At 39.2% G+C, this 144,179-nt stretch overlaps 1 pseudogene; it reads right to left on the bottom strand.

Moving 5' to 3' along the window:
* Positions 1-75,344: 75,344 nt before the first annotated feature.
* LOC113247971 (kinesin-like protein KIF2A) lies at positions 75,345-139,739 on the bottom strand (annotated as a pseudogene).
* Between the last annotated feature and the right edge of the window lie 4,440 nt (positions 139,740-144,179).

Raw genomic sequence — 144,179 nt, 5'->3', positions numbered from 1 at the left:
AGCTAAATCGTGGAAGGAGCCGAGATGCCCTTCAACAGATGACTGGATTAAGAACCTGTGGTCCATATATACAATGGAATATTACTCAGCTATCAGAAAGAACGAGTTCTCAACATTTGCTACAACATGGACGGCTCTGGACGAGATAATGCTAAGTGAAACAAGTCAAGCAGAGAAAGACAACTATCATATGATTTCTCTCATCTATGGAACATAAGAACTAGGATGATCAGTAGGGGAAGAAAGGGATAAAGAAAGGGGGGGTAATCAGAAGGGGGAATGAAACATGAGAGACTATGGACTATGAGAAACAAACTGAGGGCCTCAGAGGGGAGGGGGGTCGGGGAATGGGATAGGCTGGTGATGGGTAGTAAGGAGGGCACGTATTGCATGGTGCACTGGGTGTTATACACAACTAATGAATCATCGAGCCTTACATCGGAAACCGGGGATGTACTGTACGGTGACTAACATAATATAATAAAAAATCATAAAAAAAAAGATTTTGGTGGGGGGAGGGTTTGGGGGAAGTAAATGGCTTCACCCTATTCTCTGCTCTGCAGAGGGGTAATACATGCCACCTCTGTTCATGAAGACTTCACATATTTGCAGTCACCCCTCCTGTGTCCCTAGCTTTTGTCAGATCCTTGACTTCTCCTTGTCTGTTTCTGAGTTTTCCACCTACCAGGTGGTAGAGGGCTCTTGTGTTTTATCTCAGGTGTGGTTGTTTTTCAAAACTCCACAGTTCAGAGACCCTGGCAGTGCTGACCCATTCTGGTCCTCTTGGAGGACTGTCTGTGGCTGGTGGCCAGGGCCAGTGTATCCCAGAAGACAGTGGTGTGACAGCATAGTGTTTCAGAGTTTATGTTAAGTCACAACACACAGTTGGTGCTATGGATTTAGCTACCCTCAGATTGGGTCTGTGTTCCTATTCTGGTGAGTGGGACAGCTCAATGGTGCCTGTAGTGCCCTTTGTCAAGGGAAAGGCTGTATCACCTCTACCAAATTCACTCCAAGCAAGGGAACTGCTTCTCGCCACATCAACCAGCGGATCCTCAGCCTGCCTGCTCCTGGGACTCTGTCCTGTTTCCCCACCTGAGCACTGCTCAGCTACCCAGGTACAACCCCGGGAGTGTTGCAGATGTCTGAAACTTCAGACCCTGTTCTCCACTACTTATAAAAAAAAAAAACTGATGATATTGTAACTATCTCCTTTTCCCCATTCAAACTTTTTGGGGAAGAGTTTTCTTGTGCAGTCCCCTGCATGTGTTTTCATTCTTTTCATTTTTTCCCTTGCTTTCTTTCTCTCTCCTCCTCTTTCACTACTCTGTCTGTGATCAGGGCTTCCCACCCTGGGCAATGCCACTAGCTCTCTTCTACCATGAATCAACTCTCCAAAGTTCCTATCTTCTGCGTATCATTTTTCTAGTTCATAGACATGAGCTTTGGTCTCTAAGACTTCCATTCAATTTGTTGGGTGTTCAGAATGATTTGATATTCATCAAGCTACATTTGAGGGAGAAGGCAAGCTTACTCCTCTTCCATCTTACCTCCCAATAACATAAAGAAATGATAAACTGTTTCTTTTACTAAATACTGAAAAATGTTTACATAATAGCCTTTAATATAGCTATGAGAAAAAAAGAAAGGCTATAGCTTCAAGGTAAAATGACTTTGGCATGTTCTAGAGTCGTTAAAAATTAGTCTGCCATGCAAAACTTATGTTAGCACAATATTACATTTTTTAAAAGTCTAGGTTTAATTTCTGGTTTAAATCTATAATTCTTATGTGGTTTTATTAGTTAAATATTAATGTTAAAAGCTAAATGTTAATTGTTATGAGCTGAAAGACTTTTCAGTTCAGTACTTCCATAACTTTTTGTTTATTTATTTTTTATTATGTTATGTTAGTCACCATACAGTATATCCTTAGTTTTTCATGTACTGTTCCATGATTCATTATTTGCATATAACACCAGTGCACCATGCAATATGTGCCCTCCTTAATACCCATCACCGGCCTATCCCAGTCCCAAACCCTCTCCCCTCTGAAGGCCTCAGTTTGTTTCCCAGAGTCCATAGTCTCTCAACGTTCATTCACCCTTCTGTTTACCCCCTTTCATTCTTCCCTTTTTTCTCCTACCATCTTCCTGCTATTTCTTATGTTCCATAAATGAGTGAAAACATATGATAATTGTCTTTCTCTGCTTGACTTATTTCACTTAGCATAATCTCTTCCAGTCCCATCCATGTTGCTGCAAATGTTGGGTAATAGTTCTTTCTGATGGCTGATTAATATTCCATTGTATATATGGACCACATCTTCTTAATCCACTCATCTGTTGAAGGGCATCTCGGCTCCTTCCACGATTTAGCTGTTGTAGACAATGCTGCTATGAACATTGGGGTGCATATGGCCCTTCTCTTCACTACGTCCGTATCTTTGGGGTAAATAACCAGTAGTGCAATTGCTGTATCATATGGTAGGCTATTTTTAACATTTTACGGGACCTCCACATTGTTTTCCGAGGTGGCTATACCAACTTGCATTCCCACCAACAATGTAAGAGGGATCCCCTCGCCCCATATCTTCTCCAACATTTGTTGTTTCTTGCCTTGTACATTTTTGCCATTTTAACTGGCATAAGGTGGTATCTCAGTGTGGTTTTGATTTGAATTTCCCTGATGGCTATTGACATTGAACATTTTTTCATGTGTCTGTTAGCCGTTTGTACGTCTTCATTTCAAAAGTGTCTGTTCATATCTTCTGCTCATTCCTTGATTTGATTATTTGTTTCTAGTATATTGAGTTTGAGAAGTTCTTTGTAGATCTTGGATACCAGTCTTTTATCTGTAGTGTCATTTGCAAATATATCCTCCCATTCTGTGGGCTGCCTCTTAGTTTTTTTGACTGTTTCCTTGGTTGTGCAGAAACTTTTTATCTTGATGAAGTCCCACAAGTTCATTTTCTCTTTTGTTCCTCTTGCCTTTGGAGATATGTCATGAAAAAAGTTGCTGTGGCTGATGTCGTAGAGGTTGCTGCCTATGCTCTCCTCTAGGATTTTGATGGATTCCTGTCTCACATTGAGGTCTTTCATCCATTTGGAGTTTGTCTTTGTGTATGGTGTGAGAGAGTGGTCAAGTTTCATTCTTTTGCATGTAGCTGTCCAATTTTCCTAGCACCATTTATTGAAGAGACTATCTTTTTTGCTCTGGATGTTTTTTCCTGCTTTGTCAAAGATTAGTTGCCCAAAGAGCCGAGGGTCCATTTCTGGGTTCTCTATTCTTTTAGATTGGTCTATGTGTCTGTTTTTGTGCCAGTACCATGCTGTCTTTGTGATCACAGCTTTGTACTATAGATTAAATTTCAGCAACATGATACCACCAGCTTTGTTTCTCCTTTTCAACCATTCCTTGGCGATTTGGGGCCTTTTCTGGTTCCACACAAATTTAAGGGCTGTTTGTTCCAGCTCTTTCAAAAATGTCATTGGTATTTTGATTGGGATGGCATTGAAAGTGTAGATTCCTCTGGGTAGCATAGACATTTTAATTATGTTAATTCTTCCTATCCATGAGCGTGGAATATTTTTCCATCTTTTTGTGTCTTCTTCAGTGTCTTTCATGAGTGACCTAGTTTCTAGAATATAGATCCTTTACCTCTCTGGTTAAATTCATTCCAGGATAACGTATGATTTTTGGTGCTATTGTAAATGGAATGGATCCCTAATCTCTCTTTCTTAAGTCTCATTGTTCATGCATAGAAATGCAACTGATTTCTGAGCATTGATTTTGTAACTTGCCATATTACTGAATTGCTCTATAAGTTCTAGTAATTTTAGGGTGGAGTCTTTTGGGTTTCCCATATAGAGTATCATGTCACTGGCAAAGAGGGACAGTTTGACTTCTTTGCCTATTTGGATACCTTTTATCCCTTTTTGTTGTCTGATTGCTTTTGCAAGGACTTCTAGTACTATGTTGAATAATAATGGCAAGAGTGGGCATCCTTGTCATGCTCCTGATCTTAAGGGAAGGGCTTCGAGCTTTTCCCCATTGAGAATGATATTCGCTGTAGGCTTTTCATAGATGGTTTTTATGAAATTGAGGAATATACCCTCTATCCCTACAATCTGAAGTGTTTTAATCAGGAAAGGATGCTGTATTTTGTCAAATGCTTTTTCTGCATCGTTGAGAGGGTCAGATGGTTCTTGACTCTTTTCTTATTGGTATGGTCTATCACACTGATGGATCTCCAAATGTTGAACCACCCCTGCATCCCAGGGATGCTTCCCACTTGGTCATAATGGATAATCCTTTTAATGTACTGATAGATCATATTAGCTAGGATCTTTCTGAGAATTTTGACATCCATATGCATCAAGGATATCAGTCTGTAATTCTCCTTTTTTGATGGGGTCTTTGCCTGGTTTGGTGATCAAGGTAATATTGGCCTCATAGAATGAGTTTGGTAGTTTTCCTTCTGTTTCTATTATTTGAAACAGTTTCAGGAGAATAGGTATTATTTCGTCTTTGAATGTATGGTAGAATTCCCCAGGGAATCCGTCAGGCCCTGGACTCTGGTTTTTGGGGAGGTGTTTGATCACTGCTTCAATCTCTGCATAATTAATTGGTCTGTTTATAAAATTAATTTCTTCCTGGCTCAGTCTTGGTAGTTTATAGGTTTCGAGGAAGGCATCCAGTTCTTCCAGGTTGTTTAATTTATTGGCATAAAGCTCTTGATAAAACTTTCTAATGATCCTTCCTATTTCATTGGTGTTGGTTGTGATCTCTCCCCTTTCATTCATAATTTTATTAATTTGGGGCCTTTCCCTATTCTTTTGAATAAGTCTGGCCAGTGGCTTATCGATGTTATTTATTCTTTCAAAGAATCAGCTTCTAGTTCTGTTTATCTGCTCTACTGTGCTCCTGGTTTTTAATTCATTGATCTCTGCTCTAATCTTGATCACCTACCTTCTCATGCATGGGTTAGGCCTGTTGTTCTGGTCCAGCTCTGGCTTCATGAGGTGAGAATATAAAAATTGCATTTTAGATTTTTCTATTCTTTTGAGTGAGGCTTGGATGGCTATGTATTTTCCAGTTAGGACTGCCTTTGCAGTGTCCCATAGGTTTTGGACCAATGTGTTTTCATTTTTCTTGGTCTCCAAAAATTGTTGAATCTCCTTCTTAATTCCCTGGTTTACTCAATTATTCTTGATGTGGATGGTTCTTAGTTTCCAAATGTTTGAGTTTCTCCCAAATTTTTCCTTGTGAAAAATTCCAGTTTCAAAGCATTGTAGTCTGACAATATGCAGGGAATAATCTCACTCTTTTGGTATCGGTTGAGACCTGTTTTGTGACCTAGTATATGGTCTATTCTGAAGAAAGTTCCATGTGCATTCAAAAAGAATGAGTATTCTCTTGTTTTGGGGTGTAGAGTTCTGTATATATCTATGAGGTCCATCTGGACGAGTATATCATTCAAAGCTGTTGTTTCATTGTTGATTTTCTGTTTAGGTGATCTGTCTATTGCTGAGAGCGGAGTGTTGAGGTCCCCTACGATTAACGTATTATTATTTGTATGTCTCTTTATAATGGTTAAGAGTTGGCTGGTGTGTATAGCTGCTCCCCTTTTGCAGGCATAGATATTATAATTGTCATATCCACTTGTTGGATATGTTCTTTAAGAATAATATAGTGTCCTTCTGTATCTCTAACTACAGTTTTCAGTTTAAAATCTAATCTGTCTGATATGAGAATTGCTACCCCAGCTTTCTTTTGAGGTCCGTTGGCATGAAAATCGTTGTCCATCACTTCACTTTCAGTCTGGATATATCTTTAGGTTCAGTCTGAATGTACCTTTAGGTGGCGTTTTATGGGAGCATTTAGGCCATTCACACTGAGTGATTATTTAGAGATATGACTTTAATGATGTCATGATGCCTGTGAAGTCTTTGTTTCTATAGATTTTCAATTTCTGTTCTGTATCACTCTTGGGGCTTTATTACTTTTATAGAACCCCCCTTAATATTCCCTGTATGACTGGTTTGGTGGTTAGGAGTTCCTTCAGTTTCTGCTGATCCTGGAAGTTCCTTATGTCTCCATCAATTCTGAATGACAGCCTTGGTGGATAAAGGATCCTTGGCTGCATGTTCTTCTCGGATAGAGCTTTGAAAATACCCTGCCAACCCTTCCTGGCCTGCCAGGTCTGTGTAGACAGGTCTGACATTATTCTGATATTCTTCCCTCTGTATGTAAGGATTTTCTTCCCCCTGGCCACTTTCAAGACTATATCCTTGGATCTAATATTTGTGGATTGCAGTATGATGTGACGTGCTGTAGGTGTGTTCTCATTGATCTTGGGAGGAGTCCTCTCTGCCTCTCAGACATGAATGTTTGCTTCCTTTGCCAGATTAGGAAAGTTGTCAGCTACAATTTGTTCAAATACCTTTTCTAGACCTCTCTCTTTTTTCACCCCCTCAGGGGTGCCAATGATTCTGACATTGGAACGTTTAACTGAGTCAGTAATCTCCCGTAATCTACATTCTTGAGATCAGAATTTTTTGAGCCACGTTTCCGTTTTAACGTTCTCTTCTACCATCCCATCTTCCAATTCATTAATTCGTTCTTCTGCCTCATTTATCCTGGCGGTTAGAGTGTCTATTTTAGACTGCATTTGATTCATAGCATTTTTAATTTCTGCTAGATTCACTCTCATTTCCACCCTTAGAGATTCTATATTCTCTTTAATATTTTCATTAATATTTTTTTCAAGCCTACACATCATCTTGACCATTGTTACTCTGAATTCCATTTCTGACAATTTGGTTATATCCATATCCATCAATTCTGTGGCAGAGGCCACAGACTCTGTATCTTTTCTTTTTTGGGGGAGATTTCTCCTCCTTGTCATTCTGATGAGGAGAGGTTGTGGGGATGCCCAGCGCCCAAATTATTGACCAGGATCCAGGCAGTGTGCACTTGTTTTATAGGGACTTTAGCAATGTGGGCTTCTTGATTTTTCAGCCTGCCTTCTGGGGGAGTGACCTGCCACACTGATACTCAGACAACGCTGTTTGGGTAGAGTCTCCCTGTCCCCTGCGAGGGGAGATGGGGATGGGCACAATGTGAACTGGTATTTCCAGGCTTTTGTTCTCTGGCAGCTTTCCCTGCCTGTTTTCTGTGACTCTTATGAGAGTCAGAGCAGCAGCGGCTGTATCCTAGCCTCTGTGTCAGAACAGAGAGATCACAGTCTACTCTCCACTGAGCTCTTCTGGCCACATTAACTCTGTTTCTATAGGTGCTGCTAAAAACCATGCAGTGTCCCGGGTTGTGCACCCCACAGCCACTCTCCCAGCCCTCGCTTCCAGGGGTGGCACGTGTCTATCCTTTGTGCTTCTAACACTGCCAGCCACCCTGATTCCCATTCACACTCCTGAGCTCCCTGTTTCAATATGGTTCGCCTCACTCCAGAGCTCCGGTTTTCCATCTGGTTGTGCACGTGCTCCCGAGCTTCCGGTTTCAGTCTAGTGCGAGTGTGTGCGGTTTTCAGTCTGGTCACGGGTGCATTCCTGGGCTCATGGTCTCAGTCTACTTTCCCGTGGGTGCTGGTCCGCGAGTACAGAACACTCCCCAGTGTAGGTGGCTACCGCTTCCCGGTGCCCAAGCGCTGCATTCCCTGCCCCTTCCATTTATCTTCCAATATCTGTGCGCGGATTCACAGCTCCCTGCTTCGTACCTCAATACTCAGTGCTGGAGATGCTCATTTGTAGAGATCCAGATGTATCTTCCTGCTTCTCAGCTGATTTCTTGGGTGTTCAGGATTGTCTCATAGATAACCTGCTTGACTCAGGGGACCAGCTGAAAAATGGGCCCCTACTCCTCCGCCATCTTGTACCCCTCTCCATATTCTCAATTCTGACCAAGAAGGTCAGGGAATGTTCCAGATCAAGGGTTGATTATAAAAGGATGTAACTCAGGAACAGCAAGATGGGAGAGTTAGGTAGGGCAAGGTCTGCAGAAAGAGGAAGCAGTTTCCCTGTGTTCTACAGGCTACCACTCTCCCCAAATCTCCCCGTGTTCACTAACTGGAAGCTCCCACTTCATTACTTTTTGATGTAGTGTTCCACGATTTTGTTTGTATGCAACACCCAGTGCTCATTGCAATATGTGCCCTCCTTAATACCCATCACTGGGCTAATCCTTCCCCCCCTCCCCTCTGAAACTCTCAGTCTGTTTTCCAAAGTCCATAGTCTCTCATGGTTTTTCTCCCCCTATGATCTCCCCCTTTCATTTTTCCCTTCCATCTCCTAATGTCCTCCATGCTATTCCTTATGTTTCACATGTAAGTGAAACCATATGATAATTGTCTTTCTCTGCTTGACTTATTTCACTTAGCATAATCTCCTCCAGATCCATCCATGTTGATACAAATGTTGGGTAATCATCCTTTATGATGGCTTAATAAAATTCCATCATATATATGGACCACATCTTCTTTATCCAATAGTCTGTTGAAGGGCTTTTCAGGTCTTTCCCCAGTTTGGATATTGTGGACATTGTTGCTATAAACATCGGGGTGCACATGGCTCTTCTTTTCACCACATCTGTATCTTTGGGGTGAATACCCAGTAGGGTAATTGCTGGGTTCTAGGGTAGCTCTATTTTTAACTTTTTGAGGAACGTCCACACTGTTTTCCAAAGTGGCTGTACTAACTTGCATTCCCACCAACAGTGTGAGAGGGTTCCCCTTTCTCCACATCCTTGCCAACATTTGTTGTTTCCTGCCTTGTTAATTTTTGCCATTCTAACTGGTGTAAGGTGGTATCTCAATGTGGTTTTGATTTGAATTTCCCTGATGGCTAATGATGTTGAACATTTTTCATGTGTATGTTAGCCAGTCATATGTCTTCTTTGGAGAAGTATCTGTTCATGCCGTCTGCCCATTTTTAGACTGGATTATTTGGGTTTTGGGTGTTGAGTTTGAGAAGTTCTTTATAGATCTTGGATACCAACACTTTATCTGTAGTGCCATTTGCAAATATCTTCTCCCATTCTGTGGGTTGCCTCTTTGTTTTGTGGACTGTTTCCTTTGCTGGGTAGAAGCTTTGTATCTTGATGAAGTCCATAACTTATTTAAAATTTAAAAATGCATGTACAAAATTGTATCTGACTAAATAAAATAATCAAGTATAACATTTGAATGTTTTATTTCATAAAATATTAAAAATATCAATCATAATATTTTAATGTGTCTCCTAAATCATAATATTCAAATCTTTAACTAACTTTAATAACCTATGCCTAAGTTAATTAAGGAACAATCCTTGAATGCCTGTTTAATTTCTAAATTTAAAAGACATATTAATCACAGATCTTAAAATGTAATTTTAGTTTACATTTCTTAAAATTACAAAAGATTATTTAAAATGTTTTAAGGTGCTAACATGTATGTCTTTGGTATGTGTATATGTTTATTTTAACTTTATCAAAATTGTTAAAATAATATAAATTAAGTCTGCATGAAGAAAAATAGAACAGCTAAACATTACTTAGTTTTCGATTCTATACTTATTTGTGTGGAAAAGAGTCGTCAATTACTTTGATTAAACATATTAATCAATAGGTTCCAATCCAATATGGCAATGTAAAAAAACTTGAGCTCCTTCCTTCCACGTAGCACACCAAATTACACCTATTTACAGAACAATTCCTATTGAAGAAGGTCTGAGGGTTAACTGAACAGATTCTGCACAATAAAAAGTAGAGAGTATAGGAAGAATACCAAAAGGGTTGGGAACAGGGTAACAAAGGGGACCTCCACTCTTGAGACTGCAAAGTACAGTTTGGAGGGATGGTACTGAGGGACTAGGAAGAGATTTCTCTGTCCCTGGCCACAGGAAATAAACCTAGGATTTAGAAGAGCAACCAACATATAAAAAAGACAACACTAACTCCACCAAATGGCAAAGGAGTTGTGGGATTGCTCTCTGGGTAAGAGGGACTCAATAGCTAAAAGTTTACATGCACCCTCCATCTTAAAAATGGAGAACAGGAGGCTGGAAAGTTGAAATAGGAAGACCATAAGCTTGCTTCATCCCGTGGATTGTAGATAACAAGCACACCAATGTAAATAACCCAGAAAATGACCTGAAGACTAGCAGAACACACTCCACAACTAACGGTAGAGAATAGGCCACATTGAAGAAAGCAGGAAGGGTGAAGTCGTGGTTTGGAGTGAAAGAGATCTTGACCATCTGAGGTGGGGAGGGAGCCAGTGGCGCAGAGAAGGGTGAAAAACATACTATCACACTGGGGAGCCCAAATGGGGAAAATTAATCTCCATTACAACTGTCTTTGAAAGTGAAAGGGGCAGAATCTCATGGGTTATTACAAACAGCTGGACTTAAAGTGTGGATTTTAAAAATCAGCTGGCTCAGCTCTGGGAGAGAGCAGAGGGCATTAGGAAGTGGAGTTGCTACCCTTAAAGAGACAGAAAGACAAGCAGCCTACGGAGATACAGCATGGAGCAACAGTTTGAAAAATGCTAAGGGCAGTTGGGAGGGTGAGTAATTTACACATCTCAGAGCATAACCTGAACACGCAGGTATCATGGCAAGACCCCTTCAAAAACAAAGGAGTTAGCAGGCCCATTTCCCTTTCCCACCCACCAGCATAAACATAAGGCCATCTGTGGGGACCAGCAAGTCACTGACACTAACTTCTTACATCATACTGTACAACCCCATGCTTGAGCATATCTGCCCTTCCCAGTCACACTTGCATCAGTTCCCATACTGTGCACTCTTGTTCCCAGAAGACTGATGCATACCCCACCAATACATTGTCTCTTGACCCATGCACCCTGCAGGATCTCTGGTTCTAGTGGTGGCAATGGTGGCAGGTCTCATCTCACAAGCAGACCAGTGCACACCTTATTAAATTGTGCCCCATCTGGCCAGGGATGAAATACTGTCCAAAATGCTTAAAGAGAGCCTCTGCAGACAACTGGACAGAATGAAAAATAGTCCAGGATTCAACAGCAGAGCATAGACAACACACATGGGAGACACTCTCTGAAGAATCATTTCCTGGGGAACAGGGGACACTGCACTGTAGGATGCTACAGTACCTCTTTTTCTTAAGGCCATTATCTACAAAAGCAAGAGACATAGCTGACTTTGGTAACACACAGAAGGAGAGGCAGAGAGAAAAAAAATGGAAAGAAAGAAATGTGTCTCAAATGAAAAAACAGCACCAAATCACAGTAAGAGGCCTAACCAAAATGGATATAAGTAACATTCCTGATAGAGAATTTAAACTAATGATCATAAAGATACTCACAGGACTTGGAAAAAGAGTGGAGAACATCAGTGAGACCTTTAAGGAAGAGATGAAATAGACCAGTCAGAGAGGAACACAATAAATGAAATTAAAAATAAACTTGATGGAAAAAAATATCAGACTGGAGCAAACAGAGGAACAAATTGATGACCTGGAAAACACAGTAATGGAAAATAATCAACCTGATCAAATGAGAGGAAAATAAATTATGCAAATTGAGACTAGAATTATGGAACTCAGTGACTCTATCAAGGGTAATAATATTCATATTAGGGATCCCAGAAGAGGAAGAGAGAAAATGGGGCAGAAATTTTATTTGAAGAAATAATAGCTGAGAACTTCCCTAATTTGGGGAAGAAAATTCCAGATATCCAGATACAGGAGGCATAGAGATGCCCCAACAAAATCAACCCAAGGTGGTCCACACACTGCACATAGTAATTAAAATGGCAAAAAAGAATTGATAAAGATTAAAGGTAGCAAGAGAAAAGAAGGGAGGTACATACAAGGGAAATCCAATTAGGGTAACATCAGATTTTTCAGCAGAATCTTTGCAGATCCAAAGGGAGCGGCATGATATATTCAAAGTTTCCAGACAAACAAAAACTAAAGGAATTCATGACAACTAAACCAGCCCTCAAAGAAATATTAAGGGGGACTCTGAGAGAAATGAAAGACCTTAAGTGAGAGTATGAAAAGTAAGAAACACAAATGCAATAAAAGTAAGTATTTCTGTAAAAATCAGTAAAAAAATTCATAAAATAAAAAGATGTAAAATATGACACTATATATCTAAAACGTGGGAGGAAGGGGAAGAAGAAATGGGTTCAAACTTTATTGACCATCAACTTAATATAGATTGCTGTGTGCAGAAAATTTCATATACAAACCTCACAGTAATATGTGTGTAAAGAATAAAGAGAAAGAAATTAAAGCATATCACTAAAGAAAGCCAACAAACCACAAAAGAAAGAGAAGAATCAGAGAAAAATTAGAGAAACAACTACAAAACAAGAAAAAAAGTGGCGGTATACATAATTATCAATAATTACTCTGAATGTAAATGGACTAAATGCTCCAATCAAGACACGGGGTGCCAGAACAGATTAAAAAAGAAGACCCATATAAATGCTGCCTACATAACATTCATTTCAGATCTGCAGACACCTGCAGATTGGATGTGAGGTGATGGAGAAACATTTATCATGCAAATGGTTGACAAAAGAAATCCAGGATAGTAATACTTATATCAGACCAAAGAGACTTTAAAACCGAGACAAGAGACAAAGAAGAACAGTATAAAATAATAAAGGACAATTCAACAAGAAGATGTAACAATTGTAAATATTTATGCACCCAACGTGAGAGCACCAAATACACAGAACAGTTAATAACAAACATAAAGGAACTAATCGATAGTGATACAAAAATAGTATGGGATTTTAACACCTCTCGTACATCAATGGACTGATAATCCAAACAGGCAATCAACAAAGAAACAGCGGCTTGAATGACACATGGAACCTGATGGACATAATAAATATATTCAGAACATTTCATCCTAAAACAGAGGAATGCACATTATTTTCAAGTGCACAGGGAACATTCTCCAGAATAGGCCACATATTAGGCAACAAAACAAGTCTCAACAAATTTGAAAAGACTGAAGTCATACCATGCATATTTTCTAATCATGATGCTATGAAACTAGAAATCAAACACACACAAAAAAAATCTGGAAACACCACAAATACATGGAGGTTAAATAACATGTTATTAAACAATGAATGGGTCAATCGAGAAATAAAAGAAGAAATAAAAGTTACATGGAAGCAAATGAAAATGCAACCACAATGGTCCAAAATCTTTATGATACAGTGAAAGTGATTCTAAGAGGGAAGTTTATACCAATACACACCTACCTCAAGAAGCAGGAAATATCTCAAATAAACAACCTAAACTTATACCTGAAGGAGCTAGAAAAAAAAAAGAACAAAACCCAAAACCAACAGAAGGAAAGAAATAATAAAGATTAGGATAGATATAAATGATATAGAAACAGAACAAAACACAATAGATCAATGAAACCAGGACCTGGTTCTATGAAAAGATCAAGAAAATTGATAAACTCTAGCCAGACTCACCAAAAAAGAAAAAAGAGAGATGACTCAAATAAATAAAATCATATATGAAAGAGAAAAAAAAACACCACAGACATGCAAACAATTTTAAGAGAATATTATGAAAAATTATATGTCAACACATTGGACAACTTATAAGAATTGCATAAATTCCTAGAAACATATAACCTACCAAAACTGAAGCATAAATAAATAGGAAATTTGAACAGACTGATTACTAGCAATGAAATTGAATCAGAAATCCAAAAACTCCTAACAAACAGAAGTCCAGGATTAGACAGCTCACAGGTGAATTCCATCAAACATTTAAAGAAGAGTTAATACTTATTATCCTCAAACTATTCCCAAAAAATAGAAGAGGAAGGAAAACTTCCCAATTAGATCTATGAGGCCAGTATCACACTGATATCAAAGCTAGATAAGGCACCACAGAAAATGAGAATTATAGGCCAATATCTCTAATGGACATAGATGAAAAAATCCTGAACAAAATACTAACAGTCCAAATTTTTTAAAAATCCATAAAAAAATCATTCACCATGATCAAGTGAGATTTATTCCTAGGCTGCAACTGTTGTTCAATATTAGCAAATCAATCGATGTGATATATCACATCAATAAAAGAAATGATAAAAGCCATATGATCTGTTCAATAGATGCAGAAAAAGCATTTGATAAAATACAATATCCACTTATGATAAAAAACCCTCAACAAAGTAGGTTTAGTGGGAACATACTTCAACATAATAAATGCCTTATATGAAAAACCTACAGCTAACATAATCATCAGCAGAGAAAATCTGAGAGCTTTCCCACTAAGGTCAGGAACAAGACAAGGATGTTCACTCACACCATTTTTATTCAACAAAGTACTGGAAGTCTGAGCACATAGACAACAACAACAAAATATAAAGTAAGGAAGAAGTAAAATTAGTAAGGAAGAAGTAAAATTTTCACTATTTGCATATGACATGATACCATATATAGAAAATGCTGAAGACTTAACAAAAAAACTACTACAATTATTAAATGAATTCAAAAAAGTTGCAGGATGTAAAATCAGTGTACAGAAATCTGTCACACTTTTCTAATAATGAAGCAGAAAAAGAAATTAAGAAAACAGTTCCATTTACAATTGGACCAAAAATAACAAAATACCTAGAAATAAACCTAACTAAAGAGGTGAAAGACCTGTACTCTGAAAACCGTATGTCATTGATGAAAGAAATTGAAGATGACACAATAAAATGGAAAGGCATTCCTTGCTTACTGGTTGAAAGAACAAGTATTGTTAAAATGCCTATACTACCCAAAGCAATGAACACATTTAATGCAATCTCTATCAAAATACCAACAGCATTTTTCAATGAACTAGAAGAAATAATCCTGAAATTTGTCTGTAACCACAAAGGACCCTGAATAGCGAAAGCAACCTTGAAATAGAAAAGCAAAGCTGAAGGCATCATAATTCTGGACTTCAAGTTAAATTACAAAGCTGTAGTAATCAAAACAGTATGGTACTGGCACAAAAACAGGCACACTGATCAATGGAACAGAATAGAAAACCAGAAATAAACCTACAATCATAACATCAATTAACCTTTGAAAAACGAGGAATGAATATCCAATGGGAAGATGATAGTCTCCTTAAGAAATTATGTTTGGAAAACTGGACAGCTACATGCAAAAGAATAAAACTGACCACTTTCTTACACCATACCCCAAAATAAACTCAAAATGTATTAAAGACCTAAATGTGAGATCTGAAACCATAAAAATTCTAGAAGAGAGCAGAGAGTAATTTCTCTGACATTGGCCCTAGCAACTTCTTTCTAGATATGTTTCCTGAGACAAGGGAAACACAAGGGAAAACAAGAAAATATTGGGACTACATTAAAATTAAAGTTTCTGCATAGGGCAGAAAACAATCAACAAAACTAAAAGGCAGCCATGAAGGGGAGGGAACCCTTTTCACAGAGTGAAATCAGGGATAGAGGGAGACAGCAGAGGAGAGAGCAGCACATAGGGTTCACACAATATACTGCACTGAGGGGATCCCCTAGGTCACAATAGGAGAGTTCCTATTCCTGAAGTACATTTTAAAGAGGGTAGTTTGAACCACAAGAGACTATGGACTCTGGGAAACAAACTGAGGGCTTCAGAGGGGAGGGGGTGGTGGGGGGTGGGAGATTGGGATAGGCTGGTGATGGGTATTAAGGAGGGCAGATATTGCATAGAGCACTGGGTGTTATACACAAATAATGAATCATGGAACACTACATCAAAAACTAAGGATATACTGTATGGTGACTAACATAACATAATAAAAAATTATTATTAAAAATAAATAAATAAAGTGGGTAGTTTGCTTCCCCAAGGACAAAAGGCCTGCCAGGAGCCAATGAGTGGCCTTTCAACAGCAGGGGAGAGAAGCATGCATGCAGAGGGCAGATAACCTGGTTGCAGCTTTCTGCTGTGAATCACAATAGACCCAGATACAGTTTGTGTGCCAAGAGATTGATTTCTGGGACAGAATGGTGCCAGGCATATCAAGAGACTCTGCTTCAGGGGAAGGGGGTGGGGTCTGCACCATGCCAGGCCCTTTATTATTTGGAGTTTTGAATCCCATCCACTAGCCAGAGATAAAATACAGAACAGTGGCACTGGGTCTGCCGATAGCCAGGCACAGACAGGTTAAGGGCAGGGATCTGATGAAAGCCTTGGACATAGGAGAGGAGATTGTTCAGTTTTCTGTGAGGGCCTCTTGAATAGCAACAGGTGAGATTTCCCCTCCCCGGGGAAGAGAGGGTGGGTGATGCTATATTTTACCCCCCAACCACCAGCTGGGTCTGAATTCAGGGAGAAGCACTGTGTCTCGAGTGGAGGCTGGAGTGTCTTACACCAAACCCCATGCCCCTGTGCCCAGCAGTGGCATTTTTATAAGGGTAGGTCTGACTGTGAGCCAGTGCAGCTGGCCTCTTTATCAGAAGACCAACATAACCCCCACATACACAAAGTCTACTGATTCTAGAGGGCTCCAAAGCATTAGCTTCAGTTCTGGTGGAAATAGGACCACAGTTTCCTTTTTATTTTCCTTTCTTTTTAAATAATATTTTTTTAAATTTTTAAATGTTTATTTTTTAATATTTAATATTTTATTTTGTTTTGTGTGAGTCTGCTTTTTTTTCTTATTCTTTGGTATCAGGCTTATAATTTTTTGTTCATTTGTTCATTATTTCCTTGTCTCATTTTTAGATCAGGCTTCTTTTTTTTTTTCCTTCCTTCTTTTCTTTGGAATCAGGCTTATAGCTTTTTGTTTCTCTGTTTGTTTGCTTTTTTATTCATTTTCTTCTTCTATTTTCTTCGATCAGGTCTTTCTTCCCCCCCCCCCCCCAGGATTATCTTAAAAAAAATCAAAGCACATCTAGTTAAAGGTGCAAACACTACCACTATAAGCAAGGAAGAAATCTGTAGAGGACTGGCCTATGGGAAAGAGCAGCCAAATACAACAGTAGAGTGTACACAGCATACATCATAAACACTAGCTGAAGTGCCAAGCCCTGGACACTGTATGACCCCTTCTTAATATAGTATTACTCTCAGGAACAAGAAACATAACAAGCTTTCACAACATGCAAAAAGCAGACACCTAAACATAATGATAAGATGGAGGAATTCTCCCCAAAAGAAAGACTGAGAAGAAATCATAGCCAGGGATTTACTCAAAACAGATATAAGTAATATATCTGAATAAGAATTTAGAATAAAAATCATAAGAAGACCTTGCTGGGCTTGAAAGAAGCATATACGACAGCAGAGAAATGCTGGCTGTAGAGATAAGAGTCCTAAAAGCTAGTCAGGCCAACATAAAAAATGCTATAACTGAGATGCAAAATCGACTGGATGCAATCACAATTAGGGGGAATGAAGCATGAGAGACTATGGACTATGAGAAACAAACTGAGGGCTTCAGAGGGGAGGGGGTGGGGGAATGGGATAGGCTGGTGACGGGTGGTGGGGAGGGCACGTATTGCATGGTGCACTGGGTGTTATATGCAACTAATGAATCATCGAACTTTATATCAAAAACCAGGGATGTACTGTATGGTGACTAACATAATATAATTAAAAAAAAGATGGAAGAATCAGAAGAATGAATAGGTGACATAAAAGATAAACTTATGGAAAATAATGGAGCTGAAAAGAAGTAAGATAGAAAACTATTAGATCATGAATATAGACTTGAGAACTCAGCAATTCCACAAAGCACAATAATATCTCTATCACAGGAGTCCTAGAAGAGGAAGGGCAGAAAAAGGGGACATAAGGTTTATTTAAACAAATTATAGTTTACTACTTCCCTAATCTGGGGAAGGAAGTAGGCATTCAAGTCCAACAGGCACAAAGAACTCCTTTCAAAATCAACAAAAACAGGAAAACATCAAGATATCATACTGAAACTTAGAAAATACAAATATAAAGAGAATTCTGAAAGAAGCTGGGGACAAAAGGTCCTTAATCTACAAGGGTAAACACATAAGGTTAGCAGCAGACCTGTCCACAGAAACTTGACAGGCCAGAAGACAGTGACAAGGCATATTCAATGTCATAAGTGTGAAAAACATGCAGCTATGAAAACTTTATCAAGCAAAGCTGTCATTCAGAACAGAAGAGAGATAAAGAGTTTCCAAGACAAGGAAAAACTAAAAGAGATCATGAACACTAAACCAGCTCTACAAGTAATATTAAAGGGGAAACTTTGAGCAGGAAATACAGACCAAAAGCAACAAAGACTAGAAAGAAACAGAGACAACCTATGGGAATAGTGACATTACAGGTGCTCCCATGGCATTAAATTCATACCTATAAAAATTACTTTGAATATAAAAGGACTAAATGCTTAAATCAAAAGAACTGGGGTATTGAATTGGATAAAAAAAAACAAGACCTATTGATATGCTGTTTACAAGAGAATCATTTTAGACCCCAAAACACCTCCAGATTGAAAGCGAGGAGGTGAAAAACAATTCATCATGCAAATGGACATCAAAAGAAATCTGGCATAGCCATCTGTATACCAGACAAACTAGATTTTAAACCAAAGACTATAATAAGAGATGGAGAAGGGCACTATATCATTGAAAAAGGGGTCTAACCAAAAGAATCTAACAGTTATAAATATTTATGCCCCCAACATGGGAGCACCAAACTATATAAATCAATTAATAAGAAACATAAAGAAACTCATTGGTAATAATACAATAATAGTAGAGGACTTTAACTCCCCACGCACAACAATGGACAGATCATCTAAAAAGAAGATCAACAAGGAAACAGTGGTTTTGAATGTCATGCTGGACCAGAGGGACTTAACAGACATATTCAGAGCATTTCATCCTAAAGAAGCAGAATACACATTCTTCCGAAGTGCACATAAAACATTCTCCAGAATAGATCACATACTGAGTCACTAATCAGGCCTCAACAAGTATAAAAAGATCGAGATCGTGCCATCCATATTTTCAGACCACAATGCTATGAAATACGAAGTCAACCACAAGAATAAATTTGGAAATACCACAAATACATGTAGGTTCAAGAACATCGTACTAAAGAATGAAAGAGTTAACCAAGAAATTAAAGAATAAATAAAAAAAAATACGTAGAAGCAAATGAAAATGAAAACATGATAGTCCAAACCCTCTGAGATACAGCAAAGGTTGTCCTAAGAAGGAAGTATATAGCATTATAGGCCTTCCTTAAGAAGCAAGAAAAATCTCAAAAACACAACTTAACTTTACACCTCACGAGCTTGAAAAAAATCAGCAAATAAAGCCTAAATCGAGATTAGAGCAGAAATAAATGATACAGAAAAGTTTTTAAAAAGTAGAACATATCAATGAGAATATGAGCTGATTCTTTGAAAGAATTAACGAAATTGATAAACCCCTTGGCAGAATTATAAAAAAAATATATCAGAAAGAAAAGAGAAAGGATCCAAACAAAGTCATGAATGAAGCAGGAGAGATCACAACCAACATAAGAGAAATATACACTCAATTTTAAGAGAATATTATGAACAATTTGAAGCCAACAAATTGGGCAATCTAAAAGAAATGGATAAATTCTTAGAAACATATACTAAAACTGAAACAGGAAGAAATAGAAAACTTGAACAGATCCATAACCAGGTAAGAAATTGAATCAGTGATTAAAAATCTCCCAACAAACAAGAGTCCAGGGTTGGATGGCTTCCCAGCTGAATTATATGAAACATTTAAAGAAGAATTAATACCCATTCTTCTGAAACTGTTTCAAAAAATAGAAATTGAAGGAAAACTTCCCAACTCATTCTATGAAGCAGCATTACCTTGATTCCAAGACCACATTCCACTGAAAAGGAGAATTACAGACAAATATTCCTGATGAACGGAAGCAAAAATTCTCAACATGATACTAACTAAATGAATCCAACAGTACATTAAAAGGATTATTCACCATGATCAAGTGGGATTTACAGCTGGTCTGCAGGCATGGTTCAATATTTGCAAATCAATCAATGAGATAAGCTACATTAATTAAAGAAAGGATGAGAAAGACATGATCCTCTCAATAAATGCAGAAAAAAGCATTTGACAAAATACAGCATCCATTCTTGATAAAAACCCTCAATAAAATAAAGATAGGTGAAACATACCTCAATATCATAAAGGCCATATATGAAAGACCCAAAGCTAATATCATCCATAATGGGGAAAACTGAGAGCTTTTCCCCTAAGGTCAGGAACACAACAGGGATGTCCACTCTTCCACTGTTGTTTAACCTAGTACTATTGGAAGTCCTAGCCTTAGCAATGAGACAACAAAAATAAATAAAAAACATCCAAATTGGCAAGGAAGAAGTCAAACTTTCACTCTTTTGCAGATGACATGATACTCTAGGTAGAAAACCCAAAGATTCCACCAAAAAATTGATAGAACTGATAAATAAATTTAGTGAAGTCACAGAATATAAAAACAACTTACAGAAAAGTTTTGCATTTCTGGGGCACCTGGGTGGCTCAGTCGTTAAGCGACTGCCTTCAGCTCAGGGTGTGATCCCAGCGTTCTGGGATTGAGCCCCACATCAGGCTCCTCCCCTGGAAGCCTGCCTCTTCCTCTCCCATTCCCCCTGCTTGTGTTCCCTCTCTCACTGGCTGTCTCTCTGTCTGTCAAATAAATAAATAAAATCTTTTAAAAAGTGTTGCATTTCTATGCACCAGTAATTGAGTAGCAGAAAGAAAAATCAAGGAATTGATCCCATTTACAACTTTACCAAAAATGATAAGATACCTAGGAATAAATCTAACCAAAGATGTAGAAGATCCATATGCTGAAAACTATAGAATACCTATGAAGAAAAAGAAGAAGAGACAAAAATGGAAAAACATTCCATACTCTTCAACTGGAAGAATAACTATTGTTAAAATGTCTTTACTACCCAAAGCAATCTACACATTTAATGCAATCCCTATCAAATTATCTCCAGCATTATTCACAGAGTTAAAACAAACAGTCCTCAAATTTGTATGGAACCATAAAATACCCCCAATAGCCAAAATGATGTAAAAGAATAACAAATTGGGAGGCATCGGGATTCCAGACTTTAACCTGTATTACAAAGCTGTAATCATCAAGACAGTATGGTACGGGCATAAAAACAGACACATAGATCAATGGAACAGAATAGAGAACCCAGAAATGGACTCACAACTGTTTGTCCAACTAATCTTTGTAAAGGCAAGAAAGAATATCCAGTGGAAAAAAGACAGTCTCTTCAAGAAATGGTATTGGAAAAGGTGGACAGCAACATGCAGAAGAATATAACTGGACCACTTTCTTACAGCATACACAAAAACAAATTCAAAATGGATGAAAGACCTAATGTGAGACAGGAAACCACCAAAATCCTAGAAAAAAAGAAGGCAGCAACCTCTCTGACTTTGGCCACAGCAACTTCTTACTAAAAACATCTCTAGAGGCAAGGAAAGCAAAGGAAAAAATGAATTCATAGGACCTCATTAAGATAAAAAGTTTCTGCCCAGTGAAGGAAATAATTAAAAAAAAAAAACTAAAAGGCAAGCAATGGAATGGGAGAAGATATTTGCAAATGTCATATTGGATAAAGGGATAGTATCCAAAATCTATAAAGAACTTATCAAACCCAACACCAAAAAATCAGATAATCCAGTTAAGAAATGGGCAAAAGACATTAATAGACACTTTTCCAAAGATATCCAGATGGCTAACAGACACATGAAAAGATGCTCAACATCACTCACCATCAGGGAAATACAAATCAAAACAACAATGCAATACCACTTCATACCTTCAGAATGGCTAAATTTAACAACTCAGTAAACAACTGATGTTGGCAAGGAAGTGGAGAAAGGGAAACCCTCCTACACCAAGGAAATATGGAGAATTTTAAGAATATATCATGAGCGACAATATGCCAACAAATCTGGAAGAAACAGATGCATTCCCAGAAACATATAAACTACCAAAACTGAAACAGGAAGAAATAGAAAATCTGAAATGACCAATAACCAGTGAGGAATTTGAAGCTGTAATCACCCTCCCACCAAAAGAGTCCAGGGCCATAGGGAGATTTTCCAGAATTTCATATAATTGTGGTCATCCATTATGTAGCTTTCCTCAGGTTAGGTTTTTTCACTTAAGAATATGCATTTAATTATCAGCAATAACCAAACTATGGAAAGAGCCTGAATGTCCATCAACTGATGAATGGATAAAGAAGATATGGTAGATATATACAATGGAATATTACTCAGCCATCAGAAAGAATGGAATCTTACCATTTGTAATGATGTGGATGGAGCTAGAGGGTATTATGCTAAGTGAAATAAGTCAGTCAAAGAAAGACAAATACCATATGATTTCACTCATATGTGGAATTTAAGAAACAAAACAGATGAAAATATGGGGGGGAGTGAGAGGGAAACAAATCATAAGAGACTCTTAATGATAGAGAATAAACTGAGGAGTGATGGAGGGAGGTGGGTGGGGATGGGTTAGATGGGTGATAGGTATTAAGGAGGACACTTATGATGAGCACTGGGTGCTGTATGTGTGTAATGAATCACTGAATTCTCTTGAAACCAATATTGCACTCTCTGTTAACTAGAATTTAAATAAAAATTGAAAAAAGAATATCATTTAATGTTCTTCACTCTCATTTTTGTGGCTTGATACTTCACATCTTTTTATAATGGAATAATATTTCATTGTATGGATATGTCAGAGATTTTTATTCCATTCACTTATTTTTTTTTAAGATTTTATTTATTTATGTGACAGAGAGACAGTCAGCGAGAGAGGGAACAAAGCAGGAGAGTGGGAGAGGAAGAAGCAGGCTCCCAGCAGAGGAACCCGATGTGGGACTCGATCCCAGAAGGAGGATCACGCCCTGAGCCGAAGGCAGACGCTTAATGACTGCGCTACCCAGGCACCCCTATTCCATTCACTTATTGAAGGACATCTTGGTTTCTCCCCAGTTTTGGCATTTATGAATAAAGCTTCTATAATCTATCATATTTAGATTTTTGTGTGGACTTAAGTTTTCAATCCATTAGGGCAAACATCAAGGACGGCAATCACTGAATCAGATAGCAAGAGTAGGTTTAGTATTGTAAGAAACTAACTGTGTTCAAAAGTGGCAGTGCCATTTTGCATTCCCACCAACAATAAATGAGAGATCCCCTGGCTCCAAATTCCTGCCAGCATTGTCAGTGTTTTGGACTTTTGTCATTCTTTTTTTAAAATTATTATTATATTGTGTTAGTCACCGTACAGTACATCCCTGGTTTTTTATGTAAAGTTCCATGATTCATTACTCGCGTATAACACCCAGTGCACCATGCAATACATGCCCTCCTTAACCCATCACCAGCCTATCCCATTCCCCCACCCCCCTCCCCTCTGAAGCCCTAGTTTTGTTTCCCAGAGTCCACAGTCTCTCATGGTTCATTCACCCTTCTGATTACCCCCCCTTTCTTCTTCCCTTTCTTCTCCTACCGAATTTCCTACTCCTTATGTTACATATGAGTGAAACCATATTATAATTGTCCTTTCCTGCTTGACTTATTTCGCTTAGCATTATCTCCTCCAGTCCCATCCATGTTGCAGCAAATGTTGAGAAATCGTTCTTGTAATGACTAATAGTCCATTGTATATATGGACCACATTTTCTTAATCCAGTCATCTGTTGAAGGTCATCTCAGCTCCATCCATGATTTAGCTATTGTGGACAATGCTGCTATGAACCCTGGGGTGCATATGGCCCTTCTCTTCACTACATCTGTATCTTTGGGGTAAATACCCAGTAGTGCAATGGCTGGATCATATGGTAGCTCCATTTTTAACTTTCTAGGGGACCTCCACACTGTTTTCCAGAGTGGTTTTACCAATTTGCATTCCCACCAACAGTGTAGGAGGGAACCCCTTTCTCCACATCCTCTCCAACATTTGTTGTTTCCTGCCTTGTCAATTTTTGCCATTCTAACTGGCGTGAGGTGGTATCTTAGTGTGGTTTTGATTTGAATTTCCTGATGGCTAATGATTTTAAACACTTTTTCATGTGTCTGTTAGCCATTTATATGTCTTCATTAGAAAAGTGTCTGTTCATATCATCTGCCCATTTTATGATTTCTTTATTTGTTTCTTGTGTATTGAGTTTGAGAAGTTCTTTGTAGATCTTGGATACCAGTCTTTTATCTGTAGTGTCATTTGAAAATATATCCCCCCATTCCGTGGGCTGCCTCTTAGTTTTTTTGACCGTTTCCTTGGCTGTGCAGAAGCTTTTATTTTGATGAAGCCCCACAAGTTCATTTTTTCTTTTGTTTCTCTTGCCTTTGGAGATGTGTCATGAAAAAAAGTTGCTGTGGCCGATGTAGAGGTTACTGCCTATGTTCTTCTCTAGGATTTTGATGGATTCCTGTCTCACATTGAGGTCTTTCATCCATTTAAAGTTTATCTTTGTGTATGGTGTGAGAGGCTGGTCAAGTTTCATTCTTTTGCATGTAGTTGTCCAATATTCCCAGCACCATTTATTGAAGAGACTGTCTTTTTTGCACTGGATGTGTTTTCCTGCTTTGTCAAAGATTAGTTGCCCAAAGAGCCGAGGGTCCATTTCTGGGTTCTCTGTTCTATTCCATTGGTCTATGTGTCTGTTTTTGTGCCAGTACCATGCTGTCTTTGTGATCACAGCTTTGTAGTATAGCTTGAAATCTGGCAACGTGATGCCCCCAGCTTTGTTTTTCCTTTTCAACAATTCTGGCCTTTTCTGGTTCCACACAAATTTAAGGGCTGTTTGTTCCAGTTCTTTGAAAAATGTCAATTGTATTTTGACTGGGATGGCTTTGAAAGTGTAGATTGCTCCGGTTAGCATAGACATTTTAACTATGTTAATTTTTCCAATCCATGAGCATGGAATATTTTTCCATCTTTTTGTGTCTTCTTCAATGTCATTCAAGAGTTATTTGTAGCTTCTAGAATATAGATCCTATACGTCTCTGGTTAAATTAATTCCGAGATAACGTATGATTTATGGTGCTATTTTAAATGGAATGGATTCCCTAATTTCTCTTTCTTCAGTCTCATTGTTCGTGTATAGAAATGCAACTTACTTCTGAGCATTGATTCTGTGTCCCGCCACATTACTTAATTGCTCTTTAACTTCTAGTAGTTTGGGGGTGGATTCTTTTGGGTTTTCCATATAGAGTATCATGTCAACTATGAAGAGAGACAGTTTGACTTCTTCTTTTCCGATTTGGATACATTTTATCCCTTTTTGTTGTCTGATTGCTCTTGCAAGGACATCTAGTACTATGTTGAATAATAATGGTGAGAGTAGGCATCCTTGTTGTGTTCCTGATTTTAAGGGAAAGGCTTCCAGCTTTTCCCCATTGAGAATGATATTTGCTGTAGGCTTTTCATAGATGGTTTTTGTGAAATTGAGGAATGTGCCCTTTATCCCTACACTCTGAAGTGTTTTAGTCAGGAAAGGATGCTGTATTTTGTCAGATGCTTTTTCGGCATCAGTTGAGAGGATCATATGGTTCTTGACTCTTTTTTTGCTGATATGATGTATCACACTTATAAATTTGCGATTGTTGAACTGCCCTTGCATCCCAGCGATGTATCCCACTTGGTCATGATGGATAATCCTTTTAATGTACTTTTGGATCCTATTAGCTAGGATCATTTGAGAATTTTGGCATCCATATTCATCAGGAATATTGGTGTGTAATTCTCCTTTTGGATGGGGTCTTTGCCTGGTTTGGGGATCAAGGTAATATTGGCCTCATAGAATGAGTTTGGTAGCTTTCCTTCTGTTTCTATTTTTTGAAATAGCTTCCGGAGAATAGGTATTATTTCTTTTTTGAATGTTTGGTAGAATTCCCCAGGGAATACATCAGGACCTGTATTCTTGTTTTTCAGAAGGTTTTTAATCACTGCTTCAATCTCTTCATAATTAATTGGTCTGTTTAAAAAATCAATTTCTTCCTTTTTCAGTTGGTAGTTCATAGGTTTCCAGGAAGGCATCCATTTCTTCCAGGTTGTTTAATTTATTGGCATAAAGCTGTTGATAAATGTTTCTAATGATTTTCCTATTTTATTGGTGTTGGTTGTGACCTCTCCCTTTTCATTCATAATTTTATTAATTTGGGGCCTTTCTCTATTCTTTTGGATTAGTCTTGCAAATGACTTATCAATTTTATTTATTCTTTGAAAGAACCAGCTTCTAGTTCTGTTGATCTGCTCTACTGTGCTCCTGGTTTCTAATTCATTGATCTCTGCTCTAATCTTGATCAACTGCTCTCTCATGCGTGGATTAGGCTGTTCTTCTGCTCCTGTTCCAGCTTCTTGAGGTGAGAATATAAAAACTGCATTTTAGATTTTCTTATTCTTTTGAGTGAGGCTTGGATGGCTATGTATTTTCACCTTAGAACTGCCTTTGCAGTGTCCCATAGGTTTTGGACCATTGTGTTTTCATTCTCGTTGGTCTCCATAAATTGCTTAAATTGATTTTTGATTTCCTGGTTTATCGAGTCATTCCTGAGCAGGATCGTTCTTAGTTTCCAAGTGTTTGAGTTTCTTCCAAATTTTTCCTTATGATTGATTTCCAGTTTCAAAGCTTTGTGGTCTGAGAATATGCAGGGAATAATTTCAGTCTTTTGGTATCGGTTGAGTCCTGTTTTGTGACCCAGCAGATGGTCTATTCTGGAGAACATTACATGTCTATTCGACATGTTTTCTTTTGTTCTGTGGTGTAGTGTTTTATATATATCTATCAGGTCCATCTGGTCTATTATGGCATTCAAAGCTCTTGTTTCTTTGTTGATTTTCTGCTTAGGTGATCTATCTATTGCTGATAGTGGAGTGTTGAGGTCCCCTACTATTAACGTATTTTTATCTATCTGTCTTTTTATTCTGGTTAAGAGTTGGCTTGTGTATCTTGCTGCTCCCCTGTTGGGGGCATAGATATTTATAATTGTCATATTCACTTGTTGGATAAATCCTTTAGGAAAAACATAGTGTCCTTCTGCATCTCTAACTACAGACTTTAGTTTAAAATCCAATCTGTCTGATATGAGAATAGCTACCCCAGGTTTCTTTTCAGGTCCATTGGCATGAAAAATGGTTTTCCATCCCTTCATTTTCAGTCTGGATGTATCTTTAGGTTCAAAATGAGTCTCTTGTAGACAGCAAATGGATGGGTCATGTCTTTTTATCCAATCTGCAACCCTGGGAGCATTTAAGCCATTCACATTGAGAGTGATTATTGAGAGATATGATTTTAATGTCATATTCCTATAAACTCTTTGTTTCTATAGATTGTAACTTTCTGTTCTGTATCATTCTAGGGACTTTTTACTTTCATTGAACCCTCCTTAATATCTCCTGTAGGGATGGTTTCATGGTTACGAAATTGGCCACTGTCTGGCGATTCTGGAAGGTCCTTATCTCTCCATCAATTCTGAATGACAGCCTTGCTGGATAAAGGATCCTTGGCTGCACACTTTTCTGTGAAAGAGCTTTCAAAATGCCTCCTCAACCCTTTCTCTCATTCTAGGTCTGTGTAGACAGGTCTGACGTAATCCTGATATTTTTTCTTTTGTACGTGAGAAATTTCTTTGCCCTGGCCGCTTTCAATACTGTACGCTTGGATCTAATATTTACGAATTGCACTATGATTTGACATGGTGTAGGTTTGTCGTGGTTGAATTTGGGAGGGGTCCTCTCTGCCTCTTGGACACGAATGCTTGTTTCCTTTGCTAGATTAGGGAAGTTTTCAGTTACAATTTGTTCAAATATATCTTCTAGACCTCTGTCTTTCTCCACCCCTCGGGGATGCCGATGATTCTGACATTGGAACGTTTCATTGAATCAGTAATCTTCTGTAACCTACATTCTTGAGATTGGATTTTTTTGAGCCAAGTTTCTGTTTTAGCTTTCTCTTCTACCATCCCATCCTCCAATTTACTAAATTGTTCTTCTGCCTTATTTACACTGGCCATCAGTGTATCTAGTTTTGACTGCATTTGAATCATAGCATTTTTAATTTCTGCCAGATTCGCTCTCATTTCTGCCCTTAGAGATTCTATATTGTCGTTAATATTTTCGTTAACATTTTTTTCAAGGTCTACACATCATCTTGGCCATTGTCACTCTGAAATCCATTTCTGATAATTTGGTTATATCCATATCCATCAGTTTTTTATTTTAAGATTCTATTTATTTGTTTGACAGAGATAGAGACAGCCAGCAAGAGAGGGAACACAAGCAGGGGGAGTAGGAGAGGAAGAAGCAGGCTCATAGTGTAGGAGCCTGATGTGGGGCTCGATCCCATAATGCCAGGATCACGCCCTGAGCCGAAGGCAGATGCTTAACTGCTGTGCCACCCAGGCGCCCCCATATCCATCAGTTCTGTGGCACAGGCCACAGACTCATTATCTTTTCTTTTCTGGGGGGGATTTCTCCTTCTCGTCATTCTCATGAGGAGAGGTTGCAGTGGCCCAGAGCCCAAATTATTGACCAGGACCCAGGCAGTGTGTTCTTGTTTTATAGGGAACTTAGGGATGTGGGTTTCTTGATTTTTCACCCTGTCTTCTGGGCGAGGGGCCTGCCATGCTGATACTCAGGCAACCCTGTTTGGGTAGAGTTGCACCACCCACTGTGAGGGGGGATGGGGATTGGCACAGTGTGAGCTGGTATTTCCAGGCTTTTGTTTTCTGGTGGCTTTCCCTGGCGGTTTTCTGTGGCTCTTCTAAGAGTCAGAGCGGCAGTGGCTGTATCCTAGCCTCTGTCTCAGAACAGAGAGATCGCATTCTGCTCTCCACTGAGCTCTCCTGGCCTCTTTAACTCTGTTTCGGTTGGTGCTGCCCAAAACCCTGCATCATCCCGGGCTGTGCGCCCCACAGCCGGTGTCCTAGCCCTCACTTCCAGGGCCCGCACGTCTCTGTCCTTTTTGCTTCTAACACCACCAGCTGCCAGCCGCCCCCACACGCGCTCCTGATCTCCCTCTTTCAGTATGGTTCGGGGATGCTCCGGAGTGCCGGTTTTCAGTCTGATTGCATGCGCATTCCTAGGCTCATGATCTTAATCTGCTCTCTCGCCAGTTCCGGTCCACAAGTCCACCCGCTCCCTAGTGCAGATGGCTACTGCTTCCAGGCGCCTGAGCATGGAGGCTCCCTCCCACTTCCGTTTATCTTCCAATATCTGTGTGTGGATTCACGGCTCCCCCTTTGTACCTCAATACTCAGCGCTGGAGATGTTCATTTGTAGAGATCCAGATGTATCTTCCTATGTGTCAGGCTGATTCTGTGGGTTTTCAGGATGGTCTGGTACTTATCCAGCTGTACTCAGGGGACTAGCTGAAAAAGGGGACCCCATTCCTCCACCATCTTAACTCCTCGTCCCTGGGCGCAAGCAGTTCTGTATCTCCCCTAGGATGCTAGACAGCCCTTACCTTCCAGTGCTTTCACAGTGGTCAGGCAAATGGCAGTCTCCTTACTGGCTGAGCTCGCAGTTTATGGTATCCAGAGTTCAAAGTCCCCTCTGGGCTCACTGACCATAACCAGTTTCCCCGTTCCACTGCTTAGGGACTCCATCAGTTCAGGCTTCCCCATTCTTTCTGAATCTCCTGGAATCCTGAGACAACAATGATCCCCCTAGATACTGGCCCTACTTGCCCCCTGTGCCCTTTTCAGGAGGGGGTGCCTCTCACTAGAGTATATTTCCAAGGGTCTCATTTTTTTTTTTTTTGCTTTGGTGTTGTATCACTTTCTGGTGGCTAGCTTATGGAGGTTCCCTCCCTCAGTTTGTCTTTGGATATGTTCCCTGAAGATTCAAGTCCCGCACCTCCTACCTCGAATTAAAAAAAAAAAGTAGTCGTTTTTCTGTTTGTGGAGATCCAGATAAATCTTCTTACATCTCAGGTTGAATTTGTGTGTGCTCAGAATGGTTTGATAGATATCCAGCTAAATTTGAGGGACCAAATGAGACAAGGTTCCCTACTCAGCTGCAATCTTGCCCACCCCCAGCAGTAGGGGACTTGAACATGTCACTTACATCAATGGACAGATCATTCATGCAGAAAATCAATAAGGAAATAGTGTCTTTGATGAGCATATTAGACCAGCTGGACCTAACAGATATATACAGTTTATCTCCTTCCAAAACAACAGAATACACATTTTTTTTCATATGAACATGGAATATCTTACTGAATACATCATGTTTTAGGCCACAAAAAAACCTCAATAAATATAAGAAAGCTGAAATTATACCATGCATCTTTTCTGACAACGCCTAATTTGAAACTAGAAATAAATCACTAGAAGAAACCTAGGAAAACTACAAACTCATGGAGGTTAAACAACATGATATTAAACAACAAATGGATCACTGAAGTTATCAAAGAAGAAATTTTTTAAAAAAACAAGGAAATAAGTGAAAATAAAAATACAACTCTCTAGTCGTTAAGTGTCTGCCCTTGGCCATCGCGTGATCCCAAGGTCCTGGTATCGAGCCCCACATTGGGCCCCCTGCTCTGCTGGGAATCTGCTTCTTCCTCTCCCACTCCCCCTGCTTGTGTTCCCTCTCTTGTTGGCTGTGTCTCTCTCTGTCAAATAAATAAATAAATAAATAAATCTAAAAAAATTACAACAGTCTAAAATATTTGGAACACTAGAACAGTTCTAAGAGGGAAATATATAGCAATACAGGGCTACCTCAAGAAACAAGAAAAATCACAATTAAAGACTCTAACCTTAGATGTATGTGAGAAAATGGTGGAGTAGGGGGATCCTAAGCTCACCTTCTCTCATGGACACACCTCGGTAACATCCACCTCAGTGTATCCAACCTAAAAAATGACCCAAAGTTTCAGAACAGACTTCATATTTAATCATATGGAGGACACATTGAAAAGGTAAGGAGGGACAGAGACCTGGTCTGGAACCAAACTCCCAGTTGGAACAACTACAAATGGGAGGGACAGAACAGGCATGGAGAAGGAAGAGGAATAGACTCACAGCAGGCACCCCAGAAATGGAGGACTTGAACTGGGAAGATGAGTCCCCATGATATTTGGCTTTGAAAGCCAGTGGGTCTTAACTGTGTAAGTTTTTATAACTAGCAAGGATTAATTCCAGGTACTTTAAAAATAAGTAGGTGTGGCTTTAGGAGAACTTGTGGACAACAGGAAAATGAAGCCCTATGTTTAAGAGACAGCATAAAAAGCCAGACTACAAACAGCATAGAAGCAGCATTTCAAAAACGATTTGAGGTATACAGGAAGGAAATTTATTTACTAATTCCAGAACATGTGATGGAAAGGAAGGGATATTTAGAAGACACTTCCAAGAACAAATGAGCTGTTGGGTGCCATTTACCTACCCCTACTCACAGCCTAGATAGCCAGATACCTGCAGAAAAATTGTGAACACTTTCCACCTACCCTGTTAACACTGCTAAATGCTAACCACATTTTCCTACAAATCTACCCCATCTAACTTCCCCTACATGAAAGGAGTCCCTCCAAAGCAGCTCCTGCCAACTCTCATCTTTCATGCAGCCCCTGTGGGGACAGGTACCACTTCAAAGTGTCTCCTGCTCTACAGAGAAGGCAAGATAACCTCATACACCAGTACACATGTAACACATGTAGTCTCCGGAGCCAAAATTTATAACTGGAAGTGCAGACAGAGTGCTTAATGCATCAGTGCCTCTGCAGTCCTGGCAGGCATCTAGTCTGACAACCAACCCTACCCATCAACAAAAACCTCTCAGGAGACAAGAAAGTGAGAGCATCTTGCAGGTCTGTTCTACTACAGCCCCAGCAGATGAACTGGGGGAAGACATCTAGTTTTTATGAAGGAACTGCCCACTAACAACCACCCAGACTCTCAGAGGACAACAAAATGAAAGGGGCCTGCATTTTGATGTGACCATAGTCCAGGCACAGGGCTGAGGGCGGGCACCTTGTCTGACTGCTAACAATATCCACCTACAAGCCCATGATGACTCCAGACTGACCTCTTAACAGCACAAGAACCAAACTTGGCTAACAAAAGTCAAAGAGAACCATTGTAACTAACTGGATTAAAGGCAAACATGGCTCAGCAACAACAGTAGAGTGTGTGCAACTCACAGAGGAGACCTGTGAAGCACCTAGTTTTGGTGAACAGGAAAATTAAACTACATGGTACCACAGGATGTCTTCTTCATAATGACACTATTTTCAAGATAAGTAGACATAACTGACTTCCTGATACATAGAAACAGACACAGAAAATGAGAAAAAAAATGAGGATACAGAGGAATTGTTCCCAAATAAAAGAACATGACAAAAACCACAGCAAAATACCTAAATAAAAGAAGATAAGTAACATGTCAGATAAAAAATTTCAAGACATGGTCATAAACATACTTACTAGACTGGAGAAAAGAGTGGAGGATCTTAGTTGGAACTTCAACAAAAGATAGAAAATATTTAAAAAAAACAAATAATCAGAGATGAACTCAATAACTGAAAATAAAAGTACAGTAGAGGGAATACATAGAATAGGAGAGGCAAAAGAATGGATCAGAGAGCTGGAAGAAAGGGTATAAGAAAGCAAACAAGCTGAACAACAAAAAGAATATATATATATATATATATATATATATATATATATATATATATATGAAGAAATAAGAATAGATTAAAATAACTCAGCAATATCATCAAGTTAAATAGCGTTTACACTACATGGATCCCAGAAGAAGAGAAATAAGAAGAGGGAGAAAATTTATTTGAAGAAATAATAGCTGAAAACTTCCCTAACGTGGAGAAGGAAACATGCATTCAGATACAAGAGACATAAAAAGGCCCCAACAAAATCAACCCAAGGAGTTCCACCCCAAAAACATAATAATTAAAATGGCAAAAAAAGTTGTGATAAAGATAGAATTATAAAAGCAGGAAGAGAAAACAAGAGTTGCATATAAGGAAAGCCACATAAGGCTATCAACTGATTTTTCAACAGAAATTTCAGGGCCACAATGCAGTGATATAATATATTTAAAGTGCTGGGAAAAAAAGCCTGTGAACAAGAATACCTACCCAGCAATGCTATCATTCAGAATACAAGGAGAGATAAAGAGTTTCTCAGACAAACAAAAGTTAAAGGATTTCAACACTGCTAATCTGCCTTATAAAGAAATGTCAAAGGGAATTCTTTGAAGGAAAAAATGGCCCTAAATAGAATTACGGAAATTATGAAAAGGAATTTTGATCACAAGTAAATACAAATATAATACAAGTAGATTAATCATTTATAAAACCAGTACAGGAGTTAAAGCACAAATGCTTTAAATCAATTATATCAATAAAAATCTGTCAAGGGACTCACAAAGTAAAAGGGCGTAAAATATGACAAGATATACATGAATGAGTGCGGAGTGGAGTAAAAATCAAATGCTTCGAAATGGATTAAACTTAAGCTACCATCAACTTAATATAGACTGCTATAAGCAAAAGATATTATATATGAGTGTAACAGTCAACAAAAGTAAAAAACCTGATATGTGAAAAATAAAGACAAATGAATGAAGTATATAACAAAGGAAAACCATCAAATCACAAATGAAGAGAGCAAGAAAACAAAACAAAACAAAAAACAGCTTCCAAGATGGCGGAGGAGCAGGGGACCTACCGTTCCTCTGGTCTCAGGAATTCAGCTAGAGAGCTACCAAAACATTCTGAATAAATATGAATGCAACTGGAGAACGAAGAAAAGAGTAGCAGAAATTCTATGAACAGAAAAGTGACCACTTTCTGCAAGAAGAAAAGATGGCAGAGGAGTAGGGGACTCCTTTTTCAGCTGGACCCCTGAGTCAAGCTGAATATTTACCAGACCATCCTGAAAACCCACGGAATCAGCCTGAGAAGCAGAAAGACACATCTGGATCTCTACAAATGAACATCTCCAGCACTGAATATGGAGGTACGAAGTGGGGAGCCGTGAATCTGTGCACAGATATCCAAAGATAAACAGAAGGGGGAGGGAGCTGACATGATCCTGCACTGGGAAGCAGTAGCCACCTGCACTGGGGAGCGGGCTGGACTCCTGGACCGGCATCCACGAGACAGCAGACTGAGACCGTGAGCCCGGGAACGTGCGCGACCAACTGAAAACCAGAGCTCCTGAGTGCTCACTGGAATTGGACTGATACCAGGAGCTCGGGAGCATGTGCGCGACCAGACTGAAAACCAGAGCTCCGCAGTGCACACAAACCATGCTGAAACAGGGAGATCAGAAGCATGCGCGGGAACTGGTGGTGGCTGGTGGTGTTAGAAGCAAAAAGGACACAGAGGTGCCGGCCCTGAAATTGAGGGCTGGGACACTGGCTATGGGGGGCACATCTGGGACACTGCAGGTTTTTTTGCAGCACCAACAGAAACAGAGTTAAAGTGGCCAAGAGAGCTCAGTGGAGAGCAGACTGCGATCTTTCTGTTCTGAGACAGAGGTTAGGATATGGCCACTGCTGCTCTGACTCTCAGAAGAAGCACAGGAAACCGCCAGGGAAAGCCGCCAGAGAACAGAAGCCCAGGAATACTGGCTCACATTGTGCCAATCCCCACCCCCCTCACAGGGGACAGGGCAACTCTACCCAAACAGGGTTGCCTGAATATCAGCGTGGAGGGCTCCTCCCCCAGAAGGCAGGCTGAAAAATCAAGAAGCCCACATCCCTAAGGTCTCTATAAAACAAGTGCATACTGCCTGGGTCCCGGTCAATAATTTGGATTCTGGGCATCCCCACAACCTCTCCTCATCAGAATGACAAGGAGGAGAAATCCCACCCAGTAAAGAAAAGATAATGAGTCTGTGGCCTCTGCCACAGAACAGATGGATATGGATATAACCAAATTGTCAGAAATGGAGATCAGAGTAACAATGGTCAAGATGATGTGTGGGTTCGAAATAACTATTAACGAAAATATTAATGAGAATATAGAATCTCTAAGGCTGAAAATGAGAGTGAATCTGGCAGAAATTAAAAATGCTATGAATCAAAAGCAGTCTAAACTAGACACTCTGATGGCCAGGGTAACTGAGACAGAAGAATGAATTAGTGAATTGGAGGATGGGATGGTAAAAGAGAATGTTAAAACAGAAACTTGGCTCAAAAAAATCCAATATCAAGAATGTAGACTACGGAAGATTACTGACTCACTGAAACGTTCCAATGTCAGAATCATTGACATCCCCGAGGGAGTGGAGAAAGAAAGAGGTCTAGAAGAGATATTTGAACTAATTACAACTGAAAACTTCCCTAATCTAGCAAAGGAAACAAGCATTCGTGTCCAAGAGGCAGAGAGGACACCTCCCAAAGTCAATGAGAACAGACCTACATCACGTCACATCATAGTGCATTTCGCAAATATTAGATCCAAGGATACAGTCTTGTAAGCGGCCAGGGGAAGAAAATCCTTATGTATAGAGGGAAAAATATCAGAAAAATGTCAGACCTGTCTACACAGACATGGCAGGCTAGGAAGGGTTGGCAGGGTATTTCCAAAGCTCTATCTGAGAAGAACATGCAGCCGAGGATCATTTATCCATCAAGGCCGTCATTCAGAATTGATGGAGACATAAGGAACTTCCAGGATCAACAGAAACTGACAGAATTCGTAACCATGAAACCAGCCCTACAGGGGATACTAAGGGGGATTCTATAAAAGTAAAAAGGCCCCAAGAGTGATACAGAACTGAAATTTACAATCAATAGAAACAAAGACTTCACAGGCAACATGACACCATTAAAATCATATCTCTCAATAATCACTTTCAATGTGAATGGCCTACATGCTCCCATAAAATGCCAAGGGTTGCAGATTGGATAAAAAGACATGACCCATCCATTTGCTGTCTACAAGAGACTCATTTTGAGCCTAAAGATACATCCAGACTGAAAGTGAATGGATGGAAAACCATTTTTCATGCCAATGGACCTCAAAAGAAAGCTGGGGTATCAATTCTTATATTGGACAGATTAGATTTTAAACTAAAGACAGACTTAGAGATACAGAAGGACACTATATTATTCATAAAGGATGTATCCAACAAGTGGATATGACAATTATAAATATCTATGCCCCCAGCAGGGGAGCAGCTAGATAAACAAGGCAACTCTTAACCAGAATAAAGAGACATATAGATAATAATGCGTTAATAGGAGGGGACCTCAACACTCCACTATCAGCAATAGACAGATCACCTAAGCAGAAAATCAACAAAGAAACAAGAGTGTTGAATGACATACTGGACCAGATGAACCTCATAGATATATATAGATCACCACACCCCAGAACAATAGAATACTCATTCTTTTCGAATGCATATGGAACATTCTCCAAAATAGACCATATACTAGATCCAAAAACAGGTCTCAACCGATACCAAAAGACTGAAATTATTCTCTGCATATTCTCAGACCACAAAGCTTTGAAACTGGAACTCAATCAGAAGGAAAAATTTGGCAGAAACTCAAACACTTGGAAACTAAGAACCATCCTGCTCTAGAAAGATTGGGTAAAACAGGAAATTAAAAATCAATTTAAACAATTTATGGAGATGAATGAGAATGAAAGCACATTGGTCCAAAACCTATGGGATACCACAAAGGCGGTCCTAAGGTGAAAATGCATAACCATCCAAGCCTCACTCAAAAGAATAGAAAAATCTAAAATGCAGTTTATATATTCTCACCTCAGTAAGCTGGAGCTGGAAGAGAAGAACAGGCCTAACCCATGCATGAGAAGGCAGTTGATCAAGATTAGAGCAGAGGTCAATGAATTAGAAACCAGGAGCACAGTAGAGCAGATCAACAGAACTAGAAGCTGGTTCTTTCAAGGAATAAATACAATCGAAAACCCACTGGCAAGACTTATCCAAAACAATAGGGAAAGGCCCCAAATTAATAAAATTATGAATGAAAGGGGAGAGATCACAACCAACACCAATGAAATAGGAAGGATCATTAGAAATTTTATCAACAACTTTATGCCAATAAATTAAACAACTTGGAAGAAATGGTTGCCTTCCAGGAAACCTGTAAACTACCAAGACTGAAACAGGAAGAAATTGATTATTTAAACAGACCAATTAATTATGAAGAGATTGCAGCGGTGATCAAAAACTCCCCCAAAACAAGAGCCCAGGGTCTGATGGGTTCCTGGGGAATTCTACCAAACACTCAATGAGGAAATAATACCTATTCTCCTAAAGCTGTCTCAAAAAATAGAAACAGAAGGAAAACTACCAAACTCATTCTATGGGGCAAGTATTACCTTGATCCCCAAACCAGGCAAAGACCACATCCAAAAGGAGAATTACAGACCGATATCCCTGATGAATAAGGATGCCAAAATTCTCAACAGGATCCTAGCTAATAGGATCAAACATTCAGAAATCAATCGGTGTGATAGATCATATGAACAAGAAAAGAGTCAAGAATCATAGGACCCTCTCAATTCATGCAGAAAAAGCATTTGACACAATACAGCAACATTTCCTGATTAAAACCCTTCAGAGTGTACGGATATGGGGTACATTCCTCAATTTCATAAAAACCATCTATGAAAAGCCACAGCAAAAATCATTCACAATGGGGAAAAACGGAAGAATTTCCCTTAATATCTGGAACGCAACAAGGATGCCCACTCTCACCATCATTATTCAACATAGTACTAGAAGTCCTTGCATCAGCAATCAGGCATCAAAAAGGGATAAAGTGTATCCAAATTGGCAAAGAAGAAGTCAAACTGTCTCTCTTCAGAGATGACATGATATGGAAAACCCAAAAGAATCCACCCCCAAACTACTAGAAGTTATAGAGCAATTCAGTAATGTGGCGGGATACAAAATCAATGCTCAGAAATCAGTTGCATTTCTATACATGAAAAATGAGACTGAAGAAAGAGAAATTAGTGAACCCATTCCATTTACAATAGTACTGAAAATCATACGTTATCTTGGAATTAATCAGAGACGTATAGGATCTATATTCTAGAAACTACAAATTACTCTTGAATGACATTGAAGAAGACACAAAAAGATTGAAAAATATTTCATGCTCATGGATAAGAAGTATAAACATAGTTAAAATGTCTACACTCCCCAGAAAAATCTACACTTACAATGCCTTCCCGATGAAAATACCAATGACATTGTTTTTAAGGATTTTATTTATTTATTTGACACAAAGAGAGACAGATAGTGAGAGAGGGAACACAAGCAGGGGGAGTGGGAGAGGAAGAAGCAGGATCCTAGCAGGGAGACTGTTGTGGGGCTCGATACCAGAACGCTGGGATCACCCCCTGAGCCAAAGGGAGACGCTTAACATCTGCACCACCCAGGCGCCCCAACCAATGACATTTTTCCAAGAACTGGAACAAATGGCCCTTGAATTTGTGTGGAACCAGAAAAGGCCCCGAATCACCAAGAATTGTTGAAAAGGAAAAACAAAGCTGCGGGTATCACAATGCCGGACTTCAAGTTGTACTACAAAGCTGTGATCACAAAGACAGCATGGTACTGGCACAAAAACAGACACATAGAGCAGTGGAATGGAATAGAGAACACAGAAATGGACCCTCGGCTCTTTGGGCAACTAATCTTTGACAAAGCAGGAAAAAACATCCAGTGCAAAAAAGACAGTCTGTAAAATAAATGGTGCTGGGAAAATTGGACAGCTACATGCAAAAGAAGGAAACGCGACTACTCTCTCACACCATACACAAAGATAAACTCCAAATGGATGAAAGACCTCGATGTGAGACAGGAATCCATCAAAATCCTAGAAGAGAACATTGGCAGCAACCTCTACGACATCGGCCACAGCAACCTTTTTCATGACACAACTCCAAAGGCAAGAGAAACAAAGGATAATATGAACTTGTGGGACTTCATCAAGATAAAAAGCTTCTGGACAGCAAAGGAAAAAATCAAAAAAACTAAGAGGCAGTCCACGGAATGGGAGAATATATTTGCAAATGATGCTACAGATAACAGACTGGTATCCAAGATCTACAAAGAACTTCTCAAACTCAATACGTGAGAAACAAATAAACAAATCATTAAATGGGCAGAAGATATGAACAGACAGTTTTCCAATGATGACATACAAATGGCTAACAGACACATGAAAAAATGTTCCAAATCATTAGCCATCAGGGAAATTCAAATCAAAACCACACTAAGATACCACCTTACGCCAGTTAGAATGGCAAAAATTGACAAGGCAAGAAACAACAATTTTTGGAGAGGATGTGGAGAAAGGGGATCCCTCCTACATTGTTGGTGGGAATGCAAGTTGGTAAAACCACTCTGCAAAACAGTGTGGAGTTCCCTTAAAATGTTAAATATTGCGCTACCCTATGATTCAGCCATTGCATACTGGGTATTTACCCCAGAGATACAGACGTAGTGAAAAGAAGGGCCATATACACCCCAATGTTCATAGCAGCTTTGTCCACAATAGCTAAATCATGGAAGGAGCCGAGATGCCTTTCAACAGATGACTGGATTAAGAAGTTGTGGTCCATATATACAATGGAATATTACTCAGCTATCAAAAAGAACAATTTCACAACGTTTGCTGCATCATGGACGGCACTGGAGGAGATAATGCTAAGTGAGATAAGTCAAGCAGAGAAAGACAATTATCATATGGTTTCTCTCATCTGTGGAACATAAAAACTAGGAAGATCGGCAGGAGAGGAAAGGGATAAAGAAGGGGGGTAATCAGAAGTGGGAATGAAGCCTGAGAGACTATGGACTCTGAGAAACAAACTGAGGGCTTCAGAGGGGCATGGGTGGGGGAATTGGATAGACTGGTGATGGGTAGTAAGGAGGGCACGTATTGCATGGTGCACTGGGTGTTATACACAGCTTATGAATCTTCAAACTTTACATCAAATACCAGGCAAGTACTGTATGGTGACTAACATAATATAATAAGAAAATATTAGAAAAAAGAAGTTGTGGTTCATATATTCAATGCAATATTACTCGGCTATCAAAAAGAACAATTTCTCAACATTTGCTGCAACATGGACGGCACTGGAGGAGATAATGCTAAGTGAAATAAGTCAAGCACAGAAAGACAATTATCATATGGTTTCTCTCATTTATGGAACATAAGAACTAGGAAGATCAGTAGGAGAAGAAAGGGATAAAGAAAGGGGGTTAATCAGTAGGGGGAATGAAGCATGAGAGACTATGGACTCTGAGAAACAAACTGAGGCCTTCAGAGGGGAGACGGTTGGGGAATGGGATAGGCTGGTGATGCGTGGTGGGGATGGCACGTATTGCATGGTGCACTGGGTGTTATACGCAACTAACGAATCATCGAACTTTACATCATAAACCAGGGATGTACTGTATGGTAACTAACATAATATAATAAAAAAAGCATTTTAAAAAAAGAGGGAAATATATAGAAACACAGGCCTACCTCTGGAAGCAAGAAAAATCTCAAACCCCCCACCAAAAAACAAAACAAAAATAAAAACACAATCTAAACTTATAGCTAAATAAGCTAGAAAAAGAAAAACAAATGAGGACTAAAAAGGTAGCAGAAGGGAAAGAATAAAGGTTAGAGGAGAAATAAGTGACACATAAACCACACCAATAAGAAAAACAGCAGGGGCGACTGGGTGGCTCAGTCATTAAACATTTGCCTTCAGCTCAGGGCGTGATCCCAGCGTTCTGGGATCGAGCCCTGCATCAGGCTCCTCTCCTTGGAACATGCTTCTTCTTCTCCCACTCCCCCTGCTTGTGTTCTCTCTCTCGCTGGCTGTCTCTCTCTGTCAAATAAATAAATAAAATCTTTTTTAAAAAGAAAAACACAGCAGAACAGATCAATTCAAAGAGGAGTTGTTTCTTTGAAGAATTTAATAAAATTGATAAACCCTTAAGCAGAGTTATCAAAAAGAGAAGAGAAAAGACCAAGGGAAATAAAATAACAAATGAGAGAGGAGAAATCAAAACCAACACCACAGAAATACAATTATAGAATATTATGAAAAATTAAATGCCATCTAGCCAACAATCTGAAAGAAATGGATAAATTCCTAGAAATATATAAACTACCAAAACTGAAACTAGAAGAAATAGAAGATTTGAACAAACGGATATCCAGCAAAGAAATTGAATCAGTAATCAAAAATCCCCCAACAAACAAAAGTCCAGGGCCAGATGGCTTCTCAGGGGAATTCTCCCACACATATAAAGAAGAATTAATACCTATTATTCTACTAATATTTGACAAAGCAGGAAAGAATATCCAACAGAAAAAGACAGTCTTTTCAATAAATGGTGCTGGGAAAATTGTACAGCCACAATCAGAAGAATGAAACTGTGGAGAAAGGGGATCCCTCCTACATTGTTGGTGGGAATGCAAGTTGGTACAGCCACTCTGGAAAACAGTGTGGAGGTCCCTTAAAAAGTTAAAAATTGAGCTACCCTATGATCCAGCCATTGCACTACTGGGTATTTACCCCAAAGATACAGACGTAGTGAAGAGAAGGGCCATATGCACCCCAATGTTCATAGCAGCAATGTCCACAATAGCTAAATTGTGGAAGGAGCCGAGATGCCCTTCAACAGATGACTGGATTAAGAAGCTGTGGTCCATATATACAATGGAATATTACTCAGCTATCAGAAAGAACGAATTCTCAACATTTGCTACAACATGGACAGCACTGGAGGAGATAATGCTGAGTGAAATAAGTCAAGCAGAGAAAGACAACTATCATATGATTTCTCTCATCTATGGAACATAAGAACTAGGATGATCGGTAGGGGAAGAAAGGGATAAAGAAAGGGGGGGTAATCAGAAGGGGGAATGAAACATGAGAGACTATGGACTATGAGAAACAAACTGAGGACTTCAGAGGGGAGGTTGGTGGGGGAATGGGATAGACCGGTGATGGGTAGTAAGGAGGGCACGTATTGCATGGTGCACTGGGTGTTATACACAACTAATGAATCATCGAGCCTTACATCGGAAACCGGGGATGTACTGTATGGTGACTAACATAATATAATAAAAAATCATTAAAAAAAAATAATAAAAAAATAAAAAAATAAATAAATAAATAAATAAATAATAAAAAAAAAGAAGAATGAAACTGGACCATTCTCTTTTAGCATGCACAAAGATAAACTCAAAATCGAAGAAAGACCTAAATGTGAGACAGGAATCCATCAAAATCCTAGAGGAGAACACAGGCAGTAATCTCTTGAACCTCGGCTGAAGCAACTTCTTGCAAGAGACGTCCCTAAAGGCAACTAATGAATCGTTGAACATTACATCAAAAACTAATGATTTACTATACGTTGGCTAATTGAACATAATAAAAATTAATTAATTAATTATAAAATTCTGGAGAGCAAAAAAATAAAGGCAAGAGAAACAATAGCAAAAATTAACTACTGGGACTTCATCAAGATAAAAAGCTTCTGCACAGCAAAGGAAACAGTCGACAAAACTAAAAGACAACCTATAGAATGGGAGAAGATACTTGCAGATGACATATTAAATAAAGGACTAGTATCCAAGATCTATAAAGAGCTTATTAATCTCAACACCCAAAAAACAAATAATCCAGTCAAGAAATAGGTAGAAGACATGAACAGACAGTTCTCCAAAGAAGACATACAAATGGCTAACAGACACAGGAAAAAATGTTCAACATCACTAGCCATCAGGGAAATACAAATCAAAACCACAATGAGATACCACCTTACATTAGTTAGAATGGCTAAAGTTAACAAGACAGGAAACAACAAATGTTGGTGAGGAAGTGGAGAAAGGGGAACCCTCTTACACTGTTGGTGGGAATGCAAGCTGGTACAGCCACTTTGGAAAACAGTATGGAGGTTCCTCAAGATGTTTAAAATAGAGCTACCCTACAACCCAGCAATTACAGTATTATGTATTTACCCCAAAGATACAGATGTAGTGAAAAGAAGGGGCATCTGCACCCCAATGTTCATAGCAGCAATGTCCACAATAGCCAAACTGTAGAAGAAGCTGAGATGTCCTTCAACACGTGAATGGATAAAGAAGATGTGGTTCATATAGACAATGGAATATTTCTGAGCCATCAGAAAGGGTGAATACCTATCATTCACATATGTGGATGGAACTGGAGGGTATTATGCTAAGTGAAATAGGTCAATCAGAGAAAGACAGTTATCATATGGCTTCACTCATATGTGGAATATAAGAAATAGCACAGAGAATCATAGGGGAAGGGAGGGAAAACTGAATGGGAAGAATCAGAGTGGGAGACAAACCATGAGAAACTCTTGACTCTGGGAAACAAACTGAGGGTTGTGGAAGGGGAGGTGGGGGGGGGGGATGGGGTAAGTGTTTGATGGGCATTAAAGGAGGGCATGTGATGTGATGAGCACTGGGTGTTACATGAAACTGATGAATCATTGAACACTACATCTGAAACTAATGATGTACTATATGTGGGCTAATTGAATTTAAATAAAAAATAATACTTATTATTCTCATACTATTCAAAAAATGAAAATGGAAAGAAAACTTCCAAATTCATTCTCTGAGGCCAGTATTATCCTGATTCTAAAACTAGAGAAAGACTCCACTAAAATGAAGAACTTCACACCAATACCTCTGAAAATATGGATGTAGAAATTCTCAGCAAAATAGTAGCAAATTAAATCTAACGGTACATTAAAAGAATCATTCGTCACAATCATGTGGAATTTATTCCTGGGGATGTAAGGGTGGTTCAGTATTCACAAATTAATCAACACAATACACCACATTAATAAAAGAAAGGATAAGAACCATTTGATCCTCACCACAGATGCAGAAAAAGCATTTGACAAAGTACAACACCCATTCATGAAAAAAACCTTAACATGTACCTGTTGAGACCTGATTTGTGACTCAGTACGTGGTCAATTCTGAAGAATGTTTCATGTGCACTCGAAAAGAAAGTGTATTCTGCTGCCTTAAGATGAAATGCTCTGAATATATCTGCGAAATTCATCTGGACCAGTGTGTCATTCAAAGCCCTTGTTTCCTTGTTGATCTTCTGTTTATATGATCCATCCATTGCTGTGGGTGGGGTGCTAAAGTCCCCTACTATTATATTATTATTGATGAGTTTCCTTAAGTTTGTTATTTTTGTTAAAGATTTTATTTATTTTATTTGACAGAGATAGAGACAGTCAGCGAGAGAGGGAACACAAGCAGGGGGAGTGGGAGAGGAAGAAGCAGGCTCATAGTAGAAGAGCCCGATGTGGGGCTCGATCCCATAACGCCGGGATCACACCCTGAGCCGAAGGCAGACACTTAACAACTGTGCCACCCAGGCGCCCTTCCTTAAGTTTGTTATTAATTGGCTTATAGAATTGGCTGCTCCCAAGTTAGGGGCATAAATATTTACAATTGGTAGAACTTCTTCTTGGATAGACCCCTTTATTGTGATATAGTGTCCTTCTTCATGTCTTATTACAATCTTTGGTATAAAATTTCATTTGTCTGATTTAAGAATGGCTACTCCAGCTTTCTTTTGATGTCCATTGGCATGATACATGGTTCTCCACCCCCTCACTTTCAATCTTGAGGTGTCTTTGAACCTAAAATGAGTCTCTTGTAAGTGGTATATCAACAGGTCTTGTTTTTTATATGTTCTGACATCCTATGTCTTTTGATTGGAGCATTTAGTCCATTTTTATTCAGAGTAATTATTGAAAGATACGAATTTAGTGCCATTTTATTACCTGTAAGTCACTGTTTCTGTAGAATGTCTCTGTTCTTTTCTGGTCTTCGTTACTTTGGGACTCTCTCTGCTCAAAGATCCCTTTTAATATTTCTTGCAGGGCTGGTTTAGAGTTTAAAAATTCCTTTAGTTTTGTTTGCCCTGGAAACTATTTATCTTTCCTTCTATCTGAATGACAGCCCGGTTGGATGAACTATTCTTGGCTGCATATTTTTCCCCATTTATCATGTTGAAGATATCATGCCAGTCTTTTCTGGCCTGCCAGGTCTCTGTAGACAGGTCTGCTGCCATCCTTACGTCTACCCTTGTAGGTTAAAGCGCTATTGTCCTGAGCTGCTTTCAAGGTTTTTGCTTTATCTTTTAATTTGCAAGCTTCACTATAATATGTTGAGTTGTTGACTTATTTTTATGGGTTTTCAAGGGGGTTCTGTGTGCCTCCTGGACTTGAATGCCTGTTATCTTCCCCAAATTAGGGTATTTCTAAGCTTTGATTTGTTCAAAAAAATTTTCTGCCCCCTTTTCCCGCTCCTCATCTTCTGTGATTCCTATAATGAGGGTATTATTTCACTTTATGGAATCATTGAATTCCCTGAGTGTACCTTCATGATCTAATAGTTTTCTTTCCTTTTCTTTTCAGCTTCCTTATTTTCCATAATTTTATGTTCTATAACATTGATGAATGAAGGTCTGCTTTATCCATCCTTTCGTTATGGCCTCGTCATAGGACTGCTTCTGGGTTTTGGCATTTGTAATTTCAGCCTGACTAGATTTTAGTTCTTTTATCTATACAGTAGGAGATTCTCTGGTGTGTTCTATGCTTTTTTCGTACCCAGCTAGTATCTTTATAATTGTTGTTTTTAATTCTAGTTCAGACACTGTACTTATATCTGTATCAATTATATCCCTGGTGGTGAGTAATACCTCCAGTTCTTTCTTTTAGGTTGAATTTCTCTGTCTCATAATCTTTTTTAAATGTTTTTTTATTATATTATGTTAGTCACCATACAGTACATCCCTGGTTTCCGATGTAAAGCTCAATGCTTCATTAGTTGCATATAACATAATCTTGTCCAGAAAAGAAGAGAAGAAATATGGAAAAAGAAAAAATATAACAAACACAACAAGAACAAAATAAAAAAACAAACACAAAAAAGAAAGAAAGAAAGAAACAAACAAAAAAACCCAGATCATTGATTTGTTTTTGTTGGCTTGTTAAAAGAAACTGATCCCAAAATAAGAGAGAAAGAAAAACATACATCTTCCATATATATATAATACAAGTATATATACATATATAATACAATTATATATATAATACAATTATATATATATAATACAATATATAATATAATCAAAAGAAACAAAAATATATAATATACATAAAATAAAAATTAAAAAATTAATCCATTATATATATAATACAATTAAATGAAACAAAAATAAATATATATAATATACATCAAATAAAAATTAAAACATTAAAAAGAACAGAAAAAAAAGAAAATGAGTGAAAAATGATACTAAAAGACTAAAGAATAAAAATACAAAGAATACAAAATATTGTTTTCCCCAAGAGCTGAAGCTTTGAAGCCCTCTATGATCAGTAAACTTGTTGAGAGTGAGTTGTTTATGCTGGTCTTCTCAGGGAGGAGGTTGTTGCATGGATTCTCAGGTGGACTTGCTCTAGTGGAATTGTGCTTTCAGTGTACAGAGAGGCAGGGCTCAGTGTAAGAGGCTCTAGACTCCGCTAGGTGGCACTGTTTTGCTCCTTGAAGACTTTCCCCCCTTCTGAGCAAGATGAACAAGGCTGAGCCATGCTCTCTAGTCCTGGAGCTGAAAATTTGCACCCCCCCACTTTTCATTGAGCCCTCATAGAAAAGCAATCACTCTTGTCTCCCAGTTTCTGTTAGAACTTTGGGTTCAGATAAAAAAATGGCGGTGGAGTAGGGGACCCCTTTTTCAGCTGGTCCCCTGAGTCGAGCTGGATTTGTACCAGATCATTCTGAAAACCCACGGAATCAGCCTGAGACATAGGAAGATACATCTGGATCTCTACAAACGAACGTCTCCAGTGCTGAGTATTGAGGTATGAAGTGGGAAGCCGTGAATCCACGCACAGATATCAGAAGATAAAGGGAAGGGGGAGGGAGCCGACCTGCTCCAGCACCAGGAAGCAGTAGCCACCTGCACTGGGGAGCAGGCCGGACTCCCGGACCGGTACCCGTGAGAGAGCAGACTGAGACCATGAGCCCGGGAACACGCACAACCAGACTGAAAACTGGAGCTCCAGAGTGCTGACTGGAACCAGAATAAAACCAGGAACTCAGGAGCAGGTGTCCAAACTGAAAACCGGAGCTCCAGAGCGTGCACTCAAACTACACTGAAACCAGGTGCCCAGGAGTGCACGTGACTAGACTGAATCGGTGTTCTGGAGCACTCACTGGAACCGGATTGTTACGGGAGGCTCGGGAGCCCGTGTGCGACCAGACTGAAAACTGGATTCTGGAGCACTCACTAGAACTGGACTAAATCCAGGATTTCAGGAGCGGGTGCGTGTCCAGACTGACAACTGGAGCTCCAGTGCACACAGTCGAACTAGATGTCAAACTAGACTAGAACCGGACTAAATCCAAGAACTCAGGAGCTGGCATGTGACCTGACTGAAAACCAGTGCTCTGGAGCACTCACTGGAACCACACTGAAACAGGGAGCTCGGGAGCGCGCACAGGAACTTGGAGCGGCTAGCGATATTAGAAGCACGAAGGACAGAGACATGCTGGCCCTGGAAGTGAGGGCTGGGAGAGCAGCTGTGGGGTGCAAAACACGAGACACTGCAGGGTTTTTGGCAGCACCGATAGAAACAGAGTTAAAGTGGCCAAGAGAGCTCAGTGGAGAGCAGACTGCGATCTTTCTGTTCTGAGACAGAGGCTAGGATACAGCCACTGCTGCTCTGACTCTCAGAAGAGGCACAAAAAACCACCAGGGAAAGCCGCCAGAGAACAAAAGCCCAGAAATACAAGCTCCCATTGTGCCCATCCTCCTTCCCCCTCACAGGGGACAGGGCAACTCTACCCAAACAGGGTGGCCTGAATATCAGCGTGGCAGGCCTCTCCCCCAGAAGGCAAGCTGAAAAATCAAGAAGCCCACATCCCAAAGGTCCCTATAAAACAAGAGCACACTGCCTGGGTCCTGGTCAATAACTTGGACTCTGGGCAACCCTGCAACCTCTTCTCATCAGAATGACAAGGAGGAGAAATCCCACCGAGTAAAGAAAAGATAATGAGTCTGTGGCCTCTGCCACAGAACTGGTGGATATGGATATAACCAAATTGTCAGAAATGGAGTTCAGAGTAACAATGCTCAAGATGATGTGTAGGCTTGAAAAAAATATTAACGAGGGGCAACTGGGTGGCTCAGTCGTTAAGCGTCTCCCTTCGGCTCAAGGAGTGATCTCCAAGTCCTGGGATCGAGCCCTGCATTGGGCTCTGCTGGGAGCCTGCTTCATCCCCTCCCACTCCCCCTGCTTGTGTTCCCTCTCTCATTGGCTGTCTCTCTCCCTCTGTCAAATAAATAAATAAAATCTTAAAAAAATATTAACGAAAATATTAATGAGAATATAGAATCTCTAGGGGCAGAAATGAGAGAGAATCTGGCAGAAATTAAAAATGCTATGAATCAAATGCAGTCAAACTAGATGCTCTGATGGCCAGGCTAAATGAGGCAGAAGAACGAATTAGTGAATTGGAGGATGGGATGGTAGAAGAGAAAGTTAAAACAGAAACTAGGCTAAAAAAAATCAAACCTCAACAATGTAGATTATGGGAGATTACTGACTCAACGAAACGTTCCAATGTCAGAATCATAGGCATCCCGAAGGGGGTGGAGAAAGACAAAGGTCTGGAAGAGATATTTCAACAAATTGCAGCTGAAAACTTCCCTAATCTGGCAAAGGAAACAAGATTTGTGTCCAAGAAGCAGAGAGGACCCCTCCTAAGGTCAATCATGGCAAACCTACACCATGTCACGTCATAGTGCAATTTGCAAATATTAGATCCAAGGATACAGTTTTGAAGGCAGCCAGGGCGAGGAGATTTCTCATGTACAGAGGCAAAAATAACAGAAAAATGTCAGACCTGCCTACACAGACCTGGAAAGAGAGGAAGAGTTGCCAGGGTATTTTTAAAGCTCTATCCAAGAAGAACATGCAGCCAAGGATCCTTTATCCAGCAAGGCTATCATTCAGAATTGATGGAGACATAAGGAACTTCCAGGATTGGCAGAAACTGACAGAATTCATAACCGTGAAACCAGCCCTACAGGAGATATTAAGGGGGGTTCTATAAAAATAAAAAGGCCCCAGAGTGATACACAACAGAAATTTACAATCTATAGAAACAAAGACTTCACAGGCAACATGACATCATTAAAATCATATCTCTCAATAATCACGTTCAATGTGAATGGCTTAAATGCTCCCATAAAATGCCAAGGGTTGCAGATTGGATAAAAAGACATGACACATCCATTTGCTGTCTACAAGAGACTCATTTTGAACCTAACAATCCATCCAGACTGAAACTGTAGGGATGAAAAACCATTTTTCATGCCAATGGACCTCAAAAGAAAGCTGGGGTAGCAATTCTCATATCAGACAGATTAGATTTTAAACTAAAGACTGTAGTTAGAGATACATAAGGACACTATATTTTTCTTAAAGGATGTACCCAACAAGTGGATATGAAATTATAAATATCTATGCCCCCAACAGGGGAGCAGCTAGATACACAAGCCAACTCTTAACCGGAATAAAGAGACATATAGAGAATAATACACTAAGTAGGAGACCTCAGCACTCCACTATCAGCAATAGACAGATCACCTAAGCAGAAAATAAAAAAGAAACAAGAGCTTTGAATGACATGTTAGACCAGATGGACTTCATAGATATACACAGAAAAACTACACCCCAGAACAACAGAAAACTCATTCTTTTCGAATGCACATGGAACTTTTTCCAGAATAGACCGTATACTGGGTCACAAAACAGGTCTCAAACAATACCTAAAGAATGAGATTATTCCCTGCATATTCTCAGACCACATTGCTTTGAAATTGGAACTCAACCACAAGGAAAAATTTCAATGAAACTCAAACACTTGGAAACTAAGAACCATCCTGCTCAAGCAGGATTGGGTAAACCGGGGAATTAAAAATAAATTTACACAATTTATGGAGACCAACAAGAATGAAAACACAGCAGTTCAAAACCTATGGGACACTGCAAAGCTGGTCCTAAGGTGAAAACACATAGCCACCCAAGCCTCACTCAAAAGAATAGAAAAATCTAAAATGCAGTTTTTATATTCTCACCTCAAGAATCTGGAGCTGGAAGAGCAGAACAGGCCTAACCCACAAACGAGAAAGCAGTTGATCAAGATTAGAGCAGAGATCAATGAATTAGAAACCAGGAGCAAAGTAGAGCAGATCAACAGAACTGGAAGCTGGATCTTTGAAGGAATAAATAAGATTGATAAGCCACTGTTGAGACCTATGCAAAAGAATAGAGAAAAGACCCAAATTAATAAAATTATGAACGAAAGGGGAGAGGTCACAACCAACACCAATGAAATTGGAAGGATTATTAGAAACTTTTATCAACAGCTTTATGCCAATAAATGAAACAACGTGGAAGAAAGGGATGCCTTCCTGGAAACCTATAAACTACCAAGACTGAATGAGGAAGAAATTGATTTTTTAAACAGGCCAATTAATTATGAAGAGATTGAAGCAGTGATCAAAAACCTCCTCAAGAACAAGAGTCCAGGGCCTGACGGATTCCCTGGGTAATTCTACCAAACGTTCAAAGAAGAAATAATACCTATTCTCCTAAAGTTGTTTCAAAAAATAGAGACAGAAGCAAAACTACCAAACTCATTCTATGAGGCCAGTATTACCTTGATCTCCAAACCAGGCAAAGACCCCATCAAAAAGGAGAATTACGGACTGATATCCCTGATGAATATGGATGCCAAAATTCTCAAAAAGATCCTAGGTAATAGGATCCAACAGTACATTAAAAGGATTATCCATCATGATCAAGTGGGATTCATCCCTGAGATGTAAGCATGGTTCAACATTTGCAAATCGAGCAGTGTGATACATCATATCAACAAGAAAAGAGTCAAGAACTATATGATACTCTCAATTAATGCAGAGAAAGCATTTGACAAAATACAGCATCCTTTCCTGAGTAAAACCCTTCAGAGTGTAGGGATAGAGGGTACATTCCTCAATTTCACAAAAACCATCTATGAAAATCTACAGTGAATATCATTCTCATGGGGAAAATCTGAATTTTTTTCCCTTAAGATCAGGAACATGACAAGGATGCCCACTATTGCCATTATTATTCAACATAGTACTCGCAGTCCTTGCAACAGCAATCAGACAACAAAAAGGGATAAAATGTATCCAAATTGGCAAAGAAGAAGTCAAACTGTCTCTCTTCGCAGATGACGTGATACTTTATATGGAAAACCCAAAAGAATCCACCCCCAAACCCCTAGAAGTTATAGAGCACTTCAGTAATGTGGCGGGATACAAAATCAATGCTCAGAAATCAGTTGCATTTCTATACACGAACAATGAGACTGAAGAAAGAGAAATTAGGGAATCCATTTCATTTACAATAGCACCAAAAATTCTACATTATCTTGGAATTAACTGAAGCAGAGATGTAAAGTATCTATATTCTAGAAACTACAAATCACTCTTGAAAGACATTGGAGAAGACACCAAAAAATGGAAAAATATTCCATGCTCATGGATTGGAAGAATAAACATAGGTAAAATGTCCATGCTACCCAGAGCAATCTACACTTTCAATGCCATCCTAATCAAAATACCAATTTTTCAAAGAACTGGAACAAATGGCCCTTAAATTTGTGTGGAACCAGAAAAGGCCCCGAATCGCCAAGGAATTGTTGAAAAGGAGAAACAAAGCTGGGGGCATCATGTTGCCAGATTTCAAGCTATACTACAAAGCTGTGATCACAAAGACAGCATGGTACTGGCACAAAAACAGACACATAGACCAATGGAACAGAATAGAGAACCCAGAAATGGACCCTCGGCTCTTTGGGCAACTAATCTTTGACAAAACAGGAAAAAACATCCAGTGGAAAAAAGACAGTCTCTGCAATGAATGGTGCTGGGAAAATTGGACAGCTATATGCAAAAGAATGAAACTTGACCAGTCTCTCACACCATACACAAAGGTAAACTCCAAATGGATGAAACACCTCAGTGTGTACAGGAATCCATCAAAATCCTAGAGGAGAACATAGGCTGCAACGTCTTTGACACTGGCCACAGAAACATTTTTCATGACACATCTCCAAAAGCAAGAGAAACAAAAGTAAAAATGAACTTGTGGGAATTCACCAAGATCAAAAGCTTCTGCAATCCAAGGAAACAGTCAAAAAACTGAGAGGCTGCCCACAGAATGGGAGATGATATTTGCAAATGACACTACAGTTAAAAGACTGGTATCCAAGATCTACAAAGAACTTCTCAAACTCAATTACACGTGATACAAATAATCAAATCAAAAAATGGGCAGAAGATATGAACAGACACTTTTCCAATGAAGACGTACAAATGTCTAACAGACACATGAAAAAATGTTCAAAATCATTAGCCATCAGGGAAATTCAAATCAAAACCACACTAAGATACCACCTTACGCCAGTTAGAATGGCAAAAATTGGCAAGGCAGGAAACAACAATTGTTGGAGAAGATGTGGAGAAAGGGGATCCCTGTTACACTGTTGGTGGGAATCCAAGTTGGTACAGCCACTTTGGAAAACAGTGTGGTGGTCCCTTAGAAAGTTAAAAATTGAGCTACCCTATGACCCAGCAATTGCACTACTGAGTCTTTACTCCAAAGATACATACATAGTGAAGAGAAGGGCCATATACACCCCAATGTTCATAGCAGCGTTGTCCACAATAGCCAAATTGTGGAAGGAGCCAAGATGTCCTTTAACAGATGACTGGATTAGGAAGATTTGGTCCATATATACAATGGAATATTACTCAGCCTTCAGAAAGAACAATTTCACAACATTTGCAGCAACATGGATGGGACTGGTGTAGATAATACTAAGTGAAATAAGTCAAGCAGAGAAAGATAATTATATGGTTTCACTTATTTATGGAACATAAGAAGTAGGAAGATCAGTAGGTGAAGAAAAGAAAGAAGGAAGAGGGGGTAAACATAAGGGGGAATGAACCATGAGACACTATGGAATCTGGGAAACAAACTGAGGGCTTCCGAGGGGAGGGTGGTGGGGGAATGTGATAGGGTGGTCATGGATATTAAGAAGGGCACATATTGCATGGTGCAGTGGGTGTTATACACAAGTAATGAATCATGGAACTTTACGTCAAAAACTTGGGATGTACTGTATGGTGTCTAACATAACATAATTAAAAATTATTATAAAAAAAGAATTTTTGTTCACCCTTCCTGTGAATGAGAATTTTTATCTCAGGCATGTGACTGAGTTTCAAAACTCCAAATTTTAGAGACTCCCATGGTGGAGATCCATGCTTTTCCTCGGGAAGGAGGTGTCTCAACACACTTCTGCCTTTTGTTGTACCCCTCCAAGGAAAGCAGTTGCTGGACAGTGCAGCAGTTCACAGTGTATGGCAATATAGAGCAGAAAGCCAGCATCTAGACTCAGTGTTCTCTGCTGGCTTCCCTGCTCCTTTTCCCTGGAACTCTGGCACATTCAGGCACCACCCATTCTTGTGACCCTGGGGATCCTAAGGTCACGGTGGGATTCTACCACTTTTCACCACCTGAGCACCTTTAATCCAGGCACGTCCCCCCACTGTAGCAGACTTCTAAAAGTCCCAGTTTTGTATTGTGCTGCTTAAAATATTTTGCAGTAGCCCCCTTAAACAGGCTCCCTCCCCTCAGCTGCATCTGCAGCTATATCACACTGGATTCAAATCTCCACATCTCTGACCTTCCAAATGATGGTCACTTTTCTATGTGTAGACTTGCAATGTTTGTTTTCTCTGATCTCTGATTGATTTCATGGGTGTTCAGATTGATTTGACAAATATCTAGCTGTATTTGTGGGACAAGACAAACGTAAAGACCCCCTACTCCTCTGCCATCTTAACTCCTCCTTCAGGTCAGCCATAAAAAGGAATGAAATATTGACATTTTCAACAACATGGATGGAGTTAGAGAAAATTATAAAATGTGAAATAGTTCAGTCAAACACAAATACCATATGATTTCACTCATAGGTGGAATTTAAGAAACTAAACAGATGAGCATAGTGCAAAAAAGAAATAAAAAGATGTGCAAACCAGAAAACAGACTCTTGAGTATAGAAAAAAAAAACAACTCAGGGTTACTGGAGGGGAAGTGGGTAGAGGGATGGATTAAATGGAAGATGGGTATTAAAGTGGGCACTTGTGACAAGCACTGCATTTTGTATGTAAGTGATGAATCACCAAATTCTACACCTGAAACTAATATTACACTGTATGGTAACTAAGTGGAATTTAAATAAAAAATTTAACAAGGAAACATAAAGAAGTATATGCTAATAAAGTGAACAACTTTGCATCAATGCATAAATTTCCGCAAACATGCAATCTTCTAAAACTGAATCAGGAAGAAATAGAAAATCCAAATGGACCAATTACTAGTAACAGAATTGAATCACTAATCAGAAAACTTCCAAGAACCAAAAGTCCAGGGCTAGAAGGATTCACTGGTGAAATCTACCAAGCATTTAAAGAAGTGTTAATACCTATTCTCTTTATTCCAAGAAAATCAAGAGGAAGGAAGCTTTCAAATACTATGTACAAGGCTAGAATTACCCTGATACCAAAGCCAAACAAGAACACCATGAAAAAGAAAATTACAGGTTAACATTCCTGATAAACATGTGTACAAAAATTCTTGACAATACATTAACAAACTGCATTCAGTAATTGAACATTAAACATTGAAAGGATTATTCACCATGATCAAGTTGGAGGTATTCTGGGATGCAAGGAAGGTTCAACAACCACAAATAAATGAACTTGATACACCACATTAACATGAGAAAAAATAAAAATTATATAATCATCTTAAAATGTGCAGTTAAAGTATTTCACAAAATTCATCAACCATTTATTATAAAAATTCTCTAGGAAACATACCTTTGCATAATGAAGGCCATATATGAAAACCCACAGCTAGCATCATACTCAATGATGAAAAAAAGAGAACATTTCCTCTAAGATCAGAACCAGAATAAAGATGTCCACTCTTTCCACTTTTATTCAACACAGTAATGGAAGACCTAGCCTGTCCAAATTGGCAGGATGTAGAATTGTCACTATTTTCAGATAACATGATAATAAATACAGAAAACCCTAAAGTGTCTGTCAAAACACTACTAGAAATAATAAATGAACCAATAAGTTTGTTGGATACAAAATTAATATACAGATATCTGCTGCATTTCTATACACTAATCACAAATTAATAGAAAAAGAAATTAAGAAAGCAATTCTATTTACAATTGCCCCTAAAAGAATAAAATACCTAAGAATAAGCTTAATTAAGGAAGTGAAAGACCTATACTCTGAAAACTATAAAACATTGGTCAAAAAATTGAAGACAACATAAACAAACACAACCACATTCCAGGTTCATGAATTGGAAAAAAAATTAATGTCAAATGTTCATACTACTCAAAGCAACCTACAGATTCAATGCAATCCCTATCAAAATACAAATAGTATTTATCACAGAACTAGAACAAATACACCTAAAATTTGTATGGAACCATGAAAGATCCTGAATAGCCAATGCAATCTTGAGAAAGAAGAACAATGTTGAAGGTATCACAATTCCAAATATCAAGATATACTATAAAGTTATAATAATTAAAGCTGTATTGTACTGGCATAAAAGTAGACACATAGATCAATGGAACAGAGTACAGAACCCCAAAACAAACCCAATATGGTCAACTCACCTATGACAAAAAGACAGTAATATAAAGGGGAAAAGGGAGTTTCTTCCATAAATGGTGCTGGGGAGACTGGTCACCTACATGCAAAAGAATGAAGCTGGACCACTTTCTTACACAATACACAAAAGTAAACTCAAAATGGATGAAGTCCTAAAGGTGAGGCAGAAAACCATAAAACTCCAAGAAGGAAACAGGCTGTAATCATATTTACATGCCCTTAGCAACATTTTTCTATGTATGTCTCTTCAGGCATCAAAAACAAAAGCAAATATAAACTGTTGGAACTACACCAAAATAAAAATATTTGGCACAGTGAAGGAAACCATCAACAAAACAAAAAGGCAACCTACTTAATGGGAAATGATACTTGCAAACGATATATCTGATAAGGGGTTAATAACCAAAATATATAAAGAACTTATACAACACAACACCAACAAACAAACAAACCACGAAACAAAAAACAAAACCAAATTATCTGATTTAAAAAAAATGGGCAGAGGACCTGAATAGACATTTTCCCAAAGACATACAAATAGCCAACAGATGCACAAAAAGATGTTCAACATCACTAATCATGAGGGAATGTAAATCAAAACCAAAATGAGCTATCACCTTATACCTGTCAGAATAGCTACAATAAAAAAGATTCTAAGAATTAACAAGTGTTGGGGAGGATGTGGGGAAAAAGGAACCCTCCTGCACTATTGGTGGGAATGTAAATTGATGCAGCCACTAGAAAACAGTACGGACATTCCTCAATAAGTTTTAAAAAGGAAAAAAAAAGCAGAAGAAATGATCCAGTAATTTCACTACTGATTATGTACCCAAAGAAAATAAAAACAATAATTTTAAAAATATAAGCACCCCTATGTTATTTGGAGCATTATATGCAGTAGCGAGGATATGGAACAAACCCAAGCACCCATTGATAGATGAGTAGATAGAGAGGTGGTGATACACACACACACACACACACACACACACACACACACAGAGAAGAATAGACGAGATTCTGCCACAAAAAAGATGAGATTCTGCCATCTGTGACATGAGTGGACTTAGAAGATATTATACTAAGTGAGATATGCCACACAAAGCAAGATAAATACCATTTTATTTCACTTATATGTGTACTAAAAAAAAACGGAAAAAATGGACAAGCAAACAAAAAACATTAATAGACCCATAAATACATAGAACAAATTGATGGTTGCCAGAGGAGAGGAGAAGGGGATGGTTAAAATGTTTCAAGGCGATTGTGAAATACAGGCATCCAGTTGTGTAATGAATAAATTATGGGGATGAAACATACAGTGTAGGGTATAGTGTCAATGATACTTTAATGGTGTTGTATAGTAACATATGGTAGCTACACTTGTGTTGAGCATAGCATAACATAAATTTGTCCCATTACTAAATAGTATATCTGAAACTAATGTAACATTGTGTGTCAAACATACTTCAATAAAAAAGGTATTTATCTTTCTCTGACTTATTCTAATTAACATTATATACTCTAGATCCAGTCTTGTTGTTGTAAATGGAAAGAACTGATTCTTTTTTATGGGCTGGGTAATATTAAATTCTATGTATATATACCACATCTCCTTATCCATTCATCTATGGATGGACACGGGTTGCATACATATCCTTGGCTATTGTTTTTTTTTAAATATTTTATTTATTTATTTGACAGAGATAGAGACAGCCAGCGAGAGAGGGAACACAAGCAGGGGGAGTGGGAGAGGAAGAAGCAGGCTCATAGCAGAGGAGCCTGATGTGGGGCTCGATCCCATAACGCCGGGATCACGCCCTGAGCCTAAGGCAGACGCTTAATCGCTGTGCCACCCAGGCGCCCCTATCTTTGGCTATTGTAAATAATGCTGCAATAAACATAGGAGTACATACATCTCTTTGAATTAATGTTTTTGCTTTCCCACCAACAGTGCATGAGGGTTATTTTTCTCATGTCCATGCCAACACTTGTTGTTTCTCATGTTTTTATATTATACATTCTGACAGGTGAGAGGTAATATCTCATTGTGGTTTTGATTTGAAGTTCGCTGATGTTTAGTGATATTGAGCATCTTTCTATATGAAGGGATTACAAGTACACCTACCACCAGAGAAGGCAAGATGGCAGTGGAGTAGGAGGACCCTTGGCTGGCCTTATCCTACAAATACAACAAAGATAACTATAAAATCATCCTAAATACCCCAGAAGTTGATCTGAAGACCGGCAGAACAAACTTCACATCTAAAGGTAGAGAAGAGGCCACATTGAAGAAGACAGGTACTGTGGAGACATGCTTTAGGGGACAAATGGATCCTGGCTGCTGTGGAGTGGAGGGAGCCATGGTCATGGAGAAAGTTGAGAAAGAGAAGTACACAGGGGAATGCACTAGGAGAATGATTCCCATTAGACATTGGCTTGCAAAGTGAGAGGGACTGACTTTCATGAGTTCTTGCAACCAGAGGGGCTTGAAGACTGAAGTTTTAACTTTCAGCAGGCTGGGCTCTGGGAGAGTCCAGAAGCATCGAGGCTACTCTTTGAGAGGAGGCAGGCAAACAACCTGGGGACATGCAGTGTGGAAACAGAAATATGAAGAGCACCTGGGGCACACAGTTGGAAGATTACTTATTCTTCTCAGAGCATGCCCCTGAGAGGCAGTATTCATGGAGAGACCTCTATGGGAACAAAGGAGCTGGGCTGTGCATTTACCTCCACTGCCCCTCAGCATAAACACAGAGCCACCTGAGGAAAGCACCACAACATGGAAACTGGCTGCCTAACTTGATTACATTAAGCCAACCCTGCTGCAAGAAAGTGGAACTGCCCTACTCAGTCACAGTTACCTCAGTTCCAGCACAGTGGGCCCCTCCCCCAGATCAGCATAAACCTCTGCCCACGCTTCTTCCAACCAGAGAGTTTTGCAGAACCTCAGTTCCACTAGAGCAATGGACAGATCATCTAAGCAGAAAATCAATAAGGAAACAATGGCTTTGAATGACACTGGACAAGATAGACTTAACATACATTCAGAACATTTCATCCTAAAGCAGAATACTCATTCTTTTCAAGTGCACATGTGCCATTCTCCAGGATAGATCACATACTATGTCACAAGTCAGGACTCAACAAGTACAAAAAAACAGATCATACATACCATGCATATTTTCTGACCGCGACGCTAAGAAACTAAAAGTCCATCATAAGAAAAAATCTGTAGACCACAAATACATGGAGGATAATTAACATGCTACTAAACATGAATGGGTCAATGAGGGGGAAAAAAGAAATTAAAAAAATACATGGAAACAAATGAAAATCCTATGTGGGGAAAAACTGAGAGCTTTTCCTCTATGGTCAGGAACAAGACAGGGATGTTTACTCTCACCAATTTTATTCAACATTTCATTGAAGGTCTAGCCATAACAATCAGGCAACAAAAAGGAAATAAAGGGCATTCAAATCAGCAAGGAAGAAGCAAAACTTCCACTATTTGCGAAAGACATGATACTTTATAAAGAAAACCTGAAAGACTCCACCAAAACACACACACACACACACACACACACACACACACACACACAAAACCAAAAACCTGGCAGAACTGGTGAACAAATTTAGTAAAGTCAAAGGATACAAAATCAACATACAGAAATCTGTTGCATGACTACACATCAATAACAAAGCAGCAGAAAGAGAAATCAAGGAATTGATCACATTTATAATTTCACCAAAACCATAAGATACCTAGGAGTAAACCTAACCAAAGAGGTGAAAGACATGTACCCTGAAAACAATAAAACCCTGATGAAAGAAATTGAAGATGACACAAAGAAATGGAAAAAAAATATGTGCTCATGAATTGGAAGAACAAATATTGTTAAAATGTCTGTATTACTCAAGGCAATCTACACATTTAAAGCAATCTCTATCAAATAGCCACCAGCATTTTTCACAAAGCTGGAACAAACAATCCTAAAATTTGTATGGAACCATAAAAGATCCTGAATACCAAATCAACTTTGAAAAACAAAAGCAAAGCTGAAGGAATCACAATTCCAGACTTCAAGTTATACTACAAAGCCATAATGATTAAGATAGTATCATACAAAAGATAGACACATAGATCAGTGGAACAGAATGGAGAACACAGAAATGAACCCAAACTACATGGGAAATTAATCTTTGACAAAGAAAGAAAAGAATATCCAATGGGAAAAAGACAGTCTCTTCAACAAATGATTTTGGGTAAACTGAATGGCTACATGCATGAAACTGGACCACTTTCTTACATCATACACAAAAATAAATACAAAATGGTTTAAAGACCTAAATGTGAGACAGTAATCCATCAAAATCCTTGAGGAGAATACTCCTCAAGGCAGTAAATTCTTTGACCTGGGCTATAACATTTTCTTACTTGTTATGTCCTCTGAGGCAAGGGAAACAAAAGCAAAGATAAACTATTGGGATTACATCAAAATAAAAAGCTTCTGCACAGTGAAGGAAACAATCAACAAAACTAAAAACTAAAAGGCAGCCTATGGAATGGGAGAAGATATTTGCAAATGACATATATGATAAAGGGTTAGTATCCAAAATCTATAACAAATTTATCAAATAACACCTAAAAACAAATAATCCAGTTAAAAATGTGTGGAAGACATGAATAGACATTTTTCCAAAGAATATATACAGATGGCCAACAGACACATGAAAAGATTCCCAACATCAGTCATCATCAGGGAAATACAAATCAAAACTACAATGAGATATCACCTCACACCAGTCAGAATGGCTAAAGTTAATAACATAAAAAACAATAGGTGTTGTCAAGGATTGGAGAAAAGGGACCCTCTTGCACTGTTGGTGGGAATGCAAACTGGTGCAGCCAATGTGGAAAAGAGTATGGAAGCTCCTAAAAAGTTAAAAATAGAACTACCCTATGACCCAGCAATTGTAGTATTTGGTATTTATCCAAATGATACAAAATAATAATTTGCACCCCAATGTTTATAACAACATTATCAACAATAGCCAAATTATAGAGAGTGCCCAAATGTCTTTGACTGATGAATGGATAAAGAAGATGTGATATATACATACAATGGAATATTACTGAGCCATAAAAATAATGAAATCTTACCATTTGCAAGGACATGAATGGAGCTAGAGAGTATTATACAGCGCAATATAAGTCATTCAGTGTAAGATAAATACCATCTGCTTTCACATATGTGGAATTAAGAAATACAACAAATGATCATAGAGGAGAAAAGAAGAGAGGAAAACCAAGAAACAGGCCCTTAATTAGAACAAACTGATGGTTACCAGAGGGGAGGTGGGCAGAGGGATGGGTTTGATAGGTGATGGAGATTAAGGAGTGAACTTATGATGAGCACTGGGTGTTGTATGTAATTGTTGAATCACTAAATGGTACACCTGAAACTAACATTACACTGTATGTTTAGTAACTGGAATTTAAATAAAAACTAAAAAAGGGAAAAAAAGAAAAAAAACAGAGAAAACAGTAGAAATATTAAATTCAGAGAATTTTTTTAATAATACAGAAATGTTATATCTTCCCAATTTTGCAAATTGTTTTCTCATTACCAAACAATCTCACCCAAACTAAAATCAAAATACTACATAAAATTTAATGTGCTTAGGATACACCCAACACTGCAATTTATTCTAATGGAATGCTTGTATTTGAATATTTTTTTAATATTTCTAGTTCACAGTCATGTAAGGTAGTCATTAACTTTACAGAGATTTGATAAGTGGAAGGATATATTTCCAGGTTATTTTGTGGTGGCAAGAAAATAAAAGCTGTATTAGCAATTAATGGACTAAAGCAAAATGAACTTTAAGAAAAAAAAAGAAATGAAACAAATGAGCAAAGGGAAAAAAGTGAGAGAAGCAAACTAAGAAATAGACTCTTAACTAAAGAGAACACACTGATGGCTACCAGCTGGGAGGTGGGTTGGGGAATTTGTTAAATAGGTAATGGGGATTAAGGAGTGCACTTGTGATGAGCACTGGGTATCATATGGAAGTACTGAATCATTATGTTGTACACCTGAAACTAATGTTACACTCTATATCACCTAACTGGAATTTAAATAAAAATTATTTAAAAAGTTAAAAATATAAACACCCTATGATCCTGCAATCACACTACCATGTATATACCCAAAGAATACAAAGGGGGGGGGGTAATCAGAAGGGGGAATAAAGCATGAGAGACTATGGACTCTGAGAAACAAACTGAGGGCTTCAGAGGGGAGGGGTGTAGGGTAATGGGATAGACTGGTGATGGGTAGTAAGGAGGGCACGTATTACATGGTGCACTGGGTGTTATAAGCAACTAATGAATCATCGAACTTTACATCAGAAACCAGGGATGTACTGTATGGTGACTAACATAATATAATAAAAAAACATAAAAAATGAATTTAAAGGGATACATGCAATTTGCTGTTTGTAGCACCATTATTTACAATAGCCAATTTAGGGAAACCACCCAAGTACAAGTGTCCATCGATTGGTGAATGGATAAAGAAGATGTAAAATATATATATATATATATATATATATATATATATATATACACACACACACAATAGAATATTACTCAGCCATAAAAAGAATGAAATCTGCCATTTGCAACAACATGGATGGAGTTAGAGAGGATTATGCTAAGCAAAATCAGCCAAAGACAAATACCATATGTTTTCAATCATATGTGGAATTTAAGAAACAAAATGAATGAGCAAAAGGAAAAAAAGAGAGAGAGAGAGTGTGAGGCAAACCAAGAAACAGACTCAACTATAGAGAACAAACTGTTGGTTACCAGAAGGGAGATTAGTGGGGGAATGGGTGAAAAAGGTAACAGGCAGGGGCGTCTGGGTGGCTCAGTCAGTTAAGCGTCTGCCTTCTGCACAGGTCATGATCTCAGGGTCCTGGGATTGTGCCCCGCACTGGGATCCCTGCTCAGCAGGGAGCCTGCTTCTCCCACTCCCTCCACCTGCTGTTCTGCCTTCTCTCTTTCTCTCTCTCTCTCTGTCAAATAAATAAATAAGATCTTTTTAAAAAGGTGGTGGGCATTAAGTAGTGCACTTGTGATGAGTACCAGTATTGTATGGAAGTTTTGAATCACTATGTTGTATGCCTGAAAGTAATATTACACTGTATGTTAACTAACTAGAATACAAATAAAAACTTAAAAAATAAAAAAAATAGATTCAGTATGACACATACAATATGATATCATTTATGGAACTTAAAGTATAATACACATATTTATATTCTATATTGCTTATGAATATGTATGTAAATGTATAAAAATGGACCGGGTAAAGATATACACTAAAGCTGAAGCAGTGATTTCTACTTGGGTAGTGAGATGTCAGGGATAGAGAATGACATAGTGGACAACTAGTTATTTCCTAAATACCTTACACCTTCTCATTTCTTTGTACAAGTTGTTCTTTATTCCTGGAATACTTTCTCTATGAGTCTATTTGTCAAAAGACTATCCAATTGCAGGTCAGAAGGAGTACGATGATATATTTGTAGTAGACAGGGGGAAAAACACACACCCTGCCAACCAAGAATACTATACCTTGCCAAACTGTCTTTTCAAAGATGAAAAGGAAATAAATATTTTCCAGAAATGCTAAAGGGATTTCTTAAAATCCCTGGTAAAGGAAAATATGAAGACAAATACAAAATATTGTAACACTGCATAAGTGGCAAGTAATTCACTTTTAATTTTAGTATAATTTTTAAGATCTTATTTATTTATTTGAGAGAGAGAGAGAGAGCATGAGCAGAGGAGAATGGCAGAGGGAGAGAGAGAAGCAGGCTCCCCACTGAGCAGGGAGACTGACACAGAGCTCAATCCCAGGACCCTGAGATCATGACCTGAGCCAAAGGCAGATGCCTAACCAACTGAGCCATTCAGGCACCCCTAGTATAAAAATTATAGGAAAAAAGTACTAAAAACAACATAATTACAAAATATGTTAATTGATATACAATATAAAAAGATGTAAATTGTAGCATTAGTAAGAATGTGTGGAGTGAGAAGTAAAAGTGTACTTTTTTTAATGTTTTTTTTTATTATGTTAGTCACCATACAGTACATCCCTGGTTTTTTATGTAAAGTTCGATGATTCATTAGTTGCGTATAACACCCAGTGCACCATGCAATACATGCCCTCCTTACTACCCATCACCAGCCTATCCCATCCCCCACCCCCTCCCCTCTGAAGCCCTCAGTTTGTTTCTCAGAGTCCATAGTCTCTGATGCTTCATTCCCCCTCCTGATTACCCCCCTTTCTTTATCCCTTTCTTCCCCTACCGATCTTCCTAGTTCTTATGTTCCATAGATGAGAGAAACCATATGATAATTGTTTTTGTTTTTTTAAAGATTCATTTATTTATTTTGAGAGAGAGAGTGAGCAGGGGGAGGGGTAGAGGGAGAGGGATAGGGAAAATCTCCAGCAGACTCCCTGCTGAGCATGGACCCCCCCCCCACATGGGGGCTCGATCCAATGACCCCAAGATCATGATCTGAGCCAAAATTCAGGGTCTGACTCTCAACCTACTGAGCCATCCAGATGCCCCAAAAGCGTACTGTTTTGTATGGAATTGAAGCTATCATTAGTTTAAAATGGATTTTCATAACTATGACATTTATGTAAACCCCACAGTAACTACAAAGAAAATACCTATAAAAGATACACAAAGAAAGAGTAAGGAACCAAACTATATCAATATACACTGGAAAAAAAATCGATGAAACACAAAGAAAGACAATAGATGAAAAAACTTGGAAAAGAACTATAAAACAGATGAAAATAATTAACAAAATTGTGACAGTAAGTTCTTTCCTATCAATGATTACTTTAAATAAAAGTAAATTCCCCAATCAAAAGACATTGAGTAGCTGAGTGGACTAAAATAATATATCCAACTAGATGCTATCTACAAGAGACTCGCAATAGATTTATGGATACACAAAGGCCAAAATTAAAGAGATAGGAAAAGATACTCCATGCACACATATATAATCCAACAAAATGACAATAAATATACAAAGCAAGGATTCATAGAACTGAAGGGAGAAATACACAACAATACAAAAATGGTATGGGACTTCAATACTACATTTAAAAAAATTAAACAAGCTATTCTATTTTAATATCTTTTTTTACAATATGTCAATATGTTTATATTTTCCAACAGTTATTACTATTGTTTAAAAATATTTTCAGTTGAAACAAAAGCAAGTTATAGAAGAACAAAGGGTATGATCCCATTTATGCAAAGTTAAAATACAGCTACCTATGTTGTTCAGGGATGCTTTCATAGGTAGTAAAACTGTTTTTAAAAAGAGAGAAAGAGAAAAACAAGAAAATTATGCCACAGAAGTCAAGGCAATGTCTACCTTATGGTAGAGGTTAATGGATCTGGATGTGTTATTCGGCATTTGTAATCAGGAGGGGATATATGGGGAAACTTCTAGAGAGGTAGAAATGTTCTATTTCTCAATCTGATGACAGAAATCTTCACTTTATAAGTATTTATTAGATTATTCACTTATGCTTTTGGTACTTTATTCATACATTCTTCCTATTTTAATAAAAGATTAAAAATAAAATTGCCTTAGCAATTAAAATAAATAGGACAAATACTTGTGTTCAACAAAATTAAGAGAATGTCTACAGTAGAAATAGAATACATAGAGGAATTTTGTCTCTAAAATTTAAAATCACAAATGTACTATGTGATAATAGAATTTTAAAGCCATATGTATAGTCATTTAAAACAAGAGCAGTGGGAACAATTTATGGAACAAATATAAATATGCCCATCACAATCTAAAGTTCCAAGGACACTTCATGACTATAGGGAATAAATTAATTTACTAGTCAATAATGTTTTTTGTCCTTTCATTTGTAATAATGTCCAGTAAGGTTTGTAATACTAGTGACATGAATAATAAAATGTAACTCATATAGAGCACCAGAAAGAACTGTGCTATCACTACTCACTCAAACCCTAGATTCCCCATGTACAATTTTTAATTTTTAATATCAGAAATATTTTTTGCATACAGAAAAAACAATTTAAGAAATACAGACTGGTTCTCCCATACTCACTTAGAGTCTTATTATAATAGGAAAAACTTGCATGATTTAAATGTCATGAAATAATGTGAAATATAACTAGGTGAAACAGAGAAATGTAATCATGTTCTAGGATAGAAAGACCAAGTCTACTAAAGATCTAAATCACTTTCCAAATTACACAACACATTTCCATTTATATAACTTATTTTAAAAATTTTTTCAATTCAAATTCAATTTGTATTATTAGTTCCAGGGGTACAGTTTAGTGATTCATCAGTTGCATACAACACCCAGTTATCATTACTTCAGAACTTAGTCAAATGACTCTACATATCATCTTAATGAATAACATGCATTTTTTTTAAAATTGAAAGAAAAATGTAATAAAATTTATCTTATCATCTATTAAATCAAACTAAATATTGCTCTATTCCCCTCAAATTTCAAACTGAATAACTATGTCTCATACCTATTTGCATATCTTAATGTATTAAGAGTATTTTCACAGGAATTGTAACAATCATTCAGGTATGATAATTTTCACCTATGAATGAATCTCTTAATGCCTGAGTGAGTTTACTTGCTCTGAAAGGAGTAAGATGTTTATTTCTACCTAAGGCTTTGATGTACTCCTTGAGTGCTAAAAGGCTAATAATTTCAGCACCTTCGAGCTTGGTTTGCCTGTCTACAGTGGAAGTATCAGCTTCTCATTCATGTTCAGCAAAATCAATGAGAGCAAAATTGCCATGTAATTTTCCTTTCTTTCTATGAATAAGTTGAAACACGGCATGGCTTCAAGATGAATGTGCATTTGCAGATGTTTGACCAGATGTTCTTCAACTCTTGCCTATGGCAATGAGTTTCAGTACATCTTCAACACATTTGACCTCCTGTTCCTGTAATCCCACCACTTGAACCTGCTGTTCAACATCTTCTAGCACTCTTAATTTTGTTTTCCTGTTTAGCAAGTCAAACATGTTTCCACCGTAAATTTCAAAAAAAAAAGTTGCATATGCTCAAAGTTCTAACTTCTTATAGTTTGGCTTCCTTAACATCAAAAAGACACCTTGACATTTTTTCTATCCATTTATCTGTTGATGTATAGCTGGGCTCTTTCTGTATTTTGGCTATTGTGGACATCGCTGCTATAAACATTGCGGTGCTTGTGTCCCTTCAAAACATTCTGTTTGTCTACTTTGGATAAATACATAGTAGTGCACTTGCTGGGTCATAGGGTAGTTGTATTATTAACTTTTTGAGGAATATCAAAAATAATAAAATCTTGCCATTTACAATGATGTGGTTGGAACTAGAGGGTATTATGCTAAGTGAAATAAGTCAGTCAGAGAAAGACAAATACTATACGATTTCACCATTATGTGGAATTGAAGAAACAAAAAAAGATAACATTGGGGAAGAAAAGGAAAAATAAAATAAGATAAAAAGAGAGAGGGGGGCAAACTATAACAGACTCTTAACTGTAGGAAACAATCTGAGGGTTGCTGGAGGACACGTGGGTGGGCGGATGGGGTAATTGGGTGATGGTCATTAAGGAAGGCACTTGATGTAGTGAGCCACTGGGTGTTTTTTTAATTATTATTATGATATGTTAGTCACCATTCAGTACATCATTAGCTTTTGATGTAGTGTTCCATGATTCATTGTTGCGTACAACACATAGAGCTCCATGCAATATGTGCCCTTCTTAATACCCATCACTGGGCTAGCCCATCCCGCCCCACCTTCCCCTTAAAACCCTCAGTTTGTTTCTTGGAGTCCATAATCTCTCATGGTTTGTCTCCTCCTCTGATTTCCGCCCCTTCATTTTCCCCTTCCTTCTCCTAATGATCTCCCTGCTATTCTTTATGTAGCACAAATAAGTGAAACCATATGATAATTGGCTTTCTCTGCTTCACTTAATTCACTTAGCATATTTCCTCCAGTTCCAACCATGTTGATGCAAAAGTTGGGTAATTGTCCTTTCTGATGGTTGAGTAATATTCCAATGTATATATGGACCACATCTTCTGTATCCATTCATCTGTTGAAGGGCATCATGGCTCCTTCCACAATTTAGCTATTGTGCACATTGCTGCTATGAACATTGGGGTGCATATGGCCCTTCACTTCACTACATCTGTATCTTTGGGGTAAATACCCAGTAGTGCAATGGCTGGGTCACAGGATAACCATATTTTTTAAATTATTGAGGAACCTCCATACTGTTTTCCAAAGGGGCTGTACCAACTTGCATTCCCACCAATAGTGCAAGAGGGTTCCCCTTTCTCCACATCTTCTCCAACATTTGTTGTTTCTTGATGTGTCAATTTTTGCCATTCTAACTGGCGTAAGGTGGTATCTCAGTGTGGTTTTGATTTGAACTTCCCTGATGGCTAATGATGTTGAACATTTTTTTTTTCATGTATCTCTTAGCAATTCATATGTCTTCTATGGTGAAGTATCTGTTCATGTCTTCTTTTTTTAAAATTTTTTATTATGTTATGGTAGTCACCATATAGTACATCATTAGTTTTTGATGTAGTGTTGCATTATTCATTGTTTGCGTATAACACCCAGTGCTCCATGCAATACATGTCCTACTTAATACCCATCACCGGCCTAGCCCAATCCCCCAACCCCCTTCCCTTTGAAGCCCTCAGTTTGTTTCCCAGAGTCCATAGTCTCTTGTGGTTCATTCCCCCTTCTCCTCACCCCCCCTTCATTCTTCCCTTCATTTTCCTACAGATCTCCCTGCTATTTCTTATGTTCCATAAATGAGTGAAACCATATGATAATTGTCTTTCTCTGCTTGACTTATTTCACTTAGCATAATATCCTCCAGTCCCATCCATGTTGCTGCAAATGTTGGGTAATTGTTCATTCTAATGGCTGAGTAATATTCCATTGTATGTATGGACCACATCTTCTTTATCCATTGATCTGTTGAAGCGCATCTCAGCTCCTTCCACAATTTAGCTATTGTGGACAATACTGCTATGATCATTGGGGTGCACATGGCCCTTCTCTTCACTACATCTGTATCTTTGGGGTAAATACCCAGTAGTGCAATTGCGGGATCATAGGGTAGCTCTATTTTTAACTTTTTGAGGGACCTCCACACTGTTTTCTGGAGTGGCTGTACCAGCTTGCATTCTCACCAACAGTGTAAGAGGGTTCCCCTTTCTTCACATCCTCTCCAACATTTGTTGTTTTTGCCTTGTCAATTTTTACCACTCTAAGTGGTGTAAGGTGGTATTTAAATGTGGTTTTGATTTGAATTTCCCTAATGGCTAATAATGTTGAACATTTTTCATGTGTATGTTAGCCATTCATATGTCTTCTTTGGAAAAGTATCTGTTCATGTCTTCTGCCCATTTTTTGACTTGATTGTATTTTGGGTGTTGAGTATGAGTTCTTTATAGATCTTGGATACCAGCTCTTCATCCTTAGTGTCATTTGCAAATATCTTCTCCCATTCCGTGGGTTGCCTCTTTGTTTTGTTAAGTGTTTCTTTTGCTGTGCAGAAGCTTTTTATCTTGATGAAGTCCCAAAAGAACATTTTGTTTTTGTTTCCCTTGCCTTTGGAGACGTGTCTTGAAAGAAGTTGCTGTGGCCAAAGTCAAAGAGATTGATGCCTATGTTCTCCTCTAGGATTTTGATGGATTCCTGTCTCACATCGAGATCTTTCATCCATTTAGTTTTTCTTTGTGTATGGTGTGAGAGAATGGTCGAGTTTCATTCTTCTCTATATAGCTGTCCAATTTTCCCATCACCATTTATTGAAGAGAATGCCTTTTTTCATCAGATGTTTTTTCCTACTTTGTCAAAAATTAGTTGACTACAGAGTTGAGGGGCCATGTCTGGAGTTTCTATTCTGTTCTATTGATCCATGTGTCTGTTTTTTTTGTTTGTTTGTTTGTTTTTTGGGTTTTTTTTGCCAGTACCATGCTGTCTTGATTATCACAGCTTGTAGTATAGCTTGATTTCAGGGAATGTGATGCCCCCAGCTTTGTTTTTCTTTTTCAACATTTCCTTGGTGTTGGTCTTTTCTGATTCTGCATGAATTTTAGGATTGTTTGTTCCAGCACATTGAAAAATGGCACTAGTATTTTGATCAAGATGGCATTAAAAGTATAGATTGCTCTATACCATAGACATTTTAACTATGTTTATTCTTCTGATCCATGAGCATGGAATGTTTTTCCATCTTTTTTGTCTTCTTCAATGTCTTTCATCAGTGTTCTGTAGTTTCTAGGGTATAGGTCCTTCACCTCTTTGGTTAGGTTAATTCCTAGATATCTTATGAGTTTTGGTGCTATTGTAAATGTAATTGATTCCTTAATTTCTTTCTTCAGTCTCCTTGTTAGTGTATAGAAGGGCAACTTATTTATGTGCGCTGATTTTGTATCTTGCCACATTACTGAATTGCTGTGTGAGTTCTAGTAATTTGGGGGTGGAGTCTTTTGGATTTCCACATAACATATCATGTCATCTGAGAAGAGAGAGAGTTTCACTTCTTCTTTGCCAATTTGAATGCATTTTATTTTTTATGTTGTCTGATTGCTGAAGCTAGGACTTCTTGTACTATGTTCAACAATTGAGGCAAGAGTAGGCATCCCTGTCATGTCCCTGGCCTTAAAGGAAATCTCTCAATTTTTCCCCATTGAGAATGATACTTGCTGTGGGCTTTTCATAGATGGTTTTTATGAAATTGAGGAATGTACCCTCTGTCCCTACACTCTGAAGGGTTTTAACCAGGAAAGGATGCTGTATTTTGTCAAATGCTTTTTCTACATCAATTGAGAGGACCATAGGATTCTTGTCTCCTCTCTTATTAATGTGTTCTCTCACATTGATTGATTTGCAAATATTGAACCACACTTGCATCCAAGGGATGAATCCTACCTGGTCGTGATGGATAATCCTTTTAATGCACTTTGGATCCTATTAGCTAGGATCTTGTTGAGAATGTTGGCATCCATATTCATCAGGGATATCGGACTGTAATTCTCCTTTTGATGGCGTCTTTGCCTGGTTTTGGGATCGAGGTAATGGTGGCCTCATAGAATGATTATGGAAGTTTTCCTTCTGTTTCTATTTTTTGAAACAGCTTCAGGAAAATAGGCATTATTTCTTCTTTGAATGTTTGGTAGAATTATCCATGGAATACCTCAGGCCTTGGACTCTTGTTTTTTGGGAGGTTTTTGATCACGGCTTCAATCTCATTATGCGTTATTGGTCTATTTAGGATGTCAAATTCTTCCTGTTTCAGTCTTGGTGGTTTATAGGTTTCCAGGAAGGCATCCATTTCTTCCAGGTTGCTTAATTTATTGGCATATAGTTGCTGATAATAGTTTCTCATGATTGTTTATATTTCCTTGGTGTTAGTCACGATCTCTCCTATTTCAGTCATAATTTTATAAATTTCTGTGTTTTCTCTTTTCTTTTGGATAAGTCTGGCCTGTGGTTTATCGATCATATTAATTCTTTCAAAGAACCAGCTTCTAGTTTCATTGATCTGCTCTACTATATTTCTGGTTTCTAATCCATTGATTTCTACTCTAAGCTTAATCAATTCTCTTTTTGTCTGTGTTAGGTCTCTTCTTTTGTTGCATCTCTAGCTGTTTAAGGTGTGAGTATAGGGTCTGTATTTTATTTTTATTTATTTTTTTAATGATTTTTTATTATATTATGTTAGTCACCATACAGTACATCCCTGGTTTCCGATGTAAGGCTCGATGATTCATTAGTTGTGTATAACACCCAGTGCACCATGCAATACGTGCCCTCCTTACTACCCATCACCAGCCTATCCCATTCCCCCACCACCCTCCCCTCTGAGGCCTGTATTTTAGATTTTTCTATTCTTTTGAGTGAGGCTTGGATGGCTATGTAATTCCCCCTTAGAACTGCCTTTGCAGTGTCCCATAGGTTTTGTGCTGATGTGTTTTTGTTCTCATTGGTGTCCATGAATTGTTTAAGTTCTTCTTTAATTTCCTGGCTTACCTAAACATTCTTAAGCAGGTTGGTCTTTAGCTTCCAAGTTTTTGAGTTTCTTCCAAATTTTTTCCTGTGATTGAGTTCCATTTTCAAAGCATCGTGGTCTGAGAATATGCAGGGAATAATCCCAGTCTTTTGGTATCAGTTGAGACCTGTTTTATGTCCCACTATATGGTCTATTCTGGAGAAAGTTCCATGTGCATTTGAAAGGAATGAGAATTCTCTTGTTATAGGGTGGAATGTTTTGCATATATATCTATGAGGTCCCTCTCGGCCAGTAAGTCATTCAAAGCTCTTATTTCTTTTTTTTTTATTTTAATGTTTTTTTTATTATATTATGTTAGTCACCATACAATACATCCCTGGTTTCTGATGTAAAGTTCAATGATTCATTAGTTGCGTATAACACCCAGTGAACCATGCAATACGTGCCCTCTTCACTACCCATCACCAGCCTATCCCATCCCCCCCCACCGTCCATTCTGAAGCTCTGTTTGTTTTGCAGAGTCCATAGTCTCTCATGCTTCATTTCACCTTCTGATGACCCCCTTTCTTTATCCCTTTCTTCCCCTACCGATCTTCCTAGTTCTTATGTTCCATAGATGAGAGAAATCATATGATAATTGTCTTTCTCTGCTTGACTTGTTTCACTTAGCATTATCTCCTCCACTGCCATCCATGTTGAGGCAAATGTTGAGAACTTGTTCTTTCTGATAGCTGAGTAATATTCCATTGTATTTATGGACCACAACTTAATCCAGTCATCTGTTGAAGGGCATCTCAGTTCCTTCTACAATTTAGCTATTGTGGACAATGCTGCTATGAACATTGGGGTGCATATGGCCCTTCTCTTCACTACGTCTGTATCTTTGGGGTAAACACCCAGTAGTGCAATGGCTGGATCATAGGGTAGCTCAATTTTTAACTTTTTAAGGGACCTCCACACTGTTTTCCAAAGTGGCTGTACCAACTTGCATTCCCACCAACAACGTAGGAGGGATCCCCTTTCTCCACATCCTCTCCAACAATTGTTGTTTCTTGCCTTGTCAATTTTTGCCATTCTAACTGGTGTAAGGGGGTATCTCAGTGTGGTTTTCATTTGAATTTCCCTGATGGCTAATGATTTGGAACATTTTTTTCATGTGTCTGTTAGCCATTTGTATGTCATCATTGGAAAACTGACTGTTCATATCTTCTGCCCATTTTATGATTTTTTATTTGTTTCTCACATATTGAGTTTGAGAAGTTCTTTGTAGATCTTGGATACCAGTCTGTTATCTGTAGCATCATTTGCAAATATATTCTCCCATTCCGTGGGCTGCCTCTTAGTTTTTTGGACAGTTTCCTTGGCTGTGCAGAAGCTTATTATCTTGATAAAATCCCACAAGTTCATTTTATCTTTTGTTTCTCTTGCCTTTGGAGATGTGTCATGAAAAAAGTTGCTGTGGTCGATGTCGTAGAGATTGCTGCCTATGTTCTCCTCTAGGATTTTAATGGATTCCTGTCTCACATCGAGGTCTTTCATCCATTTGGAGTTTATCATTGAGTATGGTGTGAGAGAGTGGTCAAGTTTCATTCTTTTGCATGTAGCTGTCCAGTTTTCCCAGCACCATCTATTGAAGGGACTGTCTTTTTTCCACTGGATGATTTTTTCTGCTTTATCAAAGATTACTTGCCCAAAGAGCGAGGGTCCATTTCTGGGTTCTCTATTCTGTTTCTTTGGTCTATGTGTCTGTTTTTGTGCCAGTACCATGCTGTCTTTGTGATCACAGCTTTGTAGTACAGCTCGAAATCCGGCATTGTGATGCCTCCAGCTTTGTTTTTCCTTTTCAACAGTTCCTTGGCGATTCAGGGCCTTTTCTGCTTCCATACAAATTTAAGGACTATTTGTTCCAGTTCTTTGAAAAATGTCATTGGTATTTTGATTGGGAGAGAATTGAAAGTGTAGATTGCTCTGGGTAGCATGGACATTTTAACTATGTTAATTCTTCTGATCCATGAGCATGGAATATTTTTCCATTTTTTGTGTTTTCTTCAATGACTTTCAAGAGTGATTTATAGTTTCTAGAATATAGGTCCTTTGTGTCTCTGGTTAAGTTAATTCCAAGGTCACGTATGGTTTTTGGTGCTATTGTAAATGGGATGGATTCCCTAATTTTTTTTTCTTCAGTCTCATTATTCATGTATAGAAATGCAACTGTTTTCTGAGTATTGATTTTGTATCCTGCCACATTATTGAATTGCTCTCTAATTTCTAATAGTTTGGGAGTGGATTCTTTTGGGTTTTCCATATAGAGTATCATGTCATCTGTGGAGAGAGACATTTTGATTTCTTCTTTGCTAATTTGGATACTTTTATCACTTTTTGTCGTCTGATTGCTGTTGCAAGGACTTCTAGTACTATGTTGAATAGTAGTGGCGAGAGTGGGCATCTTTGTCATGTTCCTGATCTTAAGGAAAAGGCTTCCAGCTTTTTCCCATTGAGAATGATATTTGCTATAGGCTTTTCATAGATGGTTTTTATGAGATTGAGGATTGTACCCTCTAACCGTATACTCTGAAGGGTTTTAATCAGAAAAGGATGCTGTATTTTGTCAAATGCTTTTTCTGCATCTATTGAGAGATTCATATGATTTATGAATTTTTCGTTCTGGATAAAATCTAAGACACTGATAGATTTGCGAATGTTCAACCACCCTTGCATCCCAGGGATGAATCCCACTTGATCATGATGGATAATCCTTTCAATGTACTGTTGGATTCTATTTGCCAGGATCTTATTGAGGATTTTGGTGTCCATATTCATTAGAGAAATCGGTCTGTAATTCTCCTTTTTGTTCGGTTCTTTGCCTGGTTTGAGGATCAAGGTAATATTGGCCTCATAGAATGAGTTTGGTAGATTTCCTTCTGTTTCTATTTTTTGAAATAGCTTTAGGAGAATAGGTATTATTTCTTCTTTGAATGTTTGGTAGAATTCCCCAGGAAAACTGTCCGGTGCTCGAGTTTTTTTTTTTTTTTTTTTTTGGAAGGTTGTTTATCACTGACTCAATCTCTTCATAATCAATTGGCCTGTTTAAAAAATCAATTTCTTCCTGTTTCAGTCTTGGTAGTTTATAGGTTTCCAGGAAGTCCTCCATCTCTTCCAGATTGCTTAATTTATTGGCATAAAGCTGTTGGTTAGAGTTTCTAATAATCCTTCCAATTTCATTGGTGTTGGTTGTGACCTCTCCTTTTTCATTCATAATTTTATTAATTTGGTTCCTTTCTCTATTCTTTTGGATAAGTCTTGCGAGTGGTCTGTCAATTTTATTAATTCTCCAAAGAACCAGCTTCTAGTTCTGTTGATCTGCTCTACTGTGCTCCTGGTTTCTAATTCATTGATTCCTCCTCTAAACTTGGTCAACTGCTTCATCGTGTGTGGATTAGGCCTGTCTCCCTGCTGCTCTTCCAGCTTCTTGAGTTGAGAATATAAAAACAGCATTTTAGATTTTTCTATTCTTTTGAGTGAGGCTTGGATGGCTATGTATTTCCCCCTTAGGACTGCCTTTGCAGTATCCCATAGGTTTTGGACCATTCTGTTTTCATTCTCGTTGGTCTCCATGAAATGTTTAAATTGATTTTTGATTTCTTGGTTTATCGAGTCATTACTGAGCAGGATGGTTCTTAGTCTCCATGTGTGAGTTTCTTCCAAATTTTTCCTTGTGGTTGAGTTCCAATTTCAAACTGTTGTGGTCTGAGAATATGCAGGGAATAATTTCAGTCTTTTGGTATCAGTTGAGACCTGTTTTGTGACCCAGAACATGGTCTATTCTAGAGAATGTTCCATGGGCATTAGAATACAATTAGTATTCTTTGGTTCTGGGGTGTAGTGTTCTATATATATCCATGAGGTCCAACTCGTCTAGTATGGCATTCAAAGCTCTAGTTTCTTTGCTGATTTCTTGCTTAGGTGATCTGTCTATTGCTGATAGTGGAGTGTTGAGGTTTCCTACTATTAGTGTATTTTTATCTATATGTGTCTTTATTCTGGATATGAGTTGGCTTGTGTATCTTGCTGCTCACCTGTTGGGGGCATAGATATTTATAATTCTCATATCTGCTTTTTGAATACATCCTTTAAGAATAATAGAGTGCTCTTCTGCATCTCTAACTGTAGTCTTTAGATTAAAATCCAATCTGTCTGATATGAGAATTGCTACCCCAGCTTTCTTTTGAGGTCCATTGGCGAGAAAGATGGTATTCCATCACTTTACTTTCAGTCTGAATGTATCTTTAGGTTCAAAATGAGTCCCTTGTAGACAGCAAATGGATGGGTCATGTCTTTTTATCCAATCTGCAACCCTGTTGCATTTATGGGAGCATTTAGGCCATTTACATTGAGACTGATTATTGAGAGATATGATTAAAATCATATGATGCCATGTTGCCATTAAAGCCTTTGTTTTGGTTGTGACTTTCTTTTCTGTATCACTCGTGGGGCCTTTTTACTTTTATAGAACCCCCCTTAATATCTCTTTTAGGGCTAGTTTTGTGGTTATGAAATTGGTCAATGACTGGCAATTCTGGAATGTTCTTTATTTTTCCGTCAATTCTGAATGACAACCTTGCTGGATAAAGGATCCTTGGCTACATGTTTTTCTCTGAAAGAGCTTTAAAAATGCCCCCCCAACCCATTCTCTCATTCCATGTCTGTGTAGACAGGTCTGACGTAATTCTGATACCTTTGCCTTGGTACATGAGAAATTTCTTTGCCCTGGGTGCTTTCAATACTGTATCCTTGGATCTAATATTTGCGAAATGCACTATGACGTGTCATGGCATTGGTTTGTTGTGGTTGAGCTTGGGAGGGGTCCTCTCTGACTCTTGGACACGAATGTTTGTTTCCCTTGCTAGATTAGGGAAGTTTTCAACTACAATTTGTTCAACTATCTCTTCTAGACCTCTGCTTTTCTCCACCCCCTCGGGGATGCCAATGATTCTGACACTGGAACGTTTCATTGAGTCAGTAATGTCCCGTAACCTACATTCTTGAGCATGGATCTTTTTGAGTCCAGATTCTATTTTAGCTTTCTCTTCTACTAACCCATCCTCCAATTCGCTGATACGTTTTTCTGCCTCATTCACCGTGGCCGTCAGAGCCTTTAGTTTTGACTGCATTTGGCTCTTAGAATTTTTAATTTTTTCCAGATTTTCTCTCATTTCCACCCTAGAGATTCTATATTCTTATTAACATTTTCGTTAATACTTTTTTCAAGTCTACACATCATCTTGTCCATTGTTACTCTGAATTCCATTTCTGATAATTTGGTCATATCCATATACATTAGTTCTGTGGCAGCGGCCACAGACTCATTGTCATTTCTTTGCTGGCGGGGGATTTCTCCTTCTCTTCATTCTGATGAGAAGAGGTTGTGGGGTTGTCTAGAGCCCAAATTATTGACTAGGACACAGGCCGTGCGCCCTTGTTTTCTAGGGATCTTAGGGATGTGGGCTTCTTGATTTTTCAGCCTTCCCTCTGGGGGAGGGGCCTGCTGCGCCGATACTCAGGCAACCCTGTTTGGGTAGAGTCTCCGTGTCCCCTGTGAGGGGGATGGGTGTGGGCACACTGTGAGCCCTTATTTCCATGCTTTTTTTCTCTGGCGGCTTTCCCTGGCGGATTGCTGTGCTTCTTCTGAGAGTCAGAGCAGCAGTGGCCGAATCTCAGCCTCTGTCTCAGAACAGAGGGATTGCAGACTGTTCTCCACTGATGTTCTGGCCAATTTAATTCTGTCTTTTTTGGTGCTGCTCAATGCAGTAGCGTCCTGGGATGTGCGCCCCACACCCGGTGTTCCAGCCCTCACTTCGAGGACCAGCTTGCCTCTGTTCTTTGTGTTTCTAACACCGCCAGCCGCCAGCTGCCTGCCTCCCCAGAGAGCTCCCGGAGGTCCTTGTCTCAAGTCTGTTTCTAGTGAGCCCACTGGAGCTCTGTTTCAGTCTGGTGGTGCGCGTTCCCCAGCTCACGGTTTCAGTCTGCTCTCTCGCGGGTGCCGGTCCGCAAGTCTGCCTGCTCCCCAGTGCAAGTGGCTACCGCTTCCTCGCGCCCGAACTCAGCGGCTCCCTCCCCCTTCTGTTTATCTTCCGATATCTGTGCGCGGTTCACGGCTCCCTGCTTCGTACCTCAATACTCAGCGCTGGAGATGTTCATTTCTATAGATCCAGATGTATCTTCCTGCGTCTCGGGCTGATTCCGTGGATGTTCAGGCTGGTCTGGTACCTATCCAGCTTGACTCAGGGGACCGGCTGAAAAAGTGGTCCCCTACTCCTTCACCATCTTAACTCCGAGGGTCAAAGCTCTTATTTCTGTGTTGATTTTCTGCTTAGATGATCTGTCTATTGTGGAGAGTGGAGTGTTTATTATTAACATATTCTTATCTGTATGTTTCTTTACTTTAGTTATCCGTTGGCTTATGTAGTTGTCTGCTCCCTTGTTGGGGGCATAGATATTTATAATTTTTAGGTCCTCTTGTTGGATATACCCTTTAAGAATAATATATTGTCCTTCTATATCTCACATCACAGTCTTTAGCTTAAAATCTAATTTGTCTGATCTGAGAATTGCTACTTCCCTTTCTTTTGAGGTCCATTGGCATGAAAAATGGTTCTCCATTCCTTCATTTTCAGTCTGGATGTATCATTAGTTTCAAAGTGAGTAGACAACATGTAGATGGGTCATGTCTTTGTATTCAATCTGCAACCCAGTGACATTTTATGGGAGCATTTACGCCATTCACATTCAGAATGATTACTGAGAGATACGATTTTAATGTCCTCATGTTGTCTGTGAAGTCATTGTTTCTATAGATTGTCTCTCTTAATTTCTGTTCTGTATCACTCTTGGGGTCTTTCTTCTTTTATGGAATACCCCTTAATATTTCTTGCAGGGCCAGCTTGGTGGTCACATATTCTTTCAGTTTCTGTTGGTCTTGGAAGCTTCTTGTCTCTCCATCCATTCTGAATGACAGCCTTGCTGAATACAGTGTCCTTGGCTTCATGTTCTTCTCATTTAGTACTCTGAATATGTGTTGCCAGCCCTTCTGGCTTGCCAGGTCTCTGTGGACAGGTCTGACATTATTCTGATAGTCCTCCCACTATACATAAGAAATCTCTTCCCCTCACTGTTTTCAAGATCTTTTCCTTGGATCAAAGATTTGCAAATTTTACTACTATAAGTCATAGTGTTGGTCTGTTCTCATTGATCTTGGGAGGGGTCCTCTCTTTCTCTTGGACACAAATGCTTGTTTCCTTCACCAGATTAGGGAAGTTCTCAGCTATGATTTGCTCAAAAATATCTTCTAGACCTCTCTCTTTCCCCACCCCCACAGGGATTCCCAATAATTCTGATACTGGAACATTTCATTGAGTCAGTAATCTCCTTCAGCTTAGTTTTTGGAAATTGGATTCATTTATCCCATGCCACCTCATTTTCCTTCTTTTCCATCATGTTATCCTCTAACTCACTAATTCGTTCTTCCACCTCATTTACCCTTGCAGTCAGAGCATCCAGTTTAAACTGCATTCCATTCATAGCATTTGTAAGTTCTGCCAGATTCATTCTCATTTCAGCCCTTAGAGAGTCTATATTTTTGTTAATATTTTTCTCAAGCCTATACATCATTTTGATAATTGTTACTCTGAAATCCATTTCTGACATCTTGGTTATATCCATATGCATTAGTTCTGTGGCAGAGGCTACAGTCTCTCCTTCTTCCCTTTGTTGGGGGTTCCTCCTCTTTGTCATTCTTATGAGGTGCAGTTGCGGGAATGTACAGGGTCCAAATTATTGACCAGGACCCAAGCAAGATGCACCTCTTTTATAGGGACCTTAGGGATATGGGCTTCTTGTTCTTCCAGCCTGCTATCTGGAGGAGCAGCCTGCTGCGCTGAAACTCAGGCAACTCTGTTTGAGCAGAGTTGCCCTTCCCCCTGTGTGTGGGGGATGCACTCAGTGAGTACTGGTTTTGGGGGTCTTTTGTTCTCTGGTGGTTTTCCCTGGAAGCTTTTGTGTCTTTTCTGAGAGTCGGAGCAGAAGTGTCTGCATCCAAATCTCTGTCTCAGAACACAGAGATCACAGCCTCCTCCTCATTGAGCTCTCCAGGTCACAGTGACTCCGTTTCTGTCGTTGCTGCTAAAAACCCATAGCATCCTGGGTTGTGCTCCCCACAGCTGCTCTCCTAGTCCTCGCACCCAGGGCTGGGCACATCTCTGCCCTTTGTGCTTCTAAAACCACCAGTCACCCCCGGTTCACATGTGAGCTCCAGAGCTCCAGGTTTCAGTCTGGGGGGCAGTGTCCTAAAGACCTTTCCATGCTGCTACTGGTCTGCAAGTCTGTGTCTGCTCCCCAGTGTGGGAGGCTTTTGCTTTCCTGGCACAAGTTCACAGATGCTCCCTCCCCCTTCCGTTTGTCTTCCAATATCTGACCGCAGACTCTCTGCTCCCCACTTCATACCTCGAGACCAAGCACTGGAGAAGTTCTGTTTGTAAAGATCCATATATATCTTTTTACATCTCAGCCTGATTCCATGGGTGTTTAGAATGGTCTGATAGATATCCAGTTCGTTTCAGGAGACCAGTGGAAATAGGGTCCCCTACTCTTCTGCCATCTTTCCCCTCTCAATGCCACCAGGTATTATATGCAAGTGATGAATCACTAAATTCTACCCCTGAAACTAATAGTACACTACATGTTAACTAAATTGAGTTTAAATTTTTAAAAAATTAAAAAGACATCTCAAGCTGCTAATGCATAAAAATTTCTTTAGAATAATCTTATTTTGTTCCTGAAAAGTCGCCTCCCAAAGTGTCAGTTTTTCCACTTCCAGTTTGCCTATAAGCAAAGCATGTAGCCATTCCACTTCAAATATAGTTTCCACTAGTGGCCTCCCTGTAAACCTGTAAACCATTTCATTAGGAGCTGAGTCATCAAAGTTTTAATAAAATGAAATGTTTGGTTCTCTAGGTACCTTGTTAAATCTACTTTTTGTTTTGGCTCATGTATCATCACAACATTTTTACTAGGGATTTTGATTACATCAAGATCTTTCATTGAAGTTCCTTTTTTATTAAATAGTCATTTTCTTACACAAACACATATCCTATGTTCAACAGTAGAATCTGTTGTTGTTAACGGTCTATAATCCAAACTTCCTCCATAATCTCTGATCAGTCACATAAGTTCATAGTTTGGCTTTGTAACATCAACATCCCAGTCTCACTCTCTCTCTCTCTTGCTCTTATTTTTCCCGCTAAGTTCTTACTATTGTAGTCTCCTTTCTTTCCTTTTTTCCCCTTTCTTTGTAATTTTTCTACTTTTCTCACACAATTAGATATTCTAGGTTGAGGGGGTCCAAATTCCTTTTTTTGCAGCGTGAACTGGATATATATGTGAAATACTGCCATCGTGTTGTGCAGAGGAAGACTGCTCAGGAAGCTAACTAGGCTGTGCATGTGTGGAACCAACCACTTTGTTATCTCTTGGAGGAGAGTCATTCATAATAGAAACCACAGTCTGACGATTCTTAAGAATTTTGTTTAATTTGGCTGATGATGGTGGAGGTAGAGATGTTCTGTAATGGGTTCAATTTCCTCATCAGTTACAAGGTTAGGGTTAACTGGAAAGGCTTCCTCTCACACCATACACATAGATAAACTCCAAATGGATGAAAGACCTTGATGTGAGACAGGAATCCATCAAAATCCTAGAGGAGAACATAGGCAGCAACCTCTCTGACATCGGCCACAGCAACGTTTTTCAAGACACAACTCCAAAGGCAAGAGAAACAAAAGATAAAATGAGCTTGTGGGACTTCATCAAGATCAAAAGCTTCTTCACAGCCAAGGAAACAGTCAAAAAAACTAAGAGGCAGCTCATAGAATGGGAGAAGATATTTGCAAATGACACAACAGATAAAAGACTGGTATCCAAGATCTACAAAGAACTTCTCAAACTCAATACACAAGAAACAAATATACAAATCATAAAAAAGGCAGAAGATATGAGAAGACACTTTTCCAATGAAGACATACAACTGGCTAACAGACACATGAAAAAATGTTCCAAATCATTAGCCATCAGGGAAATTCAAATAAAAAACACATCAAGATACCACCTTATGCCAGTTAGAATGGCAAAAATTGACAAGGCAGGAAACAACAAATGTTGGAGAGGATGTGGAGAAAGGGGATTCCTACTACACTGTTGGTGGGAATGCAAGTTGGTACAGCCACTCTGGAAAACAGTGTGGAGGTCCCTTAAAAAGTTAAAAATTGAGCTACCCTATGATCCAGCCAGTGCACTACTGGGTCTTTACCCCAAAGATACAGACGTAGTGAAGAGAAGGGCCATATGCACCCCAATGTTCATAAAAGCATTGTCCACAATAGATAAATTGTGGAAGGAGCCAAGATGCCCTTCAACAGATGACTGGATTAAGATGTGGTCCAGGGAGGAGTAGGGGTCCCCTTTCTCAGCTGGTCCCCTGAGTGGAGCTGGATAGGTACTGGACTATCCTGAACACACACGGAATCAGCCTGAAACATAGGAAGATACACCTGGACCTATACAAATGCACATCTCCAGCACTGATTACTGAGGTAAGAAGTGGGGTGCCGTGAATCCGCGAACAGATATCAGAAGATAAATGGAAGGGGGAGGGAGCCTCCGTGCACAGGAGCTGGGAAGCGGTAGTCACGTGCACTGGGGAGCGGGCGGACTCGCGGACCAACACCCATAAGAGAGCAGCCTGAGACCGGAAGCCTGGGAACGCACACAAGCAGTCTGAAAACCAGAGCTCCAGATTGTGTGCAAATCACACTGAAATGGAGCTCCGGAGTGTGCTTGGGGTAGTATGGCGGCTGGCGGTGTTAGAAACACAAAGGACAGAGATGTGCTGGCCCTGGAAGTGAGTGCTGGGACGCCGGGTGTGGGGCGCACATCCAGGGATGCTAGAGAGTTTAGCAGCACCAAAAGAAACAGAGTTAAAGAGGCCAGAAGGGCTCAGTGGCGAGTGGACTGTGATCTCTCTGTTGTCAGACAGAGGCTGGGATTCGGCCGCTGCTGCTCTAACTCTCAGAAGCGGTACAGCAGGGGAGCCACCGTGTTAGGTGCCGGAAGCGGTAGCCACTTGCACGGGGGAGCGGGCAGACTCACGGATGGCACCCGCAAGAGAGCGGATTGAGACCGGATAGCCGGGAGCACGCGCCACCAGGCATCTTGCGGAATACCGGAATCCCGGTGCGCTCACTGGATCCAGACTGAGACCAGGAGATCCTGTAGCGCGCAGGGTGTCTGGCAGCTGACGGGCCACCTGCACGGGGGAGCGGGCCGACTCGCGGTCGGCACCCGCGGAACAGCAGACTGAGACCCTGAACTGGGAGCGTGCGCCACCAGGCTTCTCACGGAACTCCAGAATCCCGGTGTGCTCACAGGAAATAGACTGAGACGCGGAGATCCAGGAGCGCACGGGGGCGGCTGGCGGCTGGTGACTGGTGGTGTTAGAAACACAAAGGACAGAGATGCGCCGGCCCTGGAAGTGAGGCCTGGGACGCCGGGTATGGGGCCACATGCCCGGATGCTGCACGGTTGAGCAGCACCAACAGAAACAGAGTTAAAGTGGCCAAAACATCAGTGGAGAACAGGCCACAATCCCTCTGTTCTGTGACAGAGGCTGAAACTTGGCCGCTGCTGCTCTGACTCTTGGAAGAGGCACAGCAAAACGCCAGGGAAAGCCACCAGAGAACAAAAGCCTGGAAATACCGGCTCACAGTGTGCCCATCCTCATCCCACCTCCCAGAGAACACGGAGACTCTACCCAAACAGGGTTGCCTGAGTATCGGCGCGGCAGGCCCCTCCCCCGGAACACAGAAGGCAGGCTGAAAAATCAAGAAGCCCACAACCCGGGGCGCCTGGGTGGTACAGTCATTGAGCGCCTGTCTTCGGCTTAGGGCATGATGCCACATTCCAGAAAGGAGTCCCTCATCGGGCTCCTCCGCTGGGAGCCTGCTTCTTCCTCTCCCACTCCCCTGCTTCTGTTCCCATTCTTGATGACTGTCTGTCTCCCTCTCTCAGATAAATAAATAAATAAAATCTTTAAAGAAGAAGCCCACATCCCTAAGATCCCTATAAAACAAGGGGCACGGCCTGGGACTCAGTCAATAATTTGGGCTCTGGACAACCCCGCAACCTCTCCTCATCAGAATGACAAGAAGGAGAAGCCCCGCACAGCAAAGAAAAGACAGTGACTCTGTGGCCTCTGCCACAGAAATAATGGATATGGATGTAACCAATTTATCAGAAATGGAATTCAGAGTAACGATGGTCAAAATGATGAGTAGAATTGAAAAAACTATTAACGAAAACGTTACTGAGAATATAGAATCCCTAAGGACAGAAATGAGAGCGAATCTGACAGAAATTACAAATTCTATGAGCCAAATGCAGGCAAAACTAGAGGCTCTGATTGCCAGGGTCACCGAAGCAGAGGAACGTATTAGTGAATTGGAGGATGGGTTAATAGAGGAAAAAACAAAAATAGAAGCTGGTCTTAAAAAAATCCAAGCCCACGAATGTAGGTTATGGGAGATTACTGACTCAATGAAACAATCCATTGTCAGAATCATCGGCATCCCCGAGGGGGTGGAGAAAAACAGAGGTCTAGAAGAGATATTTGAACAAATTGTAGCTGAAAACTTCTCGAATCTAGTGAGGAAAACAAACATTCGTGTCCAAGAGGCAGAGTGGACCCCTCCGAAGCTCAACCACAACAAACCTACACCACACGTCATAGTGCATTTCGCAAATATTAGATCCAAGGATACAGTATTGAAAGCGGCCAGGGCAAAGAAATTTCTCACGTACAAAGGCAAAGGCATCAGAATTACGTCAGACCTGTCTACACAGACCTGGAATGAGAGAAAGGGTTGGGGGGGGCATTTTTAAAGCTCTTTCAGAGAAAAAAATGTAGCCAAGGATCCTTTATCCAGCAAGGCTGTCATTCAGAATTGATGGAGAAATAAAGACATTTCAGAATCACCAGTCATTAACCAATTTTGTAACCATGAAACCAGCCCTACAGGAGATATTAAGGGGGGTTCTATAAAGGTAAAAAGGCCCCAAGAGTGATACAGAAAAGAAAGTCACAACCGATACAAACAAAGACTTTACTGGCAACATGGCATCATTAAAATTCTCTCTCTCAGTTCTTAGTGCCAATGTAAATGGTTTAAATGCTCCCATAAAACACCACAGGGTTGCCGTTTGGATAAAAAGAAATGACCCATCCATTTGCTGTCTACAAGAGACTCATTTCGAACCCAAAGATGCATTCAGACTGAGAGTAAGGGGATGGAGTACCATCTTTCACGCAAATGAACCTCAAAAGAAAGCTGGGGTGACAATTCTCATATCAGATAGATTGGATTTTAAACTAGAGATTATAGTTAGAGACACAGAAGGGCACTATATTATTCTTAAAGGAAGTATTCAACAAGTGGATATGACACTTATAAATATATATGCCCCCAACAGGGGAGCAGCAAGATACACAAGCCAACTCTTAACCACAATAAAGAGACATATAGATAAAAATACATTAATACTAGGGGACCTCAACACTCCACTATCAGAAATAGACAGAACACCCAGGCAAAAACTAAGCAAAGAATCAAAGGCTTTGAATGCCATACTCGACGAGTTGGACCTCATAGATATATATAGAACACTACACCCCAGAACCAAAGAATACTCATTCTATCCTAATGCCCATGGAACATTCTCAAGAATAGACCATGTTCTGGGACACAAAACAGGTCTCAACAGATACCAAAGATTGAAATTATCCCCGGCATATTCTCAGACCACAACACCCTGAAATTGGAACTCAACCACAAGGAAAAATTTGGAAGAAACTCAATCACTTGGAGAATAAGAACCATCCTGCTCAGGAATGACTCGATTAACCAGGAAATCAAAAATCAACTTAAACAATTTATGGAGACCAATGAGAATGAAAACACAACGGTCGAAAACCTATGGTAGAGCACAAAGGCAGTCCTAAGGGGGAAATACATAGCCATCGAAGCCTCACTCAAAAGAATAGAAAAATCTAAAATGCAGTTTTCATATTCTCACCTCAAGAAGCTGGAACAGCAACAGAGGGACAGGCCTAATCCACTCAAGAGGAAGCAGTTGACCAAGATGAGAGCAGAAATCAATGAATCAGAAACCAGAAGTACAGTAGAGCAGATGAACAGGACTAGAAGCTGGTTCTTTGAGAGAATCAATAAAATTGACAGACCACTGGCAAGACTTATCCAAGAGAAAAGAGAAAGGACCCAGATTATTAAAATTATGAATGAAAAAGGAGAGGTCACGATGAACACCATTGAAATTGGAAGGATTATTAGAAATTTTTATCAACAGCTATATGCCAATAAACTAAGCAATCTGGAAGAGATGGAATCCTTCCTGGAAACCTATAAACTACCAAGATTGAAACAGGAAGAAATTGATTTCTTAAACATGCCAATTAATTATGAAGATATTGAGTTAGTGATAAACAACCTTCCAAATAACAAAACTCCAGGCGCGGATGGTTTTCCTGGGGAATTCTACCAAACGTTCAAAGAAGAAATAATACCTATTCTCCTAGAGCTATTTCAAAAAATAGAAAGAAAAGGAAAGCTACTATACTCATTCTATGAAGCCAATATTACCTTCATCCACAAACCAGGCAAAGACCCCCTCAAAAAGGAGAATTACAGACCGATTTCCCTAATGAATATGGATGCCAAAATCTTCAACAAGATCCTGCCTAATAGAATCCAACAGTACATTAAAAGGATTATCCATCATGATCAAGTGGGATTCATCCCTGGGATGGAAGCGTGGTTCAATATTCACAAATCAATCAGCGTGATAAATCATATCAAAAAGAAATGACTCAGGAACCATATGATTCTCTCAATTGATGCCGAAAAAGCATTTGACCAAATACAGCATCCTTTCCTGATTAAAACCCTTCAGAGTGTAGGAATAGAGGGTACATTTCTCAATCTCATTAAAGCCATCTATGAAAAGCTTACTTCAAATATTATTCTCAATGGGGAAAAGCTGGAAGCCTTTCCCTTAAGATCAGGATCACGACAAGGAGGCCCACTCTCGCCACTATTATTCAACATAGTACTAGAAGTCCTTGCAATAGCAATCAGACAACAAAAAGGGATAAAATGCATCCAGCTTGGCAAAGAAGAAATCAAAATGTCCCTCTTCACAGATGACATGATCCTCTATATGGAAAACCCAAAGAATCCACTCCCAATATATTAGAAGTTATAGAGCAATTCAATAATGTGGCAGGATACAAAATCAATGCTCAGAAATCAGATGCACTTCTATACACAAATACGAGAATGAAGAAAGAGAAATTAAGGAATCCATCCCATTTACAATAGCACCAAAAACCATACGTTACCTTGGAATTAATCAGAGACGTAAAGGACGTATATTCTAGAAACTATAAATCACTCTTGAAAGACATTGAGGAAGACATAAAAAGATGGAGAAATATTCCATGCTCATGGATCGCAAAAATTAACATCGTTAAAATGTCCATGCTACCCAGAACAATCTACACTTTCAATGCTATCCCTATCAAAATACCGAGGACATTTTTCAAAGAACTGGAACAAACAGTCCTTAAATTTGTATGCAAACAGAAAAGGCCCCGAATCTCCAAGGAACTGTTGAAAAGGAAAAACAAAGCTGGGGGCATCACAATGCCGGATTTCGAGCTGTACTACAAAGCTGTGATCACAAAGACAGCATGGTACTGGCACAAAAACAGACACATAGACCAGTGGAAGACAATAGAGAACCCAGAAATGGACCCTCGGCCCCATGGGCAACTAATATTTGATAAAGCAGGAAAAAACATCTGGTGGGAAAAAGACAGTCTCTTCAATAAATGGTGCTGGGAAAATGCAAAAGAATGAAACTTGACCACTCTCTCACACCATACGCAAAAATAAACTCCAAATGGATGAAAGACCTCGATGTGAGACAGGAATCCATCAAAATCCTAGAGGAGAACATAGGCAGCAACCTCTACGACATCGGCCAAAGCAACCTTTTTCATGACACATCCCCTAAAGGCAAGAGAAACAAAAGATAAAATGAATTTATGGGACTTCATCAAGATTAAAAGTTTCTGCACAGCCAAGGAAACAGTCAGAAAAACTAAGAGGCAGCCCACGGAATGGGAGAAGATATTTGCAAATGACACTACAGATAAAGGACTGGTATCCAAGATCTACAAAGAACTTCTCAAACTCAATACACGAGAAACAAATAAACAAATCAAAAAATGGGCAGAAGATATGACCAGAAACTTTTCCAATGAAGACATACAAATGGCTAACAGACACATGAAAAAATGTTCAAAATCATTAGCCATCAAGGAAATTCAAATCAAAACCACACTGAGATACCACCTTACACCAGTTAGAATGGCAAAAATAGACAAGGCAAGAAACAACAATTGTTGGAGAGGATGTGGAGAAAGGGGACCCTCCTACATTTTTGGTGGGAATGCAAGTTGGTACAGCCACTCTGGAAAACAGTGTGGAGGTCCCTTAAAAAGTTAAAAATTGAGCTACCCTATGATCCAGCCATTGCACTACTGGGTCTTTACCCCAAAGATACAGACGTAGTGAAGAGAAGGGCCATATGCACCCCAATGTTCATAGCAGCAATGTCCACAATAGCTAAATCGTGGAAGGAGCCGAGATTATCTTCAACAGATGACTGGATTAAGAAGTTGTGGTCCATATATACAATGGAATATTACTCAGCTATCAGAAAGAACGAGTTCTCAACATTTGCTACAACATGGACGGCTCTGGAGGAGATAATGCTAAGTGAAATAAGTCAAGCAGAGAAAGACAAATATATGATTTCTCTCATCTATGGAACATAAGAACTGGAATGATCAGTAGGGGAAGAAAGGGATAAAGAAAGGGGGGGGTAATCAGAAGGGGGAATGAAACATGAGAGACTATGGACTATGAGAAACAAACTGAGGGCTACAGAGGGGAGGGAGGTGGGGGAATGGGATAGGCCGGTGATGGGTAGTAAGGAGGGCACATATTGCATGGTGCACTGGGTGTTATACACAACTAATGAATCATCGAGCCTTACATCGAAAACCGGGGATGTACTGTATGGTGACTAACATAATATAATAAAAAATCATTATAAAAAAAAGAAAAAAAAAGAAACAAAAAATAAAATGAACTTATGGGACTTCATCAAGATTAAAAGCTTCCGCACACCCAAGGAAACAGTCAAAAAAACTAAGAGGCAGCCCATGGAATGGGGGAATATATTTGCAAATGACACTACAGATAAAGGACTGGTATCCAAGATCTACAAAGAACTTCTCAAACTCAAACACGAGAAACAAATAAACAAATCAAAAAATGGGCAGAAGATATTAACAGACACTTTTCCAATGAAGACATACAAATGGCTAACAGACACATGAAAAAGTGTTCAAAATCATTAGCCATCAGGGCTATTCAAATCAAAACCACACTGAGATTCCACCTTAGGCCAGTTAGAATGGCAAAAATAGACAAGGCAAGAAAGAACAATTGTTGGAGAGGATGTGGAGAAAGAGGATTCCTCCTACATTGTTGGTGGGAATGCAAGTTGGTACAGCCACTTTGGAAAACAGTGTGGAGGTCCCTTAAAAAGTTAAAAATTGAGCTACCTTATGATCCAGCCATTGCACTACTGGGTATTAACCCCAAAGATACAGATGTAGTGAAGAGAAGGGCCATATGCACCCCAATCTTCATAGCAGCAATGTCCACAATAGCTAAATCATGGAAGGAGCCGTGATGCCCTTCAACAGATGACTGGATTAAGACGTTGTGGTCTATATATACAATGGAATATTACTCAGCTATCAGGAAGAACGAGTTCTCAACATTTGCTGCAACATGGACGGCACTGGAGGTAATAATGCTAAGTGAAATAAGTCAAGCAGAGAAAGACAACTATCATATGATTTCTCTCATCTATGGAACATAAGAATTAGGATGATCAGTAGGGGAAGAAAGGGATAAAGAAAGGGGGTAATCAGAAGGGGGAATGAATCATGAGAGAGTATGGGCTATGAGAAACAAATTGAGGGAATCAGAGGGGAGGGGGGTGGGGGAATGGGATAGACTGGTGATGGGTAGTAAGGAGGGCACGTATTGCATGGTGCACTGGGTGTTATACGCAACTAATGAATCATCGAGCCTTACATCAGAAATCGGGGATGTACTGTATGGTGACTAACATAATATAATAAAAAATCATTAAAAAAAAAAAAAAAGAAGAAGCACAGCAAATCGCCAGGGAAAGCCGCCAGGGAACAAAAGCCCAGAAATACAGGCTCACATTGTGCCCATCCCTGTCCCCCCTTGCAGTGGATGGTGCAACTCTACCCAAACTTGGTTGCCTGAGTATCATCACGGCAGGCCCCTCCCCCAGAAGGCAGGGTGAAAAATCAAGAAGCACATATCCCTTAGGTGCCTATAAAATAGGGGCACACTGCCTGGGTCCTGTTCAATAATTTGGGCTCTGGACAACCATGCAAACTCTCCTCATCAGAATGACGAGAAGGAGCAATCCCCCCCTAGCAAAGAAAAGACAATGAGTCTGTGGCCTCTGCTGCCGAACTGATGGATATGGATATAACCAAATTATCACAATTGGAGTTCAGAGTAACAATGATCCAGATGATGTGTAGACTTGAAGAAACTATTAACAAAAAAATTAACGAGAATATAGTCTCTAAGGGTGGAAATGAGAGCGAGTCTGGCAGAAATTAAAAATGCTATGATTCAAATGCAGTCAAAACTAGATGTTGTGACAGCCAGGGTAAATGAGGCAGAAAACGAATTAGCAAATTGGAGGTTGGGATGGTAGAAGAGAAAGCTAAAACAGAAATTAGGGCAACTAATCTTTGATAAAGCAGGATAAAAAATCTGGTGGAAAAAAGACAGTCTCTTCAATAAATGGCACTGTGAAAATTGAACAGCTATATGCAAAAGAATGAAACTTGACCACTCTCTCACACCATACACAAAGACAAACTCCAAATGGATTAAAGACCTCGATGTGAGACAGGAATCCATCAAAATCCTAGAGGAGAGCATAGGCAGCAACCTCTACGACATCAGCCAAAGCAACTTTTTTCATGACATATCTCCAAAGGCAAGAGGAACAAAAGAGAAAATGAACTTGTGGGACTTCATCAAGATAAAAAGCTGCACAACCAAGGAATCAGTCAAAAAAACTAAGAAGCAGCCCATGGAATGGAAGGATATATTTGCAAATGACACTACAGATAAAAGACTGGTATCCAAGATCTACAAAGAACTTCTCAAACTCAATACGCAAGAAACAAATAAACAAATCAAAAAATGGGCAGAAGAAATGAACAGACACTTTTCCAATGAAGACATACAAATGGCTAACAGACACATGAAAAAATGTTCAACATCATTAGCCATCAGGGAAATTCAAATCAAAACCACATTGAAATACCACCTTATGCCAGTTAGAATGGCAAAAATAGACAAGGCAAGAAACAACAATTGCTGGAGAGGATGTGGAGAAAGGGGATCACTCCTACATTTTCGGTGGGAATGCAAGTTGGTATAGCCGCTCTGCAAAACAGTGTGGAAGTCCCTTAAAAAGTTAAAAATTGAGCTACCTTATGATCCAGCCATTGCACTCCTGGGCATTTACCCCAAAGATACAGACGTAGTGAAGAGAAGGGTCATATGCACCCCAGTGTTCAGAGCAGCATTGTCCACAATAGCCAAATCGTGGAAAGAACCGAGATGCCCTTCAAGAGATGACTGGATTAAGAAGTTGTGGTCCATATATACAGTGGAATATTACTCTGCTATCAGAAAGAATGAATGCTCAACATTTGCTGCAACATGGATGGCACTGGAGGAGATAATGGTAAGTGAAATAAGTCATGCAGAGAAAGACAATTATCATATGATTTCTCTCATCTATGGAATATAAGAACTAGGAAGATCAGTGGGGGAAGAAAGGGAAAAAGAAAGGGGGCATAATCAGAAGGGGGAATGAAGCATGAGAGACTATGGACTCTGAGAAACAAACTGAGGGCTTCAGAGGGGAGTGAGGTGGAGGAATGGGATAGACTGGTGATGGGTAGTAAGGAGGGCAGGTATTGCATGGTGCACTGGGTGTTATACGCAAATAGTGGATCATCGAACTTTACATCAGAAACTAGGGATGTACTGTATGGTGACTAACATAATATAATAAAAAAACATTAAAATAAAAATATCCAATCTCAAGAATGTACGTTACGGGAGATTACTGCCTCAGAAACTTTCCAATATCAGAATCATCAGCGTCCCCGAGGGGGTTGAGAAAGCGACAGGTCTAGAAGAGATACTTGTACAATTTATAGCTGAAAATTTACCCAATCCAACAAGGAAAACAAGCACTCCTGTCCAAGAGGCAGAGAGGACCCTTCCCAAGTTCAACCATGACAGACCAACGCCACATCATATCATAGTGCAATTCACAAATATTAGATCCAAGGATACAGTATTGAAAGCGGTCAGGGCAAAGAAATTTCTCACGTACCAAGGCAAAAGTATCAGGATTATGTCAGACCTGTCTACACAGACCTGGAATGAGAGAAAGGGTTGGGGGGGGGGCATTTTTAAACCTCTTTCAGGGAAAAACATAGAGCAAAGGATCCTTTATCCACCAAGGCTGTCATTCAGAATTGAAGGAGAGATAAGGAACTTCCAGAATCCCCAGTCACTGACCAATTTCATAACCAAGAAGCCAGCTCTACTGGAGATGTTAAGGGGGGTTCTATAAAAGTAAAAAGGCCCCAAGAGTGATACAAAACAGAAATTGACAATCTATAGAAAAAAACACTTCACAAGCAGCATTACATCATTAAAATCATATCTCACAATAATCACTCTCAATGTAAATGGCCTAAATGCTCCCATAAAATACCACAGGGTTGCAGAATGGATAAAAAGACATGACCCATCCATTTGCTGTCTACAAGAGACTCATTTTGAACATAAAGATACATCCAGACTGAAAGTGAAGGGATGGAAAACCAATTTTCATGTGAATGGACATCAAAAGAAAGCTGGGGTATCAATTCTTATATCAGACAGATTAGATTTTAAACTAAGGACTGTAGTTAGAGATACAGAAGGACACCACATTGTTCTTAAAGAATGTATCCAACAAGTGGATATGACAATGATAAATATCTATGCCCCCAACAGGGGAGTAGCAAGACACACAAGCCAACTCTTAAACCAGAATAAAGAGATATATAGATAAAAATACGTTAATCGTAGGGGGCCTCAACACTCAACTATCAGCAATAGACAGATCACCAAAGCAGAAAATCAACAAAGAAACAGGAGCTTTGAATGTCATACTAGACCAGATGGACCTCATAGATATGCACAGAAAACTACACCCCAGAACCAAAGAATACTCATTCTATTCTAATGCCCATGGAACATTCTCAAGAATAGACCATGTTCTGGGACACAAAACAGGTCTCAACCGATAACAAAAGACTGAAATTATTCCCTGCATATTCTCAGACCACAGCGATTTGAAAGTGGAACTCAAGCACAAGGAAAAATTTGGAAGAAAATCAAACACTTGGAGACTAAGAACCATCCTGCTCAGGAATGATTCGATAAACCAGGAAATCAAAAATCAACTTAAACAATTTATGGAGACCAATGAGAATGAAAACACAACGGTCCAAAACCTATGGCATACTGCAAAGGCAGTCCTAAAGGGGAAATACATAGCCATCCAAGCCTCACTCAAAAGAATAGAAAAATCTAAAATGCAGTTTTTATATTCTCACCTCAAGAAGCTGGAACAGCAACAGAGGGACAGGCCTAATCCACGCAGAAGGAAGCAGTTGACCAAGATTAGAGCAGAGATCAATGAATTAGAAACCAGGAGTACAGTAGAGCAGATCAGCAGAACTAGAAGTTGGTTCTTTGAGAGAATTAATTAAATTGAAAGACCTCTGGCAAGACTTATCCAAAAGAATAAATAAGGACCCAAATTAATAAAATTATGAATGAAAAAGGAGAGGTCACAACCAACACCAATGAAATTGGAAGGATTATTAGAAACTTTTATCAACAGCTTTATGCCAATAAATTAAGCAATCTGGAAGAGATGGAGGCCTTCCTGGAAACCCATAAACTACCAAGACTGAAACAGGAAGAAATTGATTTTTTAAACAGGCCAATTAATTATGAAGAGATTGAGTCAGTGATAACAATCTTCCAAAAAAATAAAACTCCAGGCCTGGATGGTTTTCCTGGGGAATTCTACCAAACATTCAAAGAAGAAATAATACCTATTCTCCTAAAGCTATTCCAAAAAATAGAAACAGAAGGAAAGCTATTAAACTCATTCCATGAGGCCAATATTACCTTGATCCCCAAACCAGGCAAGGACCCCAACAAAAAGGAAAATTACAAACTGATTTCCCTAATGAATATGGATGCCAAAATCCTCAAAAAAATCCTGGCAAATAGAATCCAACTGTACATTAAAAGGATTATCCATCATGACCAAGTGGGATTCATCCCTGGGATGCAGGGGTGGTACAACATTTGCAAATCTATCAGTGTCTGAGATTTTATTCAGAAACAAAAATTATGAAATCATATGATTCTCTCAATAGATGCAGAAAAAGCATTTGACAAAATACAGCATCCTTTTCTGATTAAAACCCTTAAGAGTGTAGGAATAGAGGGTTCATTTCTCAAGCTCATAAAAGCCATCTATGAAAAGCCTACAGCAAATATTATTCTCAATGGGGAAAAGCTAGAAGTCTTTCCCTTAAGATCAGTAACACGACCAGGGTGCCCACTCTTGCCACTATTATTCAACATAGTACTAGAAGTCCTTGTAACAGCAGTCAGACAACAAAAATGGATAAAAGGTATTCAAATCGGCAAAGAAGAAGTCAAACTGTCTCTCCTCGCAGATGACATGATACTCTATATGGAAAACCCAAAAGAATCCACTCCCAAACTATTAGAGAGCAATTCAGTAATGTGGCGGGATACAAAATCAATGCTCAAAAGTCAGTTGCATTTCTATCCATGAATAATGAGACTGAAGAAAAAGAAATTAGGGAATCCATCCCGTATACAGTAGCACCAAAAACCATACATTACCTTGGAATTAACATAACCAGAATCATAAATTATCTATATTCTAGAAAGTATAAATCACTCTTGAAAGACATTGAGGAAGACACAAAAAGATGGAAAAATATTCCATGCTCATGGATCAGAAGAATTAACATCGTTAAAATGTCCAGGCTACCCAGAGCAATCTACACTTTCAATGCTATCCCAATCAAAATACGAATGACATTTTTCAAAGAACTGGAACAAATAGTCCTTAAATTTGTGTGGAACCAGAAAAGGCCCTGAATCGGCAAGGAACTGTTGAAAAGGAAAAACAAAGCTGGGGGCATCACAATGCCGGATTTCGAGTTGTACTACAAAGCTGTGATCACAAAGACAGCATGGTACTGGCACAAAAACAGACACATAGACCAATGGAACAGAACAGAGAACCCAGAAATGGACCCTCGGCTCTTTGGGCAACTAATCATTGATAAAGCAAGAAAAAACATCCAGTGGAAAAAAAGACAGTCTCTTCAATAAATGGTGCTGGGAAAATTGGACAGCTACATGCAAAAGAATGAAACTTGACCAATCTCTCACACCGTACACAAAGATAAACTCCAAATGAATGAAAAACCTCGATGTGAGTCAAGAATCCACAAAAATCCTGGAGGACAACATAGGCAACAACCTCTATGACATCGGCCAAAGGAACCTTTGTAATGACACATCTCCAAAGGCAAGAGAAACTAAAGATAAAATGAACATGTGGGACTTCATCAAAATAAATAGCTTCTGCACAGCCAAGGAAACAATAAAAAAAAAACTAAGAGGCAGCCCAGAGAATGGGAGAATATATTTGCAAATGATGCTACAGATAAAAGACTGGTATCCAAGATCTACAAAGCACTTCTCAAACTCAATACATGAGAAACAAATAAACAAATCATAAAATGGGCAGAAGATATGAACAGACACTTTTCCAATGAGGACACACAAATGGCTAACAGACACATGAAGAAATGTTCAAAATCATTAGCCATCAGGGAAATTCAAATCAAAACCACACTAAGATACCACCTTATGCCAGTTAGAATGGCAAAATCAGCAAGGCAGGAAACAGCAATTGCTAGAGAGGATGTGGAGAAAGGGGATCCCTCCTACATTATTGGTCGGAATGCAGGTTGGTGCAGCCACTTTGGAAAACAGTGTGGATGTCCCTTAAAAAGTTAAAAACTGAGCTATCCTATGACCGAGCCATTGCACTACAGGGTATTTATCCCACAGATACAGACGTAGTGAAGAAAGGGGCCATATGCACCCCAATGTTTATAGCAGTATTATCCACAATAGCTAAATAATGGAAGGAACTGAGATACCCTTCAATAGATGACTGGATTAAGAAGCTGTGGTCCATATATACAATGGAATATTATTCAGCTATCATAAAGAATGAGTTCTCAACATTTGCTGCAACATGGACGGCACTGGAGGAAATAATGCTAAGTGAAATAAGTCAAACAGAGAAAGACAATTATCATATGATTTCTCTCATCCATGAACATAAGAACTAGGAAGATCGGTAGGGGAAGAAAGGGATAAAGAAAGGGGAGGTAATCAGAAGGGGGAGTGAAGCATGGGAGACTATGGACTCTGAGAAACAAACTGAAGGCTTCAGAGGGGAGGGGGTGGCGAATGGGATAGACTGGTGATGGGTAGTAAGGAGGGCACATATTGCATGGTGCACTGGGTGTTATACGCAACTAATGAATCATCGAACCTTGCATGAGAAACCAGGGATGTACTCTATGGTGACTAACATAATGTAATAAAAAAACATTTAAAAAAGGTAATAAAAATATGATTTCACTCCTTTATGGAATATAAGAAGTAGGAAGATCTGTAGGAGAAGAAAGGGATAAAAAAAGTGGGGGTAATCAGAAGGGGGAACGAAGCATGTGAGACTTTGGACTCTGGGAAACAATCTGAGGCCTTCCGAGGGGTGAGGGTTGGGGCAATGGGATAGGCTAGTGAAGGGTAGTAAGGCGGGCAGGTATTGCATGGTGCACTTGGTGTTATACGCAACGAATGAATCATGAAACTTTACATCAAAGCCAGGGTTGTACTGTATGGTGACTAACATAATATAATAAAAATATTATTAAAAATATAAGAAAATCAATAAGGAAACAATGGACTTGAAAACACCATAGAACAAATGGATCTAATTGACATAAAACATTCGATTCAAAAGCCATAGAATATATATTATTTTCAAGTGAGCACATAATATTTTCCAAGAGAACTCACATGTTAGGTCACAAAACAAGTATTATGCAACTAATGAATCATCGAACTTTACATCAAAAACCAGGGATGTACTGTATGGTGACTAACATAATATAATAAAAAAATTAAAAAAAAACCAAACTCTAAAAGATTGAAATCATAACAAGTGTCTGACAACAGCTGAATACTAGAAATCAACAGTAGAAGAAAAACTGAAAAATAAAAATATATGTGGAAATTAGAGAACACACTCCTGAATAATCAATGGATCAGAGAAGAAATCAAAGGAATGTAGAAAATACGGGAGTTATAAAAATAAAAATGTGATATATCAAAACTCACAGGATGCAGCAAAGGCAATACTGAAAGTGAAATTTATACAGATTAAAACCTACATAAAGAAAAAAAAGAAGGTCTCAATAAAACAATCTAACATTATAACTTAAAGAACAAGAAAAGGAACGAAACTCAAAATTAACAGAAGTAAGGAAATAATAAAAAAGAGAACATAGACAAAAGAAATAGAGAATAGAAAAAAGACCAACAAAAATAAGTTTTTTAAAAGAAAATTGACAGACCATTAGGTAAATTATGAAAAAAAAAGGACTCAAATAAATAAAGTAGAAATGAAATAGGAGACACTACAATTACATTATAGAAATTTTAAAAAGCAGTTTTAAGACAAAATGATGAACAATTGCACAGTAACAAATTGTAAAACCTAGAAGAAATGGATGAACTCCTAGATATACACAATCTACCAAATCTTAATCATGAAGAAATAATAAATTAAAGCAGATCTATGTCTAGTAAGGAGTTTGAATCATTAATTAAAAATCTTGTAATTAAGAAAAGCTCAGAACAAGATGCCTTCCCTGGAAAATTCTATCAAACATTTAAAGAAGAATTAATGCCAACCTTCCTCAAGCTTGGAAAAATTGGAAGATATGAGAATGCTTCCAAACTCACTTTGAATGCCAGCATTACCCTAATACTAAAGTCAAAGACACTGTAAGAAAAGGAAATTATTAGCCAATTACCCTGCTGTATGTAGATGGAAAAGCCTTCCACAAAATCCTGGCATAGCAAATTCAACAGCATATTAGAAAGGAACAAACAACTATGACCAAGTGGAATTTAACCTTGGGTATGAGGATGGTTCAATAAAAAAACAAATTATTGTAATACACCACATTAACAGAATGAGAAATAAAAACACAGAACCACTTCAACAGATGCAGAAAATGCTTCTGATAAAATTCAACTTTCTTTCATGATAAAAACTCTTAACAAACTAGGAATTTAAGAAAATTGCCACAACATAATAAAAACCATGTAGAAAAAGCTGGCAGCTGACATCATAAACAATGGTTAAAACTGAGAAACAAACAAACAAACAAACAAACAAACAAAATGAAACAAAAGTCTGAAAGCTTTTTCTCTAAGTCCAGGTACAATAAAAGGATGCCCACTCTCACCAATTCTATTCAACATAGTACAAGAGGTTGTAACCCATACAATTGTGCAAGAGAAGAAAAGACATCCATATAGTAAAGATGTTAAATTATTTCCGTTTGTAAATTACATGATCCAATGCATAAAAAATTCTAAAGATTCCAGAAAAACATGCACACACACACACACACACACACACACTGTTAGAATTAATAAACAAATTCAGTAAAGGTGCAGGATACAAAATCAATACACAAAAATCGCTTGTGCTTATATACACTAATCATGAACCATCCAAAGAGGAAATTAAGAAACATTCTCATTTACAATAGAATCAGTATGAATAAAATACTTAGGAACAAACTTAATTGAAAGAAGTGAAAAACTTGTATACTAAAAACTATAAAGCATTGATGAAATAAAGAAGACAAAAAATCAATAAAAGGACATCCCATGTTCGTGGAACAAAAGAAAATATCATTAAAATGACGATACTACCTAAAGTGATTTATAAATTCAATACGATCCTTATCAAATACCAATGACTTTTTTTTACAGAAATAGAAAAAAATTCATACATTCATATGGAACAAAAAAGGACACTGAATAGCCAAAGCAAGTTTGAATAATAACAGCAAATATGAAGACACCACACTGTTTGATTTCAAAATATATTATGAATCTACAGGAATTAAAATAGTAAATTACTGATATAACAGATGTATAGAAAAATGGAACAGAAAGAGAGCACAATAAAGCCATGCATACACAACCAACTGATCTTCAACAAGGACCTCAAGAATACACAATAGGGAAAAGATAGTCTCTTCAACAAATGATGTTGGAAAACTGGATATCCACATGCAATATAATAAAACTGAACATTTATCTTATGCCATAAAGAAAAAATCAACTCACAATTGATTGAAGACTTAAAATGTGAGACTTGAAACTGTAATACTCCTAGAAAAACTTAAGGAAAAATCTCCATGACATTGATCTCAAAAATGATGTTTCGGACATAACACCAAAAGCACAGGAAATAAAAGCAAAATTAGACAAGTGAGATTACATCAAACTAAAAGTTCTGCACAATAAAGAAAACAATTAACAGAATGAAAAGGCAATCTAAAGAATGGAAACCATATATTTGATGAGATGTTAATATCCAAAATATAGAAGAATTTTTTCAACTTATTAACAATAAACAGCAACAGCAAACACAATTACACAATTTTTAAAAAGGCAAGGGCTTGAATGCACATTTCTCCAAAGAAGACATACAAATAGCCAACAGCTATATAAAACGGTGCTCAACGTCACCAAGCATCAGGGAAATGCCAATCAAAACCATAAGATATCATCTCATAGTTGTTATAGTGGCTATTACTTTAAAGAGAGAGAGAGAGAGATGGCTACTTTTGGCAAGGATATGGAGAAATTAGAACCTTCTTTTTCTAAGGTGAGAATGTAAAATTGTGCAGCCACTATGAGAAAAGCATCCACAGAAAGTTCCACAGAAAGTTAAATATAGACCTACCATAAAGTCTAGCAATGCTACTTCTGGATATTTATTCAAAAGAACTGAAATCAGGATGACAGATATTTGCACTCCTATGTTCATTGCAGCACTATTCACAATAGACAAGAAGTGGAAACAACCTAAATATCCACTGAGGCATAAATGGATAAAGATAATGTGGTAAGTAGGTGTACATATATACTGAGGAACATTATTCATCCTTCAAATTGTAAGGAAATCCTGCCTTATGCAGTAAAATGGATGAAACATAAGGACATTATGCTATCATAATTAACATGAGAGTAGATCTCATGTTAAGTGATTTTACCTAAATTTAAAAAAAAATACAAGGAGATGTGACTACAATACAAAGTTGCAGCCACCACAGTATTGGAAAATTTATGAAAACCAGATATAAAGCCTTAAAAATGGAATGTGAACCTGAAGTACAGTCTTCATATGAAATATTCCACTTTGTAACAAAAAATAATATAAATGGGTTAATATATCTAATAGAGTAGTGGAACAGAGAGTCAAGTCAGTGTTAGTAAAATGACAGATTTCACATGTCATCAAAGTTGTCCTGAAAAAGCTTCTGTGCTTAATGATGTCTAAACAAAATATGAAATTCCTTCCAATGCATGAAGGACAGTGTTATGACAGTCAAATCAGACTGCAAAATATAAATACCATATGATTCCTCTCACATGTGGAATCTAAAAATAATGAATAAATAAGCAAAAAGAAGAACCATAGCTATAAAAACAGAGCAAACTGATGGTTGCCAGATTGGCATAGGGTGGGAGGATGGGAAAAATGGGTGAAGATGAGTGGGAGATGCAAGATTTCAGTTATGGAATAAGTAAGTCATGGGAATAAAAGGTACAGCATAAGGAACATAGTCAATGATATTGTAATAGCATTGTATGGTGACAGATGGTAGCTAAAATTGTAGTTAGCATAGCATAATGTATAAACTTGTCAAATTACTATGGGGTACACCTAAAACTAATGTAATATTGTGTGAAAACTATACATCAAACAATTTAAAAATAAAAACGATTCTGTCACACACACACACACACACACACACACACACACACCCCATATGAATTCAGCAGTATTCATTTTCCACATCAGTAATGTTCTTGATATGTCTTACAAACCCCAAAGTACTAGAAAGCAAACTCCCATTAAAAAGCAGTGTACTGGGGCACCTGGGTGGCTGAGTCAGTTAAGCATCTGCCTTCAGCTCAAGTCATGATCCCAGGGTCCTGGGACTGACACTGCTTCTCCCTCTCCTCCCCTCTCATTCTCTCTCTCGCTATCTCTGCCTCTCTGTCTCTCTCTCAAATAAATAAATAGAATCTTTTTTAAAAAGTGGTGTACCTTTAAAATATTGTGAATGCTATTAATTTTGTATCCATTTGAAATATATGTTCTAATAAAAACAGAGAAGATGGCAGTGGAGTAGGAGAACCCTAAGTTTGCCTTGAGCCACAAACACAACTAGATTACTATCAAATCATCCAAAATACTCTAGAAATTGACCTGAAGACTGATGGAACAAACTCCATAATTAATGGGGCAGAAGAGGCCACACTGAAGAATGTAGGAAGTGCAGAGATGTGCTTTAGGGTAGAAAGGGATTGCAGGTGCTGCAGAGGGGAGGAAGCCATGGTCAAGTAGAAGGGCAAAAGAGAGAGGAACACACAGGGGAACACACAATAACAACGTTTCCCCAAAGCCATTGGCTTGGAAAATGAGAGGCGCTGAATTTCATAAGTTCTCACAACCAGCAAGGCTTAAAGCCTTGAGTTTTAAAGGTTAGTGGACTTGGCTGGGATAAAGCACTGTGGGCACTGTGTTGCTCCTGGAGAGTAGGTAGGCAAACAAGATGGGGGCAGACAGCATGGAAACAGCAATCTGAAGAGTGTCTGGGACACAGAGTAGAAAGATTATTTGCCTTCTCAGAGTGCATCCCAGAGAGTCAGCATTCATGGAGACACTGTTCTGGGAAAAAAGGGGCTGGCCAGAACCATTTCCTTCCCCAGCCCCTCAGCATAAACAGAGAAACCTGCAAGGAAGCAGTGAAGCACCCACACTGGCTACCTACCATGCATACACCAAGACCCAGCACTCCCCACACTCTGGTGAGACTTCCCTAATCAGTCAGACTTGCCTTTGTCTCAGATAGGCAGGCCCCTTCCACCGAAGGCCAACACAAAGCCCTGCCCATAACATGTCTCTAGACCAGAAGTGCTACAGAGCCTCAGCTCTGGTGAAGGTGCAATCAGCGTTCATTTCAAAGGCAGACCTGAGCACACCCAGTTACAACTCACCACATGCAGTCCGGGGACCAAACACTGCCCACAGCAGGCAAGGAGAGCCTCTGCAGATGACTGGACTGAAGGATAGAGCAGCCAGAACACAAGAGCAGAGCACATGTAGCACACCAGAGACACTCTGTGGAGTACCAGGCCCTGGGATCTAAATGACCTCTTTTTCATAAGGCCATTACTTTCAGGGGCAGGATACACAACTGAATTTTCTTTAAAAAATTTTTAAGTTTTTATTTAAATTCTAGTTAGTTAACATATAGTGGAATATTAGTTTTGGGAGTAAAATTTAGTGATTCATCACTTACATTAATAATCAGTGCTCATCACAAGTGCCTTCCTTAATTGTAATAGCCCATTTAGCCCAGCCCCCAACCACCTCCCCTTGAGCAATCCTCTTTGTTCTCTATAGTTCAGAGCCTCTATTATGATTTGCCTCACTTCCTTTTTTTCTTTCCCCTATGTTGATCTGTTTTGTTTCCAAAATTTTACATGTGAGTGAAATCATATGGTATTCGTCTTTCTCTGGCTGACTTATTCCACTTAGCAAAATATACTCTAGCTCCATCCATATCATTGCAAATGGCAAGATTTCATTCTTTTTATGGGTGAGTAATATTCCATTGTATATATTCGATATTTTTTCTTTCAATATTTTATTTAAATTCAAGTTAGTTAACATATAGTATAATACTAGTTTCAAGTGCATTTAGTGATTCATCACTTGCACAAAACACCCAGTGCTCATTACAAGTGCCTTCCTTAATGCCCATCACCCATTTACCCCATCCCCCCACCCACACCCCTCTAACAACCCTCAGTTTCCTATTGTTAAGAGTTTCTTATGGATTGTCTCCATGTTTTTATCTTACTTTCTTTTTCCTTCTTTTCCCTATGTTCATCTGTTTTGTTTCTTAAATTCCACATAAGAGTGAAATCAGATGGTATTTGTCTGTCTCCAACTGACTTATTACACTTGGCATAATACACTCTAGTTCCATCCACATCATTGCAAATAGCAAGATTTCATTATTTTTGATGGCTAATATTTCATCGCGTATAGATACCACATCTTTATACATTGATTAGTTGATGGACATCTGGGCTCTTTCCATAATTTGGCTATTGTTGATAATGCTACCATAAACACTGGGGTGGATGTACCCCTTCAAATCAGTATTTTTGAATCCTTTGCATGAATACCTAGTAGTACATGTTGGGGTTAATATAGAGCATGAAGTCAGCCATAATACCTGGCTTGCTAAAATGTAACACAGAGGCTGCTGAGGGCGAGGGAGGGTTTCAGAGAAGAGTGTAGGCCTTTGGAATGCTGAGGCCTGTGTGACCACTCTGCCATTGGAATGCTGCAGGGAGTTGCATTCCCCAAAGCTTTCTTGGCCCAAACAGAGGCCCTGTGATCTAAGATGCATGCATTGTCCCTTATGCTATGTTTAGCAGAACTCATAGAACACACAGATTAGCATATCTTATCTTTCCCATAAACAGATCCTCCCAGTTTCAGTAAGACCCCTTGTCACACATCACGTGCTTAAGAAACAGTGATAAGTATTTGTGATTATCCTGAAGGACCAACAAAAGTGTTAGCAAAGGGTCTTTGTCTCTGAGAGTTGACCCCCTTGCCTTCTCCTCTTTTTCACAGCAAAGTTTGGAGTAATCTTTCACCCATCGGTACAGGGATTGCTGGCCATACCCGGCAGTACAAATGCTGGGTAGCTCTATTTTTAACATTCTGATGAAACTCCATACTGTTTTCCAGAGTGACTGCAACAATTTGCATTCCCACCAACACTGGAAGAGGGTTCCCCTTTCTCTGCATCCTCACCAACTTCTGTTGTTTCCTGTGTTATTAATTTTAGCCATTCTGACAGGTATGAGGCTGTATTTCATTGTAGATTTAATTTGTATTTCCCTGATGATAAGTGATGTTGAGTATCTATTCATGTGTCTCAGCCATCTGGATGCCTTCTTTGGATAAATGTCTGTTCATGTTTTCTGCCCATTTCTTAACTGGATTGTTTTGTGGGTGTTGAATTTGACAAGTTCTTTACAGATTTTTGATACTAACCCTTTATTAGATATATCATATGCAAATATCTTCTCCCATTCTGAAGGTTGTCTTTTACTTTTGTTGATTATATGCAGAGACTTTTAATCTTGATAAAGTCCTAATAGTTATCTTTGCTTTTGTTTCCCTTGCCTCCTGAGATGTGTCTACTAAGTTACTAGGGCTGATGTCAAAGATGTTGCTGCCTACGTTCTCCTCTAGGATTTTGATGGATTCCTGTCTCACCCTTAGATCTTTCGTCCATGTTGAATTTATTTTTGTGTATGGTGTAAGAAAGTGATCCAGTTTCATTCTTCTGTATGTTCTTATCCAGTTTTCCCAACACCATTTGTTGAAGAGACTGTCTTTTTGAAGGTGGATACTCTTTCTTGCTTTACTGAAGATTAGTTGACAATAGTTATGGGTCCATTTCTGGGTTTTCTATTCTGTTCCATTGATCTATGTGTCTGTTTTTGTGCCAGTACCATACTGTCTTGATGACTACAGCTTTGCAATACAGCTTGAAGTTACAAATTGTGATGCCTTCAGCTTTTCTTTTCTTTTTTTTTTAAATTTTTTATTATGTTATGTAACTCACAACTTTGCTTTTCTTTTTCAAGATTGCTTTGGCTCTTCAGCATTTTTTGTGGTTCCATACAAATTTTAGGATTGCTTGTTCTAGTTCTGTGAAAAATGCTGGTGGTATTTTGATAGGGATTGCACTTAATGTGTAGATTATTTTGAGCAGAAATTTACAGAGACAATCTATAGAAACAAGGACTTCACAGGCAACATGACAATAAAACCATATCTTTCAATAATCATTCTTAATGTGAATGGCCTAAATACTCCTATGAAAAGGCACAGGGTTACAGATTGGATAAAAAGACATGACCCATTCATATGCTGTCTACAAGAGACTCATTTTTTTAATAATAATATTTTTATTATATTATGTTATTCACCATACAGTACATCCCTGGTTTTGATGTAAAGTTCGATGATTCATTAGTTGCATATAACACCCAGTGCACCATGCAATACGTGCCCTCTCCTTACTACCCATCGCCAGCCTATCCCATTCCCCCATCCCCCTCCCCTCTGAAGCCCTCAGTTTGTTTCTCAGAGTGCATAGTCTATTTTGAACCTAAAGATACGTCCAGAGTGAAAGTGAGGGGATGGAAAACAATTCTTTCATGCCAACAGATCTCAAAAGAAAGCTGGGGTAGCAATTCTCATATCAGACAATTAGATTTTAAGCTAAAGACTGTAGTACAAGATGTAGAAGGACTCTATGTCATTCTTAAAGGGTCTATCCAACAAGAGGATCTAACAATTGTATATATCTATGGCAGCAACATGGGAGCAACCAACTACATAAACCAACTGTTAACAAAAATAAAGAGACATATGGATAAAAATACGTTAATAGTAGGAGACCGCCACACTCCACTCAGCAATAGACAGATAATCTAAGCAGAAAATCAACAAAGAAACAAGAGCTTTCAATGACACACAGGACCAGATGGCCTTCATTGATATATACAGAGCATTCTACCATAAAACAACAGAATACCCATTCTTCTTGAATGCACATGGAACTTTCTCCAGAAGAGACCACATACTGAGGCAAAAATCAGGTCTCAACCAATACCAAAAGTTTGAGATTATTCCCTGCATATTCTCAGATCACAATGTTTTGAAACTGGAACTCAATCATAAGAAAAAAAATGGAAGGAATTCAAACACTTGGAAGGTAAAGACCATCCTGCTTACCAATGTTTGGGTCAGAAGGAAAAAAAAAGAGGCCAGAGGAGTAGGGGACCCTTTTTCAGCTGGTCCCCTGAATTGAGCTGGATAACTACCAGACCATCCTGAACACCTGCGAAATCAGCCTGAGACATAAGAAGATACATCTGGATCTCTACAAACAAACATCTCTAGCGCTGGGCATTGAGGTACGAAGTGGGGAGCCGTGAATCTGTGCACAGATATCAGAAGATAAATGGAAGAGGGAAGATACTGCTGCTCTCAGGTGCTGGGAAGCAGTCACCTCCTCTGCTGAAGAGTGGGATGGACTCATGATCCGGTAGCCACGAGGAAACCAGACTGAAACCAGGAGTTCAGGAGCGCGTGTGGGAGCTGGGGGCGGCTGGTGATGTTACAAGCACATAAGGCAGAGATGTGCTGGCCCTGGGACCAAGGACTGGGAGAAGGGCTGTGGGGCACACAACCCAGGATGCTGCAGGGTTTTTAGCAGCACCGACAGAAATGGAGTTAGAGTGGCCAGGAGAGCTCAGTGAAGAGCAGGCTGCAATCTGCCTATTCTGAGACAGAGGCTTGAATACAGTCACTGCTGCTCTGACCCTCTGAAGAGTCACAGAAAGCCACCAGGGAAAGCTGCCAGAGAACAAAAGCCTGGAAAAACCCGTTCTCACTGTGACCATCCCCCCTACCCCAAAGGGGACAGGGAATCTACACCCAAACAGGGTTGCCTGAATATCAGCACAGCAGGGCCCTCTTCCAGAAGGCAGGCTGAAAAAGAAGAAGCCCACATCCATAATGTCCATCTAAAACAAGAACATCTTGCTTGGGTCCTGGTCAATAATTTGGGACATGCACATCCCCGCAACCACATCTCATTAGAATGAGAAGAAGGAGTAACCCCCAATGAAGGAAAGAAACAGAGACTGAGGCCTCTGCCACAGAACTAGTGGATATGGATATAACCAAATTGTCAGAAATGGATTTCAGAGTAACAATGGTCAAGATGATGTGTAGGCTTGAAAAAAATATTAACAAAAATATTAACGAGAATATAGACTCCCTAAGGGCAGAAATGAGAGTGAATCTGGCGGAAATTAAGAATGCTATGAATCAAATGCAGTCTAAACTGGATGCTCTGACGGCCATGGTAAATGAGGCAGAAGAATGAATTAGTGAGTTAGAGGATGAGATGATAGAAAAGAGAGAAAGAGAAGAAATATCACTTAAGAAATTCCACCTTCAAGAAATAAGACTACAGGAGATTACTGACTCAATGAAACCTTCCAATGTCAGTATCATCAGCCTCCCCAAGGGGGTGGAGAAAGAGAGAGGTCTAGAAGAGATATTTGAACAAATTGTAGCTGAGAACTTCCCTAATCTGGTGACAGAAACAAGCATTCATGTCCAAGAGGCAGAGAGGACACATCCCAAGATCAATGAGAACAGACTGACACGCCACATAACAGTACAATTCACAAATCTTAGATCCAAGGAAACAATCTTGAAAGCAGCCAGGGGGAAGAGAATTCTCACGTACAGAGGGAGGAACATCAGAATAACTTCAGACCTGTCTACAGAGACCTGACTAACTAGAAAAAGTTGGCAAGACATATTCGGAGCACTAAGTGAGAAGAGCATGCAACCAGGGATTCGTTATCCAGCAAGGCTGTCATTCAGAATGGATGGACACACAAGGAGCTTCCACAACCAGTAGGAATTGAAAGAATATGTGACCACCAAGCCAACCCTACAAGAAATATTAGGGGGGGTTCTATAAAAGTAAAAAGGCCCCAAGAGTGATACAGAACAAAAAGTCACAATCTATAGAAACAAAGACTTCACAGGCAGCATGACATCGTAAAAATCATATCTCTCAATCATCACTCTTAGTGTGAATGGCCTAAATGCTCCCATAAAATGCCACAGGGTTGCAGATTGGATAAAAAGATATGACCCATCCATATGCTATCTACAAGAGACTCATTTTGAACCTAAAGATACATCCAGACTGAAAGTGAAGGGATGGGAAACCATTTTTTTCATGCCAATGGACCTCAAAAGAAAGCTGGGGTAGAAATTCTCATATAAGACAGATTCTATAATAAACTAAAGACTATAGTTAGAGATACAGAAAGACACTATATTATTCTTAAAGGGTGTATTCAACAAGTGGATATGACAATTTTAAATATCTGTACCCATAAAAGGGGAGCAGCTAGATACACAAGCCAACTCTTAACCAGAAAAAAGAGACATATAGATAATAACACATTAACAGTAGGGGACCTCAACACTCCGCTCTCAGGAATAGACAGATCACCAACAGAAAACCAACAAAGAAACAAGAGCTTTGAATGACATACTGGACCAGATGGACCTCATAGATATATACAGAACACTACACCCCAGAACAACAGAATACTCATTCTTTTTGAATGCACATGGAAATTTCTCCAGAATAGACCATATACTGGGTCACAAAACCGGTCTCAACCAATACCAAAAGACTGAGATTATTCCCTGCATATTCTCAGACCACAATGCTTGGAAACTGGAACTCAATCAAAGGAAAGGTTTGGAAGAAATTCAAAACACTTGGAAACTAAGAACCATCCTGCTCAAGAATGATTGGTTAAACCAGGAAATTAAAAATCAGATTAAACAATTTTTGGAGACCAATGAGAAGGAAAACACATCGGTCCAAAACCTATGGGACACTGCAAAGGCAGTCCTAGGGGGACAATACATAGCCATCCAAGCTTCACTGAAAAGAATAGAACAATCTAAAATGAAGTCCTTATATTCTCACCCTTGAGAAGCTCGGGATAGGCTGGTGATGGGTATTAAGGAAGGCACATACTGCATGGTGCACTGGGTGTTATATGCAAGTAATGAATCTTGGAACTTTACATAAAAAACTTGGGATGTACTGTATGGTGACTAACATAACATAATAAAAAATTAAAAAAAAGAAGCAGGAGATGGAACAGAAGAACAGGACTAACCCATGCAGAGGAAGACAATTGATTAAGATTAGAGCAGAGATCAATGAATAAGAAACCTGGAGCACAGTACAGCAAATCAAAAAAACCAGAAGCTGGTTCTTTGAAAGAATTAATAAGATTGATAAGACACTGGCCAGACTTATTCAGAAGAATAAAGGACCCAAATTAATAAAATTATGAATGAAAGGGGAGAGATCATGACCAACACCAAGGAAATAGAAACAATCATTAGAAACTATTATCAACAACTATATGCCAATAAATTAAACAACCAGGAAGAAATGGATGCCTTCCTGGAAACCTATAAACTACCAAGACTGAAACAGGAAGAAATTGATGATCTAAACAGACTGATTAATCATGAAGAGATTGAATTAGTGATCAAGCACCTCCCAAAAAACAAGAGTCCAGGGACTGATGGATTCCTTGCGGAATTCTACCAAAGATTCAATGAAGAAATAACACCTATTCTCCTGAAGCTGTTTCAAAAAATAGACACAGAAGGAAAACTACCAAACTCATTCTATGAGGCCAGTATTACATTGATCCCCAAACCAGGCAAAGACCCCATAAAAAAGGAGAATTACACACTGATATCCCTGATGAATATGGATGCCAAAATTTTCAACAGGATCATAGCTAATAGGATGGAACAGTACACTAAAAGGATTATTCATCACAACCAAGTGGGATTCAACCCTGGGATGCAAGGGTGGTTCAACATTTGCAAACTGATCAGTGTGACATATCACATTAATAAGAGAAGAGACAAGAACCATATGAGCCTGTCAATTGATGCAGAAAAAGCATTTGACAAAATACAGCATCCTTTCCTGATTAAAACCCTTCAGAGTGTAGGGATAGAGGGTACATTCCTCAATTTCATAAAAATCATCTATGAAAAGTCTACAGCAAATATCATTTTCAATGAGGAAAAGCTGAGAGCATTTCCCTTAGGATCAGGAACACAATAAGGATGCCCACTCTCACCATTATTGTTCAACATAGTATTAGAAGTCCTAGCAACAGCAATCAGACAACAAAAAAGAAAACAATGTATTCAAATTGGCAAAGAAAAAGTCAAACGCTGTTTCTTCGCATAAGACATGATACATTATATGGGAAACTCAGAAGACTCCACCCCCAAATTACTAGAACTCACAAGAATTCAGTAATGTGGCAGGATACAAAATCAGTGCTCAGAAATCAGTTGCATTTCTATACACAAACAATGAGACTGAAGACAAAGAATTACGGAATCAATTCCATTTACAGTAGCACCAAAAACCATAAGATATCTCAGAATAATCTTAACCAGAGACGTAACGGATCTATACTCTAGAATGTACAGAACACTGATGAAAGACATTGAAGAAGGCACAAAAAGATGAAAAAACATTCCATGTTCATGGATCAGAAGAATAAACATAGTTAAAATGTCTACACTACCCAGAGTAATCTACACTTTCAATGCCATCCTGATCAAAATACCAATGACATTTTTCAAAGAACTGGAACAAACAAGCCTAAAATCTGTATGGAACCAGAAAAGACCCCGAATTACCAAGGAAACAAAGCTGAAGGTATCACATTGCCTGATTTCAAGCTATACTACAAAGCTATGATTACCAAGAGAGCATGGTACTGGCACAAAAACAGACACATTGACCAATGGAACAGAATACAGACTCCAGAAATGGACCCTAGACTTTATGGTCAACTAATGTTTGACAAAGCAGGAAAAAACATCCAGTGGAAAAAAGACAGTCTCTTCAATAAAAGGTGCTGGGAAAATTGGCAGCTATATACAAAAGAATGAAACTTGACCACTCTCTCACACCATACACAAAGATAAACTCCAAATAGATGAAAGACCTCAAAGTGAGACAGGAATCCATTAAAGTTAGAGGAGAACATTGGTTATAACTTCATCAACATCAGCCACAGTTACTTCTTTCATGACATGTCTCCAAAGGGAAGGAAAACAAAAGAAAAAAATGAACTTTTGTGACTTCATCAAGATAAAAATCTTCTGCACAGCAATGGAAACAGTCCAGAGAACAATGAAGCAACCCACAGAATGGGAGAAGACATTTGCAAATGAAACTACAGATAAAAGACTGGTATCCAAGATCTACAAAGAACTTCTCAAACTCAATACATGAGAAACAAATAATCAAACTAAGAAATGGGCAGAACCTATGAACAGACACGTTTCCAATGATGGCATACAAATGGCTAACAGACACATGAAAAAATGTTCAACATCATTAGCCATCAGGGAAATTCAAATAAAAACCACATTGAGATTCCACTTTATGCCAGTTAGAATGCCAAACATTGACAAGGAAAGAAACAACATATGTTGGAGAAGATGTGGAGAAGGGGCACCCTCTTACACTGTTGGTGGGAATGCAGGTTGGTACAGCCACTCTGGAAAACAGTGTGGAGGTCCCTCAAAAAGTTAAAAATAGAGCTACCCTATGATCCATCAATTGCACTACCGGGTTTTTACCCCAGAGATACAGACATAGTGAAGAGAAGGGCCATATGCACCCCAATGTTCATAGCAGCATTGTCCACAACAGCTAAACTGTGGATGGAGCCAAGATGCCCTTCAACAGATGACTGGATTAAGAAGATGTGGTCCATATATACAATGGAATATTACTCAGCTATCAGAAAGAATGATTACCCAACATTTGCAGCAACATGGATGGGACTGGAGGAGATTATGCTAAGTGAATTAAATTAAGCAGAGAAAGACAAGCATCAGATGGTTTCACTCATTTGTGGAATTTAAAGAATAGCAGGGAGATTGGTAGGAGAAGGAAGGGAAGAAGGAAGGAAGGTAAAGAGAAGGGGGAATGAACCACAAGAGACTATGGACTCTGAGAAAAAAGCGATGGCTTCAGAGAGGAGGGGGGTGGGGGATGGGGATAGGCCAGTGATGGGTATTAAGGAGGGCACGTATTGCATGGCGCACTGGGTGTTATACGCAAATAATGAATCATGGAACATTACATCAAAAACTAAGGATATACTGTATGGTGACTAACATAACATAATAAAAAGTTATTTAAAAAAAAACCCTAAGATGTACTGTATAGTGACTAACATAGCATAATAAAAAATTAAATGAAGAAAATAAAAATAAAGATGAGGACAAAAAAAATATTTGGGCCAACCAGGAAATCAAAGAAGAACTTAAGCAATTTATGGAAACAAATGGGAACAAAAACTCATCAGTCTGATACCTATGGGACACTGGAAAGGCAGTCCTAAGGGGTAAATACATAGCCATCTAAGCCTCACTCAAAAAAACTGAAAAATCCTGAATACACAAACTAACTTTACACCTTACAGAACTAGAGAATGAACAACAAATAAAGTCTAAGCCATGCAGGAGAAGAGAAATAATAAAGGTTAGAGCAGAGATCAATGAATTAGAAACCAAAAATACAGTAGAACCAATCAATGGAACTAGAAGCTGGTTCTTTGAACCAACTAATAATATCAATAAACCACTGCCCAGACTTATCCAAAAGAAAAGAGAAAGGACCCACATTAATAAAATTATGAATGAAAGGGGCAGGATCACAACTAACAACAAGGATATAGAAACAATTCTTAGAAACTATTTTCAATGACTATATGCTTATAAATTAAGCAACCTGGAAGAAATCGGTGCCTCCCTGGAAATCTATAAACTACCAAGAATGAAACAAGAAGAAACTGAAACAAGAAGAAACCGGGGATGTACTGTATGGTGACTAACATAATATAATAAAAAATCATTATTAAAAAAAAAAAGAAGAAGAAGAAACTGACAACCTAAATAGACCAACAACCAGTAACAAAATTGAAGCAGCAATCAAAACCCTCCCAAAAAACAAGAGTCCAGGGCCTGCTGGATTCCCCGGGGAATTCTACCACACATTCAAAGAAGAATACCTATTCTCCTGATGCAGTCTCAAAAAATAAAAACAGAAGGAAAACTTCCAAACTCATTCTATGAGGCCAGAATTACCTTGATCCCTAAACCAGGCAAAGACCCCATCAAAAAGGAGAATTACAGACCAATATCCCTGATGAATATAGGCCTCAAAATTCTCAACTTCAAGTTGGTACAGCCACTCTGGAAAACAGTGTGGAGGTCCCTTAAAAAGTTAAAAATTGAGCTACCCTATGACCCAGCCATTGCACTACTGGGTATTTACCCCACAGATACAGATGTAGTGAAGAGAAGGGCCATATGCACCCCAATGTTCATAGCAGCATTGTCCACAATAGCTAAATCGTAGAAGGAACCGAGATGCCCTTCAACAGATGACTGGATTAAGAAGTTGTGGTCCATATGTACAATGGAATATTACTCAGCTATCAGGAAGAATGAGTTCTCAACATTTGCTGCAACATGGATGGCACTGGAGGAGATAATGCTAAGTGAAATAAGTCAAGCAGAGAAAGACAACTATCATATGATTTCTCTCATCTATGGAACATAAAAACTAGGAAGATCGGTAGGGGAAGAAAGGAATAAAGAAAGGGGGGGTAATCAGAAGAGGGAATGAAGCATGAGAGACTACGGACTCTGAGAAACAACCTGAGGGCCTCAGAGGGGAGGTGGTTGGCGAATGGGATAGACTGGTGATGGGTAGTAAGGAGGGCACGTATTGCATGGTGTACTGGGTGTTATACGCAACTAATGAATCATCAAACCTTGCATCAGAAACCAGGGATGTACTGTATGGTGACTAACATAATATAATAAAAAAAACCATTAAAATAAAAAAAATTCTCAACAGATCCTAGCCAATAGGATCCAACAGTACATTAAAGGATCATCCACCAGGAACACGTGGGATTTATTACTTGGATGCAAGGGTGGTTCAACATTCTCAATCAATCACTGTGATAGAATACATTAATAAGAAAAGAGACAAGAAACCTATGATCCTCTCAATTGATGCAGAAAAAGCATTTGATAAATTATAGCATCCCTTCCTCAGAAGATTAAAAGTCCTCAGAGTATAGAGATAGAGGGACCATTCCTTAAATTCATAAAAACCATCTGTGAAAAGCCCACAGCAAATATCATTCTCAACGAGGAAAAGATTTTCCCCTAAGATCAGGAACACGACAAGGATGCCCATTCTCGCCATTATTATTCAACACAATACTAGAAGTCCTTGCAACAGCAATCAGACAACAAAAAGAAATAAGAGGCATTCAAATTGGTAAAGAAGAAGTCAAACTCTCTCTCTTCACAGATGACATGATATTTTATGTGGAAAACCCAAAGACTCTACCCCCAAATTACTAGAACTTATATAGCAATTCAGTAATGTGGCAGGATACAAAATCAATGCAGAGAAATCAGTTGCTTTCTTATACACTAACAGTGCAACTGTAGAAAGAGAAATTAGGGAATCGATTCCATTTACAATAGCACTGAAAAACATAAGATATCTTGGAATAAACATAACCAAAGAGATAAAGGATCTATACTCTAGATACTGCAGAACACTATGAAAATAATTGAAGAAGAAACAAAAAGATGGAAAACCATGCATTTTCATGGATTGGATGAATAAACATTGTTAAAATGTCTATCCTGCCCAGAGCAATCTATACTTTTCAACACCACCCTGATCAATATACCAATGGCATTTTTCAAAGTGCTGGAACAAACAATCCTAAAATTTGTATGGAACCAGAAAAGACACCAAATCGCAAATGAATTGTTGAAAAGAAAAACAAACCTGGGTCCATCACATTGCCTGGTTTCATGCTATATTACAAAGCTATGGCCAACAAGACAGCATGTTAATGGCACAAAAACAGACACATAGATCAATGGAAGAGAATACAGAACTCAGATATTGACCCTCAACTCTAAGATCAACTAATCTTTGACAAAGCAGAAAAAATACCTTGGAAAAAAGACAGCTCTTCAATAACTGGTGCTGGGAAAATTGGACAGGTATATACAGAAGAATGAAACTCAACCATTCCCTTACCCCATACACAAAGATAAACTCTAAATGGATGAAAGACCAAAATGTGAGACAGGAATCTTATCAAAATCTTAGAGAAGAACATAGGTCGTAACCTCTTCGACATGGGCCACAGCAAAGTCTTTCAAGACACATCTCCAAAGGCAAGGGAAACAAAAGGGAACATGAAGTTTTGGGACTTCATCAAGATAAAAAGCTTCTTCACATCAAAGGAAACAGTCAACAAAACAAAGAGGCAACTCACGGAATGGGAAAAGATATTTGCAAATGACACTACAGGTAAAGGGCTGGTATCCAAGATCTATAAAGAACTTCTCAAACTCAACACGCAAAACACAAAAAATCAAGTAAAAAAATTGGCAGAAGATATGAACAGATAATTTTTCAAAGAAGACATAAGAATGGCTAATGGACACATGAAAAAATGTTCAACATCATTAGCCATCAGGGAAATTCAAATCAAAACCACATTGAGATACCACCTTACACCAGTTAGAATTGTAAAAATTGACAAGGCAGGATACAACAAATGTTGGAGAGGATGTGGAGAAGGGGCACTCTCTTACATTGTTGGTGGGAACGCAAGTGGGTACAGCCACTATGAAAGACAGTATAGAGGTTCCTCAAAAAGTTAAAAATAGAGCTACCTTACAGCCCAGCAATTGCATTACTGGGTATTTATCCCAAAGATACAGATGTAGTGAAAAGAAGGGTCACATGCACCCCAATGTTCATAGCAGCAATGTCCACAATAGCCAAACTGTGGAAGGAGCCAAGATGTCCATCAAACAAATGGATAAAGATGATATTGTCCATATATACAATGGAATATTACTCAGCCATCAGAAAGGACAAATACCCACAATTTGCATCACCATGGATGACAATGGAGGGGATTATGCTAAGTGGTATAAGTCAAGGAGAGAAAGACAATTATCATATAGTTTCACTTATATGTGGAGCATAAGGAATAGCATGGAGGACATTAGGAGAAGGAAGGGAAAACTGAAGGGGGAATCAGAGGGAGAGATGCACCATGAGAGATTATGGACTCCGGGAAACAATTTGAGTGTTTTGGGGGGGGGTGGATTAGCCTGGTGATGTATTAAGGAGGGCACATTTTGTATGGAGCACTGGGTGTTATATGCAAAGAATGAATCATGGAACACTACATCAAAAACTAAGGAAGTACTGTATGGTGACTAACATAGTAAAATAAATAAATAAATAAATACTCCAAAGAATTAACAATAAAAAGTCCAAAAAGCAAATTAAGGAAATGGTTCCATTTACAGTGGCATAAAAAGTATTTTGGAAGTAACTTAACCAAGGAGGAGAAAGACTTATAATCTGAAAACCACAAAACACTGCTAAAGAAATGAAAGAGGACACAATTAAATGGAATGATACCCGTTGTTCATTGACTGGGAAACTGTATTATTATTATTATTATTATTATTATTTAAATATTAAAATATAATTCACGTATCATACAATTCACCCATTTTTAAAAGTTTTTATTTAAATTCCAGTTAGTTAACATACAGTGAAATATTAATTTCTGGTGTACAATTCAGTGAGTCAACACTTCCAAACAGCACCCAGTGAGGTAAAAATGTTATTAAGATGTCAACACTATCCAAAGATAATTTAGAGATTCAACACAACCGCCTATTAAAATCACAATGGAAATTTTGGAAAAAACAGAAAATTTATCCTAAAACTCATGTAATATTATGTGACCACCAATAGAGATAGCAATTTTGAAAAAAAGAATACATTTGGAAGCTTCATATTTCCTGATTTAAAAACTTCCTACAAGGTTGCAGAAATCAAAACAGTGTTGCACTGACATATAGACAAATAGATCAGTGGAATTGAATAGAGAGCCCAGAAATAAAGTTACCTATATTGTCAAATGATTTTAAATTAGAGTACAAAGACCATTCAATAGGGAAAGGACAGTTTCTTCAGCAAATGGTTTTGGAAGACTGGTTATCCACATACAAAATAATAAAATTGGACACTTATCTTACACGGTATACAAAAATTTAAATCAAAATGGATTAATGTCTGAAACATAATACCTATAACTTGAAAACTATATTTATTTACTTAAGAGAGAGAGTGAGTGAGAGAGAGCACAAGTGGGGGGAAAGACAGAGGGAGAAAGAGAAGCAGTCTGTCTGCTGAGCAGGAAGCCCAATGCAGGGTTCAATTCCAGGACTCCAGGATCATGACCTGAGCTGAAGGCAGATGCTGAACCAACAGAGCCACTCAGGTGCCCTTATTCTGCTGCTTTTAGATGGAATATTCTACATATATCTATTAAGTACATCTTGTCTAATGTGTCATAAAAGGCCAATATTTCCTTATTGATTCTCTGCCTTGATAATCTATCCATTGATGTAAGTGGGGGTATAAAAGCCCATTACTGTTATTGTATTGCTGTCAAATTTCCCTGTAGGAATGTTAGTCTTTGCTTTATATATTTTGGTGCTCCTATGTTGGGTGTATATACATTTATAAATGTTATATCTTCAGGATGGATTGAGTTTTTTATTATTTGTAGTTTCCTACCTTGTCTTTTACTACACACTTTGTTTTAAAATATATTTTATCTTTTTTAATAATAATTTTTTATTGTTATGTTAGTCACCATACAGTACATCCCTAGTTTTTGATGTAAAGTCCCATGATTCATTACTTGCATATAACACCCAGTGCACCATGCAATATGTGCCCTCCTTAATACCCATCACTGGCCTATCCCGATCCCCTACCCCCTCCCCTCTAAAGCCCTCAGTTTGTTTCCCAGAGTCCATAGTCTCTCATGGCTCATTCCCCCTTCTTTTTAGCCCCCTTCCTTCTTCCCTTTCTTCTCCTACCGATCTTTCTACTTCTTCTGTTCCATAAATGAGTGAAACCATATGATAATTGTCTTTCTCTGTTTGACTTATTTCGCTTAGCATTATCTCCTCCAGTCCTGTCCATGTTGCCGCAAATGTTGTGAAGTCGTTCTTTTTGATGGCTGAGTAACATTCCATTGTATATATGGACCACAAAGATACAGGCGTAGTGAAGAGAAGGGCCATATGCACCCCAATGTTCATAGCAGCATTGTCCACAATAGCCAAATTGTGGAAGGAGCCGAGATGCACTTCAACAGATGACTGGATTAAGACGATGTGGTCTAAAATACATTTTATCTAATATGAGTAGAGCTAAACAAGTTTCACCTTCATTTACATTTGCATGAAATATCTGTTTCTGTCCTCTCACTTTTGGTCTATGTGTAGCCTTATTCCTGAAGTGAGTCTCTTTTAGGTAGTATATAGTTGAGTCTTGTTTTTTTTTTAATTTACCCAGTTACTCTACAAGTTTTAATTGGAAAATTGAGTCCATTTATATTTAAAGTAAATATTGATAAGAATGTACTTATTTCCATTCTGTTAATTATTTTTTCGCTATTCTTATAATTCCTCTCTTTTTTTCTTTTTCTCTTCCTTGGTAGTATAATGCATTTCTTTAGTGTTATGGTTAGATTCTTTTCTCAATTTGGTTTGTGCACTTACTGTAATGTTTTGCTTTGGACTTACCACGAGGGTCACCTATATCAATCTGTGTATAAAACAGTATATTTTAGGATGATAAAAACTTAAACTTGAACACATTCCAAAATTCTACATTTTTACTCCCCAGGAATTCCAGAGAGATTCAAATAAAATAAACCAAAGAGACCCACACCAAGACACATTATTATTAAAATGTCAAGAGTTAAAGCTAAAGAGGAAACCTAAAAGCAGCAAGAGAAAAGCAACTTCTTGCATACAAGGAAAACCCTATAAGGCATCAGAAGATTTTTCAGCAGAAATTTTGCAGGCCAGATGGAGTGGCATGACATATCAAAGTACTGAAAGGAATAAACTTCCTACCAAGAATACTCTACCTGGCAAGCTTATCAATCAGAATTGAAGGAGAGGTAAAGAGATTTCCAGATAAACAAAAGCTAAAGGAATTAATCACCACTAAACATGCCTTACAAGAAATGTTAAATGGACTTTCTCTAAGCTGAGAGGAAATGGCACTAATTAAGTACATAACGAAAACATGAAAGTAAAAATCTGACTGGAAAAGGCAAATATATAGTAAAAGTAGTGGACAGATCATTTATAAAGCTACTATGAAGGTTAAAGGACAAACATAGTAAAATTAAAATTAAAATAGTTAATGGATTCATAAAATTTTTAAAAAGGTAAAATGTGACATCAAAAATCAAAGATTAAAAAAAAAAAAAAAGAATCCTGGGGTGCCTGGGTGGCTCTGTCAGTTAAGCGTCCAACTCTTGATTTTGGCTCAGGTCATGATCTCAGTGTTGTGAGATAGAGCCCTGCATAGGGCCCTATGCTGAGCAGGGAGTTTTTCTCTCTCTCTCTCTCTCTCTCTCTCTCTCTCTCTCTCTCTCTCTCTCCCCTCCCTCTTGTGCTGACCCTCCCCCAGCTCATGCTCTTTCTCTCTCTCTCTAAAATAAATAAACAAATAAAAATATTTTTTTTAAAAAAAGGAATCTTAAAGACAGCCAAGAAAAAAATGTAAAAAAATAGATTGTAATCACCATGAGGTTATTAGTAGATTTCTCAGCAGAAACCACACAGATTAGGAGAGAGTGGAGTGGAATATTAAAAATACTGAAAGATAAAAATGCCAGCCAGGAATATTCTATGGCAAAGTTAACCTTCATAAATGAAAGAGAAATACTTTCCTAGGTAAACAAAAGCTAAGGGAATTCATCACTACTAGTTTTGACTTGTAAGAAATATAGAAAGGGGATAGGGAGGGAGTTAAGATGGCGGAGGAGTAGGGGACCCCTTTTTCAGACAGTCCCCTGAGTCGAGCTGGATAGGTACCAGATCAGCCTAAATAACCACAGAATCAGCCTGAGACGCAGGATGATGCATCTGGATCTCTACAAATGAACATCTCCAGCGCTGAGTATTGAGGTACGAAGAGGGGAGCTGTAAACCGTGCACAGATATCAGAAGATAAACGGAAGGGGGAGGGAGCCGCCACGTTTGGGCACCGGGAAGCGGCAGCCACCTGCACGGGGGAGCGGGCGGACTCACAGAGGGCACCCGCGAGAGAGCGGACTGAGACCGGTGAGCCGTGAACGCGCGCCACCAGGCATCTTCCGGAACACCGGAATCCCGGTGTGCTCACGGGATCCAGACTGAGACCGGGAGCTCCTGGAGCGCGTGCGGGGCGGCTGGCGGCTGGCGGGCCACCTGCACGGGGGAGCGGGCGGACTCGCGGTCGGCACCCGCGAAACAGCAGACTGAGACCCTGAACCGGGTGCGCGCGCCACCAGGCTTCTCACGAAACTCCGGAATCGAGGTGTGCTCACCGGGCATAGACTGAGACCGGGAGACCCGGGAGCGTGCGGGGCGGCCGGTGGCTGGCGGCATTAGAAACACAAAGGACAGAGACGTGCCGGCCCTGGAAGTGAGGGCAGGGACACCGAGTTGGTGCGCACATCCCGGGACGCTGCAGGGTTGAGCAGCACCAACAGTAATAGAGTTAAAGTGGCCAGAACATCAGTGGAGAACGGGCCGCAATCCCTCTGTTCTGTGACAATGCAGCCTCTGCTGCTCTCACTCTCAGAAGAGGCATAGCCGACTGCCAGGGAAAGCCGCCAGAGAACAAAAGCCTGGAAATACCGGCTCAGAGAGTGCCCATCCCCATCCTCCCTCGCAGGGGACACGGAGACTCTAACCAAACAGGGTTGCCTGAGTATCGGCGGGGCAGGCCCCTCCCCCGGAAGGCAGGCTGAAAAATCAAGAAGCCCACAACCCGAGGTGCCTGGGTGGCGCAGTCATTGAGCGCCTGTCTCCGGCTTAGGGCGTGATCCCAGCGTTCCGGAAAGGAGTCCTTCATCGGGCTCCTCCGCTGGGAGCCTGCTTCTTCCTCTCTCACTCCCCTGCTTCTGTTCCGTTCTTGCTGACTGTCTGTTTCCCTCTCTCAGATAAGTAAATAAATAAAATCTTTAAAGAAGAAGCCCACATTGGGGCGCCTGGGTGGCACAGCGGTTGGGCGTCTGCCTTCGGCTCAGGGCGTGATTCTAGTGTTATGGGATCGAGCCCCACATCAGGCTCCTCTGCTATGAGCCTGCTTCTTCCTCTCCCACTCCCCTTGCTTGTGTTCCCTCTCTCGCTGGCTGTCTCTATCTCTGTCGAATAAATAAATAAAATCTTAAAAAAAAAAAAAGAAGAAGAAGCCCACATCTCTAAGATCCCTATAAAACAAGGGGCACAGCCTGGGACCCAGTCAATAATTTTGGGCTCTGGACAACCCCGCAACCTCCCCTCATTAGAATGACAAGAAGGAGAAGCCCCCCCCCAGCAAAGAAAAGACAGTGAGTCAGTGGCCTCTGCCACAGAAGTAACGGATATGGATGTAACCAAATTATCAGAAATGGAATTCAGAGTAACAATGGTCAAGATAATGAGTAGACTTGAAAAAAGTATTCAGGAAAATGTTACTGAGAATATAGAATCCCTAAGGGCGGAAATGAGAGCGAATTTGACAGAAATTAAAAATTCTATGAGCCAAATGCAGGCAAAACTAGAGGCTCTGACGGCCAGGGTCGCGGAAGCAGAGGAAAGGGTTAGTGAATTGGAGGATGGGTTAATAGAGGAAAAAATAAAAATAGAAGATGGTCTTAAAAAAATCCACGCCCACGAATGTTGGCTATGGGAGATTACTGACTCAACGAAACGATCCAATGTTAGAATCATCGGCATCCCCGAGGGGGTGGAGAAAAACAGAGGTCTAGAAGAGATATCTGAACAACTTGTAGCTGAAAACTTCCCTAATCTAGCAAGGGAAACAAAAATTCGTGTCCAAGAGGTAGAGAGGACCCCTCCCAAGCTCAACCATGACAGACCTACACCACGTCACGTCATAGTGCATTTCGCAAATATGAGATCCAAGGATACAGTATTGAAAGCGGCCAGGGCAAAGAAATTTCTCACGTACCAAGGCAAAGGCATCAGAATTCCGTCAGACCTGTCTACACAGACCTGGAATGAGAGAAAGGGTTGGGGGAGCATTTTTAAAGCTCTTTCAGAGAAAAACATGCAGCCAAGGATCCTTTATCCAGCAAGGCTGTCATTCAGAATTGATGGAGAAATAAAGACATTTCAGAATCGCCTGTCACTAGCCAATTTCGTAACCACGAAACCAGCCCTACAGGAGGTATTACGGGGGGTTCTATAAAAGTAAAAAGGCCCCAAGAGTGATACAAAACAGAAAGTCACAGCCAATACAAACAAAGACTTTACTGACAACATGGCAGAATTAAAAGCATATCTCTCAGTACTCAGCCTTAACATTAATGGTTTAAATTCTTGCGTTAAACGCCACAGGGTTGCAGATAGGATAAAAAGAAATGACCCATCCATTTGCTGTCTACAAGAGACTCATTTCGAACCCAAAGATGCATTCAGACTGAGAGTAAGGGGATGGAGTACCATCTTTCATGCAAATGGACCTCAAAAGAAAGCTGGGGTAGCAATTCTCATATCAGATAAACTGGATTTTAAACTACAGACTATAGTTAGAGATGCAGAAGGGCACTATATTATTCTTAAAGGAAGTATTCAACAAGTGGATATGACAATTATAAATATATATGCCCCCAACAGGGGAGCAGCAAGATACACAAGCCAACTCTTTTTTTTTTTTAAAGATTTTATTTATTTATTTGACAGAGAGAGAGACAGCCAGCGAGAGAGGGAACACAAGCAGGGGGAGTGGGAGAGGAAGAAGCAGGCTCCTAGCGGAGGAGCCTGATGTGGGGCTCGATCCCACAACGCCGGGATCACACCCTGAGCCGAAGGCAGACGCCTAACTGCTGTGCCACCCAGGCGCCCCCCACAAGCCAACTCTTAACCACAATAAAGAGACATATAGATAAAAATACATTAATACTAGGGGACCTCAACACTCCACTATCAGAAATAGACAGAACACCCTGGCAAAAACTAAGCAAAGAATCAAAGGCTTTGAATGCCATACTCGACGAGTTGGACCTCTTAGATATATATAGAACACTACACCCCAGAACCAAAGAATACTCATTCTATTCTAATGCCCATGGAACATTTTCAAGAATAGACCATGTTCTGGGACACAAAACAGGTCTCAGCCGATACCAAAAGATTGAAATTATCCCCTGCATATTCTCAGACCACAACGCTCTGAAATTGGAACTCAACCACAAGGAAAAATTTGGAAGAAACTCAAACACTTGGAAACTAAGAACCATCCTGCTCAGGAACGACTCGATAAACCAGGAAATCAAAAATCAAATTAAACAATTTATGGAGACCAATGAGAATGAAAATACAACAGTCCAAAACCTATGGGATACTGCAAAGGCAGTCCTAAGGGGGAAATACATAGCCATCCAAGCCTCACTCAAAAGAATAGAAAAATCTAAAATGCAGTTTTTATATTCTCACCTCAAGAAGCTGGAACAGCAACAGAGGGACAGGCCTAATCCACGCACAAGGAAGCAGTTGACCAAAATTAAAGCTGAAATCAATCAAGCAGAAACCAGAAGTACAGTAGAGCAGATCAACAGGACTAGAAGCTGGTTCTTGGAGAGAATCAATAAAATTGACAGACCACTGGCAAGACTTATCCAAAAGAAAAGAGAAAGGACCCAGATTATTAAAATTATGAATGAAAAAGGAGAGGTCACGATGAACACCATCGAAATTGGAAGGATTATTAGAAATTTTTATCAACAGCTATATGCCAATAAACTAAGCAATCTGGAAGAGATGGAATCCTTCCTGGAAACCTATAAACTAACAAGATTGAAACAGGAAGAAATTGATTTCTTAAACAGGCCAAATAATTATGAAGAAATTGAGTCAGTGATAAACAACCTTCCAAATAACAAAACTCCAGGCCCGGACGGTTTTCCTGGGGAATTCTACCAAACATTCAAAGAAGAAATAATACCTATTCTCCTAAAGCTATTTCAAAAAATAGAAACAGAAGGAAAGCTACCAAACTCATTCTATGAGGCCAATATTACCTTGATCCCCAAACCAGGCAAAGACCCCCTCAAAAAGGAGAATTACAGACCGATTTCCCTAATGAATATGGACGCCAAAATCCTCAACAAGATACTTGCTAATAGAATCCAACAGTTCATTAAAAGGATTATCCACCACGATCAAGTGGGATTCATACCTGGGATGCAAGCGTGGTTCAATATTCACAAATCAATCAGCGTGATGCATCATATCAACAAGAAAAGACTCAAGAACCATATGATCCTCTCAATTGATGCCGAAAAAGCATTTGACAAAATACAGCATCCTTTCCTGATTAAAACCCTTCAGAGTGTAGGAATAGAAGGTACATTTCTCAATCTCATAAAAGCCATCTATGAAAAGCCTACTGCAAATATTATTCTCAATGGGGAAAAGCTGGAAGCCTTTCCCTTAAGATCAGGAACACGACAAGGATGCCCACTCTCGCCACTATTATTCAACATAGTACTAGAAGTCCTTGCAACAGCAATCAGACAACAAAAAGGGATCAAAGGTATTCAAATCGGCAAAGAAGAAGTCAAAATGTCTCTCTTCGCAGATGACATGATACTCTATATGGAAAACCCAAAAGAAGCCACTCCCAAACTATTAGAAGTTATAGAGCAATTCAGTAACGTGGCGGGATACAAAATCAATGCTCAGAAATCAGTTGCATTTCTGTACACGAATAACGAGAACAAAGAAAGAGAAATTAGGGAATCCATCCCATTTACAATAGCACCAAAAACCATACGTTACCTTGGAATTAACTTAACCAGAGATGTAAAGGACCTTTATTCTAGAAACTATAAATCACTCTTAAAAGACATTGAGGAAGACATAAAAAGATGGAAAGATATTCCATGCTCATGGATTGGAAGAATTAACATAGTTAAAATGTCCATGCTACCCAGAGCAATCTACACTTTCAATGCTATCCCGATCAAAATACCGAGAACGTTTTTCAAAGAACTGGAACAAATAGTCCTTAAATTTGTATGGAACCAGAAAAGACCCCAAATCTCCAAGGAACTGTTGAAAAGGAAAAACAAAGCTGGGGGCATCACAATGCCGGATTTCGAGCTGTACTACAAAGCTGTGATCACAAAGACAGCATGGTACTGGCACAAAAACAGACACATAGACCAATGGAACAGAATAGGGAGCCCAGAAATGGACCCTCAGCTCTTTGGGCAACTAATATTTGATAAAGCAGGAAAAAACATCCGGTGGGAAAAAGACAGTCTCTTCAATAAATGGTGCTGTGACAATTGGACAGCTACATGCAAAAGAATGAAACTTGACCACTATCTCACACCATAGACAAAAATAAACTCCAAATGGATGAAAGAACTCGATGTGAGACAGGAATCCATCAAAATTCTAGAGGAGAACATAGGCAGCAACCTCTACGACATCGGCCAAAGCAACCTTTTTCATGATACATCCCCAAAGGCAAGAGAAACAAAAGATAAAATGAATTTATGGGACTTCATCAAGATTAAATATTTCTGCACAGCCAAGGAAACAGTCAGAAAAACTAAGAGGCAGCCCACGGAATGGGAGAAGATATTTGCAAATGACACTACAGATAAAGGACTGGTATCCAAGATCTACAAAGAACTTCTCAAACTCAATACACGAGAAACAAATAAACAAATCAAAAAATTGGGTGCCTGGGTAGCGCAGTCGTTAAGCGTCTGCCTTCGGCTCAGGGCGTGATCCCGGCGTTCCGGGATCGAGTCCCACATCGGGCTCCTCGGCTAGGAGCCTGCTTCTTCCTCTCCCACTCTCCCTGCTTGTGTTCCCTCTCTCACTGGCTGTCTCTCTGTCACATAAATAAATAAAAAATCTTTAAAAAAAATGGGCAGAAGATATGAACAGACACTTTTCCAATGAAGACATACAAATGGCTAACAGACACATGAAAAAATGTTCAAAATCATTAGCCATCAAGGAAATTCAAATCAAAACCACACTGAGATACCAGCTTACGCCAGTTAGAATGGCAAAAGTAGACAAGGCAAGAAACAACAATTGTTGGAGAGGATGTGGAGAAAGGGGATCCCTCCTACATTTTTGGTGGGAATGCAAGTTGGTACAGCCACTCTGGAAAACAGTGTGGAGGTCCCTTAAAAAGTTAAAAATTGAGCTACCCTATGATCCAGCCATTGCACTACTGGGTGTTTACCCCAAAGATACAGACGTAGTGAAGAGAAGGGCCATATGCACCCCAATGTTCATAGCAGCAATGTCCACAATAGCTAAATCATGGAAGGAGCCGAGATGCCCTGCAACAGATGACTGGATTAAGAAGTTGTGGTCCATATATACAATGGAATATTACTCAGCAATCAGAAAGAATGAGTTCTCAACATTTGCTACAACATGGACGGCACTGGAGGAGATAATGCTTAGTGAAATAAGTCAAGCAGTAAGACAACTATCATATGATTTCTCTCATCTATGGAACATAAGAACTAGAATGATCAGTAGGGGAAGAAAGGGATAAAGAAAGGGGGGGTAATCAGAAGGGGGAATGAAACATGAGATACTATGGACTATGAGAAACAAACTGAGGGCTACAGAGGGGAAGGGGGTTGGGGGAATGGGATAGGCCAGTGATGGGTAGTAAGGAGGGCACATATTGCATGGTGCACTGGGTGTTATACACAACTAATGAATCATCGAGCCTTACATCGAAAACCGGGGATGTACTGTATGGTGACTAACATAATATAATAAAAAATCATTATAAAAAAAAAGAAATATAGAAAGGAATTATTCAAGCTGAAATGAAAAAACATTAATCAGTGACATGTAATCATTCAAAAGAATACAACACACTGGCACATGTGAAAAACATAGTCCAATTTAGAAAACTCTATTTTATAGGAGGGTGTGTTAACCACTTGACTATTGTATAAACATTAAAGGAAACAAGTATTAAAAATAACTATAGCTACTGTAATTTGTTAACAATTATACAATATAAAAAGAGGTGAAGTGATATAAAAATATAAAAGGAAAAAAAGGGTGGAACCACTGTATGTGATAGAATATAAGTTGCTATGAGCATAAAATGGATATGTCATAAAATCTATGATATGCATAATGTAAATTTCATGGTAACAAATAAAAAATCTAGAATAGATGTAGGAGAGATTTTTTAAAAAGAGGAAACAGAGCATATCTGAATGCAAAATCACCAATTTATAAGGATAGGAAGAAATACAGAGAAAAAAATAGAAAAACAAAACAGGAGGATCTATGATAGCAGCATTTTAAGAAGACCCTAGGCTTATCCCTCAAACACATCCCTCAAACACAACTAGATAGCTATCAAATCATTCAGAATTCCCAAGATGTCAACCTGAGGACTGACAAAACAAACTCTACAACTAGAGGGAGAGATGAGGCCACATTGAGGAAGGTAGGAAGTGCAGATACATGGTTTGGGGGAGAAGTGGATCGTGGGTGCTGTAGAGGGGAGGGATCATGGTCAAGGAGAAAGGCAAGAGAGAGAGAGGCACACAGGGGAATGCACAAAGATAACACTTCCCAAAGCCAATACCTGGGAAAATGAGAGGGGCTGATATTCATGAGTTCTTGCAATCAGTGGGGCTTAAAGACTGGAGTTTTAAAGGGTGACTGGCTTGGCTGGGATAGAACGCTGACAGTGCTTCCCTATGCCTGGAGAGAAGGAAGACAATCAACCTGGGGGGAGATGGCATGGAAACAGTGACCTGAGGAATTCTAGGGGCACACAAGTGGGATTTTATTTGCTCTTCTTGGATTTCATTCCAGAGAGGCAGTGTTCCTAGAGATGATTCCACAGGGAAAAAGGAGCTGGGTGACACCATTTCCCTCCCCTGAAGCTCCGCACAAACACAGAGACACCTGTGGGAAGCAGCCCAGGGCTCACAGAGGCTGCCTAACCTACTTGCACCAAGTCCCTTGCCCCTGCGCCCTGGCATGACTACCCTTCTTAATCAAAATTTTCTCAGTCCTAGTGCAGTGAGACCCTCCTCCAGAAGACCAGTGCAGAGCCTTGCCCACACCATGTCCTAAAGTCTAGAGTTTTAAAAGTAAGCAGGCTTGGCTGGAATAGAGCCCTGAAGGGCACTGTGCTGCTCCTGGAGAGAAGGCAGACAAACAACCTGGAAGCAGACAGTGTGGAAACAGTGATCTGAAAAACTCCTGGGGCACACAGTAGAGAGATAATTAGCTCTTCTTGGAGTGCTTCCCTGAGAGTAGCAAGCATGGACACCCCTCCAAGGGGACAAAAGAGCTGGCTGGCACCATTTACCTCCCCAGCCCTTCAACATAAACACAGAGCCACCTGAGATAAACAGCACAGTGCCTACACTGGTTGCCTAACCTGCTTGTGCAAGTCCCACACACCAGTAGTTCTGGCAGTACTGCCTTTCTTAGTCAAGTTTGCCTCAGTCCCTGCACAGCAGGCCCCTTCCCCCAGAAATAACTTCCCACACCATGTTTCAAGAACAAAGTTCTGCAGGGCTTCAGTTCTAGTGGAAGTTGTATCAGGTCTCATTTAACAAACAGACCAGAGCACACATAGTTAAAACTCACCACATTCTGTCCAAGGGCCAAATACTGACTATTGAAGAAAAGGAAAGCCTCTGTATGAGATGGGCATGAAGGATACCAGCCAAAACACAAAAGCAGAGTGCACACAGCATACACCAGACAAATGCTTTGAAGCACTAGGCCCTGAACACTATATGAGTTATTCTATATAAAGTCTTTGGTCTCAGGAGCAGGAAGCATAACAGGCTTTCCTAACACAGAGAAGAAAATGAAGACATAAACAAAATTCCAGGATGGAGGACTTTACCCCAAATGAAAGTGCAAGATAAGGTAATGGCCAGATATCTAAGCATAGTAGATAGAAGGAACATGCCTGATGGAGATTTAAAGCAGCAATGATAAGGATACATGCTGGGCCTAAGAAAAGAATGGAAAACTTTGGGGGAGATCCTTAAAACAGAAATAATAGAGTTACAAAACAATCGGTCAAAAATGAGAAATACAATAATGGAGATTCAAAACAGACTTGATGAAATGCACGTGGGGTGGAAGAAGCAGAGGAATGAATAAGTGATATAGAAGATAAAGTAATTGCATGGTGCACTGGGTGTTATATGCAAGTACTGAATCATGGAACTTTACATCAAAAACTAGGGATGTGCTGTATGGTGACTAACATAATATAATAAAAATATTATAAAAAAAGAAAAAAGATAAAGTAATGGAAAATAATGAAGCTGGACAAAAGAAAGAAAAATTATGGAACACAGGAATAGACGTAGGGAATTCAGTGACTCCATGAAACATAATAACATTCATATTATAGGAGTCCCAGAAGAAGAAAAGAGAGAAAAGAAGACAAAAAATGTATTTGAGGAAATGAGAGGTGAAAACTTTCCTAATCTAGGGAAGGAAATGGACATCCAAATCCAGAGGCACAGAGAACTCCCATTAAAATTAAAAAAAAAAAAAACAGGCAATTTCAAGACATTGCAATTAAATTTGAGAAATATAGCAATAAAGAAAAAAAATCCTAAAAGCAGCAAGACAAAAGAAGTCCCTAACTTAAAAGGGAAGACCCATAGGCTAGCTTCAGATATCTCAATATAAATGTAGCAAACCAGAAAGGAGTGGCATAATATATCCAACGTACTGAATGGGCAAAATCTGCAGCTAGGAATACTATATCTAGCAAGTTTATCATTCAGAATGGAAGGAGAGATAAAGAGTTCCCCTGACCAACAAAAACTAAACAAGTTCATAACCACTAAACTGGAGCTGCAGGAAATATTAAAGGGAACTCTATCAGTGGAAAGGAAAGAAAAAAAGTGACAAAGACAAGAAAGGAACAGAGAAAATCCCCAGAAACAGTGACAAGATAAGTAATAAAATGGCACAATTCATACCTATCAATAACTACTCTGAAAGTAAATGGACGTTCCAATCAAAAGACACTATATCAAAAAATAGTGAAGTACTGTATGGTGACTAACATAACATTATAAAAAAAAAGAAACAGAGTGTCAGACTGGATAAAACAAAGAAACAAACAAAAAGACCCATCTATATGCTGCCTACAGGAGACTCATTTCAGACGTAAAGACACCTGTAAATTGAAAGTGAGGGGATGGAGAAATATTTATCATGCAAATGGACATCAAAAGAAAGCTGGAGTAACAATATTTATATCAGGTTTTTGACTCTTTTCTTGTTGATGTGATCTATCACACTGATCGATTTGCGAATGTTGAATCACCCTTGCATCCCAGGGATGAATCCCACTTGGTCATGATGGAAAATCCTTTTAATGTACTGTTGGATCCTATTAGCTAGGATCTTGTTGAGAATTTTGGCGTCCATATTCATCAGGGATATTGGTCTGTAATTCTCCTTTTTGATGGGCCTTTGGCTGGTTTGGAGATCAAGGTAATACTGGCCTCATAGAATGAGTTTAGTAGTTTTGCTTCTGTTTCTATTTTTTGAAACAGCTTCAGGAGAATAGGTATTATTTCTTCTCTGAATGTGTGGTAGAATTCCCTGGGGAATCTGTCATGCCCTGGAGTCTTGTTTTTCGGAAGGTTTTTAATCACTGCTTCAATCTCTTCATAATTAACAGATGACTGGATTAAGAAGATGTGGTCCATATATACAATGGAATATTACTCAGCCATCAAAAAGAACAATTTCTCAACATTTGCTGCAACCTGGACGGGATTGGAAGAGATAATGTTAAGCAAAATAAGTCAAGCAGAGAAATACAATTATCATATGGTTTCACTCATTTATGGAACCTAAGAAGTAGGAAGATCAGTAGAAGAAAGGGAAGAAGAAAGGGGGGGGTAAACAGAAGGGGGAATAAAGCATGAGTGACTCTGGGAAACAAATTGAGGGCTTCAGGGTGGTGGGGAGGAAATGGGATAGGCTGGTGATGGGTATTAAGGAGGGCACGTATTGCATGGTGCACTGGGTGTTATAAGCAAGTAATGAATCATGGAACTTTACATCAAAAACTAGGGGTGTACTGTATGGTGACTAACATAATATAATAAAAATATTATTAAAAACAATATTTATATCAGAAAACTAGATTTTAAGGCAAAGACTGTAATGAGGGATGAAGAAGGGCCCAATATCATAATAAATGGGACTATCCAAAAGGAGGAGTTAAGAAAGCAAAGACATAGGGGGACCCTGGGCTTTCCTCATCCATTGAACACAGCTGTATTGAAGGCAGATCACTTGGAACACCGAGGAAATTGATCTGAGGATTGGAAGAAGGTTCTCCATGGATGGAGACATCAGGACAGGTGCAAGGTGCATGGAAGTGAATTGAAGGAGAGAAAAACTGCCACGCTTCAGAGGGGGGGGACCCCTTTCCACGGGGATAGAAAAGGGAGAGAAAAAGAGGCATTGAGAGAATGTGACATTGGGTCTACACAAGAAGAAAACCTCTCCAGAACATAGCCTGGGGAGCAAGAGGAACTGAGTGTAGGGGATATTTGAAATGTGTGGAGATCAAACTGAGGTTTTGGAAGTGTGTGACTTTTGCTGAAGTGGAACTGTGGCACATGCTCCTGGGGAGAAGAACACTGGCTGGAGAGCACACAAAGTGGTGTGGGGATCTCCTCGGTCGCACTGGGAGAGAACATTCCCCTTCCTGGAGTACATTTGGAAGAGGATACATTGCCTCTCCAAGGACAAAAGACTCTGCAGGCACCAACAAATGGCCTTCCATCAGCAGGGGAAAGAGGTATGCACAGAGGTGGATAACCTGGTTGCTGCTTTTTTCCGGGTGCTACACCATAGATTCCATGCACCACACAAACGTGGAACTATTTTTCCTGGAAAAGGACATTAGACACAGCAGGGCAGGGAGGTTCTACCCCAGGAGGAATGGATCAATGCCATGCAGGGTCCTTTAAGATTTGGAAATTTGAATCCCAGCCATGTGCTAAATATAAAGGTCAGGAGAGCTGTGGTGCCTGGCATGCTGATGGCCATCATTTTCCTATCAGGGCTTCCTGAACAGCAGGGGGTGTGTGATGGGGATGAGAGAGTGGTGTGTATCATTTCCCCCTCTGTACCATCACTGTCACACCTCAGAGAGCAATATAACAGCCTGCAGTAAAGGTGGGAGCCACTTACACCAAACCCTACACCCCCCCCCATGTGCCTGGCAAGTGTATATTTACTGGGGCAGGACTCATTCTGAACCACTGCAGTGGGCCTTTCCCCAAGAAGACCAGCAGAGTCAGCACCCTTCATGCACCAAATCTACTGATCATACAGTGTTTCAAAGTGTCACTTTCAGTTCTGGTAGAAATAAGAAAAGGCTATACTTTTCTTGGTCTATTTCTTCATTTTCCCCCTTTGGAATAAGGCTTATAGTTTTTTGTTTGTTGTTTTTTCATTATCTTTCCCCCCACCTTTATTTTTTTTTAGATCAGACTTCTTTTGTACTTTTCTTTTTTCCCTTACCTTTTCTTTCGAGTCAGGCTTATAGTTTCTTGATTGTCTGTTAGGTTTTGGTCATTCCTTTTCCTTTTCTCTCTCTCTCTCTTTTGAAACAGACTTTCTTTCTTTCTTTCTTTCTTTCTTTCTTTCTTTCTTTCTTCTTTCTTTCTTTTGTTTTTTTCCCTCCAGATATATTTTAACAAATAAATCAAAGTATACCCAGTTAAAGATCCAAAAATTCCCTACTGCAAACAAGGAGAAACTCTGATGAGGATGACCAGTGGGAAAGAGCAGCCAAAATGCAACAGCAGAGTGCACACAGAATACACATGAAACACACCCTGAAGTACCAGGACCTGAACAGTGTATGACCCCTTTTTAAATATAGCAGTACTCTCAAGTGCAGGAGATATAACAAGGTTTCATAATATGCAAAAGACAGAAACATAGCCAAAATGACAAGACAAAGAAACTCTCCCCAAAAGAAAGGTCAAGAAGAAATCATAGTCAGGGACTTGCTCAAAACAGATATAAACAATATATCTTAACAAGAATTTAGAACAATAGTCATAAAACTACTAGCTGGACTTAAAAAAATAGAAGACACCAAAGAAAACCTTGAAGCAGAGATAAAGGACCTAAAAACTAGTCAGGCTGAAATAAAAAATGCTATAACTGAGATGCAAAGCACACTGGGTATAAGTACAATGAGGACTGAAGAAGCAGAGGTGAGAATAGGTGATATAGAAGATAAAATCATGTAAAATAATGAAGTTAAAAAGTAGAAGGAAAGAAAACTATTAGAACACAAAGTTAGACTTAAGGAAATCAGCAATTCCATAAAGCAAATATTATCCATATCATAGGAGTCCCAGGAGAAGAGCAGGAAAAAGGGGCATAAGGTTTATTGGAACAAAGGACAGACTAGAACTTCCCTAATCTGGGGAAGTAAACAGGTATCCAAGTCCAAGAGTCACAGAGAACTCTCGTCAAAGTAAACAAAAACAGGTCAACACCATAACATGTCATAGTGAAACTTTCAAAATACAAAGATAACGAGAGAATTCTGTAAGAAGCTTAGGACAAAACGTTCTTAAACTAAAAGGTAGACAATAAGGTTAACTGCAGACATGTCCAGAGACCTGGCAGCCCAGAAAGGAGTGGAAGGAAATAATCAATGTGCTAAATGGGGCGGGGCCTGGGTGGCTCAGCCATTAAGCATCTGCCTTCAGCTCAGGTCGATCTCAGGGTCCTGGGATCGAGCCCTGCATCAGGCTCCCTGCTTGGCGGGAAGCCTGCTTCTCCTTCTCACACTCTCCTTGCTTGTGTTCCCTCTCTCGCTGTCTTGCTCTGTCAAATAAATAAACAAACAAATAAATAAAATCTTTTTTAAAATGTGCTAAATGGAAAACATAGGCAGGCAAGAACACTTATCCAGAAAGGGTCATTCAGAATAGAAGGAGAGATAGAGTTTACAAGACAAGCAAAAACTAAGGGAGTTCCTGAATACTAAACTAGCTCTGCAAGAAATACTAAAGGGAACCCACTGAATGGGAAAGAGAGACCAAATGCAAAAACACTAAAAAGGAACAGAGACAATCTACAGGAACAGTAACTTTAGAAATAATACAAAGGTATTAAGTTAATATCTTTTAAAAATACTCAGAATGTAAGTGGACTAAATGTTCCAATCAAAAGGCACGGGATGTCAGAATGGAAAAAAAAAAAACAGACCCAACAAAATGCAAATTACAATAGACTAATTTTAGACCCCCAAACACCTCCACATTGAAAGTGAGGGGTTGGAGAACAATTTATCATGCTAATTGATATCCAAAAGAAAGCTGGAGTAGCCATACATATATCAAACAAATTATATTTTAAACCAAAGACTGTGCGATTTGGGGTCTTTTCTGGTTCCACACAAATTTTAGGATTGTTCGTTCTAGCACTTTAAAAAATGGCATTGGTATTTGATTCACATGAGAAAATGTTCAACATCATTAGCCGTCAAGGAACTTTAAAACAAAACCACATTGAGATACCACCTTACACCAGTTAGAATGGCAAAAATTGACAAGGCAAGAAACAACAAATGCTGGCAAGGACGTGGAGAAAGGGGAACCCTCTTACACTGTTGGTGGGAATGCAAGTTAGTATAGCTACTTTGGAAAACAGTGTGGAAGTTCCTCAAAAAGTAAAAAATAGAGCTACCATATGATGCAGCAATTGCACTACTGAGTATTTTCCCCAAAGATACAGACAGTGAAAACAAGGGCCATATGCACCTCAGTGTTCATAGCAGCAATAACCACAATAGCCAAACTGTGGAAGGAGCCGAGATGCCTTTCAACAGAAGGAAGGATAAAGAAGATGTCCTTTTGCATGACACATCTCCAAAGGCAAAAGAAACAAAAGATAAAATGAACTTATGGGACTTCATCAAGATAAAAAGCTTCTGCACAGCCAAGCAAACAGTCAAAAAAACTAAGAGGAAGCCCACATAATGGGAGAATATATTTGCAACTGGTACTACAGAGAAAAGACTGGTATCCAAGATATACAAAGAACCTCTCAAACTCAATACATGAGAAACAAATAAACAAATCATAAAATGGGCAGAAGATATACACAGACACTTTTCCAATGAAGACATACAAATGGCTAACAGACACATGAAAAGGTGGTCAAAATCATTAGCCATCAGGGAAATTCAAATCAAAACCAAACTAACATATCACCTTATGCCAGTTAGAATGGCAAAAATTGACAAGGCAAGAAACGACAATTGTTGGAGAAGATGTGGAGAAAGGGGGTCTCTCCTACATTATTGATGGGAATGCAAGTTGGTACAGCCACTCTGGAAAACAGTGTGGAGGTCCCTTAAAAAGTTACAAATTGAGCTACCTTATGATCCAGCCATTGCACTACAGGGTATTTACCCCACAGATACAGACGTAGTGAAGAGAAGGGCCATATGCACCCCAATGTTCATAACAGCTCTCTCCACAATAGCTAAATCGTGGAAGGAGCCGAGATGCCCTTCAACAGATGACTGGATTAAGAAGTTGTGGTCCATATATACAATGGAATATTACTCAGCTATCAGAAAGAACGAGTTCTCAACATTTGCTGCAACATGGACGGCACTGGAGGAGATAATGCTAAGTGAAATAAGTCAAGCAGAGAAAGACAACTATCATATGATTTCTCTCATCTATGGAACATAAGAACTAGGATGATAGGTAGGGGAAGAAAGGGATAAAGAAAGGGGGGGTAATCAGAAGGGGGAATGAAACATGAGAGACTATGGACTCTGAGAAACAAACTGAGGGCCTCAGAGGGGAGGGGGGGTGGGGTGATGGGATAGACCGGTGATGGGTAGTACGGAGGGCACGTATTGCATGGTGCACTGGGTATTATATGCAACTAATGAATCATCGAGCTTTACATTGGAAACCGGGAATGTACTGTATGGTGACTAACATAATATAATAAAAAATCATTAAAAAAAAGTTAAAAATGGAGCTACCCTATGATCTAGCCATTGCACTACAGGGTATTTACCCCAAAGATACAGAGTGAAGAGAAGGACCATATGCACCCCAATGTTCATAGCAGCTTTGTCCACAATAGCTAAATCATGGAAGGAGCCGAGATGCCCTTCAACAGATGACTGGATTAAGAAGTGGTGGTCCATATATACAACGGAATATTATTCAGCTATCAAAAAGAATGATTTCTGAACATTTGCTGCAACATGGACGGCACTGGAGGAGATAATGCTAAGTGAAATAAGTCAAACAGAGAAAGACAATTATCATATGGTCTCTCTCATCTATGGAGCATAAGAACTAGGAAGATCGGTAGGAGAAGAAAGTGATAAAGAAAGTGGGGGTAATCAGAGGGGGGAGTGAAGCATGAGAGACTATGGACACTGAGAAACAATCTGAGGGCCTCAGAGGGGAAGGGGGTGGGGGAATGGGATAGGCTGGTGATGGGTATTAAGGAGGACACATATTGCATGGTGTACTGGGTGTTATACACAACTAATGAATCATCGAACTTTACATCAAAAACCAGGGATGTACTGTATGGTGACTAACATAATAAAAAAATATTTTTAAAAAGAAAGGGAAAAAGAACGTGGGGAGGAAACAGAATGGGGAATGAACAATGAGAGACAATGGACTCTGGGAAACAAACCGAGGGCTTCAGAGGGGAAAGGGTGGGAGATTGGGAAAGGCTGGTGATGGGTATTAAGGAGGGCACGTGTTGCATGGTGCACTGGGTATTATATGCAAGTAATGAATCACCGAACATTGCATCAAAAAATTGGCATGTACTGCATGTTGACTAACATAATATAATAAAAAATATTATTAAAAAAAAGAAGACGTGGTCCTTATATACAATGGAATATTAACCATCAGTAAGGATGATTACACAACATTTGCATCAACATGCATGGAACTGGAGGAGATTATACTAATTCAAATAAATCAAGCAGTGATAGACAATTATTATATAGTTTCACTTATTTGTGGAACATAAGGAATATCAGGGAGATTATTAGGAGAAGGAAGGGAAAAACTAAGGGGAGAAAATCAGAGGGGGAGATGAACCATGAGAGACTATGGACTCCAGGAAACAAACTGAGGGATTTAAAAGGGAGGGTGCTGGGGGGATGGGCTAGCCCAGTGAAGGGTATTAAGGAGGGCACATATTGTATGGAGAACTGAGTGTTATATGCAAACAATGAATCATGGAACACTACATCAAAAGCTAATGATGTACTGTATGGTGAGTAACATAACATAATTTAAAAAATGGGTAATCCAGAGGGGGAGTTAAGATGGCAGAGGAGTAGGGGACCCCTTTTTCAGCCGGTCCCCTGAGTCGAGCTGGATAGGTACCAGACCAGCCTGAACATCCACGGAATCAGCCTTAGACGCAGGAAGATACATCTGGATCTCTACAAATGAACATCTCCAGCACTGAGTATTGAGGTACAAAGCGGGCAGCCATGAAACTGCACACAGATATCGGAAAATAAATGGAAGGGGGAGGGAGCCGCCATGGTCAAGCGCCAGGAAGCGGTAGCCAGCTGCACATGGGAGCGGGCGGTCTCTCGGACCGGCACCCATGAGATAGCAGACTGAGACCGTGAGCCAGGGAAAGTGCGCGACCAGACTGCGGGCCAGAGTTTCGAGCGCGCAGGGAGGACTGGCGGCTGGCAGTGTTAGAAACATAAAGGACAGAGACACGCCAGCCCTGGAAGTGAGGGCTGGGACACCGAGTGTGGGGCGCACATCCTGGTATGCTGCAGGGTTGAGCAGCACCAACAGAAACAGAGTTAAAGTGCCCACAACATCAGTGGAGAAAGGTCCGAGATCCCTCTGTTCTGAGACAGAGGCTGAGATTCGGCCACTGTTGCTCTGACTCTCAGAAGAAGCACAGCAATCCACCAGGGAAAGCCGCCAGAGAACAAAAGCCTGGAAATACCAGCTCACAGTGTGCCCATCCCCATCCCCCCTCGCAGGGGACAAGAAGACTCTACCCAAACAGGGTTGCCTGAGTATCTGTGCGGCAGGCCCCTTACCTAGAAGGCAGGCTGAAAAATCATCCCTAACATCCCTATAATACAAGGGCACATGGCCAGGGTCCCGGTAAATAATTTGGGCTCTGGGCAACCCTGCAACCTTTCCTTATCAGAATGATGAAAAGGGGAAGCCCCCTCAGCAAAGTAAAGACAATGAGTCTGTAGCCTCTGCCACAGAACTAATTATATGGATATAACCAAATTATCAGAAATGGAATTCAGAGTAACAATGGTCAAGATGATGTGTAGACTTGAAAAAAGTATTAACGAAAATGTTAATAAGAATATAGAATCTCTAAGGGCGGAAATGAGAACAAATCTGGCAGAAATGAAAAATTCTATGAGCCAAATGCAGTCAAAACTAGAGGCTCTGACGGCCAGGGTGAATGAGGCAGAAGAACATAGCGAATTGGAGGATGGGTTAGTAGAAGAGAAAGCTAAAACAGAATCTGGACTCAAAAAAATCCACGCTCAGGAATGTAGGTTACGGGAGATTACTGACTCAATGAAACGTTCCAATGTCAGAATCATTGGCATCCCCAAGGGGGTAGAGAAATACAGAGGTCTAGAAGAGATATTTGAACAAATTGTGGCTGAAAACTTCCCTAATCTAGCAAGGGAAACAAACATTTGTGTCCAAGAGGCAGAGAGGACCCCTCCCAAGCTCAACCATGACAAACTTACGCCACGCCACGTCATAGTGCATTTCGCAAATATTAGATCCAAGGAAACAGTATTGAAAGCGGCCAGGGCCAAGAAATCTCTCACGTACCAAGGCAAAGGTATCAGAATTATGTCAGACGTGTCTACACAGACCTGGAATGAGAGAAAGGGTTGGGGGGCATTTTTAAAGCTCTTTCAGAGAAAAACATGCAGCCAAGGATCCTTTATCCAGCAAGGCTGTCATTCAGAATTGATGGAGAAATAAACACCTTCCAGAATCACCAGTCATTGACCAATTTCATAACCACGATACCAGCCCTACAGGAGATATTAAGGGGGGTACTATAAAGGTAAAAAGGCCCCAAGAGTGATACAGAACAGAATGTCACAATCTATAGAAACAAAGACTTTACTGGCAACATGGCATCAGTAAAATCATATCTCTCAATAATCACTCTCAATGTAAATGGCCTAAATGATCCCATAAATGACACAGGGTTGCAGAATGGATAAAAAGACATGACCCATCCATTTGCTGTCTACAAGCGACCCATTTGGAACCTAAAGATAAATCCATACTGAAAGTAAAGGGATGAAATACCATCTTTCACGCCAATGGACCTCAAAAGAAAGCTGGCGTAGCAATTCTCATATCAGACAGATTGGATTTTAAACTAAAGACTATAGTTAGAGACACAGAAGGCCACTATATTATTCTTAAAGGATGTATCCAACAAGTGGATATGACAATTATAAATATATATGCCCCCAACAGGTGAGCAGCAAGATAAACAAGCCAACTCTTAACTAGAATAAAGAGACATATAGATAAAAATACACTAATAGTAGGAGACCTCAACGCTCCACTATCAGCAGTAGACAGATCACCTAAGCAGAAAATCAACAAAGAAACAGGAGTTTTGAATGAGATACTAGAGGAGTTGGACCTCATAGATATATATAGAACACTACACCCCAGAACCAAAGAATACTCATTCTATTCTAATGCACATGGAACATTCTCAAGAATAGACCATGTTCTGGGTCACAAAACAGGTCTCAACCAATACCAAAAAACTGAAATTATTCCCTGCATATTGTCAGAGCACAACACTCTGAAATTGGAACTCAACCACAAGGAAAAATTTGGAAGAAATTCAAACACTTGGAGACTAAGAACCATCCTGCTCAGGAATGATTTGATAAACCAGGAAATCAAAAATCAGTTTAAACAATTTATGGAGACCAACGAGAATGAAAACACAATGGTCCAAAACCTATGGGATACTGCAAAGGCAGTCCTAAGGGGGAAATACATAGCCATCCAAGCCTCACTCAAAAGAATAGAAAAAATCTAAAATGCAGTTTTTATATTCTCACCTCAAGAAGCTGGAACAGCAACAGAGGGACAGGCCTAATCCATGCATGAGGAAGCAGTTGACCAAGATTAGAGCAGAAATCAATGAATTAGAAACCAGGAGTACAGTAGAGCAGATCAACAGAACTAGAAGCTGGTTCTTTGAGAGAATCAATAAAATTGTCAGACCACTGGCAAGACTTATCTAACAGAATAGAGAAAGGACCCATAATTTAATTTTAATAAAATTATGAATGAAAAAGGAGAGGTCACAACCAACACCAATGAAATTGGAAGGATTATTAGAAACATTTATCAACAGCTTTATGCCAGTAAATTAAGTTATCTGGAAGAGATGGAGGCCTTCCTGGAAACCTATAAACTACCAAGACTGAATCAGGAAGAATTTGATTTTTTAAACAGGCCAATTAATTATGAAGAGATTGAGTTCGTGACAAATAACCTTCCAAAAAACAAAACTCCAGGCCTGGACGGTTTTCCTGGGGAATTCTACCAAACATTCAAAGAGGAAATAATACCTATTCTCCTAAAGATATTTCAAAAAATAGAAACAGAAGGAAAGCTACCAAACTCATTCTTTAAGGCCAATATTACCTTGATCCCCAAACCAGGCAAAGACCCCATCAAAAAGGAGAATTATAGATTCATTTCTCTAATGAATATGGATGACAAAATCCACAACAAATCCTGGCTAATAGAATCCAACAGTACATTAAAAGGATTATCCATCATGACCAAGTGGGATTCATCCCTGGGATGCAAGCGTGGTCCAACATTCGCAAATCGATCACCGTGATACATCATATCAACAAGAAAAGAATCAGGAACCATATGATCCTCTCAATTGATGCACATGTGGAGAAAGGGATCCCTCCTACATTGGTGGGAATGTAAGTTGGTAGAGCCACTCTTGAAAACAGTGTGGAGTTCCCTTAAAAAGTTAAAAATTGAGCTACCCTATGACCCAGCCATTGCACTACAGGGTATTTACCCCACAGATACAGATGTAGTGAAGAGAAAGGCCATATGCACCCCAATGTTCATAACAGCTCTGTCCACAATAGCCAAATCGTGGAAGGAACCGAGATGCCCTTCAACAGATGACTGGATTAAGAAGTTGTGGTCCATATATACAATGGGATATTACTCAGCTATCAGAAGGAATGAGTTCTCAACATTTGCTGCAACATGGACGGCACTGGAGGAGATAATGCTAAGTGAAATAAGTCAAGCAGAGAAAGACAACTATCATATGATTTCTCTTATCTATGGAACATAAGAACTAGGATGATCGGTAGGGGAAGAAAGGGATAAAGAAAAGAGGGGTAATCAGAAGGGGGAATGAAACATGAGAGACTATGGACTCTGAGAAACAAATGAGGGCTTCAGAGGGGAGGGGTGAGGGGAATGGGAATGACTGGTGATTGGTAGTAAGGAGGGCACGTATTACATGGTGCACTGGGTGTTTTATGCAACTGATGAATCATCGAACTTTACATCAGAAACCAGGGATGTACTGTATGGTGACTATCATAATATAATAAAAAACATTAAAATAAAAAAATGGGTAATCCTAATAAAAAATAAATAAATGAATAAATAAATAAACCAAAGACTGTAATAAGTGATGAAGAAGGGTACTGTATCATCATAAAGGGGTCTGTCGAACAAGAAGTTCTAAAAACTGTTAATATTTACACCCCTAACTTTGGAATAGCCAAATATATAAATTACTTAATAACAAACTTAAACTCATTGCTAAAATAAAATAGTAGTGGGAGACTTTAACACCCTACTCACAGCAAGGGACAGATCATCTTAAGCAGAAGATCAATCAATGTGTTTCTTTAATTTGGTTATTAATTCATTTATATAATTGGCTGTTCCCAAGGTAGGAGCATAAATATTTACAATTTTTAGATCTTGTTGGATAGACCCTTTAAGTGTGATAATAATCTCCCTCTTCATCTCTTATTACAGTCTTTGGTTTAATATGTAGTTTTCTCTGATATGAGTATTGCTACCCCAGCTTTCTTTTGATGTCCATTAGCATGATAAATTGTTCTGCACGCCCTCACTTTCAATATGGAGGTATCTTTGGGTCTAAAATGAGTCTCTTGTAGACAGCATATAGATGGGTTTTGCTTTTTTATCCTATCTGATACCCTGTGTCTTTTGATTGGAACATTTAGCCTTTTTACATTCAGAGCATCTATTGAAAAATATGAATTTAGTGCCATTATATTATCTGTGAAATCCCTGTTTCTGTATACTCTTTCTGTTCCTTTCTGGTCTATGTTACTTTTGGGCTCTCTCTTTGCCTAATGGTTCCCCTTTAATATGTCCTGCAGGGTTGGTTTAGTGATGACAGATTATTTTAATTTGTTTGTCCTGGAAACTCTTTATCGCTCCTTCTATTCTGAATGACGGCCTTGCCGAATAAAGTATCCTTGGCTGCATATTTTTCTCACTTAGCAGCCTGAATATATCATGCCTGTCCTTTCTAGCCTGCCAGTTCTCTCTGGACAAGGCTGCTGCCAGCCTTTTGATTCTACCTATGTAGTTATGCACATCTTTGTCTCTGAAATTTTCAAGCTTCACTATTATATGTTGAGGTGCTGACCTATTTTTATTGATTTTGAGGTGCATAATCTCTGCCTCCTGGACTTGAATGCCTGTTTCCTTCCCCAGACTAGGGAAATTCTCAGCTATAGTTAGTTCAAATATATCATCCGTCCCTCTCTCTCTTCAGTCTGCCTCTGGGACCCAATTGTTGTTTTGCTTTATGATATTGCTTATCTTTCAAATCCTCCCTCATAATCCAGTAGTTTATCTCTCTTTTTCTCAGTTGTTTTTGAAATAAAGAAGGGTATTACTGAGATTCAATGAAAAAAAAAATGAGGCTCTAACTGCTAGGATAAATGAGGCAGAAGAGAGAATCAGTGACATAGAAGATAAAATGATGGAGAAAAAAGATCACAACCAACACCAAAGAAATACAAATATTTATAAGAACATATTATGAGCAACTATATGTCAACAAATTAGGCAATCTGGAAGAAATAGATGCATTCCTGGAAACATATAAACTACTAAAACTGAAAC

The sequence above is a fragment of the Ursus arctos genome, chromosome X (assembly GCF_023065955.2).
Source record: "Ursus arctos isolate Adak ecotype North America chromosome X, UrsArc2.0, whole genome shotgun sequence".
NCBI lineage: Eukaryota > Metazoa > Chordata > Mammalia > Carnivora > Ursidae > Ursus > Ursus arctos.
This window is presented reverse-complemented; position numbering and strand designations above follow the sequence as displayed.